The following is a 144,179-nucleotide window of genomic DNA, read 5'->3' as shown; positions in this document are numbered from 1 at the left end:
CTTTTTACCACGTTAAAACAAGCAAGCAAGCAAGCAAATATTGGAGCAAAAGTCTTGTGGCCATTGTCAGGGCGAGAGGGCTTCCTGACAATAAGAGAAAACACTGTAGTTACCAATGTGGAACCACAGTGAAAATGTAAATTTTATTTAACAGCTCCCAAGATTAGTTGATATCAAAGGACCAAATGGAATAAAATGCACATGAGTACATGGAAATCAAACTTATCATTGCCAAAATTAAAAGCTCACTATTGGTCTGAAGAGCTAAGTGAAGACAGCTGAATAGTGAACCAGTGAACTGGCAGAAGGATTTTCAGGATTCAATGCAAAAAGACAAGATGTCGAGGTATAATGGGAAAGATTCAAGACGTGACAGAAATATCCACAAACTATGCTGCTGGTATAATAGAGGCAGAATTGAGAACAAGGAGATGTTATCAAGGGAATTACAGGGGGCATTTTCCTGAGTAGAGACTCGGGTCTTCTAATTAAAAGAAGAACACATTGAGTACCACTCGTGAGGAAAAATACAGTTAGACCCATGTAGGAAAGAGGTCTGAATTCTAAGAAAAAGAGAATCTGAAGGTCTCCAGCAAGAGACTGGGAAAAAAATACTTTTAAAGGAATGCAAATGAAGTTAACACCAGAATTTTCATCTTAGATGGATGGCAGAGGACAATGGAACATTTTGACAATGCTGAGAAAAATAATTTTGAGCCTCTAATTCTATATTTAGAAAGCCATCATTCAAGCCTGTGAGCAAAATTAAACTGTGTTTAGACAATTAGGGCCTTGGAAAGTTTATAGTCTGAACTTTGACTAAAATAATTACCTGTAGGCAAAAAGAAAAAGATTGCAAAAATAATTCATGAATGTTCTAGTTACTTCCAAGTCATTGTTGATAACATACTTGAAAAACCTAATGTAGGTACCTCGTAAGAAAAAGAAGGACTTAGGGGGGTTAGCCCCTGGGCTCCCCTCAGAGTGCAGCCCTCAGCCTCAGGCCATCAGACATTGCCCCAGGGGGAGGTAACTTGGGGATATCACTTTCTTTGGATAGTTTTCGCACAATACCTAGCTACCGGAGGAGACCAAATTGAAGCCCAATCTTGTCTTAGTCACGGTTCTATTGCTATGAAGAGACATCATGACCAAGGCAACTCTTAGAAAGAAAGCATTTAAGTGGGGGCTTGCTCACAGTTTCAAAGGGTGAGTCCATGATCACCATGGCAGGAAGCAGACAGGCTTCCCAAAGGCAGCAAACAGAGAAAGAGAGAGAAAGGAGAAAGAGAGAGGGAGAGAGGACAGAAAGAGAGAAGAGAAGCGGAGGGAGAGGGGGGAGGGAGAGAGAGGAGAGAGGAAGGAGACTGGACCTGGTATGAGTTTTTGAAACCTTAAAGTCCACTCTTAGTGACACACCTCCTCCAATAAGGCCACGCCTCCTAATCCTTTTCAATCAGTTAATCAGCGAGGGACTAAGCATGGAAATACATGAGCCTATGCAGGCCATTCTCATTCAAACCACAACACTTCTCTTCCAGTTTACACAATTCTGAAGATGGAAATAATAGGGAATGACTAGAAAAATTAAGAGACTTTGAGGCAAAGGTCTTTAAATGTGGAAAAAGAGGCTGCTTTCCTTTGCAAGCTTACTACTAATGTGCTAAGCATTTCTAAATCTTTCCTGCAGTTGGATATAAAATTTTTTATAGACTTAAATATGTAGATATTTAAATGATAAACATTTTAGTTTACATGTAAATTGAAAACATCTAAGCAAAATACAAGAAAAAAAATCATAGTAACAATCCAAGGGGTATTTGTGTATGTATTGTATACATACTTATATCTATATGCATGTGGAGTGTGTATACACACCACACACACACACACACACACACACACACACACACACACACACACAACCTCAGCACTAGGGTTACAGAGATGGAGGCAAAGAATCAAAGTTGGAGACTAGCCTGGGCTTTTTTAAAAAAGTCTAAGTCTCTTACATTGCGTTTGGTTATTCTGTTTCTTTTTTCAGTAACCTCTTGCCCTGGCTGTTATTCTTTGTGTTTAAATATATAATTCAGTGGTTTTCACTATATTCATAGTTACGCAACCACCACCATTTTAGAACATTTTCATTACCACCCCCAAAATAAATTCTGTACCACAAAACCATCACTTGGTGGCTTTGATGTTGATTGATGAGCATGCTGCTTGGTGACACAGAGCTACAAATGTGTGACTTTCTGTATCTGTCACTTCCTCTGCATTTATTAACGGCACCATTTCATAAAAGAAAAACTTTAATCACCAATTGTTTGGCTACCCAAAATCCAGTTTGACTAGAAAAGGCAGGCTACATGTCTCCTTCCTTCCTTCCTTCCTTCCTTCCTTCCTTCCTTCCTTCCTTCCTTCCTTCCTTCCTTCCTTCCTTCCTTCCTTCCTTTTTTCTTTTTTCTTTCTTTTTGTTCTTTCTTTCTTTCCTCCCTCCCTCCCTCCTTCCTTCCCCATCTCTCCCTTCCCCCTTTCTTGCTCTATTCTTTTCATTTGAGACAGTATCTCATGTAGACCAAATTAGCCTCCACTTCCCTTTGTAGCTGAGGTTGGCCTTGATCCCAAAGCTCCCGATCCTCTGCTCTCTACCTCCAACACTGTTATTACAGGTGGGCACCACCATGCCTGAAGCTTCTTCATTTATTGAAGATAAATTTGGGACTGGCGATGGTGCAGCAGGTGACGATGCTTGCCACCAAACCTGATGACCTGAGTTCAGTTCTGGGACCCACATGGTAGGAAAGAACAGACTCCTGTAAATTATCCTCTAACTTCCACATGTGAGCCTTAGCACATGCACACCTACCACCACCACCCCTCACACAATAGGGATGGATGTATGTATATTTGCACCTTAGCTATCATCAGTGGTGACTAATGAGGCTGATTATGCTTTACACGTGTGACATGAGTCAATCCATTACAATTAATGGTCCCTTTTCTGCTGTCTGTACTTTCTTCATTAGTGTTTGATGGGTTGCTTGTTTTCAGGTATGATACGATGTTCCAGGTTCATCCCATGCACATCCTACCTGAAAACTGTGATCTATTATTTCCCTAAGGAAGCCAGGTTCCTTTTAGTTGGAAATAGAAACTATGATGTGGACACTAGGGTGCTCACTGCTAGTGAATGAGCAAAGCAGGCATAATGAGAAAGTACACGCTAATTGTTGAATGGGCGGCAGCATTATAGTTCCATCTTGAAGGTTTTGATTTTAAATAATAAAATCACTTTATTCAAATTAAATCACAAATAAAAATATCACACAGCTAGTCGAAGGCAGCCACTCAAACACGTGTCCAGTCCCAAACACTGTGTATCTCAGTGAACACACAATTACGATAGCTATTCTGAAGCCATGGAGCTCAGCTTAGGGTTTTATTCATTCATTATCAACTACATTTTTGTTTTTGTTTTTGTTTTTCAAGAAAGGGTTTCTCTGTGTAAGAGCTTTGGCTGTCCTGGAACTCACTTTGTAGACCAGGCTGTCCTTGAACTCACAGAGATCCACCTGCCTCTGCCTCCGGAGTGCTGGGATTAGAGGCATTGCCACCATTGCCTGGCTCATTATCAACTACATCATTATACACTATTCAATACAAAATAAGGAAAAAACTATAGCAGAGTTAAAATTAGAAAAACAATTAGCTTTATACATTTTCATGACTCTGCCATCCATCTTTCCTCATCACCCACTATTACCCTTTCTAAGTTTCCTTTCTAAATGTTATACAGCCTCACTTCCAGCTGTTTTTGTATAAACACATCTACCTTAAGGTCAGGATCTGCACATAAGGGAGAACATGTGGGGCTTTTTCCTGTCTGAGTTTTAGTGACATTGCTCAATATTACACTTTCCAAGTCCATCTATCTTCCTGCAACTTTCGATGGGTTAATTTTTCTTCATAGCCAAATAATATCCCATTTTCATATGTACCATGTTTTCTTTTTCCATTCATATGTTGGTAGACATATAAGTTGGTTCCTATCATATAGCAGCAATAAATATGGATGTGTAAATAGCTCTAAAGTAGAATATGGAGTTCTCTGGGCATTTGTCTAGGAGTGAAGTAGCTGGGTCATATGTAGTTCTATTTTCAGTTTTTTAAGGACCCTCCAAAGGGATTTTCTATAATAGCCATATTAATTTATACTCCCATCAGCAGTGAATAAGTGTTTCTCTTTCCCCATAACCTCTCCAATATTAATTTTTCTTCATAGCCAAATAATATCCCATTTTCATATGTACCACATTTTCAGGCTTTTGAGCAGCAATTCAGCTGAGACCCATTCTGGATGAGGACTTAGAGGCCTCCAGTCTGAGGAAGCAAGACCAGCTGAGGATCCGGCGAGGTGAGGTAGCTGTGGCTTGTTCTGTCTTTCTGATCTACCAGCACTGACCCCAATAACTGGTTTGATTTTATTAATAAGAACTTTTAAGATTCATGCTACACCAGCCCATGTATCACCTTTTAAATCAAGGTCTTTGATTCACATCTGTGTGATGTGAAAGATATGCATCTGATTTCATTCATCTGCAGGTGGACATCCAGTTTGGCCAGCACCATTTGCTGAACAGGTTACCTCTTTTCCATTGTAGGCTTATGCAGATGGCATTCACCTTGAAGTGACAATTATGGGGTGTTTTTATTACAGAAAACTCTGAGTGTATATGACTTTCTTTACTCCAAAGCTGAAAATCTAGTTTCTAATATTAGTGTAATTATTTCTCTTCTATGACATAATTTTGTTTCAAAAGAATAATGTCAACATTGTCTAAAATAATGACTACTTAATATAATTTAGTATTGCGTTGTGGGCTTTTATTCTGAGGATATTTGCCACTAGGGATGTAAACACAAGATACAGCATCTTGAAGTCACTTCAAAGTGATTTTCTTTGTATATTTTTGACATCAGCTTCGTATACAATTGCATGCAATAATAGCCATTTGTTTTTAATTTTAAAAGATTTTTAAATTTAACTTTAAAATTAATTAAATTGATCTTGTATGTGAAACTCTAAGCCCAAACTATACAACAACATAATTTGACATGAGTCTCCTATCATCCCTGCCTGTTCTCCTCAAATTGCCCCTTGATATAGGCACCCAATTTCATTAGGTCTGATCTATATTTCCACCTCTTTGGAAGTAAAAAGAATACACACCTGTGCACCATGCTGCCACATAAAGATGCAGTCGTGTAAGTCATATTTGTATTTTATGTTTTAGAGACTTGTTTTATTTTTCTGTATTTGTGTAGTGATATTTGTGTATGCTCTAACAAATGAAGCTTGCCTGAAGATCAGAGGGCAAAGCCAGCCACTATGTAGCCATAGAAGCAGGAAGTGGTGGCACACACCTTTAATCTCAGCACTCAGGATCTCCTGCCTTTGCTCCCAGTACTTGAGAGGCACACACTTTAATCCCAGTACTAGTGGGGTCAAGACTGGAAGGGCTGCGGGTGGGAGAGTGGGGAGAAAAGAAATGTAAGCTCGAAGGAGACAGGTATAGCTGGAAGTTTTCCTGTGTCCCGCCCAGTCCGCAGCTGCTCAGACCCAAATTAACACATAGAGGCTTATATCAATTGCAAATTGCATGGCCAAGGCTTCTCAATAGCTAGCTCTTACATCTAAAATTAACCATTTCTATAAATGTATACTTTGCCATGTAGCTTGTGGCTTACCGGTACTTTACCTCTTGCTTCTTATGGCAGTGGCTAGCAGTGTCTCCTCTGTTCTGCCTTTGTCCTTCCTCTCTCTCTAGTTGGAATGTCCTGCCTAACCTTATTCTGCCTCACCATTGGTCAAACAGCTTTATTTATCAACCAATCAGAAAAACACACATTCACAGCATACAGAACGACATTCCACAGCACTTCCCATTTTCTATCTAATCAAAAGGGAAGGTTTTAATTTTTAACAAAGTAAAATTACATATAATAGAACAGTTATCAAGCAAGAATTACAGTTACAATATCTAGTCTATTTGTATTTGGCAGAAATAAAGAAAATATTTTATCTATCCTATATTTGTGAGTCTAAAGTTTTATATCTAACTTTTATCATAACCAAGGAAAATTATAATTATAACTATCTAGTCTTCAACTACATCAAAGACCTCAGAAGGATATAATATTACCTAAGTAAACAGGAAATGCATTGTAAACAACTTCCAAAATTCTGGAAATGACAGAGATAGCTGGCAGCCTGGACAGTCATCCAAAGTTCCTTTGTAACTTTGGGGCATCCATCTTCAGTCTATAGGTCTAGAGTCTCTCAGTCACTTCTCTTTGTGTCCTGTAGAATGTCTGGCAGTTTCTTTTGTGAAGCAGGAACCCAAAGGACCATCTCACCTTGCAAAGTTCAGTGGTCACGTTCCTATAGGTCCTGCATGTCCAGTCAATACAACATTTTGTCAAGCAGTCCAGGCAAGAACAGTTTCTTGCCCAAATGGCTATTTTGCCAATAAGAAGATAAACTCCATATAGAGTGTCTTCAATGCCCATTTTTCTCTTTGAAGTAAATCAGTGTTGCCAGGAGCAGACGTGTCTCACTGTCCAGAAAGTCTAAATTTTCAAAACATTTTAAATGCCATATTCTATAGGTCTTTGAAGTGTTAGATTACCTACCTAACTGAATTATATCTATGTATACCTAGAAAATTTAACATGATTGTAAGTTTGACTATCATAGAAGACTAAAAGTAGGTTTATTAATCTACCCTTTCATCCTGTATCTATACTATCCCCTTTTTTTCTTTAGAAAGATATTACACTTAAAATCAACCTGCTTTAAATAAAAATAAACATTCATAAACAATATTTTGGGAATTTGGACATTGCTTTTCATACTACTTCCTGCTGGTTGAGGGCACTGGCGATCTTACAGGGATCTTGAGAAGATTAAGAATTATGATCAAGTCCTGACTGGAATAGTCTGTGAGGCTGCATTGTCTGAGCCAGTTGCCTTGAAGCTGTTCTGGATGTTGGATCATCTGGGCCATGGTGTCAACAGAGACCTTTCAGGGGATCTTGGTCGATCAAACCATATTAGCCTAGAAGCAATCTACAGGTTCTCATCTCCTGTGGAAACAAAAACAGAACCTCTTTTTCAAAGCAACGTATCCTTAGACATATATTTTGAAATCAAGATATCTTTAAAATATACATATTGATTTAACTCAGCAGCTTTTATGATCAAATGTCTTTCTGTAGTTAAAAATCCTAAAGACAACACAATCCAGATTCTCTGTATAATATCTATCTTTATATGGCTTATTTTTTTATATTACCTTTACTATCTGTTTAAAAACTTTATTAAAAAATCTTTGAAACTTTATTAAAGTCTTTAAGACCATTTCTTTATATAACTATCTATATTCATTTTTGTCTCCCAAGCCTACGTACATTTTTATACACACTGTAAATCATTTAAAGTCTTATTCCATCTGAATCTGCCTTATTGTGAATCTATTGCTTTTAACTGCAGTGGCTAGTACTGAAGCAGAAGCCTTGGCTGCTGGCTCTGCCCAACTCAGCTTACCAATATGGTGGTGGTACATTTACCACCAGCTCTGGGAGCCATGAGCATCACCAGCTCTTGGAAGGAGTGGGTCTATGCCTCCTGTAGCCCGGAAACCCTTTTTTTTTTTTTTTTTTTTTTGGTCTGTACTACCAAAAGCTAAATCTGCCATGCAGTGTGCTGCACAGCTTGGAGAAACCTCTGTGTAACTCAGTAGGAATCCACCACACTGTAGCTCCAGCCTGCACGCTACGAACCCACGAGAGCCAGGGGACACATCATTGTACTTCGGCCCACCATGAGCGACATGAACTAGGAAGGTGCTCTTAGCTACATTTATAATCTCTTCTAAAACTCTCTCAAGTTTAGGTGGAAACTCTTGCCGCCACGTCTGGGCACCATTTGTAGTTGGAAGTTTTCCTGTGTCCCGGCTAGCTGGCAGTCAGGACAAATCTCTCCCACTGGTGTCCCCCCAAGTAAACACACAGAGGTTTATAATAATTATAACTGCTTGGCCATTAGCTCAGGCTTATTACTGACTAGCTCTTACACTTAAATTAACTCATAATTCTTATATATGTTTAACCATGTGGCTTGGTACCTTTTCTCAGTTCTGTCTTGTCATTTTGCTTCCTCTGTGTCTGGCTGGCACAGCTGACTCAGCCCTTCCTCTTTCCAGAATTCTCCTCATCTGCTTATCCTGCCTATACTTCCTGCTTGGCTACTGACCAATCAGCTTTTTATTTATCAACCAATTAGAGCAACACATATTCACAGCGTACAGAACAACATCTCACAGCAAACAGGAGCTCAGTCTTTTCGGTTGAGGAGTTTGGTGAGGTGAGAGGTGGCTATAGCTTATCCCTTTGTCTCTCTGATCTTTCAGCATTTACCCCTATATCTGGCTCTGGGATTTTATTAAGACCAATTAGGATTCGTGTTAATTATTTGTGTGTGTATGCACATGTGCATACAGGTGCCTACAGAGGTCAGAAGAAGAGGAGGCCAGATCTGCTACAGCTGGAGTTATGGGCATGTCTTCTAATGCTGTGAAGAGTCACCATGGTCATGGTGACTCTTATAAAATAAGCATTTAATTGAGGGTGGCTCAAAAAACTTGCAGTTTCAGAGGTTCAGTCCATTATCATCATGAAGGGGAGCATGGTGGAGTACAGGTAGACATGGTGCTGGAGCTGAGAGTACTACAACTTGCAGGCAGGTAACAGGCAGTTGACTGACTGTCACACTGAGGGAAGCTTGAGCAAAAGAGACCTCAAAGCCTGCCTCCACAGTGACACACTTCCTCCAACAAGGCCACACCTCCTAATAGCGCCACTCTCTTTGGGGGCCATTTTCCTTCAAACCATGACAGGAGGTTGTGAGCCATCTCACAAGGACACTAAGCACCAAATGTGTCCTTTGCAAGAGCAGCAAGTGCTCTTCTTAACTGCTGAACTCTCTCTCGAGCCTCTGAATCTTACATTTTCACTGAAAATATATCAACAATAACTCCATATAATGTACAGAAATCTTTCTCGGTACCTGGCACAACTGCATGGTTAAGAGAGATTTTATTAAAGTAAAAATTTAGAGTGTAGAACTTATCAGCTAGAGTCTTTTAAAGGTTCACACTTAACAATCAAAGCTGAACTCCTGGGCTTTGTTCTTAAAGCCTTGTCTAATTTTCACTGTGTGTCACTGGACGTGGTCCTGAGCTCCATAGGCCATTTTCATACAAGTACATGCTGTACATTAAGCACATCCCCAGACTCTACCAACTTCCTCTTCTTTGCTCTAGACAGTTCCATTAGTCCTCTAGATGGTTCCCTTTATGCTTTCATGTCTCCAGGCATATGGGACTTCACATATCTATATAAATCAAGGATCAGCAATAAGAGAAAAATGTGATATTTGTCTTTCTTAGATTGGCTTAGCTCAACCTATGGGTCTCAACTCTCAACCTGGGGGTCAAATACCCTTTCATGCGGGTCACCTAAGACCATCGGAAATGTCAGATATTTACATTCTGATATTACAATTCGTAACAGTAGCAAAATTACAGTTATGAAGTGGCAATGAAAATAATTTTATGGTTGGGGGGTTCACCATGACACAAATTGTATTAAAGGAAGATTAAGATCCAATGCTCTATAGGATAACCAATGCCCTCTTTGCATTGCATCATTCCACATTGTCTTGCACACGTTAGGTACACAGTGATGATCTACTTCAACACAGCAATGAGACTGTGGAACAGGGAAGGGAGTCATAAACTAAAGAGGGGAAGAAGGGCTGGTGGAGATGAGAATTAGAGTCTTACCTTCTCCTTTCGTGGGAAAGCCTCTGTATCCGAACACCTTGTATTTCAAAGTAGTTGAGAAAGCAACACCATTGGAACAGAGCATTACACATTAATATACACACTGGTCAACTTCCAGTGAAGACCATAAAACATCTCCCCGCCTTATAAATTGGCTGAACCAGGGGGGCTATTCCTGATATTTTATAGGATTTTGGTTTGTGTTTTTCTTTCCCCATTGTGCTGGCTAGTTTTGGCTGTTGATTTGAGTTGACAATCTCGAACAGGTTGGCCTGTGGTTTATCATGATTGTTGCTTAATGTGGGAAGACCCAGCTCATTGCGACACTCTTCCCTAGGTATGGCAGCAGCCCTGAAGAGTATGAGCGAGGAGAGAGCTTGCTTAGAGCAAGGACACGTGCATTTGTGCTCTGCTTGCTCTTGACTGCAGATGTGATGTGACTGGCCTCTCGAGTTCCTGTCTCCTCGAGTTCCTGGCTTCTTGAGTTCCTGTCTTGACTTCCGCAAAACAGTGGACTGTGTCTTTTCGTTGTAAGCCAGACAAACCCTTTCCTCTCCAAAGTGGTTCTGAGTCAGGGTGTTTTATCACAGCAACAGAAACGAAACTAGAACACACATCTTCCATACATTTCCTAGATACTTCTTGCTTTCTTTGGTCAGATCCCAATGTTGGCCTTTCTTGTCTTCTGTCCCCCGCCACCTAAAGGCCTAGCCAGAAGCCAGTGGGCTGAGAAGGTCTTAGACTGTGTGTCTAATTCAGTCCTATCCTGTGTGGTGCAGGAATAAAACAGAACTGGGCTTAAATTGGCTTCTGAAGTATGAGCTCCATGGAGTCATGAGGTGGACAGGGACAGTAGTATCAGCTCCCACAGAGGGTTATTGAATGGATTAAAGAGGATTCTGCTGGCAACCTGCCTGGTTCACAGCAAACACTTGGCAAATGAGACTCATTGGGGAACTATGAGAAGCATGGAGAGATTAGTAAGGTCCAGCTTCCCTCTCCAGCTCCTCCCCACCCCCAGTTTGCAATGGGAGGTAGAGAAGAGACATGTGATGCGAGCAAAACAACACTATGATTTCAACCATTTTTTACTTCATTCTGTGGTCCGTGGGATTTAGCCTAGGGCCTCACACACACTGGGCAAGCACTGTGCCACTGAGCTACATATCCCTGCTCTTCAGTTTAAGTCTTAGTCAGGGTTCCCACTGCTGGGAAGAGACACCACGACCACGGCTACTCTTACAAAGGAAAACATTTCACTGGGGCTGGCTTAGATTTTCATTATCATCATGGCAGTGAGCATGGTGGCATGCAAGCAGATGTGCTGCTGGCTATGTCTTGACCTGCAGGCAACAGGAAATGGTCCAAGACACTAGGTGGTATGTTGAGAATATATGAGATTTCAAAGCCCACCTCCACCATGACATACTTCTTCCAATAAGGCCACACTTACTCCACAAGAACACACCTCCTAATAGTGCGGCACCCTTTGGGGGCCATTTTCTTTCAAACCACCACAACTACCAAGTTAAAAATCAAGGGCAATGTGGAGCTTGCTTACTCGGCCACGTAATCCCAGCACTAGAAGCGTGGAGACAGCTCAAGGCTAGCCTGGACTCTATAGCTAGGCCCTGTTTAAAAAAAAAAAAAAAATCCAAGGACTCAGGGCCATGATAGCTTTTCTTGAAGATGCCCAATTTTATAATTTATTACAGAAAAGTTATCTAAGCAATAACACTGAATTTGGGGGAGGGGGAACCTCAAAGAGAAAGTGTTCAGAGAAAATAACTCAACTGAAGCTGACCTGTTCAGATTACTCACCCACTTTCCAAAAGAAGCGGAAAGCTGGTAATGTCATTCATTTCCCCCCTGGCCCTGGTGACAATGTGGTTCCAGGGTCCCAGAAGATCACAAAAGTTCTTGTTTCTCTCACACAGTAAGTAAACAAACTCCCCAGATTCGAGGGACTTCTGTGGAAGAAGGGATAAGAAGAATTTTACCTAATTAATCAGATTTCCAGATGTCTTCTATCTATCTGACATAAACTATAGAAACAAGAAATGCCTGGATACCCCTCCTAGTGCTAAGGGGCTGTAACTCACTGGAAAGTGTCTTCACAGCGAGCACAGCCCCTTTCAGAGGCTCAGCTACATGCATGGGTGCTGTATGTGGCATCATTCTCTGATTTGGGGTGGGTGGGGGGCTCACACGGGTGAACTGTTATTTTACCACAAACATGCTTCACTTTTTTGCTGCTCTTCAGCCCTGATCATATCTAACTCCGATGTTAGTAAATCTCACTTTAAGTCATAAAGAGAACACATTCCAGTTACCGCTAGAGATATTTCATCAGCCTTCCTGTTAGTGTGAGTCATGGCAGAGAATCCAGTGCTTGCAAGAAGAAACCACAATCCACTAATGAGCACCCTAAATCTCTGTGCCCGGCACAATCAGCAGTACATTTCATTACAAACTCTTCTTTTAGTGCCTTCTATGTCCCTGCACTGCCCTGGTTTTATGGGTAGTTTAAAAAAAAAGTAAGTACAGGATGTAATGACTGTTTAACACGTTGTTTTCTTTATAAAGAAATCAGCATTCTTTTGATAAGACCTCTGATGGTGAGACTTTAGGGGGTGAGGGAAAACAATCCAAAATAGCTCAGCTTTCATTTGCCTTTAGAACAAAGATAAATGACATTAGCATTAATAATCAAGTTTCATCAGCTATAAGCCTGCCTCTTAATTTGCTTGACCACAGGCAGTCTAGTCTCTCAGAATCCTCTCCTTCAAAGCTGTTTCCTGGAGCCTTCAAAAGTGCCTATGAATACCCATTAAAGGAGCCACAGATGTGAGATTCTGGACCCACTTGGTCCAGCCTCCAAGTGTGAAGTACTTAGAACAGATAGTCTTTCCATTTGCAGCTTTATTAAGCACTAACAGTACATCCAGGGGTCTCACCATTCTGTTGGTGATGAATATTCATCTGTCCCACAATGACTTTGAAACACAAGAGATATGCTGTTTGGTCCAGATCCAAGCCTCTTGTTCTAGGGGCTCCCTAGCCTCCTTGCAAATCACTACCTGACTGTAAATAGTCACACAGAGGCTTAATACTACTTATAAATGCTTGGCCTATTGCTCAGGCTTATTACTAGCTAGCTCTTGCATTTATATTAACCCATTTCTATTAATCTAAGTATTTCCACGTGGCTGTGGCATTACCAGTCTGCTGGCATGTTGTTCCTTAGGTGGCTGGATTGAGTCTCCCAGACTCTAACTCTGCCCTTCTTCTCCTGTCTCTCTGCTTGGATTTCCCACCTGGCTCTATCCTGCCTTGCCATAGGCCAAAGCAGTTTTATTTATCAACCAATGAGAGCAACACATATTCACAATGCACAGGACATCACACATCACCTGACTGTCTCATCAGACTTGTTAAAAGATGGATAAATATTATGGTGGGGGGAGGGAGCATTCTTAGAATAAACTAGCAATTTATCTTGTCAGTTTCCCAATCAAGGGTGATATATATAAGTAATCTACTTAATGTGACTTCACAAAAAAGTTCATATTGTCTACAAAAATAAATGTATTACATGCAACTTGTGTTTGTTTGTTTTTAGAGACAGGGTTTCTCTGTGTAACAGAGCCCTGGCTATCCTGGAACTTGCTTTGTAGACCAGGCTTGCTGTGATCTTACAGAGATCTGCCTGCCTCTGCTTTGGGAATGAGGTATGCCCCACTACTTTTCATAGGTCAAAAAACTTATAATATTTTATGTCAGATTATTGTGTGCCTAGGGCTAGAAGCAAGCAGCAGTAGAGTGGAAATGATCTCCTTGAGGGATCTTATCATCTCTGTGTAGCAATTTGGTCATAATTCAGCTTCCAAAGTGATGATACCCGAGAAGGTGGAATGTGAGACCTTAATGTTTCTTGAGCAGTTTCACTGTGCCAAGCATTTTGCTGTGGAGTTCACATGCCTTTCTCCCATGATCCCATTGGGCTTTATTCTATGTGGTATCGTGACATCCACCCTGGAGACAGGAAATCTGAGATTAAGGAAGTGTGCCAAGACCTTTAGCCATAAGATGCTACTATATAAGCATCAGGCCCCAGGCTTCCTGCCTCCTTGTGGGCATCAGTCTGGAGCTTGGATTTCACCACATTTGATAACTTCTGTTCCTGGAAGATCATTTATGCATTCCTCCTTCTAAAACAGGGATGTGCAACCTACTTCTCAGGAAATGGGGAGGAGTTTCTGACATAACCGTTGCAAGGCCCCGGAAGCAATCCTACCATTCTGCAGAATCCAGTTCTGGGATGTGGGTAGTGTGAAGAGGACCAGCATTGTCACCAGGTGTGGTGACCATGTGGTTTGGGACATAAAAAGTATGGAACACTGCAACGGTATCACTGACTCCTGAAAAAGGAAGTTTCTACCTAGTGGACTTAGTTAAATTCCTACGCAAGCCATTTTTTTTTTTAAACCTTTGTTTAAAATTACCCAAGTTGAGAAACAAGAATGGTTCATTTTCTATTATTCATTCATTCATTTTGTTGTTGTTGTTTGTTTTTGTTTTTATGAGACAGGGTTTCTCTGTGTAGCTTTGGAGCCTGTCCTGGAACTCGCTTTGTAGACCAGGCTGGCCTTGAACTCACAGAGATCCACCTACTTCTGCCTCTCAAGTGCTGGGGTTAAAGGTGTGCACCATCACTGCCCGGCCTGTTTTTCATTCTTTTGCATTAAATTTGTCTCAGCAAACAAAAATGTTTGTTTTTTTGTTTGTTTGTTTTCACATAGTAGCTCTTATCATACCACAATCTCTCAGAATATGTTTTACTCTGATTCTTGGAGATAGTCATCTGTCTTAATATTTCGCAAAAGCAGTTTTGCTCAGAATGATTCCATGAACAAGAACTCAATCTGAAAAGAAATCTGTCTAAGCTCTAATCTCATGACCATCTCTACATGTCCTAATTCCTCAGTATTTGGGCAAAATCCTCAGAAAACACTTGATTTACATAATCCTCAGGGTTATGTTAGGGTGCTACTGCTCAGCAGTTACACCCTTGTTGGCTCCAATATGAAGTTTTCTTTGAAGAACGTAATGGAATCTAGTTTCTAAAGTAAACTGCCACATCCACCTCTTTGCTTATCCATCTCTTCATGTTGATTGGAGGGAAAATTTTTTTTTTTGAGATGGTACCTGAGATGTCAAAAGTACAGGGGCTGTGAGAGTCAGTGGTTAGGGTATCAATAGCTTTCATTAATAACACTACAGTGAAATGATAAAACATCAGTGCGCTCTACAAGGATCCGTCCCTGAAAGAAAGAAAAGAGAGAGATGAGGTCTTGGGTAGAAAGATAAAATCAAATCTGATTGATTTTCTAAAAGCAGCTATTGGAAATCAAAAACTCATGTCTAAATTCACCAGAATACTTGGGAAGTCTGACATACAGACAGATTCCATAAGTAAATACTTGGTAGATATTTCAGTTCAGTGGGTCTGGGGCAAGGCTTTCACATCCGCACGTCCTTGAACGTTAATTTTAATGATGGGTAGCAAACATACAGAAAAAGTGTAAACGCATAACGAAACAGCATCAAGACTCTCCACAGGTGACACACACAGGAAACTGATCAGACCAAGATACGGCAAAGCATCCAGAAAGCCTTTTCATTTTTAAATCCAAACGCTGCCCTCTTCCCCGGGTGCCAACATCGTGGCTGCCAATGGCCTAACCTGGGGCTTGTGTTTGTGAAATTACATATAAATAAAATTATACAATTTGTACTTTTCTGTTTCTGCTTTCTTTGCTCATTATGTGTGTGTGAAGTCTATTTTGCCATTTCATCGGTGGCTTATTCAGGCCTTTTGCTAAGCAGGTGATAAACACTTAGGTTATATGCAGCTAGGGTGGTTTTTTCTTGACGTTGAATCTGATGCCACTGAACTAAAGTGATTTGAAAGTAGTTGCCATGTTACCTTTCTGCCTACTGCTCCCACACATCCAACAGTGTCTTACACAGGTAGGAGACCGACAGACCGACAGATCTCTGCTGGATTGGGTCCAGATGAAATTTTCTACCTATATTAGCAGATGAAGGACAGTGAAACTGTCACTGTATTTTCCATTACCTTGCAATAATACAAAATGGTACCTCAAAGAAGATGATAAAAAGGGAAACATTGGCTCATCCCAAACAGCCATCTCTTCTCACTTCGCAGAGACCACTCCCCAGATATCCTCAGGTCTGTCCAGGAAAAAAAAATCCCTCAGGTCACAGGCTGGCATCACTACAGACACACTTGGTCAATTTAACAAGCATTTACTGAGGAGCCTGTTGAGTTTGAATACTATTTTAATGGTTACAACAAGTTCCAAAAAAAACCCCAAAACAAAACAAAACAAAACAAACAAACAAACAAACGAACCAAAAACTAGGCGATAAGTTGAGTTTGAATACTATTTTAATGGTTACAATAATTACAACCAGTTCCAAAAGAAAACTAGGCAATAACCTTCAGAGCCATAACCTTCAGAGTACACTGTTTCAGCACATCTGCTCAGTGACTCCAGACAGAACCCCCTCAGTGGAGGAGACAGATTCCTCAGGGATAAATTCCTGTTGGTCCAAATTCACAAGTTCCAATACTCAGAGTTGATGATAACAATGTTTCTGATCCTCCTGCCTCTCCCTCCTGAGCGATTACAGGCATGGGCCACCATGCCCAGTTTCACTCTATGCTGGGGATCTGGGAATAGAACCCAGGGATTCCTTTAAGCTGTGAGCCTCTTCATAGCCCAGAAGTGGAAGATTTTTTTTTTTTTTTTTGTCAAATGAACCTTACATTATGCAGTTTTAACCCCAAGTCCAGTGACAATCAGGTTCCATATAATAATGAACTATTTTTTTCCAAAGGAGGTATATCATGGTCATGAACTAAACTGCCCATAGTGTTGTTTTGTTTTGTTTTTTTAAATCATCATGTACAAATGTGTAAATAGCAAGAAAGTAGATAGCTTGTAATGCCACTGCTTACAGTCTGCCACAGAGCTGAAACCCAGGTGAAGATGCCCAGAGGAGTCCTGGCTCTTCCTCAGGCTCCACCTGAGCAAACTCATGGAGGTGAGGTGTTGTCTGCCTAGCTTCCAGGAGAGTTCCAGCCCATGTGGTGAAGCACGGGATGCTTCACAGGCCCTAATAAGGAAATGACCGCATGTTCCTTGTGCTACAGTTGGAAAGATGAAGAGATATTATCCTCCAAGGTTGATCTTTCTTTTTTTTTTCCTCAATTTTTCCTTGAAAACTGCCCTTGGTGCTGATAAGACTGAACTTCTCTGAGATGAAACACAATTTGAGGTAACAAATAGTGGACATACTCAAAGCTTCATTCTTTTTTTTTTTTTTTTTTTTGGTTTTTCGAGACAGGGTTTCTCTGTGTAGCTTTGCGCCTTTCCTGGAACTCACTTGGTAGTCCAGGCTGGCCTCGAACTCACAGAGATCCACCTGGCTCTGCCTCCCGAGTGCTGGGATTAAAGGCGTGCGCCACCACCGCCCGGCTTCAAAGCTTCATTCTTATGGTCAGTAATTCGAAACTTTTCTTCCCATTGGGGAGCAACTCATGATTTCCGGCTGCTCATGAATCTACTGGGAAGTAGCAGATTTGGGAATTCCTGCTCTACCATTCCAATTTTCTCTGTAGCAAAAAAAAAATTTTTTTTCATTTATAACTAGTTCCAGAAACAGGCAGGTCTCTCTTTCCTTCACATCTTTGGTAGTGATAACATGCCAAAATAAACACTGAGAATTACTGAGGAGCCAAGATTTGTGGAGTGTCCAGTATTACACAACTAAATATAATGTTACACAAACCATTTCCCCAAGGTTTTAACTATACATTGGATTCATATATGTATGTGCATATAAGTTTCTGCATGCATGTGCAACTCCATGCAAGCCTTGAAGGTTAACCACATTTATTACCTGCCGTGAAACATTGGGAGCAAAGGGCACAGCCATCTATCTGCCAGGTGATTGAAAGCTCCTGTCTAGTGTAAATCTTTTCTCTTAATTTTTACTGGGGTGGGTTGCATGTGTCATGGTGTGTATGTGGAAGTCGGAGGACAATTTGAGGGATTTGGTTCTCTCCTCATGGCTCCTGGAGAGGGAACTCAGGTCACTGGGCTCAGGGACAATCACTTTTAACTGCTGAGCCCTCTTCCATATCTGCTTCTGTCTATTTAGATTAAATTCTCTTGGTTTTCAAGTATGGAATATATACACTTTGAAGTCCAGAGAATAAAACCACTTTTATACACACACACACACACACACACACTTATATATAGTATGTGTAGCGTATAACTATATATATATGTTATAACATATATATGTTATAACCATTTATATATAAAACCAATATATAGCAAGACTGGAAAGGCACCTAGATTAGCTGAAGGGGTCCTAGGGGGCAAATGAACAGCAACAGTATAAAGAGACAAAGAGAAGACAGAAGAGTTGGCTTCTCTCCTCTCCCTCCCCTAGTAAGTGGAGAGGAAGCCCTGTAGACAAGCACTGTGTGGTCCTTCACAGTTTACCACATCCTCCATACATTCAGTAACTTATTGGGCTATCTCAGCACCCCTGGAGAAGAAACACCAGGTATGAATTAATTAAGTTTTCAGGCCTTGGGGTCATACTGCAAGAATTCAAACCTTGACTTCCTCAATCACTTCCTGCTTGTATGATCCCCTTTGAGGATAGGATCTTTTTGAGACAGGGTCTCAGTCTGTAGCTCTGGTTGGCATGGGACTCACAGAATTCTCCTGCTTCAGCCTCTCAGCTGCTGGCATTACATGAGCCACCACACCTCACTTACAGTGTAAACTAAAGTCATTAACTTCTCTGTGCTGCATCTTTATTATTCATAAAACAGGCATGATAATAAGACTCTCTACCTCACAGAATTGCTGCCAAGAGAAACATGAGGTAACCCAAGGCCTTGATAACCAGCCTACCACATAATAATTCTTAAGATGTTAGATGCTTGTTGTGCTCGGCATTTGCTGATGTGGTTTCTCTATGTGGTATCATACCATATGTTACGGTTTGAGCCTGGAATGTCCTCCACAGGCTCAGGCTCATGTCTTCAGCACATAAGCTTCCGATGCTATTTTGAAGATCGTGGGGCCTTTAGGGGAGGGGTCTGGCTGGTAGTAGATCACTAGCAGAGTCCTTTGAAGTTTACATCATAAATCTCCACTTCCTGGTTCATCATGGTCCAGACAGCTTCACTGTGTCACCCTCTTGACGCTCCAGATGAAGCTGCAGTGCCTGTCTTCCCTAGAAGAGTGACTGAAATCTGTCTGAAACCATGAGCCAAAAGAAACCTTTTCTCTGGAAAGTTTTTCCTGTTGGGTATTTGCTCACAGCAAAAGTAACTGATGACTTATCATGAGAAGTTCTATGCCCCTAAGGTTATGTGTTCACCCATACCTCCTTTAAGGTCTTGAGTTCTACATTTCAATCTTTTGGGTACCACCTGAAATCTGTTTGGGAATGTGGATAAGAAGGGGATCTAATCCTTTTTTTTTTTCTTTTTTTTTTCTTTTTAACAAATGACATAATACACAACCCGGAACCTCATTGTGTTTATTATGTACAATAGAGCAGGAGGAGATAGCTAGTCTCTGTAGGCAAGCAGTCTGGGCTATAAACAGCAGGGAGGAGGAAACGGGAGTTGCTAGTTTTTGCATACATTGGTCAAATGTTTGCAAACACTCATACTTAGAACAGAGAAAGGTATTGCCATTCTGAACCTTACTGGAAGAGGTCTTTGACACTTCCATTGGCCTGAGGCATTGGTGTCTGACATGGCCATGGCCATGTGTCAACAATGGTCATTCATTCATGGCTTCTTCATCTAACCGTGCACACACACACACACACACACACACACACACACACACACACACACACACTCACTAAGGCTTCCACAGGGTCAGGCTCATCTGCCACCACTGGTTTCCACTCCATCCCACTGGACCGTCCTCAGGAGCAATAAATAGACTTCCTGCAGCTATCAACTTGTCATTTATGACAGCAAGGCCTTCTTCTAGAATTTCTCATCAGGCCTGTCCAAGGCTGTTTCTGAGATGGGTCCTTCTTTCCTCTATTCTTCTGAACTATGTCTGTGGCTGTTAATTTAGCTCTTTTCTTCATCATAAGATCTGCTTGTAAATTGTCTGTCTGATTCACCGTTCTATTGCTGTGCAGAGATACCATGACTATGGCAAATCTTATAATGGAAAGCATTTAACTGGGGCTTGTTTACAGTTTCAGAAGTTTAGTCCATTTTTGGCATGGAAGGGAACATGGTTGCATGCAGGCAGACATGGTGCTGTTTAGCTGAGAGGTCTATATCCAGATCCACAGGCAATGGAAGAGACAGTCACTGAGTCTGGTTTTGGCTTCTGAAACTTCAAGACCCACCCCTAGTGACGCACTTCCTCCAACAAGGCCACACCTCTTAATCCTTCTAATTAGTACCACTCCCTAATGACTAAGCATTCAAACCTATGAGCCTATGGGGGCCATTCTTATCCAAACCACCACACAGACCATGAACATGTCTCTCAATGTATGAAAATGTTTTACTGCTGTTTTTTAATATTTCTAAGGAGTCTGTTGTGGGCTACAAAAGTTCAACCCATCATTGTGAATCTTCACAAGGTTTCTTTTTCTTCTTTAGTACCTTTCCTTCTTGTGCTAACTCTTCAGCTCCCTATTCACCAAGCAATAGGATAATTTCCACTCTATTGCAATCTGATGGGACTGCCAATGTATGTGTGGTCCATCACTGATGGAGATGTCACTATATGGTGTCTGGTTGTACCTACACCTGTGTACCCAAGCCCCTATTGCAATAGGACATCACCACCACTCTAGAACATTCCCTTAGGCCAGGTTCTTCACATCAATAACTTCACTCCATAACTCCCCACTCATCCACTGTTTTTTTTTTTGTGTGTGTGTGTGTGGGGGGGGTGTTTCACTACAGACTGGTTTTGCTTATTCTAAATTTCATTTGAAATGCATGACAATGCTTGCTCTCCTGTGCTGCTGTTCATGCTTGAGTTATTTGCATGTTGGTACATGCCCAGCAGCCCATTCTTTTACATTGCTGAGTAAATGTGCATTCCAGGTGGGGCTATTACTATTCCAGTTTTCTGTTTGTGATACCTCCTGTGGTGGTTTGAATGAAAATAGCCCCCATAGGCTCATAGGGGTGTGGCCCGGGTGGAGTAGGTATGGCCTTGTTGGAGGAAGTGTATCATTGGGGGTGAGCTTTGAGATTTTAGAAGCTCAAGCCAGGTGCAGTTGACTCTCTCTTTCTGCTGCCTGCCTATCCAGATGTAGAATTATCAGCTCCTTCTCCAGCACCATGTCTGCCTTGCATACTGCCATGCTTCCTGCCATGGCGATAATGAAATTATCTGGAACTGAAAGTCAGCCCCAATTAAATGTTTTCCTTTATAAGAGTTTCCATGGTCATGGTGTCTCTTCACAGCCATAAAACACTGACTAAGACATCACCTCCCCAGCACTTCCCTTTTTTTTTTTTTTTTTTTAAAGTAAGATTTCTAGGAAGTTTGTACTTAGGCCACTGTTTTTTATGAAATTTCCATTTTGTTCTAATATAGTACTTCTGTTTTCTGCTAATTGTCTTCTATTCTTTTAGGAAGAGTATTTGCTCCTTTATCTTCATGACTGTGAGAAGATAAAATCTTTATCTTTAAAATCTTTACTAACCCAACATCTGAGTCATTTCTGATGTTGGTTTCCATTTCCCTCAGACTCTTCTCTTGAATATAGAGCCACATTTTTCAATGTGGACATTTTGCCTGAACATTTTGGATTCTATGCTAGTCAGATGTGCTGAGACAAAATACCCAACATCCACACATTAAAGAGAAATGGTTTACTTAGGCTCAGTCCCAGAGGTTCCAACCCATCATGGCCTGGAAGACATGGCAGCTGAGATGCTGAGAGAAGAAGAGGGTGTCCTCTCTCCCTGTCATAACATCTGAGCCCCCAGACTGCAGGCATGGCACTGACCACATTCAGGGAGGTCTTCCCTTCTGGAGATGCCCTCACTGATGCCCAGAGGTGTGCTTTACTGCTCTCCCAGGCACTTCTCAATCCCATCAACCATCAAGATGGTTATCACATATTCTACGTGGGCACTGTGAACAATACATTGTAGTGGCTGCTGTTATGTTCCTCTCCAGAGTGCTAGTTTTCTGTTTATTTATTTCATTGTGTAACAATACTTCAGCTGAGCTCAGAGTCTAAACTGTCTCTCTTGCCTTGGTTACTGATGAAGATTTTGTTAAGTGCTTCTAGACTTATCTGGGCAGTTTGCAGTCTGCCTCAGATAAAGACGTTAACCAGTTAGTGTGCTGGATACACGGGTTCAAAGCTCAGGAGAGATATTTGAACTAGATATGCAAGATTATGAAGAAGCAACATAAAGGTGGTAGATATGTCTGTCCATCAGCATGAGTAAAACCACTTAAGGACAAAGTGAGAAGAAAGGAGAAAGTGTTTGTTTTCTGTGGCTATCCTAATAAAGTATGATAGACTGGGTGATTCAAAGGACAGAAACTAACTTCCTCAGGATTCTGGAGGCTAGAAATCTAAGACCAAGATATCAGGAGGGTTGGTCTCTTTTGAGGACTCTCTGTTTGGCTTGTTGAAGGTGGCCTTCTGCATCCTTACATGGTCTTCCCTCTGCATGCAGCTGTGTCTGGAGTTTCTCATCTCGTAAGGACACAGTCATTTTAGACCAAGACACCCCCCACCCACATCAGTCATCTCATTTCAACCTAATTCACATTTTAAAGATCCTACCCTCAAATACAGTCACATTTGAGATTCTAGGGTTTAAGATATCAATGTGTTATGGGAGCAGAGGCTGGGTGGGTGTTGGGGAGAGGTAACATGATACAGTGCAGCCACAACAAGCAAGTGGGAGTGTTCAGTGAGTAAAAGCACGCGGCATAAGCCTGACAACCTGAGTTCCATCACCAGAACCCACGTTGGAGGGAGAGAGAGAAACAACTTCCAGCCAGGCAGTGGTGGCGCACGCCTTTAATCCCAGCACTCTGGAGGCCGAGGCAGGCAGATCTCTGTGAATTCAAGGCCAGCCTGGTCTACAGAATGAGTTCCCGGAGAGCCAGGACTACAGAGTAACCTGGTTGGAGGGGGGCAGGCATGCGGGGGGTGGTGGTGGGGGGATGACAACTTCCAAAAGTTGTCATCTGACTTCTACATGCAAGTTGTGGCCTCTGCGCACTCACACACACACACACACACACACACACACACACACACACACACACACACAGATTCAATAAATACAATAAATAAATCAATAGATACCCAAAGAACTCTAGCAGCTGGGCGTCAGGAAGTGAAAGAAAAGCCACTGAAGGAGACTTGAAAATGTGTCATAGAAATCTGAAGACAATCAGGAAACTGCTCCAGGAAGAGTTTTCAAGGCATCATAGTCAACAGCGCCAAGCGCTACTGTGAGAGCAAACACACACGGAGGCTGGAAGCTCTCCAGGAGACCTGGTGCAAGGAAGAACATCATGATCGTGATGAGAATAGTTCTGGGGCCATGGTGGAAGTAAAACTCTGGCTGAGACAGACCGAGCAGCAAGAGAGAAAGAAATTCAGACACTGAACCCTGGGGTTGGAAACTGAGAAAACAGACTAGGAACTATGTCAAGCATTGTGGTGGAGTTCGTCCTAGTTCATCATCTCATTACACCCTCACTTTAAAAACGCCTTGTAGCTTCCCTTACTGAGTTGTACTCATGAACTGTATTTAGTATTTGTTGGGAGCCTAATGTCAGATACTGTCTCAAGAGCTAGCGACACATCTGTGAACAAAACAAATAACTGTGCTCTCGGGAACTTAGACCACCGTGAGAACAAACAGACCACAAGCGTCAAGCCTAACATAAAATATATTGTGACTCCAAAAAATAAGCTGTGAAATTATCCAGTGTGTTTGGAGGTGTAAGTACTGTGGAAAAAGAAAAGAAAGCAAGCAGGAATCTAAGAAATGGGCAAAGAAGGGAATTGAAGTACTTGGTAGCAAATATTTGAGCTTAAATGATAAAAAATACAGTATTCTACATTAGAATAACAATAATAAATATAAAACTTTAAAAGTTCAAATGCATGGGAAAACGCACCATGTTCATGGAAGACTCAATATTTTTAATATGTCAATCCTCTTCAAATTTAACAATAGATTCATTCTAGTCAAATGAAAACTATGGCAATCTAGTTTTTGCAAATTTTAAAATGTATATGCAAGTGAAAAAATTCCGGAAAAGCCAATGCAATTACGAAGAGGAAATATACAACACACAAGTAGGTCCCCTTGTCAGTTCCCTAGTGGGAAAGCAAGATGTACATCCCTGCTCCCCTTTTACCAAGATAGCTTTCCAACCGTGAAAGAATCAAGAGAACAGCCGGGTTAAGTCAAATACTTTACAGAAGATGCAAACTGACTAAACATACATTACTGTTTGGTCACATTCTCCATAGCAGAGGACAAAGCCAAACATTAAGGACATTCTTGATCTCAGAAGAAAACAGTTAGCCTGCTGGGAATTTATGTTCCTTTCTGCTTGCCTCAGTATTTCCCAAAATATATTACTCGGGAGAAGGGTCTCATGAAAAGGAAAGAAGTGGGAATAAAGTGGAGACTGTTAAGTAAAAGCAGAGATTCTAAGTACCCAAATACGGTAGTTCTATGTGTAGGACCCTTTGTAAAAATAACTAATGGGAATCATGAAACATGAAACTAATATAATAATGAATAATGAAACAACAGACTTTCCAAACTATCTCAGGACAATGGGAAAATGTGTGTGTGTGTGTGTGTGTGTGTGTGTGTGTGTGTGTGTGTGTGTGTGTGTCTATATATTCTGATTCAAGAGGGGAAAAAGTTAGTCCTTATGCCTAGGGGGGAAAACCTTGTTTTTTCAGTGACACAAAGCATCTTTTTAATCAAAAGAACACAGGGCAAGAAGCGAGGGATAGTCTCCCTCTTAGCTGTCTGTTGTGGTCATGGGTAAGGACCACTTTAATCTTTTAAATTTGATTTCTTTCTTCTAGCTGCAATAGCAGAAACCCCCTGGTCAGAGTTCCCTGTGGTGGGAGCCAAATATAAATGTGTCTTAATAACAACGGAATTTCAAATACCAAATGGAAATTCCCACACTGTCCGCTTAGAAATTCCCTCCAATTTTCCAGTTTCTTGCTTTTTAAGTATTGACCACAGTTTGGTTAAGGTGTCCCTAAAGGCAGAGTGTGAAAGGCACACACTTTTCAGGGCAGGAGTCCAGGAGAGGAAGTGAGGCAAAGCCATCAGGGATGGAGCCAGTCTGTTCTGCAGGCTGGCCTGGGGCTGCGCTCACTCAAATGCTCCCTATTAATCAGGCCTACAGGAACAGCTGTAAGGAAAAAGTAATAAAAACCTGACATAATCTAGGTGATACATTCTGGGGGGGAAGAACAAGCAACAGAGGGAGGGTTGCTAAAAACTTGATGGGGTATTCCTGCTTTGAATACCTTTCATCACATTTTGCCGTTTCTCCTTCTACCCTGTCACAGGGAATTCTAATTAGAAATTGTCTTAACCCAGTGGTTCTCAACCTTCCCAATGCTGAGACCCCAGGACAATTCTTCATGCTGTGGTAACCCCCAACCATAAAGTCATTTGTTCCTACTTCATAATTGTAATTTTGCTACTGTTATGAATCATAATGTAAATATCTGTGTTTTCCGGTGGTTTTGGGTGACCCCTGTGAAAGGGTCATTCAACCCCCAAAGAAGTCGCAACCCACAGATTGAAAACTGCTGTCTTCAACTAATCTGACTTGAAAAAAAGTGTAGATGACTCTAGGTAGGTTAATGAAGCTATTAAATATCCTTCGGCAGCCAGAGCTCACTCAACTGGGTCATTTCGTTCTGGGATTGAAACTATTTGTAGCTAGTATTGAAACTGTGATTGGCAGAATAAGGAAAATAAGGAGTCTGGAGTCAGGGTTGTACCTGTGGAAATCGGTGCCACAGATAGCGACACTCAATCCATGAAACAAGACTTGGCGTCTACAACATGAATTTTCAGCCGTGGAGGCTAGGGGCCCAGTGAGCATCTGATAAGCTCTAAGGTCTCTAGAGCAGTGGTTTTCAACCTGTGAGGGGTCACATATCAGATATCCTGCATATCAAATATTACAGTGTAATTCATAACAATAGCAAAATTATAGTTACGAAGTAGCAACGAAATAATTTTATGGTTGGAGTCACCACAACAAGAGGAACTGTATTGAAGAGTCACAGCATTAGGAAGGCTGAGAAGTGATGGTCTAGAGCGTCTTCGCTGCTGAATTTTTATGAGAGGCAATTGCAAGTAAAAGTGCTATACAGTCATTAAACCATGTTGACAAGGAAATAGAATGTTTTGTTCCCAGGGAGAACAAAGACCAGGAAGTATGAATAGACAAATATATGGGGACCTAACAAGGCTACACATCTTAAGAAATAATATGTTACTGAACCCTCGAGGTACAAATGTCTGTTGTATAGATCATTTCTTTCTGCCCTTAATGTGCCGACAGTCAGAATGCTCTTAGATGTAGCATGTGTTTCTTTTTCAGACAGGCTGTTAGCAACATTTTCCCATTTCTGTCTCTGTAACAAAGTTAACGTGACTGATTTGGGAAGCAGTCCTTCCTGAGTAGCTAGCCATCTCCATCCCTCTTGACAGACTGCACACAAGGAAAATGTACAGACAAGAGAGTCTTTAAATGAAGCAAGTTAAATGCATGAGTTTTAAAAGATTTAGGGGGATTGATGAATACCACTCCTTCAGCTAATCCACAGTTGTTCATTTTCCAACATAGGGGCTTAGCTGCTGCCATAGCCAAGCCCTGGGAGTGTAACTTCAGTACATCCAATGATGCATCATGAAAGCGATCTAATCCTAACAGATGATTTCTAATCCCAGCTATTCGTGTTCTGACTCATTACATGGAACTTGGGGAACACACTATTGGATTATATTAAAATAGCCTCTCAGGTGTTGTGACCGACCCAAAGCCTGTACTTGTTCTCCCAACCAAATAATAGAATCCCTCAGTAGCTGGATCTCACTGAGAATCTCTTGAGTCATGTGAAGTTTCCAAGGTGTCAGTAAAGTTCTTTTAAAATTCTTAGATAAAGGAAGCTGTTTTTCACTTCCTGGTACAAGGCCATAGTGGCCCTGGGCACTGCAGCAAAGCTGAAGTTCAAGACAAAGAGAGACCTTAACACAGCCTTTGTGGCAATGATAGAGGTCCTTGAAGAGGACTTTTCCATTAGGATCACTGTTGCTGTGATGAAACACCATGACCAAAAGCAGTCGGTGAGGACAGGTATTTCACTATGCTTCCATATAACAGGTCATCAAAAGTCGTGAGGGCAGGAGCTGATGCAGAGGCCATGGCGTGTGCGGCTTACTGGCTTGTTCCCCATGGCTTGCTCGGTCAGCGTTCTTATAGAACCCAGGACCAGCGCAACAACGGGTGGAGCCCGCCTACATTGGTCACGAATTAGGAAAACGCCTTACCGCTGGATCTTATGGAGGTATTTTCTCAGTGGAGGCTCCCTTCTCTCTGATGACTCTAACTTGTGTCAAGTTGACATAAAATTAGCCAGTAGCCAGCACAGAGCCAGTAGCCAGCACAGAGCCAGTAGCCAGCACAGAGGAAATGAGTAAGTCCCTTAAAGAAATCTATGAAAGCACAAACAAACAGGAAATAAATAAAAGAATTCAAGGCCTGACAGTAGAAAGCTAAAGAAAACCCAAACTGCAGGAAGTCTGGAAATGAAAAATTTAGGAGCTAGAACAGGAACCACAGAGGCAAGCTTTGCCAGCAGAGTTCAAGAGAAGGAAGAGAGAATCTCAGGTGTTAAATTATGATACAAGAAATGGGTATCTCAGCCAAGAAAACGATAACAATTTTAAAACCCTGACTCAAAATATCCGGGAAATTTGGGACGCCATGAAAAGGGCAATTCTAAGAATAATAGGAATAGAGGAAGGAGAAGAAATCCTGGTCAAAAGCACAGAAAATACTTTCTACTAAATCATTGAAGAAATTTTTCCTAACCTAAAGAAGGAGGTGCCCATAAAGGTACAAGAAGTATACTGAACAACATATAGACTGTACCAGAAAAGAAAGTCCCATTGGCACATAATAATCAAAACACTAAACATACAGAAACAAAAGAAACAAAAGAAAGACTATTAAAAGCTGTAAGGGAAAAAATAAAGTAACATATAAAGGCAGACTTTTTAGAATAACACCTGACCCCCCAATGGAGATTCTAAAAGCCAGAAGGGCCGGGACAGACATTCCACAGACTCTAAGAGACCACAGATGCCACCCCAGATTACTATACCCACCAAAACCTTCAAACACAATAGAAGGAGAAAAATGATCGTCCATGATAAAACCAAATTTAAGCAATATCTTTCTACAAATCCAGCCCTACAGAAAGTACTGGAGGGAAAGCTCCAAACTAAAGAGGTTAGTCACACCAAAGATAATACAAGGAACAACTAATTCCAGAATTGAATCCCAAATCAAAAGAGGGGAAACACACACACACACACACACACACACACACACACACACACACGCACACATGCACGCACGCACGCACACCAACACTGCAACAACAAAATGATAGGAATAAACAAACACTGCTAACTGATATCTTCCAACATTAGTGGTCTCAATTACTCAAGAAAAAGACACAGACTAACAGAAAGCATGAGAATACAGTATCAAAGAAACACACCTAAACATCAAGGATAGACATCACCTCATTGTAAAAAGATGGAAAAAGACATTCCAAGCAAATGGACTCCAGAAGCAAGCTGGTGTAGCCATTTTAATACCTGACAAAATAGACTTCAAACCAAAACTAATCAGCCATCCGTCTCTATCATTTCTTGCAATTTTTTGGGAGTTGCTTGCTTATACATCCTGTTTACTCAGGCAATATTATTTCCTTTCTCAGGTCTTTGATGGAACTGAAGACTAGATAGTTATGATTATAGTTTTCCTTGATCATGATAAAAGGTAAATTAGATATGAAACTTCAGACTCACAAAAATAGGATAGATGATAGAGTATTTTCTTTAATTTTGCTAAATACAAATAGACTAGATATTGTAACTATAATTCTTGCTTGATAACGGTTTTGTTACATGTAATTTCACTACATTAAAATGAAAACCTTCTGTTTTGATTAGACAGAAAAGGGGAAGAGCTGTGGGATGATCTTTCTGTATGATGTGAATATGTGTTGCTGCTATTGAAGCTGTGTTGGCCTATGGTAAGCCAGGATAAGAGCCAGGCAGGAAATCTAAGAGAGATACAAGGAGGAAGAGCAGAATCAAGGAAGATGCCAGCCCACTGCCCAAGGAGCAACAAGATGCCAGGAGACCAGTAACACCACAGGCACATGGCAACACATAGATTAATATAAATGGGTTAATTTAAGATGAAAGAGCTAGCTAGCAAGAAGCCTGACCCATAGACCAAGCATTTTGTAATTAATATTCAGCCTCTGAGTGATTATTTTATGAGCTGCTGCGGGACAGGTGGGACACAGGAATACTTCTGGCTACACTAAACCATCTTTATTTCTTCCTGTCTTAGGGGCACTGGTACCTTAATACTATTACAAGAGATAATAACTTCCACTTGAAACAAGAAATCTCATCCCCATGTATTTACAGACATCAGCCACATGTGGCCATGCTGGTCCTGTATACCCTTCATGATCTCTTTATCTTAATATTGCATAACTTTTTCTTACCTCAACTGGGGGGCTCCAAGACAAATCAAAGCAGAGCAGGGTGACCACATAGGCTATTTTCATGGCTAAAGCTAAAAGCAATGATAGCAATATCAGTGCCAGTATCAATAAAACTAGAAAACTCTTTTATCATTTAAGTAAAGAGTTAAACAGGGTTGTTCCCTTGAAATGTGCTTTGACCACATGATGTGATACTTTCCTGTACTTCCAACCCCCTGGGTTCCTGTTTCTAAACTTCTTTGGTTCATGGGGTCATACGGTAGTAACAGCAATTGAGCGAGAGAACATCCCTTGTCAACACACTTCTCTTAAAGACATCGGTGCTTTAATTTTTCTAGAATAATCTTTATCAACTATACCAAGAACAATGGTAATGCCCTTTAAATTCAGACAACTTTTTCCAAAATTAATCCAACTGTGCCTGGGGGAGTGGGCCCCCAGATTCCCACAGGTGTGGCTTGTATACCCACAGATTCTGTAGGCATGGTTTGTATGCTCCCAGATTCCTGTAGGCTTGGCTTGTGTGCTCCCATATTCCCATAGGCATGGCTTGTATGTCCTCAGATTCTGTAGGCATGGCTTGTATGCTTGTTCCAGTTCTAAGAACCATATTCCTAGCTGCTGGCAGGTCTGTCTAATCCTGTGCTCCCTCAGGTTGCTGCTGAGAGATGAAACACTCTGTTGTTTCTGGGTATGCCCCCAGAATTGCTGTCGGTTCCCCAGAGAGGGCTCCTGTGGTTGTTTCATGATACCATGGGCAGAGAGGCAAGGGATTGTCCTTATCAAATTGTGATATACATTGATTATCCTCATGAGTCCCATTATAACACCTGGGCCACATGCCTGGTGGAGGATGTGTAGAAGCTGGCATGTTAAAATTATCATTAGCCTGTCAAAGAGCCGTAGAGGCATCTACAGTCCCTGGCTTCCCACACTGAAAGCAAACTGGCTTAACTGGTCTAAGTGTTTGCCGTAAATAAATGCTGCAGCGAAGACATTATTTTTATGTTTCTGCATTTCAATGTCTTGGGCTACTCTGATGTAATCAAAAATAGTGTGCATTTGTTGGTTAGGAGCCAAAATCCTTTGTGCTTCTGCATTAACACTTTAAAAGCCAATCATTTGGTTAAGATGTGTGTTGTCTTGAGCAACCAACACCTGTCTTCTTACTGTTTTTGTAAGGTGACCGAGAAAGTCATCAAAAGATTCTGAAAGGCCCTGTAATGTCCTTATAAAATCTGGGTTGGCTACCCGGACTCAGACAGATGTTGTCACAGTCACCAAACAGCAAGTGACACATTTGTTCATAAGCTTGTGACAGATAGCCAAGTCAGCGTTGTGATGGCCACAATTTACTTTCATTTTCTGTATCTTGTTTCAAAGGCTTGCTCCAGTCAAGGAATCTGAGGAGGAAATGTGGGCGCTGTAGGCATGGACGTCTGGTACTGACATTTGTTCTCCCGTGTCCTTGGAACCAGTACAGCTTGTGTTAAATGCTCCCAAAATGTTTCCAAGGTTGTCTTTTCCCGTGCCTGTGTTGGAAAGCAGTGATAGGAATTTAAATACCTCAACTCTGTTCTTTCTTAAGGACCTCAGGAATCTGGCCCCGTATTCCCATGGCCAGTACATTTGCTTTTGGAAACCACGGGCATGCGAGCATTACTCACTGACAGTTCCTGTAAAGCCCCACACGCAGCCCCTGCCTGTTTAAGCAGACAGCACAAAAGAGCCAAATAATGATGTGAAGATGATTCTATATCCTGTTGTTACCCAACATTGAAAAATCCCCATCAAGCCACGATCTGGTGAACTGAGTTACTCACCAATCAAGGTCTCTGCTCGGATGCCACTTGCCAGAGATAGCAGAACTCAGTCCCTGAGAAAAGACTCAGGAGTCCAAAATGTGAATTTTCAGTAGGGGAAACTGGGGACCCAAAGAGCGTGGGAGAAGCTCTAAGGCTCCTGGGTGTCTCCAGTGCCGAGTTTTTAATCAGACAGGACTGCACAGAAAGATACTGTAACTTAATGTGCAGAAGGTCAGAATGCTCTCAGGTGCGGCACGTGTTCCTTTCTCAGACACTCATACAAAGTGGGACATGTGGGGGGCTCTCAGATGAAACAGAGAAGTCCAACTGTGGAAAGGTTATAGAAGGACGCCGATCACACACTATCCAATCCCAATGCCTCTTGTAGCTTAGCTGGCTTCCTTTTACTCTTCCTTGCTTATCTCTTTTTCTGTCAGAAGATCCCAGAAGGCAGAGACTGGGGCCAGGCTCTATTATGAGTGAACTTAATTTTTATAAGTTAGACCAACAAGTTAAAGCCTGTCTATCATTATGATGGCCCAAAGCAGTACAAAGCTCCAAAGTCCTCCTTACATGAGAAATTTGGGGGCTATCACCTGCTCATGAGCTGGGAGTCCCCTCAATATGCAGTTGGCAAATACTGAGTGCTTACTAGGGGCCCAAGAGCCATTTCTACCCTCACAAAGCTTAACAGCCATATTTGCCTCTTAAATGTCACTCAGAGCCGGGCGGTGGTGGCACACGCCTTTAATCCCAGCACTCGGGAGGCAGAGCCAGGTGGATCTCTGTGAGTTCGAGGCCAGCCTGGGCTACCAAGTGAGTCCCGGGAAAGGCGCAAAGCTACACAGAGAAACCCTGTATCGAAAAACCAAAAAAAAAAAAAAACCAAAAAAAAAAAAATGTCACTCAGAAGCCAATCCGTGGGCTAGAAAGAAATGAAGGAGCTAGAACTCAGCTGCCAGAAGCTACAGAAATACAAGAAGGGACTCAGTCCTCACTTGCTGGACAATTCTGAGTAGAAGGTTATCAGCAAAACTATAGTCTGCTCTAGTCATCAGCGGAACAATGCCGATTAGAGGGATAATGCACACTCTTTGCTCTAGGTTTACAATATAATAAAACTAGTGGTTTTAATATTCTATACCAATGTCTGCCAGTCTTCGGCTAAGGATAACTCTTTCAAGGAGGATGGCTAGTGCACGTCCCCAAGAAGAACACTTGGGTACCAGGAATAGGTGGACACCTTGCACTGCACTGATGTAATACAGCAAGAGGATTTGGCTAGGATACAGATCTTGTCTATGATCTCCACTGACTTCTGTATCCCCTAGAAAACAGGAAGATGGCACAACTAAGGGCATGTTACTGCTCCAGCCCGTCCATCAGACCTCTCTGTAAGCCATTTCTAACCATCTACCTAAATATTCCACATGGCTCTGGTGATCTATGTTCTGAAAAACACAGCTCTACAGAGTGCACTGAATAGTGTCTAGCAAACAACAAACACTGGCTAGAAGAGTGGACACAGTTTGTAGGATAAGCTTGTGGTAATGCTGTGGGATAATCCTTCTGCACACTGTGTAAATTACACTGTGAATGGTTTCATAAAGAAGCTGACTGGTCAATAGCTGGACAGGATAAGGTTACGGGGAGAGCAAAACAGAGAATGCTAGAAAGAAGGGTGGAGTCAGAGGAGTAGTAAGCAGACACAGAGAAGCAACAAGGATACGCTGTACTGAGAAAAGGTACCAAGCCACACGGCAAAGCATAGATAAAAAGATGGGTTAACTGAAAACATAAGAGTTAGTTAATAATAAGCCTGAGCTATTGGCTGAGCATTTATAATTAGTATTAAGCCTATGTGTGGTTACTTGGAAGTGGCTTGTGGGACAGAAACTTCTGCCTATGTGGTAACGTTTTTCTGGTGTGTCTTTTTTTTACATTTTTTCCCTATTAGTACACTTCCAGTTGAGGGGCTCTGTTTTCCTTTAGTATGCTATCTTCTTAGGCTCTACTCTTCACTCCTCAGTGTGTTGGTGATAATTGGTCAATTTGGCAAATATTTCCAGAGCCCCATTGTATGTAGAAACCCCTGAGTGTTGTGGGGTCCACACAGATAATTAACTTGGACCCTTCCTTCAAAAAAGCATTTGTGGAACCTTTCTGATGTTGCTGGAATTTTCTTCAATCTTCTTATTAATTTCTTCTCTTTGCCACCTGTTGGAGCCCACCAAGGTTTCCTAGTGGCTGTACCCAGCAGGACTGCATAAGGGGATGATTGGACCACAGGGCTGGGTACTAGGTGTTTGTAAGGGTCTACACTCAGCTGTAACCAGCAAAGTGGAGGTCTTTTGCTCTATCCCTTGGCATTGTTATGAATAGACCTTTGGAGTAAAGTTCTGGGCCGGTGGATAAGGATCCAGGCCCACCCGAGGCTATCCTTTGTTTCTCTCCCCTCTTTATTTCTAACTAAGTCCCTTATCCCTCATTCCTCAAGAGTCCCTGGGGTAAATAAATGTGGGGGCTGGTCCGCACTTAGAACCTACTGCTTCTGAGACACAGACTTCTTAGATATGTAGATTGTTTCATCAGTGGAGGCTCCAAATGAAAGTCCCAGTGGACCCTAGGGCTGTACTCTTCTATCCTGGACCCAAACATGGTCATAAACTTGCTTTGCCAGTGGACACTGCGAGCCTGATACAAGCCATCGAGGATGGATACCCATCACATGCTGATACCGTGGGAGGCTGGTCTACAATCTGCAAAGGTAAAAAATCATGGAAACAGATATCTCACTGTCTGTCTGGGATGAGCCCTACATTAGGTGGACATGCCTGCTGGATGTCGCTGTGATAGGGAGCCAGACTAAAACAATTCATCCTGGACTACAGAATCAAACAATGTAATTGTTGCCTAGGTCACTGTTTGATTGTTTTTTTGACTTCTAATTTTTAAACCTATTTTTCTACTAAAATTTATTCTTTCTCAAGCTCTAATGCTTACAGATGTATTTAATCTCTTCACTCTATAGTGTTTTTTAAAGGATCTGCAACACTGGTGTAGGGGTCATGTATTGCTTTAGTTTATGCTTATTGTGGAAGTTCTTTTTCCTTCAAATTTATTTTATTGTTGTTGCTTAAGGAAGAGTTTTCATTATGTAGCCCTGGCTGACCTGGAACTCACCATATAGACTGACCTCAAACTCTGAGAAATCCATTCACTTCTACCTCCTGAGTGCTGGGATTAAAGGCCAGTGTTACTACATCCAGCCCCCTTTACATTAAAGGACAACTTTGATGGACGTAGTAGTCTCAATTAGCAGTTATTCTGTTCCCACAGCACTAGCTCTGTCACTGTCACTAAGGGGACCTTTAACTAAATCTCTATCATACTATTTACAATTAAGATTCAAAGGCTGGGGTGAAAACCTGCTAGCTCCGAGAGGCTGGGTCGCAACTAGCTGACCTCCTCTCCTTGCTGGTGTCTCCCAAAGACCAGTGCTTCTGCCTCGCCAAACCAGAAAAGGCTGCGCCACTTTAAATCCCTCCCTACTACTTCCTGTGCCTCTCTATCTCTCCCAGATGCCCTCTGATTACTTCCTGTCAACCTAGGTGCTAACTCAGCCTCCTGACACAATGTTTATTTTATCAATGCAAATGCAAACTTGGGGTTCACCGTGTGCTTGAATATCCCCCAACACTTGAGTGTTTCTACTGAAAAGTCTGCTGTTACTCTGATAGGTTTGCTTTTGTTGTCGATTGGAATTTCTTGCTTCCTGCTTCCTGCTTTCCATATCCACTTGGGCATTTTTAACTACAATAAAACATGGAGAGGTTCTGTTCTTCCCGCCCCCCCCCCCCCCTGCCCAGAGACCGGGTTTCTCTGTGTAGTTTTGGCTTCTGTCCTGGATCTTGCTCTGTAGATCAGGCTGGCCTCCAACTCAGAGATCCGGAGGGCTGGGATTAAAAGTGTGTACCACCACTGCCTGGTTTGAGAGGTTCTTTTCTAGTCATGCCCATTTGAGGTTCCAAATGTCTCCAAGTACTTGAATGTACATTCTTTCCTTTTATTTGGGAAATTTTCTACCTTAATTTAACCAAAACATCTCTATACCTTTTGTTCATATCTTGCTTTCCTCTCCAGCACCACAAATGTATAAGGTTGGCTCCTAGGTTTTGTTCCAGAGGTCTTAGATGTTGTAGCCATGATTGTTTAATTTTGCTCTTTTTTGTTTGGTTGGGTTTTGTTTTGTTTTGAAACAGGTTTCTCTGTGTAGCCCCGGCTGTCCTGGAACTCGCTTTGTAGACCAGGCTGGCCTCAAACTCACAGAAGTCCACTTGCCTCTGCCTCCCGAGTGCTGGGATAAAAGGTGTGCACCATCACACCCAGTGCTTAATTTTATTGGTAATTGCTATCTGAATATAGTAATTCCTCAATTTTGTTTTATATTCTTTCTTTAACCTGGTCTATCGCTAGTTCTTTGCATTGAATTTTTATTTTATTTCTTGGTCTTTTAATTTATAAGATTTATTTTCATTTTTTTTCAATAACTTTTGGCTGAATTTCTCATTGAAACTGTTAAATTTCTCACCTAACTGGCTGAAATTACTCTGAAGGGAGAAAGGCATCCATCTCTTCCCTTCCTGTTCACCTTGAGATGAACACTTCCTGTTTGCCTCCTCCATCACATACTCCTGGCACTGCTGTGTCCTGTACAAGGTACCATGGCCTGAGCTCCAAAATCATGAGCCTGAATCAGTCCTTCCTCCTTTCAGGGACTTCTGTTGCAGCTATGCGAAGAAAACCAAATTCTATAATAACTTCCATCTCAGAAGACCTTGAAGACCACTTTTCTTCTGAAGAAAAAGCTCTTTTTCTCCTTCCTCTCTAATGATTCATTTCTTTAGATCTTTCCAAGGAAACGTAACACCAAGGACTTACCATGGTAAATTCACCATGGTAAATACAGGGATAACACATAGTCTTTAACACTGCAGGTGTGGTACCCCCAGCTCCTGTAACACAAATTTTCATACTTAATAACTCAATGGACTGAAAATACAAAACAACACAATGCCTATCCTAGTTTCAGGGACCAAGAGGGTTTCCACGAGCAATTCACAGCTGAGAAAAATGTTAAAAAAGGGATAGGGATTGAGCAAGCCATGACTTGGATTCTAGGCAGAGGCAACATCAGAAGTAAGGACTGTGAAGGAAGATTCTAGGTTTTGAGTTTTTCAATTGAGTGTGTGTGTTTCATACATGCATATGTGTATATCATTATATGCTTCTTTTTACTTTTCTCTATAGATTAGACCCAGTAATTTTGTTGTTGTTGCTGTTATTGTTTTGAGACAGGGTTTCTCTGTGTCATCCTGGCTGTCCTGAAACTCACTCTGTAGACCAGCCTGGACTCAAACTCAGAGATTCTGTCTCCCAGGTGCTGGGGTGAAAAGCTTGTGCCATCACTGCCTGGCTAGACCCAATACCGAATCCTAATTATTGGGGTGTAGGATCTGGAATGAATACCCCGAGGCTTGACATCTGGTTCTACTTGAATCCTTACCTGGTCTCTGTGTACAGAGGAGTTTTTTGTTTGTTTGCTTTGAATATTCTACTTGAGATTACAATTACATCATTTCCCCTTCCCTTTCTTCCTTGCAAACCCTTCCATGTACTCCCCTTTGCTCTCCTTCAATGTCATGGTCTCTTTTTCCATTAATTGTTGTTACACACACACACACACACACACACACACACACATCTACCACACACACACATTCCTAAATACATACATACAACCTGCTCAGACTGTGTAATGTTACCTGTATGTATGCATTTTCAGGGCTGACCATTTGATAACCAATTGCTGTGCTCTTCCCAGGAGTAGACTACTTCTGCTCAGCATTTCTTGCTGCCTCTAGTTCTTCACGTAGGGTTGAGGCCTCATGAAAGCTTTCTCCCCAATTCATGTTAACGTGTCTATTGTTTTCCTTGTTCACCTCATGTTTAGGCAGTCATGTTGGGGAGACTTTATGGCTGTAGCTTCTGACATTCAAGTAACCTGAAGTCCATCTCCCTGAAGACTAGCTTTCATGGTACCAGAAGGCACCACGAAGGCTTCCAAAGGAGGGAGTGCTTTTTAGGAAACCAAGACATCCCCACACCGTGAAGGCCTGTTTGGCACAGTGGGTATTAGACTTGAATCCCATCAGGGTTGTAATTTTATTTGGGTCAGAACAGCTGTCTTTAGACCACTTTCCCGTCCACTCCTACCCTCTCACAACTTGTTTTCATTTTGCTCTGAGGAAACTGGAGGCCTGGATGGAAACTCTGACGGAGTAACTCCCCCTCAACACCTGCGGAACTGAGTTCAGAGCCCAGTTTCCAGGGGACTCAGACATCTGAAGAAGATGGCATTCGTGACTAGCTGTGAGGAAAGAGAAAGGATACAATGACAACCAGATGCTTTGGCAGAGCCAAACATTTCTACCTTGTGTCTGGCAGTGTGACAGCCATGCTGAGAATGTGGGATTGTTTTTCTATCAATAGCACCTGGGAGGGCCGGTCCAGAGCAAGGGAAGGGAGAAGAGTGGAGGACACTCAGGAAGTGTAGCAAACAAACATGCAAGGTCTTTTGTTGTTGTTGTTTGTTTGTTTGTTTTGTTTTGTCCCCTAGAAAGCTGCATACAAGAAAGCCCCCAGCATGTCTGGCCTTGTCAACAAGCTAATAGAAGACAGAGACGATTTGGCACACTACCCACGCGGGATAAAAGGCATCCATGCTGAGACCAATGCTGTTCAGCTGGAAATAGTCTCAGTGAGCTGCGGGAGAGATCTGGAAGATGAGCTGCTAATTACCCAAGCAGTCCTCCAGAGTTTCCCTTTGGTAAGACTGTACTTGAACTCATTCACCAATCCCTCCAGCCTCCTCTGGAGAGGCTCTACCAACCAGGCCAGGCCAGGCCTCGAACTAGGTGAGAGCAGCTGCCGATTGCATTTGCAAGCTCATCAACCAGTAAGTGTGCAGAGGGGAGAGAGCGAGCCACCTTCCTCCAGAGAAGTAGCCTGAGGCACAGTAAGCAACAAAACAAGCCCCTTCTTGCAGATACTGGACAATCCCAGCCTCCCAGTGGGGTTGGAATTACTGTTCAAGAGAGGTCAGCACCAAGGAGAGCATCAAAAGGTGGTGCTCACCTTTCGGAGAGTCGGGTTTTGATGATTCAGACTACACGGACAGACACTGATGAGTGGATCGGGTCAGGCTTCTCCAGCCTCTGCCAGCCTCACTTAGGTAACCAGGGACCAGCGGCCACCACTCTCCTGCTGCCTCAGTCTACCCACCCAACCCTCATATACCAGGGTCCACTCCTCTTCACTCATCCCACAGCCTGAGCCATTGACTTTCAAGAACTGGGTGTGAGAAAAATGAGAACACTATTGCACTTCAGAACATTCGGCAGCTCCAAGGCCACCAGAGATTCCTCCCTGTGGAGGGGAAGAAGTGAAATTCTGAGTCTGGGATATTTGGCATGGGGGAAACATTGCCTTTAGTGTTGGACATACCACTGGGGGACATGTAAAACCCTGTAGTGGGTACGGTGGCAGCCATACCTGTGCCCATCCACACCACACTTGTCACACTGGACGAGGGTCAGCAGTAGCTCCCAGAAAGAAGGTACTCACTCCTCTTGAACATGGACACTATGAGAACAAGCTGAAGAAAAACTGCCCAGGCTGAGGAGGTGCAACCACAGGCTGGATAGAGTGTACGTGGCAATGGCCAGAGCAGAGCAGGCTGTAGAGATGGGGGAGACGCGGCGCTGAGATTCACCACAGGAACTCTGGAGGAACTTGACTGAGACATCACCCCAACGGCTGCCTGGGTAAGCTACGCCCAATGTGGGAAGTGCACTGCTGAGCCTGGCGCTCCTGGTGACAAGGTGACAAAGGGGCCTTCCACAGCCCCTCAGAGAGTCCCATGTATGGAGATGACAGTCCCCAGGACACCAGAGACAACGCTGTCTAGTCTCAGACTAGAGGATCAGCAGAAAGATGGACTTCTCACATAAAGATCTGTCATCACGGCCAAAGAGACGGCTCGGTGGGAAAGGTGAGATTCCCAGCACACATGCATAAAGTAGGTGTGTGTCTGCCACCTCAGCACTGGAGGGAAGACACAGAGGATCCTATGGGCTCCTAGCCAGTCTAGCCCAGATCACGAGGACCGGATTCAGTGAGAGTCCCTGTGTGGTGGCTTGGGTGAGAACGGCCTCCTTCCTGTCTTAGTTAGGGTTTCTATTGCTGTGATGAGTCACCATGACCAGGGCAACTCTTATAAGGAAAGCATTTAATTGGGGCTGGCTTAGAGTTCAGGGGTTTAGTCGATTCTTGTCATGGTGGGAAGCATGGTGGCACACAGGCAGACAGGGTTCTGGAGAGGAGCTGAGAGTTCTACATCTGGACTGGCAGATAGCAGAAAGAGAGAGAGCCACTGGGCTTAGCTTAGACATTTTAACCCCAAAGCCTACCCTAAATGACACACTTCCTCCAACAAGGCCACACTTCCTAATGCCACTCCTAAGCATTCAAATGAGTGTACAGGGGCCGTTCTTATTCAAACCACCACACTCCCATAGGCTCCTATATTGAATACTAGGTCCCCAGTCAGTGAACTGTTTGCGCAGGATTAGGAGGTGCAGCCTTGGAGGAAGTGTAACCAGGGGCAGACTTTGAGGCTCAAAAGGCCATGCCATTCCCAGGTCATTCTCTCTGCCGTGTGCTCGTGGATCAAAATATAGCTCCCAGGAACTGCTTCGATGGCACGCCTGCTTGCCTTTGCCACGCTCCCCATGGTGGTCATGGACTCTAATCCTTTCAAACTGTAAGCCCCCAACAAATTCTTCTTTACGTTGCCTTGGCCACAGCAACAGGAAAGTAACTAAGACACCCTGTCTCAGAAAGTAAGGTGGAGTGCAGTACAGGAAGACGTCTGACGTTGCCCTCCGGCCTCCATATACACAAGCCCAGGTGTGCATACCCCACCCACACATGCAAAGCAGAGCAGAGAGAAACCCTTGTCATCAGGGATGGCACACACTGGCTTAACTTGTTTGAATTACTGAGATAAGCAGCCCGTCCCTCACCTGCTGAGACTAATACAGAAGACAATGCAGGGAAGAGCAACCCCTCCATCCCAGCGAGAAAGGGATATGACAAAGTCTAGATGACTTCTACTTTATCTTATTTTAATAACTGTAATTATTCTGCTGCTGCGTTTGTTTGTCCCTGGTACCTTCTGTGCAATAATTTCTCCTCTATTTCTGAAACCCAACCCATACCTTTTCCTTCTCACTCACACGTTATTTGCCCTTCTCACCTTTCCCCATTTCCTCCTCACTGCACTAGATAATTACTGACACCCTTAGTCCTCAAGAGCCACAGACTCCACACCCCATGAGCACCCTGGAGCCACTGGCTCTGAAGCATGTCTGGGACACAAGTCCAGTTCACAGATGTCTTCTACTACATGGTAACACCCAGACTGGTGCCAAATCATTCAGTCTGCTATTTCAGTCAACTTCCCTCTAAATAGAACTAAAGAGAACCACCATACGACCCAGTTATACACTTTTGAGCATATACTCAAAGAACTCGCCACCCCACCACAAAGATTTAATTTAGGAAATCCACGGAGTCTGCTTAAAGGACAAATGGATTTATTAAGAAAGGAAAACTCACAAGACAGAACATAGAAATTGTCAAATTGTCGCAGTGTCCTGGAAAAGGTGAGGCACGGTCCCACGCTGTTCTTACAGGACTGAGGCTGTCCCAGCATCCAAGTCTCACAAGGGAGCGAAGAGAAAAAAAAAAGAAAAGAAGCGAAAGTGTATCTCAGGTCTTAAGAGGAGCCCTGAGGCCATGCCCCAGGGGCAGGTACTTCAAGGTCATAGGTAGAGCAATTACCTGCTAAGTCTCTAGGGCTGTGCTTCGGGGTCATAGAGCAGATAGCCACTACAAAGACCCATGGACATTCATGTTTACATCATGTTATACACAGCATCTAGAAAAGGGAACCAGCCCAAATGGCCATCAGTGAAAGAGTAAAGAAAAAGCGGTACATAAACCCAATGGAATTTTATTCGGCCTTAAATTAAAAAAGAAAGCGCTTTACAGGAAAATGGATGGAGCTGGAAATTATATTAAGTGAAAATAACCCAGACTTAGAAAGACACATACCTCTTGTTTTCTGTAGACGTAGACCCGAGCTTCCATTTCTCTGTGTGTGTAGGGAAGGAGGAAAGGTCATGAAACTAGGAAGGAGACCAAGCGAGGGGACGAGTAGATCTGGGGAAACACACCAGACAATAGTAGGGAATGGAATATACGTTACAAAAGAAGAAAATAAAAAGAAGCAGAAATGAAGGGTGAGGAGTGTTTGAGAAAGCGGGCCAGGAGAAGAGGTGGAGAGTGAGAGGGGACAGATAAAGGGCATAGAAAATGTCACAGTGAAACTCACTGTTCTATACACTAATTTAAAAAATAACCAAAAGTAAAATGAAATGAAATGAAAACAGTCTTGAAGCTAGAACGCCCTCGGGTACCTGCCACTGCTCTAGACTCTGGGAATGAAAGAGAAAAGCACAGCATCGTCCCCTTCTGGGTTGCCTAACTCCACATGAACGCTCCAAGAAGAATAAACCCTGCTCTGAGAGGCCTGGCTGCCGAGTACTAGGACACATCAGCTGGTCCAAGCCGGTCTCCCACCAAGTCTCACAACGTTCCTGCATCATATTTAGAAGGACTAAACAGCATGCTGACAGACGCAGCCCATTGTTGTTTGAGCCTGTCTGAATTGTTATCAGTCACTTAGACAGAGAGAGAGAGAGAGAGAGAGAGAGAGAGAGAGAGAGAGAGAGAGAGAGAGAGAGAAAGCGAGAGAGAGAAAGCGAGAGAGAGAAAGAAAGAAAGAAAGAAAGAAAGAAAGAAAGAAAGAAAGAAAGAAAGAAAGAAAAAGAAAGAGAGAAAGAAAAAGACACCACAACCACACTGATTAATTTTAAACCTGAGTTAGTTTTCATGGGCTTGGGTAACAAAAGATAACTGATATACCCTTGCTGTGAAAAATGCCATGACTAGAAGCAAGTTGGGGAGGAAAGGGTTTATTTTGCTTACATTTCCACATCACATTCATCAAGGAAAGTCAAGTCAGGAACTCAAGCTGGAGCAGAGGTAGGAACCCTGGAGGAATGCTGCTTACTGGCTTGCTTTCCATGGTTTGCTCAGCCTGCCTTTTTTTTTGGGGGGGGGGGCAGCGAGGGAGACAAGGTCTCTCTATGCAGTCCTGAAACTTATTCTGTAGATTAGGCTTACCTCAAACTCACAGAGATCTGCCTGTTTCTGCCTCCACAAGCCTGGTGACTTGCTTTCCTATATAATGCAGGTCCACCTGCCCAGAGGTGGCACCCTTCATAGCAGGCTGGGCCCACCCACATCCATCACTAATCAAGAGAATACCCCCACAGACATGGCCACAGGATGATCTGATGGAGGAAGTTCCTCCCCGGAGGTTTCCAGTCTTCCCAGCTGACTCTAGATTGTTACAACTGGACAAAAACCAGAGAGTGCAGTGAACTACAGGGCTTTGGTTTTCTTCTAAAAATAGGAAAAATTAGGGTGCTTACTGCCTTCCCACCCTTCCCTCACAGCGTTTATCTTCTCATCTCGAAACAGACAGGCACTGAAAGAATATTCGTTAGAAAACGCACAAGGTACGACCCGCTAGAGACACCCATGTCCTGGTCAGCACTCCTGGGTCTCACTCAGGGGTTCATGCTCCGGGTTCTCCATGGCCTGTGCAACCTGGAGCCTCCTAGCTTTTCCAAACCACAGCTTAGGAGCACATGTCTGTGAGGATGACATCGGCCAGGCAGCGACACGCGCAAGTCAGAGCAGACAGGAGACCCAGTGGCAGGCAGCCGCCCTGAGGAGAAGAGGACTCCAAGGAGGAGGATGCAGCTTCACTAAAGCAGAACTGGAGAGACAACCACCTCACAGCACTCCTGCTAACCTTTTCAAGGATACCTCAGCACCTCTTTTCAACTCCCCCAAACTGCAGACTTGTTTTGACCTGACAGAATCCACTGTCCAAGAAAACACCTGATGGAAGAAGAATAGTTCCACAATATTTTATTTGTAGGTTGTTTTTTTGTTTTTTTCATTTTTGAGACAGTCTTGCTAAGTATCCCAGTGTCTTAGTTAGGGTTTTATTGCTGTGAAGAGACACCATGACCATGGCAACTCTTACAAAGGAATACATTTAATTGAGGTGTCTTGCTTACAGTTTCAGAGGTTCAGTCCATTATCATCATGGCAGGAGGTATGGCTGCATCAGGCAGACATGGTGCTGGAGGAGTGGCTGAATGCTACATCCTGCAGGCAACAGGAAGTCAACTGAGACACTGGGTGGTATCCTGAGCATAGGAAACTTCAAAGCCCACCCCCACAGTGACACACTTCCTCCAACAAGGCCATACCCACTCCAACAAAGCCTCACCTCCTAAGAGTGTCACTCCCTAAGATTATGGGGGCCAATTACATTCAAACTACCACACCCAGGCTAGCCTTGAGTTTGCAATCCCCCTGCCTCAGTCACCTGGTGCTGGGATTTCAGGCATAAACTACCATGGTCGGCTGGGTAATATTTTAACATGGATGTGTAAACTAATCACAATAGCAGTGGTTCTTGGCATTTGGATAGAAAATTCTACAAAATATACATGGCCTATCCTGCACCCTGACCCACAGAATCCTGGTCAACAGAACAGACAAGTGGGGACTGTCTGCAGGGGACTAAATGGCTGACCCTCTGCTGTTTGCCTGTGTCCTCCTCCTTTTGCCAAAGCTATTTTAATAATACTGTAATGAAGGTTCCTGCTCCATCATTCCTTCCACCCGAGGGCATTTGGCATGTGGTCAAATTCTCTTCTCGGGTAATGGGCAGGGCACTCAGTGATTCAGTTACTCTAGCCTGGGTTGGACAGGGGCTGGTTGAATCCTATGTGCTCAACAGACAAAATTCAGCACTGAAAATAGCACCCACTTAGGCAGGAAAGAGCTCCAAACGTGTATACACAGAACAGGAGCAACTGCTTCGAGAGGCACCACGTGAACTCTCCACTGTAGAGAGGTCAGAGTAACCACCCAGGCTCTTTTCTGGAGAGCCCATCCAGAGAACCAGCCAGCAGCATTTGTGACAAGAGCTTGTTTTACGTACAACAGCATCTTTCCAGAAACCCACTCACAAGGCCCAAGCCCTCTTTCCCATTCCCAGAAACCAGGTTCTTTGCTCTGAAAAGCCATCTCTTTGCCAGGCTTGGTCGTGCAGATCTGTCATCCCAGCTACCTGGGATGTTGAGGCAAGTTCAGAGCCTTCCTGGGTTCAACTCAGAGACAGCCTGGGCTTAAGGAGCCTCTCTCTCTCTCTCTCTCTCTCTCTCTCTCTCTCTCTCTCTCTCTCTCTCTCTCTCTCACACACACACACACACACACACACCTAGAGATGTAGTTCAGTGGTAGAGCACTTGCCCAGCATGCCCAGATTCCTAGGTTTCAATCCCCAGTACCACTTAAAAAACGGGCACACCTTTGTATCTCAGTGACATGCTAAGGTGGAACACCCAAGTCACACTTCTCTAAGACACAGGCATTTGAAGGCTTAGATGTGACCTAGGTTAACCATTGACATACAGGGGGCCCTCCATTTCTCCAGGGTTCCCTTCCTCAGGTATTTTTCCCTAAGTTCTTCTTACCTCATCTTGCAAAGGACTCAAAGAGGGCTCCAGGGGTACACTGAACTATTGGAAGAACAGTCCATGTGACTCTCAGAAAACTGGGCTCTTTGTAACAACCACATAATTGAAAAAAGAAAAGTCCCATCCTACCCATACATCTGAATTTTCTAATTCCTGAAAGCCCAGACACGAGGATATGGCTTGGGGCCTGATGGGGTGGGCAGCCATTGATTTGAAACTCAGATGTGGGGATTGTCGAGGTTATGGGTAGGGTGGGGATAAAGCCTGGATTTTCACCTCAAGTCCCTCACATTACTTAGCTTCTCAAAAATATTTCAGTCAAGAACATGAGTTTAAGCTCACTGTGGTGATGCAAACCTGTAACCTAGCACTAGGGAATTTGAAACGTGAAGATCGAGTTCAAGGCCAGCCTGGGCTGCATGGTAAGATGTCTCAAAAGCAAAAGAAAACAATAAAATGTAAGATTATATATTTTCCTAAAAAAAAAAAAATACTTCGCCATCTTCAGACTAAAGCACTATGTGACATTTGTCTAGTTACAGTTTTTAATGCTGTGATGAAACACCATGACCAACAATAAGTTGGCGCACCATGACCAACAATCAGAGGCGCACACCTTTAATCCCAGCACTTGGGAAGCAGAACCAGGTGGATCTCTGTGAGTTCAAAACCTGCCAGTCTACAGAGCGAGATCCAGGACAGGCACCAAAACTACATGGAGAAACCCTGTCTCAAAAAAAACAAAAACAAACAAACAAAAGAAGATGGAGAAGAAAGGGTTTACTTGGCTTACACGTCCACACTGTAGTCCATCATTGGAGGAAGTCAGGACAGGACCTCAAATAGGGTTTGAATCTGGAGGCGGGAGCTGATGCAGAGGTTGTGAAGGGGTGCTGCTTACTGGCTTGCTCAGCTTACTTTCTTATAGAACCCGGGACCCCCAGCCCAGGGACGGCCCCACTGCCCATCAATCACCAACTAGGAAAATACCCTACTGCCTGCTGCCCTATCTTATGGAGGCTTTTTCCCAATTGCGGCCCCCTCCTCTCAGATGACACTAGTTTGACATAAAACTAGCCAGCACAGACCTTAATACTATTTTCTTTTCAGAATGGGGACAGGTTCCTGGGTCAGGTAGTTTAAAGTGGCAGGTTACACACAGCGTTTCAACTGCATGACTACAAACTTTCACAATGTTAATGCACAGTGAGACTCATCTCCAGGGTGGGGCTGCAAAGTGTCCCAGGCCTCTGTCTATAATCCCTTTCTGGGAAAGCCCAGCATGTCTCCATGTAACACCCTCTTGTCAGGCCCAGCCTTCTAGTCTAGAACACTACCACCAGCAAGAGAGAAGAAGCAGATCAGCAGGGCAAGCCCCTTGGCCACCATCATGGCAGCAGCCTCCATGGAGCATCTTTCCCAGGCTGCAGCTACTTCCCAAGTGAGGTGCTTGTGCAGATTTTTTTGTTTTGTCTTTGAGGGTGGGGCAAAGTAGACTTTTAATTCTTAATTGCTGCCTGATTTTTAATATCAACTTGACACAAGCTAGAGTCAACTGAACGGAGGGAACCTCAATTGAGAAAATGCTTCCATAAGATTCTGCTGTAGGCAAGCCTGTAGAGCATTTTCTTAATTAGTGATTGATGAGAGAGGGCCCAGCCCATTGTGGGTGGTGCCATCCCTGGGCTGGAGATCCTGGGAGCTACAAGCAAGCAGCTGAACAAGCCATGAGGAGCAAGCCACTAAGCAGCACTCCTTCATGGCCTCTGTGTCAGCTCCTGCCTCCAGGTTCCTGCCCTGCTTCAGTTTCTATGCACGTCCTTGGTAAAGAACTGTTGTTTTTGGTCATGGTGTTTCAGCACAACAACAGCAACCCTGTGGAGATAAGTAAGACATTATCTTTGTCTTTTTTTTTTTCCAAAAATTACAAGACTTGTGCCTTAGAGTCTCAATATAAATTAGCATGTACAACATAACTAACTGTAAAGCAAAACGGAGCCAATTATTTGGAAATAAGAGCAACACTTCCCATACTCCTATCCCAGTGCCTGCTGTTACTTGATGTCATCATTGCTTTTCTGTGGGTCGTTCACTGTCATCATTAAAATAGTTACATTCCATAAACTCTTCCTCTGCTAAACCCTCTCACTTTTAAACTACTTTCCTGAAGCTGAGAAAGGCCACCATGGAGAGTGGCAGCTGACATCTGTCTGAAGATGCTCTCTTTCCTCCAGCCACGTCCTACTTCCTTCTGGCCCACATCCCACATGATGCTCTCACATCTTGAATTGGTCATGGCCACTTCTCCGTGTAGTTCACCATCCACACTGCTGTTCCTCTTTCTAGACCAACAATACTACTGGCTAAAATGGTCACAAAATTTATTCAGTATCTATCTGGATATTAGCCATCTGGATACAATCTTTTTGTTGGTTATTGGTTATAAAACTGATTTTATTTTATCCAACCAATTCCTTACTACAGTTCTGGAAGATTCTGGATGAGGAAAACAGTGGTCAGCAGGCAGTATTGTGGGGTATCTTTCTGAGAATGCTGAGGGGGTTTGGTGATACAGGTTAGAGCAGACAACTTGCTTCTGCCTCCCCAGGATCAATGTCTTTTTGTAAAAGCACTCCAGTCTTCCCTTGGGAATCATCTCTTCCTTTTCATTGATCCACACAAACTGGGAGAGAATAACATTACCATCCAGAGAGGAAAACAGGACTCAGAAATAGTCCCAAGAATGCACTAGTCAACAATTGGAGATGCAATTCTAAGGGATTTAAACTCAAACAAACTTTAGCTAGAGAACAGAATACAAAGACAATGTCTCCAGAGAAGGGAGATGTAGTCAGACTTTCTTTTCAGCCACCAGCCCCAAATAATGACACGAAGATTTATTATTAAGTATGAAAGCATGGCCTTAGATTAGGCTTTTTCCCAACTAGCTCTTATAACTTAAATTAACCTGTTTTTAGTAATCTACATTCTGTCACATGGCCCAGTTACCACTCCTCTGTACTGTATGTCTGACCTCTTCAGTGTCTCGCTGGCGTCTCTCTCATGCCTAGATTCATCCCAAGCTCCTCTCTCTGCCCAGAAGTCTTGGTGATTTTCTCCTGCTTAGTTAGCTATTATCCATTCAGCTCTTTATCAAACCATCACAGTGACACATCATCATACAGTATAAACAAATATTCCACAATATTTCCCCCTTTTTGTCTAAATAAAAAGAAAAGGCTTTAACTTTAACACAGTGAAACTATATATATATGTTTATATATAGAGAGAAACTATATATATATACATATATATATATATATAGTGTGTGTGTGTGTATGTGTGTGTATACACACACACACACACACACAAAATAAGAACAATTATCAGGTAAGAATTACATTCACAATGTTTAGTCCATTTCATTTGGCAAATGCAGAGAAAATACTCCATTATCTATCCTATCTTGTTGAGGCCAAAGTTTTGTACTTAATTTACTCTTAATCATAATTTGTATTACCAACCTAAAAATATATTTTTAGATCGTAAGACATTTTCTTAGATAAACAACCTAAGTTTTTAATGTTTCTCAACTTTATACAATTTACATCTCTTTTGTAAGTTTTTTTAATTCGATAACAAGGTAAACTGTAAAACTATAACTATTCTTCAACCCAATTAGAGACCCAAGAAGTTATATTACATGAGTAAACAGGAAATGTAGAGCAAACAATTTCCAAAACTAGTAATAGAGACATTTGCCTGCCTGGGTAGTCACCCAAGGTTCCTCTGTAACGTTGAGGCATCCATCTTTGGCCACAGGCCTAGAATATCTGACAGACTTTTCTGTGAAGCAGGAATTTTGAAGGACTGTCCTACCTTGTCTTATCAAAGTTTGGCAGTTGCTTTGTTTCCTTCTTGTCCAATTTGGACAGCATACTGTCAGCAGTCAAGGCAAGGGTAGTTTCTTGCCCAGTGGTTAACTTTGCCATATTGAAAGCAAACTCCATATGGAGGTTCTTTAATGCCCATCATCCTTTTTTAAAGTAAATTGGTACTGCCAGGAGCAGATGTGTCTCATTGTCATGAAAAGCCTTATGTTATTAAAATATCTAAAGTAGGTTCAGTAGTTCTACCCTTTTATCCTATCATTCCTATATTCCCCCCCCCATTTTCTTCTCAGAAAGAGATCTCTGAATCTAAGCTCCTTTGCTTAGTTTCCCCAACCATGACCAGTAATAACTTGCAATCAACCCTCCTCTAAACAATGATAAACATTTTTATCCACCAAATGACCAAAACCTACCCACCCCACCTCTTGGGAATGCAGGCGTTGTGTTCTTTAGACTGCTTCCTGTTGTCTGGGGGCAACGGCATCTTTAAGGGACCCTGAGAAAATTGAGATAATGGTTAGGTCCTGAGGGAGCTAAGGTGTTGTCCAGTCTCGGTATGATGGGAAAGTGTAGGGCTTATCTGAAGTCTTGGCTGGAGTAGTCTGTGAGGCTGAACCACCTCAGCTAGCCAACTCTGAAGTTGTTCTAGATGCAGATTTTTGAGGAAACTGTAACAGAGGCATTCTGAGAGGCTGGATCATCTGGGCTACTTGTCTTCTTTAATGGTGTCTGCTCCTGTTTGTTTGGTTTTTGAAAACACACAAACTTTTAAAGGTAACATACATATCTGAATTAACACAAGTATGAATGTACAGTGTGCACAAGTCAGCTAAAGATGATTCTCTGCTCTGTGTTTGAGCAGTTAAAAGGCATCTATCAACTTTATAAGTCTGTTTGGACTGCATAACCAAACTGTAATATAAATCTCCATCCATGTCATAAGAAAGGATGCTATATAGTAGTAAGTCATGAGGACTCTGTAGCTAACAAGATTTATCATGTCTGACTCAGTCTCAGAGCAGTTCCCCTGCTGAGGAATCAATTTATACATCACCTGTCTTGTAGTTTTTCTTGTTTTTTTTTTTTTTTTCTTTGATGTCTGTAGCCAAGATTTTCAGGAAGGTCCCCCCCCCCCCCCATCAATTCTGGTCTTTATTAATTTTGAAGGAATCCTGTGGAAACAAAGCATACCCTCTCCCCCAACACAACTGCCTTCCATTCTCAAGTTAAGACATTCTTAAAATACATAGGCTGGTTTAATTCAGTAGGGTTTTTTTCACCCTATAATCCAATATCTCTCAGCAGCTGTCATTTTTTTTTGTTAATTAGCATTTAAAAAATTTAAAGTCAACAAAGCACCATACAGGATCCAGATGCCCTGTGTATTTCCCATGTTTATGTGGTTTATTCTTTTTATATTACTTTACTTTCTCACTAAAGACTTACTTTTAAACTATCCCCCCCCCCTGCCGGGCAGAGGCGCACCCCTTTAATCCCAGCACTAGGGAGGCAGGGGCAGGTGGATCTCTGTGAGTTCGAGGTCAGCCTGGGCTACCAAATGAGTTCCATGAAAAGCGCAAAGCTACACAGAGAAACCCTGTCTCGAAAAATAAAAAAAAAAAACAACACTATTTTTTTTTCTATGACTACCTATACTCATTTTCTTTTCTTTCTTTAGCACCTAAGCATATTTTTAAACATTTTTGAACCTGTTAGAGGGTTTTATTTTTTTCCGGTCTGAACCTGACTTTCTGCATGCCTGCAGCCACACATCTGCAGCATTCTCTGACCGCTGGAGACAAATCTGAAACCGTGGAATGGTGCTGGTGCCGGCTCCTTCCCTGCCTTGGTTCCATGAGAGCCTAACCTCGTGCCAGTGGGTTCTGGCCCCAGAGCCACGTTTACTTCATCACCTTTTGCAGGCGGTTTTGATCATATCCTAACGAGCAAACTCAGGCTCAAAAGGGCTTTGTGACTTGCTCAAATGTAGGCCTCAACTATTAGACCCAACTTGGCTCTTGGGCTTGTCTGACTTTTTCCTAACTACATGATGTTCCATGCGGCACCAGACTAGCTACCGAAAAAATACGCTGACATATGCAATCTCAGAACTGCAAATAGACATTGTTTCCTTTCTTGGAGGGAATGGCTGTTCCTTATGGCTCTATCTGGTAAAATGAACAGGGAGCTTTAGACCTGGCAGTTCTGACTCAGCTAGGGCTTTCATTCTGCGCTCCCTGGCTGGAACAGAGAGAACTTCACTGGGATGCCTGTAGGCCTCCTTTATAACTCTGTCACCATGTTGTAGGGCAGTTTGACCTCAAGCTGCATGCAGGTGCCATAGCTTGTATCCGGTCTGTTAGCTGAGCACATCCAAGGACTAGATGTAAAGATAAGCCCTGTGACTCACGTTGACATTAACCTGTTAGATGAAAAACTACTTTGAATCTACACCAAGGACTGAACAGCTAAAAAAATCCCAATCTCAGGATATCGTTTAATAAATGCTCTTAATACTGGTGTGGGGTGAGGTAGATGCGCCATAGTTTCAGAAGAAACCAAGGCTCTGAAGGATGGATAGCCAACCCAATCTAGGAACCAAAGGCTTCCCTCAAAATGACCTTTAAAAAAAAAAAAAAAAAGAGGCCTAAAAACCATTAGGTTATTAGTCATACCCAGTACTTAATAGTGTGAGTTAAACAAAGTAAGACAATTACCAGCATGATGAATGCTAAGTAAGGGGTCTGTGAAAACAGGAAGAAGAAGGTGTACAGGAGTCAGGGCTTCCCCAGGAACTAAAACTGAGGAGGCTCAAAGAGAAAAGGGGAGGAGGACTTGGCCTAAATTTCTAGGCCCCTGAGCGTCATCAAACACCACATTGGAAGGCAGCCTTACTCCAAATCTCTAAGACTTCATAGTTTTCCCTTTTAAATTGATTGGTGGCCAGACATTTAATTCCCTGACACCCAGTGTCCTTACAAATCCTGTGAACACTCTCACTCACATGCTTTCCAAGGGTTTTAACAAGCTGGGAAGCCTCTATTTTGCTTTCTGGGTATTTAAATATTTCTGCTCTTTGCCGTTTACCACCATCTCTCCCCTGGTTTCCTGAAACATCCTCATAGCTTACAAATCTTAGACACAATGCCTCCATTGCCTAGCGGGTAAAACAGCAGTGACCCACAGAATTCAAGACGGAGAGGGAAGCATGTGTCTGGGGAGGGAGTTCCAGGAACGAAACAGCCCGAAGTCGCTTGTCATAACTGAAGGTAGATCCCTTCACACCGCAAGACAGGCAGCCACTGCAAGACACACGGCCTCTAACATTCTTCCCTGAAGACTAAGCAAGAGCTTCCGGATGGCCAGGCACACCCAGACACAGCAGCAGCAAACAGCACCGCCCTTACTCCAAGACCAGCAGCCACCCTGCCACTCTGTCCTAGCCTCGGTGACCTGGTACTCAAGAGAACAGACACGTAAGCTCACCACGGGCCATCACTTGGCTGGGTACCTCCATATTTAACATGGCATCTACTTTCATCAGTGTGAGTATACCATTTCCCCAAAACTGTAGCAGAGAGAAACTAACAACCCAATTAATCATAATAGTTTTTGAATGCAAGGTTCTTGAAAGGGTTGGAGATTGTGGGGAGAGGAATAAAGTATATCCTGAGTCCTCGGAGAAATGCAATGATGTCAGAATCAGCCAGGATGTTTTCAAACGAGTACAATCAGGACCTGCCCTCCAGGTTGGGTCAGACCGTCTTGACAAGTATAAGCCAAACATGACAAGGCCCTAGAGCAGTCCTACACCCAGCACCCTGACAAAATAACAACTTCTGTTTGAGTAAAGGATGATCTGGCTTGATCTGTTAGATGTCAAATACTGATCATTCATTCCTCTCAAATGACTTCTTAGTTGTGGCCAACAAAAGGACATAAAGGCCTGGTCTGCTTACTGACGTTCCCACTAACTGTTAGTCACTTCTAAAGAACAGGCTAGGGCCACCTGAATGTGGAGTTCTAAGTCTGGTTACTCGTCATTACTTGGATGGGTGAGTAACAATGGAGACATGGGTTGGGCATAGACCACAGAGCTGAATCCCTATTCCTCAGACCCGCTAAAACTACATGCTAAATCCCTAAGTCTCCAACATAGAGGCACCTCCACATCTTCTCACATCCTTGATTAAAGCCCAGTAAATCCATTTATCCAGCCTACCCCGCTCCCTTCTCAGCCAGGTAAATCCACTCCTGCCACATGCACCACCAAAACTTCAGAGTCCATTTCCTGAGTGCGTTAGTTTTTCCACCTACCTTCTGCACTTAAGAGTGGTCTGTAATCTGAAGAGTGGCATGCTGGGTAGTTTTGTGTCAACTTGACAAAGGCCAGGGTCCTGTAAGAAAAGGAAACTCTAAGTGAGAAAAATCTCTTAGATTGACCTGTAGGCCAGTCTGTGAGACATTTTCTAGACTAATGATTGATGTAGAAAGGACCAGTTCACTGTGAGTGGGGCCACCCATGGGCAGGTGGTTTGGAGTCCTATAAGAAAGCAGGCTGAGCCAGGTGGTAGTGGCGCACGCCTCTAATCCCAGCACTCGGGAGGCAGAGCCAGGCGGATCTCTGTGAGTTTGAGGCCAGCCTGGGCTACAGAGTGAGTTTCAGGACAGGCTCCAGAGCTACACAGAGAAACCCTGTCTCAGAAAACCAAAAAAAGAAAAAAGAAAGCAAGCATGCTGAGCAAGTCAGTTAGCAACACTCCCACGCCATGGTCTGTCCTTCAGTTTCTGCTTCCAGGTTCCTGCTTGAATTTCTGCCCTGAGTTCATGATGGATGCACGTCCTGGGACAAGTAAGTCAAAACAAACAAACAACATCAAAACCCCTTCTCCCCAAGCTGCTTTTGGTCACGGTGTTTTATCACAGTAATAGAAACCAAAACAGGATAGGCCAAGACAGAAAGCCAAATTCCCACACTAGATCTGCCCGAACAGAACTCTACCACAGAACTAAGCACTTCCTAAACAACCCGTGGCAAACAGCTAGACCAAGGAGCAAAGCCAAGAACAGAGCGGACTGCACGAGCCGAATGGTCTCCAAACAGCAGCTGGCAGATGACTCAAGCCTACAGAAGGGCTTTGTTTCCTTTGAGAAACCGAAAAAGGATCAAGAACAGTTGTTTAAATATTGCATTTGTGGGGATGCAGCCTTGTGATCACAGCATTCAGAAAGCTGAGGCATTGCAAGTCTGGACTGTTTACTAAGACCTCGTCCAAATGGGGGGAGGAAACTAATTCATCCTTCCTTCTTCACCACTGCTCCCAGATGTTCCAGCTCCAGAACCAGCTGTAGCAGAGGGCTGGAGCTCAGACACTCCTGTGTTTACAGAGACACATGTGCTCTATGCTGCTTGCGACCATATGCTCGGGCTTCTATCTGCCCCGATACTGAAAAGCAGTACCATTTCCAAAGCACATGAAAGAACAGGAGGCCCCTGTGGGGCGTTTGCCCACCACCCCCACAGCTTCCCAGAGTTTTCTTGAGTGCGAGCAGCAGGAAATATTAGATAGAAGGATTTATAGTGGAGAATCTTGTGGAGATAAACAGATAGAAAATAAAGGATAGCTTCGAGAGGGCCTGGAACCTATTCCAACGGGCCCGGACTGTCTCTGGTCCAGGGTTTTTATAGAGACGCCAAGGGGTGGAGCAAAAGACCTCCTCCCCCAGCACAGCCAAGTGCAGGCCATCTCAGACACCTGCACTCAGGCCCGTGGTCCTGATCATCCTCTATTCGGACCTGCTGGGTAAAGCCACGAGGAACCCCAGAACGGGCTCCCACAGGCCCCTATTAGAGAAAACCTGGCAGGTCCAAAGCACCATGGCCACTTAGTTCTGTTTGGGCAGGTCTGATTTAAAACAATGGTGGCCTCAAATATGTGGTAGACCAAATTCTAAGATGACCAAACACACACTAATTCAGACAGCGCCATAACTGTCTGACCTTAAGACAGGAGGGCTGCCCAGGTGGGACCACTACACCACAGACTGTTCCAAGGTAACGTTTTTCTCTAGCTGGTGTCCCAAGAGGAAGTCAGATTCCGCTTAAATGTCAAGGATTTGACACAGCCTTGCTAGCTTGAAGATGGAGGGGCCAAGTGAAAGGGACTGCTGGCAGAGTTCACAGGCTTCCGTTGTTGGCAGCAGCCTGCAAAGGAATGGACTTCAATCCCACACCCTGAAACCTGCACCTTTCTTTTTTCCCCAGAGCCTTCAAATGAGAGCCTGAGGGGCTGATACCTTGACAGCGACCTTGTGAGATGTCATGTAGAGACGTTATCCACACCTGCCACACTTGTGACCTACCAACTCTGGGATGCTGAATGAGTACTGTTTTAAACTGTTATGCACCAACAGGACCCGGCTAAACCATGGAAAGCTCTGGGCTCGGGGCCTCATCCAGAATGTCCCCGTGTCCCTCAAGGTCAGATCTCCAGCTCTGAATCTTCAGCCACTGCAAAAACACAGTGCAAAAACGACACTGCTCGTTTAATGAAAAGGGAAGGGTTCTGAGGAAGAAGAATGAGGCAAAGGCCACCCTGACTTCCAAAGCCTGCTCCAATAGGGAGAACACCACTGGTGAATCCTGTATACTTCACACACAGAATTGGCAGGGGAATCTGCCAGGATCCTGGGATCCCTGCACCTTCTCATTGGTCTCTGCCTAAGTCCCGTCTCAAAACTGTTTGCAGTAAACAGCCTCGAGGGGTCAAAGAGTCTTTCCAGTGGAATAAAGAACAGATTTGCTACGAAGAAGGAAGATTCCTCGGCATCCATGCTCCTCGCCTGTGATGCGAATTTGACTGCACGCACCCCGACCTGAGCCCCTCCCTTCCACAGCAGGACTTGGCAGTAGGAGACCTCAGGTTAAATGTTCATGCCGCCTGCTGTGCTACGAAGTCCCATGTCTCTGACCCAGGACTTGGATAGCTAGGACTCTTGCTAGCATCCACAGAACAGGAACATTAGCTTACAAGTAGTAACATCGCAGGCTCTGGCTGCTACACCTTTAAACTAGAAGAGCTAATGTTTTTGCATTATAAACATCAAACAAACAAAATATCCTTTTGAATTTTCTTATGGAAATAATAATTTACACTATAGTGCTATTAGAAGAATAAAAAGAAAATTTATGCCATACCTGGAATACAGAAAACACCTAAAGACACCCCAGAATTGCCCTCCCCAGCCCAACCACCAGTCCCTCACAAACACAATTTACAGGATTAAGTACAGCATGTGCCCGTGCAACAACTCATTCACAAAACAAGAGAAAAACCAACTGCCCCAGCCTCTGGCATTCTCATAGTCTGTCATGGTGAACAGAGGCTGCCACACACACTGCCACATTAATCCCCACACAAAACCACAGTCCAAAGACTGGTCTAGCAGCGTGACCACTTCCTGAGGGCCCCTCCTCCAGATGAGTTGGGAAGCTCACATGAGCTTGGCCTCCAAGAAATGTCACTGTCACTGGAGAAACAGCTGGAAGTAACATGGTAGAAACGTCTTTTATTTGCACATCAGTATTTTCAGTGGAAAACTAAAGTCCTTAATGTTAAGAGGCTGTCCTGTCCTGGATGGACACATCTGGACGTGGTCCCTTCGCTCCTCCGCAGCTTCTGCTTCATCCATCCACAACGGAGGCTGCTGGTGTACGAGTATCACTTGAGGGTCTTGCTGAGATTTGAGAAGCCAATACCAACGCAGGTCATCAGCACTTTGTCCCCACCCTTGAGTTCCTCACCACATGGCTTCGTTTCAATTTTAAACATAACCTGGAAAAAGCTCTTCAAATGCCGCAAAAATTCTATCCTAAAAGAAAATAATGAAAACATTTATTTTAAAAGAAACTCTGCCTTCTTAAGACCCAAGATTTTAATTTTTGAGACTAAAAAGACTGAAGTTAAAAATGTCTATTCAAAACTGCTTAAGTAATATTTATAGCCTGTCAGTTTCCCAAGAGTACTGGAGCAGCCTACAGACACACACAACCCAGCAAGGTAAGTCTGGCTGGAAACAGAGCCGAGAGTTTTGTGCAAGACACCCAGCCATTTAGTCCCACACACTTGTTAGAGAGAAGACATAAATATGGAGGTAACTTTGAGTGGTCCATACAACATTTACTTCCATGAGTCACAGCATCACAGGGTAAAAAGATAAACAAAGACTATTTCTGAGACCGAACTCCAGCAACTGCCTTCCATGGACTGAACCGTGTTTCCTGGATGTCTGTGAGGTACAGGCGCTGTTGCTGTGCTGGGGACAGACAGTCAAATGAAAGGTTGAAAAAGGGAATGCCGCCCCATGACCATTTCCATCGATTGGTGTAACTAGTTCTTAAGAACAGTTATGAAAATTTAAATAGAGCAACAGAGAAGGAGAAGAACTGCATTTTCACATATTTAATAGGAGACAAATGGTAAATAAGGCACCAGGGAGGAGCTCACAGTGAGCACTGTGAAGGATTCATGAAGCTGCTTTTTACCATTTCCTGTAAGAGCAAGAACAGCATTCCTGCCGAGGGGACCTGAAGTATCAATTCTGCAGGTGGGCTGCAAAAAGCAGCTGCAGGGCCCTCCAACGGCAGCCCTACTAAGCTGAGTATGACCCCAGTCTGACCAGACAGCTTACCTGGAGCAGTCACTAAACACATCGATTCCTAAGGCTTAGAGGAAGCATCCTCCCGGAAAAGCCTAGACTCACAGCACATGCAAACACATGCTCGCCTCTTTGCTACACTCTGTGCTGTCAGAGCGAAGGGACTCGGAATCTACGGCTAGCAAGCATCCCTAGCAGTAGACTGAAGAAACGCCGGTAAGTGAAGAACCCTGTCTGTCCGTCGGCCATGAAGCATCACGCAGACACCTGCGCTGTGCCGCTTCCTGACCCCGCCCACCTCCCTACCAGCCATGCAGTTCTAAGCCTAAAGTGCACGTGGATCGCCCGAGGAACTTTAAAAATACTAGATGTGCACATCAGCGGAACAGAACTGAGGGTCAAGAAATAAAACCACATAAGCTTGATCAAGAAAGAATTACACAAACGATATGGGAATAACTGATAATTCACAAGCAAAGAATGAAGGAACCGGACTTCTTCCTCCATCACACAAGAAAACGAACTCAAGCACTTCAAAGACCTCGGTAAAGGCTGAAAGTATACGGTGAACTTCATTATTTTTAGATAATGAACAGTTTCTTAACAGCAGTAAGAGAAAATGTAAAAAATTCTTACAATAACTTAGGAAAACAATTGAAAAGACAGGCAAGAGATCCAAGTAGAGTCCCCGAAAGCAGAGCAAGCACATGGAAGGGAATGAAAAGGGCAAAGTGCTGGAAGATCACACTTCACGCTCAACTGGATGGCGGCACTAAGAAAGCCACCCAGTAACGGTGTGGTGGAAGGCAAAGAGGACTTCACATACCCTGACAGCGACGGAGAGCGCCACTGTTTGGAAAAGAGTCTGCCCCTCAGACCCAGGCAAGGAGTTAAGGTATGACATCTTACTCTCAGGTACATGCCTGAGAGAAGCGAAAGACCTACCAAAACATCTGCACAAACATACATCTGTAACAGCACTGTTCATAAGAGTCAAAGTGAAGGAACAACCCAAATGTCCAGCCACTGATGAGAGAGTAAATGTGTCAAATTCAGTGGGATATCACCCAGCTTTTTAAAGTGCAACATGCTACATCATGGACAGGCTTTGTAAACTGTGCTAAGTGAAAGAAGCTGGTCAATAAGTACCATATATTTTATGACTCATATTCTATGAAATGGTCACAATAAGAACTCTATTGCTTCAAGGCTTGCTGGCATGCCTTTAATCCCAGCACTTGGAAGGCAGAAGCAGGCAGATCTAAGTTCAAGGCCAGCCTGGTCTACAAATCAGGTTATAAGACAGCTAGGGCTAAACAGAGAAACTGTCTTGAAAAACTAAAACAACCTCTATTACTGAGACAAAGAGCTGGCAGAGTGGGAAGAATGGGCCGAGACCACAAATGGGCACAGGGTTTCTTTCCGGGTGATAAAATGTTCTAAAATTAGACTGTGGTTATTCAACTCTATGAGTATACTAAAAATTGTTAAACTGTACACTGTAAATGGGTAAACTGTATGGCCATGTAAATTATATTTAGATATGGCTGCTTAAATAAGTACATATATATGAGTTTTTAAAATGTACTGATCCTGGGTCCCACCCGTAGTCAATTACGCATGAAACTAAGGATACAGTCTGCTGCGGTGAATGTGCCTCCCCTGTGCTTCTGATCCAGTCACAGGAGGGGAAAGATACCGAGAGACTAAAGGTAGCCGATGAACTCACCCTCTGTCTGAGCTGCCTGGCACGTCACAAGAAAGGAACCAACCACTAAGCTACCTGGCAGAACCAGAGCCCAGGGGAGATCTACTTTGCTGTCCCTCCATCTAAGAACACACGACTTCACCTTTACAACACAAGCCCATTTCTAAGTTCTTCCATGAAGTCTTTCTCAGCAGTAACACCCATCATGTGATTCTTCCCTCCCTTGTGGGCTTCAGCGTTCTCTGCTTAGGGGCTCCTTAAGTTATTGCCACACTGGGCTGGTCCCCTGCCTGAGTCACCTCTGCACTTCACCAGTGACGGCCTTCTGCACACGTGAAACTCCCTCCCTGCCACTGAAGGCATTTGATAAGGAGGCACCAGAGAGAAGGGAGGAGCTGGGGCTTCTTGATAATCAAGGAAGTAAGTTCTCCCCCTGCTGGCTTTCCGGTTTGACTGCCCGTGGGAAACTTTTCCCTTGTGTTCTTTTCCCTTTCTCCATCCATCCCTTCTGTCTTAGGGAGAAAAGAAAACAAAGACATGAACCCCTCAGATAAACAAGCCCCATCTGTGGCCAAGCTTCCAGCTGGCAACAGCAGAGAAAACACCAGGCCCTCACCCCTCATCCGCACGCCCGGGGGAAGACGACTTGTTCCTCGCTGCTGCTGTGGTGTACTAACACGGGCCTGAGGCAAGCGTCCCTCTGGGCCTCACCCAGCTACCTCACTCTGAATCATTCAACTGTGCTCAAAAAACCAGGCGCCCTCTCCAGCTGGCAGAACTCCTGGGGACTTCAGCTTGCCTGGTGTCGTGGAGGGTGGGAGAGACGAAGAACTGAGTGTGTGGCCCATGTGTGTGCAGCCCTGAGGGATTTGTAGCTAGCTTTTGGAACAGTTAGGAAAAGCAAAGGCTGTTTGGACTTTCTGCAGGGTGGTTCTGCCAACCTCTCAGACTGCCTGGGGAAGGTTGCAACCGATGGGACTGAGGTATATGTCAGAATGGCCTTCGCCCATCTTCAGCCTCCTCCCTACATCTTCTGTAGCTGGGATAGCAAAAAGCAAAAATGGAAGTTGAAAAGTGACCGGGGATGGTGTTAAATCCAAACAAACTGCTTCCTTAAGAAGGGGGTGGGCAGTGGTGGTGCACGCCTTTAATCCCAGCACTCGGGAGGCAGAGGCAAGCGGATCTCTGTGAGTGTAAGGCCAGCCTGGTCTCCAAAGCAAGTTCCAGGAAAGGTGCAAAGCTACACAGAGAAACCCTGTCTCAAAAAAACAAAAAAACAAAAAACAAAAAACAAAGAAAGGGGAAACTGATCCAAGAGCAAGGGCAGCTTTTCTTATAGGGGGCAACTGGAGTTCTATGCAACTTTTGAGTGAAGGATCTTAATTCCTCACTTAACAAAGGGATCTGCAATGATTTTTTTTTTCCAGAACAAAGTGATTCACTTTCAAAACAAACAAGACTTTTCTATGAAAACCTCCAGTCTATCTGACAAGCAGGTTTCAGAGAATTCTGGAAGCAGAAATAATCGTCTCTGTAGATTTCCAAAGGTCAGTCATTCCCACTGCCACTGTCCACAAGGAAGGATCATCTGCCCCAGAGTCCCGACAACCAGGACAAGCTCAGACACAGTCCCTGCAAGTGCCCTTGGGAAGCCCAAGAGGAAGGGGCAGTGACCCATGCAGAAAACCCTGCCTCCTCTCCCACCATCCAGCAGGCTGTCACCTGGATGTGGGTAAGGCGAAGGCTAGCAACGCGGTAGGTGTAGGAGTTGTCCCTGGAGGCTGAGGCATGAGATCTGCGAGTGGGAAAACCTGCTTCCCGTGCTCCCCTGCAGCCTGTGCACGGCAGCTTTTGAGATCAGTGGTGTGTTTGATGCCAGCAACATTTAAACTCTACCCCAAGCATGACGTTATTAAACTTGGTGAGAGGCAACAGGAAAGAGAAGCAGGCTGGCTGCAGTGCTGGCACACAGGGATCCAGGCTGAGTTTAGCCAACACTCTCCACAAGCAGGGATCATTTTATTTTACTATAATGCAAACAATCCCTAAGGTTGAAATATAAAGTGTCACAGGACGTTCCAACTTCCACTGCACTTGACAAATGTATGGCAGGGGACACTGAAAGTGCTCCCAGCAAGTGCTCCCTGTAAGCAGCAAAGCCAATAATCAGGCAGGGGATGCTGTAAATGCTCCCTGCAAGTGCTCCCAGCAAGCAGCAAAGTTAATAATCAGGCAGGGGATGCTGCAAGTGCTCCCTGCAAATGCTCCCAGCAAGTGCTCCCAGCAAGCAGCAAAGTCAATGATCAGGCAGGGGATGCTGCAAGTGCTCCCTGCAAGTGCTCCCAGCAAGCAGCAAAGTCAATAATCAGGCAGGGAATGCTGCAAGTGCTCCCTGCAAGTGCTCCCAGCAAGCAGCAAAGTCAATAATCAGGCAGGGGATGCTGCAAGTACTCCCTGCAAGTGCTCCCTGCAAGTGCTCCCAGAAAGCAGCAAAGCCAATAATCAGGAGACTGTCACATGGGTGTGCTTGGCCGTGTGAGCAAGCAGCCCTGAGCAGCTGAGGTGCAGCTGAGGTTGAAGGACAGGCTTTTGTACTTCGGCACTCCCCTAGCTAAAGGAAAGAAGTCATCACTCAAGTTTAAAGGGTCATGGTCTAAGATGTGGCAGAAGCTGAAATGAGGACCTCTAAAAGCTGAAGCATGATATTCTCTGTCAGCAAAGCACTGAGAAGCCGGTGACAGTGGACAGGACCCCAGCTCTTACGTGAGCTAACAGTGGTAAGAGAAGCAGTATCCCAGTCAGAACCCCACTTGCTTTCCGTATGACCTTGGCAAGTGTCATGTCTTATCACCTCTGATGCACACAATAGCACCTACTTCTTCACTCACACAGGTTATGTTGAAAACTGTATGAGTTAAAAGATGTAACAAGACAGCTTTCTGTTTAACAAGAGAGAAACCACACCTGGTCCTGGATCTTGGAGAACCTACAAGCACCACTTCTAAGCCAACATAAGCCCTAACTACATTCTGAATATTCGTCCTTATACCCACAGCTAAGTGTGGTCCTCACACATCAAGGAAATTTTTCTGTTTGCAACAGAGGGAGACCACTACTGAAAACCACAACCAATCAAAATGCAGAGTTGTGGAGCCCAGTCCCAACTGATAAATATGCCTACAATTCCCATACCTAAGGCTCAGGGAACATTCTGGAAGGGGGTGGAAAGATTTTAAGAGCCAAAGGATCATGTAGTTTACTGTGAGATTGTGGCTTCTAGAAAAGTCAGAGTCTGACCAGCATGACTGCCTAAACATGAGCTGAACAAGGACAACAATAGACATGCTGAAGTGGACGGGGTGGGAAAGCCCAGGAGGCCTCCGCCCTATACAAAGAACGAGAGGCGACTAGGAAATGCTGAGAACAGGAGAGACAGCCTTCCCCAGGGAAGGGCACATCTATTGGCTATCTAGTATCAATGGTCAACCCTGAAAACATACATACAAGGAATATTATACAGACTGAGCAGACTGTATTTATGCATTTAGGCGTATGTATGCATGCATGCATGCATGTAACAATTAATGAAAGAGAGAACATGAATTTGAAAGAGAGCAAGGAAGGGTTATGGGAGAGTTTGGAGAAAGGAAAGGGGAAAATGATGTAATTCTATTACAATCTCAAAAAAAAAAAAAAGCCATTTTCCAAATATTATCTGGGGGTTGAGGCTCGCTCGTCTAGCTGAGTGGCAGAGCACTCACCTGGCTAAACAGCATACGGCACTCACTGGTTTGATCTGTAGTACTAGAAACAGAAACAAACAAAACCAAAAACCAACCAAACAAGTGTTCTGCTCACAGTAAACACTGTGTCTATTAAACAAACACCACTTCCACAATTCTGGGGAAGAATAAATAAGAATGTACGGTTGGTGAAGAAGTGTGACTAGAAGTCAATCAATTCAGATTGATAGACAGCTCGGTAGCTAATATACAGCCGACTCTACCTCCTGGCATTCAAAGTGACATGATGAGGAGAACAGACTGGGATGTGGGGTGTCTAGGCAGGATGAGTTCCTCAGATATGGTGCCAGGAATGCTGCCAAGCACCGGACCAGCCACGCTTCAGTCTGTCTGCACAGCTGCTGACTTCAGGGCCGTCCATGTTATTGACAGCGGGCAGGAGATGCTCACCGTCAGCCTCCTGGTGGCTCTGCGGCACAGACAGCGCTCAGGTCCACATAGGTTGGACTCCAAGGCCTTATGCACAGGCAGAAAGCCGACGCCTGCTAGCTCTGACCCCGTCACGATTTCTGAGCATTCTAAGACACCTGATGATATACTGATATCTATATCTATATCTATCTATAGATATATAGATAGATATAGATATATAGATGTTATTTCAACTTTTAAATAAAGTATAATCTCTCCTAAACTAAAAATTAAGCTTCTGAGGCACAGGGTAGAAATACTGTCACCAACTGGAAGTCAACAATATTCAAATATACACGCTTTTTTCAAACCAAGACTCTTCCTTCTGCTTTCCCTGAGGAAAGTGAGGTTTAAAAACTGGGTTTTATGACTTTAATGGCACAAGAAAATGCACGTGATACTCTCCCCACCCCCATGGTGAGTCATGGAACCTGTCCCATTAATAGATAGATGCAATTATGCTTGTAAGGTCCCAGGTTCATCCATTATCTTTCTGAGATGTTGGAGCCTTCCACAAGATTAAGGACAAAAGGGTCCCAATCACAGCCATGTCTTGGCTGAACATAACTTCCTTTCCTTGGACTGTGCTTGCTTACATCGGAAAGTGCTTGGGGCAGGTGGGGTATGTCAGGAGGGGTTCCGGTGCACTTTCCCACCCGAGGAAAAGCCCTCTGCATAAAACCGCAGAGGAAGGAGCACGTGTCTAAGCTTCAGGCCCAAATCTCCAAGCACAGAATGCTCCTATCTGGTCTATTCTTTTAACGCTCCACTCAGAGCAGACTACTGTTTTCCCAGGAGCTGCAGGAAGAAGAAAGGAAACCTAAAAGGATTATGTGGTGAAGGACATGCTGAGGAGGGAACAGTCACATCCTAGTCATCTCCAGAGAGGCTGTAGACATTAAAAGATTATACAAGGCCCCAAAGCCAAACTGAAACACTCTCCAAAAACCACTTTTTAAAAGAGCATCAAGAAAAAAAACCAGTATTCCCAGTTCACATGATGTCCTGCCAAGGCCCAAGCCCTGGACCACATACATCTGGAGACAGTGGCTCTTGCTGTCTCCAGGAGAGCCACGAGGTCTCCGCTGCCCTGGAGCAGAAGCTGGACACAGCCCTGACCAGCTAAGAGGCCAACAGCCCCAGGATGCTCACACCGCCACCAGCTGCTTCAGGCAGCTCTGAAGGGAGGCGACTCCTGCACCTGGGCCATGTGCTCGCCTCCACCTCCTCTCTGGATGCCCCAGTGCCATTCTCTTTGAGCAATGTTGACTACTGAAGTGGTCGGATTACTCAACTCTAGGTTTCCTGTCCTGTGAAACGCTTTACACAGCTTTACACACATTATCGGGAGATAATGTGTGGCTCTTCAGGTCCTGCTTATCAGTTTCCCCTGCTGCTAACACTGAGTTCTCTTTCATCTTCTATTCTAAAAAACTCCCACTGCCAGCTCAAAAGGTAAAAGATTCTCTTCCAAGTTCCCGGTTGCCAAAGTGCTGCCCCCACCCCAACGTGATGGCACCACCATTCTTCAGTTATCACAGTACTGTACCTTTCAGATACACAGCATCGGTACCATGATAACCGAAAAAGGACAGTTCAGTCTCAGGTTACCTGCACCTCCCCAATCTACCACCCCTAGCTGGTCACACAGCTACCTCTAAGTCTGTAAGCACGTAAGTACATGCGCATGTACACATACATGCATGTACACACACACACACACACACACACACACACACACACACACACACACACACACACGTATGCACGCATACACGCACACAAAGCCTATTTTCAAACCTGCTCACTTATTCCTGACTAGAAATCCTTCTTTCACTTTGCGCTCTGTAAGCTGACTCTTCTGGCTAGCTACTGTTTTTGGAGTATGCAAGTTTTTATACCTTAGCAGTTAATTTCTGCTAATATCCAAACTGCTCGAACTCACCTCTATAACTTCCCAACTGGTTTGCTAACATTCCTATCAATTCATCTCTCCCAGGCAGCTAATATTTCATACCAATGGAAAAATAACCCATTTGCCACAGTAAGAATGCTAGCGAAAGATGGGATTGGAAAAACTTCAAGCTATATAAAAGTTTATCTCCAGAAAATTAACAAAATATGAAGTACAGACACAAGACCTGCCCAATCTATACCGGACACAGCTCAGATAACATGAGGACAAGAGCTGTCATAGAAGAAGGGAAGTCCCAACCCCATGTGTGACCAAACACCAGGCCGACAGTCACAACTGCTGGCTGCTAAAGACCAGCACAAACAGGCACACTGCTGTGGTCACAGGCTACACACAGCACATCTTGTCATTCTGTACGATCGGAAAATCAAATGGAACAGAACAGTGAGGTCCACTGAAAAGAGCTTACGTGTAGGGCGAGAGAGGTCCCAGCAGGACTTTGGAAACGTCCTGCTGTCCAAGGGTCATGAGCAGCAGAACTAGACTTTGGTTGGTCGAGTCCACACATCCGCCCTGTAAACACAAACACTCTAGTGATTAATTCTAGTACAAACAGAAAGAGGAACCAGCAAGCAGGGAGAGGAAGGCAGAAACCATCAGGATACCAGAGGCTCTGGAGCAGAGCGCTGCAGTTCACACAGCAACAACAGAACATGGGCTCCTGAGGAGGACAACTGGTCTAGCAACCAGCTCGGGCTAACCCAAGCAACAGCTGACAACAGGACAACACAGGAAATCAGCATTCCCGGGCATACCTCGAGTGGGAAAACAATGAAACTCCTCCCTTCATGACTGGGGCAATGGAGGGCATCATCTTACCGAGTAAAAGCAGGCATGCACAGTTCGAGGACCAGTGAGGTTGCCCAAGGGTGGAGCAGACGACCTATGCTCACTGAGTGTGTCTCAGAGCAGTCAATCACACACAGAGCGACTATCTTGGACGCGTCCCTGCCCTCATCCCATCTGCTCTGAACTGCTCGTTGCCTCTTCCCATGACTTGGCACTGCCAAGGGCCATGGTCAGACCACCTGTTCTCATTACTAAGACGTTATCTCTCCCCAAGACTCCTTTCCTGTTTTTTCTTCCAAGCATAGGCAAAACACAATTTTCTTCAAAATGTTCATCCTGAAGGACAACTGTTTGGGTTGCTTCCTTTCTTCATCCTGTATTTCCAACCATGTCAGCTGAGTTGCTGTTTAAATATGTGTCTTTAAAAAAGCCTTTATTCCTGATTATTCGTTCTAGGGTAACTATAACAATATCAACTTACACACACCCTTACAGAGTATAAGCAGGATGTTATGAAACATCTACCCATCTTACTTATCTAAGAAAAAATCCAGTTTGTGACCATGGCTCACTGCTGTCCAAGGCTAGACCCTGAGTACAACAGGTAGCCAGTCAGGGATGCTTACAGGGTGTAACTCCTTCCTTTCTGAATGCAAGCAGGGCAGGCAGTAACCCAACTCCCAGGAGCAAACAGTCCTCGGCTGTCTCTCAGTTTAGTAGGTCTTTTGAGAACCCATTCCTCTCCTTAAGTTAATAAAGAACAAAAATCATTTTTCATTTATCCAGCAAACTTTAGGACAAAAGCTGCTTGTCCATACACAACAGGAAGTCTGACGAACAAAACTAATTGTTTCACGGCTCTTGATCATTTTCCTGAGACCGCCTAAAATTAAACTATCCTCTTCTGTCTGTTTCCTGCGCGGAGCTCTATTGCACCATCCTCAGCTGACTTGTATTAGGTACTGGAGTGAGATGTTAATGCAATAAAGATGTCAGGGTCCGTGTACAGGACACCACTGAGGCTGGGGGGGGGGGGGCTGTTACAAGATGTGAGGGCACAGATGAGGGTGTGACTTGTCCAACAACAGAAGCAGGCTTTGGGGAGCAGGCGTTTGAAATGGCCTGGAGGGATAGGCAGGCCTTGGAAAGAGGAGAAGAGCAGCATGGTGGAATGGCTGCCAGCCAATGGGAGAGAGGCCAGGCTCTTGACAGACACGTGTGATCTCAGGGTAAGGGGGAGGGGCGACACCTGAGGTGGGGCCTGGGTCACAAATACCAACTGCATTCCGGGAAGGCAAGGAGCCAGCACAGGGCTCTGGCACAGTCGTGAAGAGATCAAGTCAAGGTTGGAGGGCAAGACAGACTGAGAGGGAGGCTGAAGGGGATGTGGAAAGGACCTCCCCTCTGAAGACAAGGAGAGCAGCTCCCACGGGAGTGTGAAGTGAGGTGAGGCGGAAAGAGAGCAGGGCAGTGGCTGGAACAGCAGGGAAAAACCAGTAGGGCATGGTAACCCATGAGCAGGAGGAACCGGGTCAGAGACTCACAATTTTGTTTAAAAAAAAAAAGGAGCACCTTCAGATGGGGGCGGGGTTATCATTTACATGTCACATCACAGACAGACCGACAGAGAAGTAGTCAAAAGAGCATTCAGTATTTCATCCTTTTACTAATTAAACACTAGGACATTCACACGAAGTTTTCTTAATGACTAAAACAAAGCAAATTTCGTTGAGGAACAATAATGGTTTTTAAAAGATCTCATTTAAAGATAAGAATTCAATACCTAATCCAGGCTGTGTTTTCCTCCTGGAACTAGTAGGCTATGCTTTTACCCCAGGGCTGGAGTCTGCTACTAATGATATGAAACCCCAACTCCAGCTGTGCCCATGGGTGTCTGCTGAACTTCTCTGGAACACAGTGTTTTTCATTTTCCCACAGTCTACTAGAAAGGGACAGAAGTGTCCCCACAGTCGGAGAGAGGACGAACCAGCCCACAAGGTCAGGAAGAGAAGACCTACACAAGCCAACAAGGATCTCAGAGACAGACAAGCTAGCTCCCACCACATCCTTTCCCCAACACAACATGGAGATGGAAAATTTAATAAAACTTCATGAATTAAGTAATGGGTGAATCGATGGCTTCATCATTTACCTACACACACATCTAATCACTTATCTTTCAAAACCAACGCCAAATCTGTCATCAAAAATGAACTGAATTGGGCACCAAAAAACCTGCACCAGCCCTGGGCTACCCAAGATTCCTGACAGGCCACGTCTTGCGGAGGACCTGATCTCCTGTCTCCACTGCTCCCAGCATCCACTGCTCCCAGCATCATCACGCACAGTGGCTACGCCATGCATGCTCTTCAGGTATATCAGGAGGCTCTCCTAACCTAATGAGGCTAAACACAGACACTTAGGACCAGGGCTTACTTAATTCTGAAACAGTTCAGTCCCCCTGTCCCCACAGTGAGAATGCTGACTTTTGTCACATGACCACTGGGCAGGTTTCCACGCTAGGCTTGGCTCGGCAGAGCAGGCTGCCATGTTCAGCAATCCTCCACTGTGTGGTCATTCTGGGAATTGGATCCTTAACGCGCTCTCTTAGAAACGTATTTTCCTCTTGCTAGATCTTCTCTTCCCACAATCTCCTCCTCACTTTCAGTCACCTCAGCTGTGGCACAGTGCAATGTGTGCTTTTGATGAGTCTACTGCACCTGTGATCAACAGTTTGTGGCCATGAAGGACGCAGTCAACCTGACTGAATCCTACCCATAGAACTGCAGAAGCAAAATGGTGAAGTCTCTCTTTACCACTGCTCAGTTCTCACACTTTCCAGAGCCTCCACCATGCTGTGACAGCCTGGCCTTCCCTAGGCAGTCTTCAATACTCTAGAATATACTGTGAAATCTATCCACATACAAGCCCAGATTTCTACCTTGACAAATCTGAAGGTGAGTCCCTATCTCCACATAAGAACAACTGGGGGTAGGGGGGAAATAAGAGAGAGTAATCCCAGGGGAGAGAGATGGCTTGGTGGTTAAGAACACTGGCTACTCTTGCAGAGAACCCAGATTCATCGCAGCACCCAAACAGTGGCTCACAGCCACGTGTTCCAGGGGACCTGACAACCTTTTGGCCTCTGCAGGCACCAGGTATGCATGTGGTACACAAATATACATGCATGCACATAAAATAAAAACAGATGGGGAAAGAGCGAGAGACCGAGAACAAGGACGCTTGTTCTTTTTGGTCAGGTCCGTGTGCCAGCCTCCACGTTACTTTCCCTGCTTCTGTGTTTCGTTCTGAAGCTCACTCCCTTTTCTGACTGCTCCATTTCTCTCCTCTGTCTCCATTAAAATTTATTTGTTCTATGTCCCAACAGAGCCAGCTCTCTGCTCATGAACTAATTCAGTGAACGCATTAAACTAGTTCACTCTAAACGCCTGGTGCACAAGCGGAGGGTAGCTCTCTAGCTTGAGTGCTTAGAAAGGAATAAAGACAGACACCAGTTGTCTTCTTCAGATTGTTTCCCTTCCCCTGCGTCTGCAGAGGAGGCGACATACCCTGTAGATTTCTTCCAGCAGCAGCTTTGCACAGTTCCTGCCGAGGTCCTCGGGAAGCACTGCTGCTCCCTGGCCCTGGGGATTCGAGGCCAGTTCAGCACTCAGGAAGGTCCCATTGGTAGTCTCTGCCACCAGCGACAGTCCAAAGCCTGGAGACCTAGTGATTCAAAGGCAGACGCTGAGTAAGTAAAGGTACACACAGTAGCATACAAAGACAAGCATGTGTTCTTCATTGAAGAAATACAGAACACCGAGGCATGTAAAACAAATCTTAAAAGTGACAAAGGTAAGTCTCAAATGCAGGCCTTACAGATTCCAGAGACCAGGAAGTTCTCCAGTTCCCATTCGACCCTAAACTGCTGCCAATTCAGAACGTACTACAGTCCTGGACACCATCTGACTTCAAGTCTGAGAAAGACCAGATGTTTCCCATAATGAGAAGTATGAAACCAGGAAGGGCAAAAGGAGTTACATCTTTGCACTTTTGTTTGGAGACAGCACTAAAGTGAGAACTCACTTAACTATATATAGTCAATGAGCTGGCACTGTGGTCTCTGCCATGTTTCTACCACCCAACAGCTAGAACCTAAGTGTCCAGGACCACAACTGACTTACTCATGCATCCAACAAGCAAGCACCTGGGGGAAGCTTCCACAGCCAGGAACTGGAGCATGCTGGGTAAACATCTGAGATTCTGTCCTCACAAAACTCAGTGGCAATCAATTTAGCCAGAAGGAAGATAAATAAATAAATTACCAGTCCGTAAACAAGAAAACAAAGCATGTCTCCACAAATTTGCCAGATTTGATGCCTCAAATGTACTTTGTCCAATGCAAAGTAAATGCATCCATCAGAAAGCTTTACCAATGGCACACTCCATACACAATTGCAACACCATGCTGTCTCCTTTAATACCATTCAACACTGTTCTCAAATTGTCTTCTATATCCAGAACACTGGCCAAAAGAATTCCAGAAAAACTATAGGTATAATTATGATGTTTATTTCATTTTTATTTTTAGAGTCAGCATTTCACTATGTAGCACCCAGCTGGCCTCAAACTCGCAATCCTGTTGTCTTAGCCTGCAAGCAGGACTGGGATTATAGACATGCACCCCCAACGCTGGCTAGTGATGTTTTGCATGCACTATATTGACTCCCTACATGGAAGAATTCTATTGCCCAGTTTTTAACTTCTTTAAAACTATTATCTATTTAGTCAAAGGCTAATAACAACTGCCAAAGCAAAGGTTCCAGAGAATCTGACCCATGTTTAACAAATATCATTCATCATTAGAGAGCCATAGAAAATTCTAGTGCAACATACAAGATGCCTTTGAGTCGCTCGTGTACACACACACACACACACACACACACACACACACACACACACACACTGCACATCCAGCATGGTGGCAGCATGCACAAGACATCACTGAGGATCTGCACTGGGAGTCTGCAAAGCAGTCTCCATAGCTTTCCAACACATAAAGAACTGCCTTATTCTTTGTAATGACTGTGTAAGTCAAAATGCACCACCCTGGACCAATGTGCATGCTGTCTAAGTGCCAACACAGGACACCAAGAAACGCTAGCTCCCAGGGTTTTAGGCTGTAAACACTACACTGCAACAACCCTTACTCGTGTGGATTCATCACTGGATCAGATTGGAGAATAATCCAGACATGACTTCACAATGATTTATTACCCATAACTTGGGACTTAAAAACTAAACACAAGTGTAAATCACATACTGGTTTTATATGTTAATTTTTAAAATCGAGTCTGAAGCTAATGACCATTATGTCCGTATCTTGATCTATATGTACGGCCACTCCTCACAGAATCTGACCCTATACCAGTTGGCTGGGTCCACGGCACTATAAAAAGCTACACTGTAGCTGGTGGCAGGCATCATGGCCTCCAGGCCTGCACTGTTTCTTTCCTGCACATTCTGGTGAAGCAAGAGATCAGAGAACAGACTATCCTGGAACATTCAGACAGCTTGTGCTCCTACATGCCCTCCCCCAGGCCTCAGCAATCCCCATCAGAAAAGAACTGACCCATGAATTCCAGATCTAAGCTAAGGTAGAAGACAGAAAGAAAAGGCCAACATTAGTGGTTGCCATTTCCATAATATGTACTGAGTGCTAGATACATTTATAGTATACACACATGCTTTTTAAATTTAATGTTTACAATTACCCTGGGATACATCGTTACACTCAATGTGTCAATGAAGAATGTTCTGGTGGTTGAGTAATAAAAGGTATGGAAATGTCAATGACCTTCCCCCCGCCGAGGGAAGGGCCAACTCTGTGTACACATCTTTCCAGTCCTAACCTCTGACACCATCACTTTCCACTGGGCAGTGTAAAGGCCAGACTTCTCACTTACACTCAACCGCCCCTTCTTCACCTGGACCCTTAGCTCAGGTCAGAGGCTCTCAAACAGCTGTGAGGACCAACTGTGCTGCCCCTTAGAGAAAAAGTGACTTCTTAACCCAAGTAGATAACTGTAGAATCCAGTGTTTTCATTTTCGGGAGAGAAACCTGAAAACTTCAGATCCAAACCAATGTGATGAGAACTGGAAAAATAAAGACCAGAAAGGAGTGCTGCATTATTCCCACTGGGGAGTCTGTTCTAAAATGCACTCACTTCCCAGAGTTGACGCCTTTCATGTGGTCTGTGTAGATATAGATGTCGGGTATGAACTTGTTGAGGATGCTCCTGGCAGAATCCACAATCCGGTTTGCCATCTGAGGGGATACGCGCACCGAGTACCTGCAGCCCAGGGTTAAGGAAGTTACGATACTTGGACGACAGAGCAGAGAAAAGCATGTTAGGAAGCTAGCAAGTTTGTGTCATGCTGAGACCTACAATCCCATCGTCTCCCAACTATTACTATTTTGCTTAATAGTTCCATTACTCAATTTTTTTCATTATTATAAAAAAAATGGTTAAAACAGTCATGATGAAAAAGAATCTAGATTCATTCCTATAACGGAAAGTATATAGTCAAGCCAGACGTTGGTGGTGCACAACTTTGATCCCAGCATTCAGGAGGCAGAGGCAGGTGGATCTCTGAGTTGGAAGCCAGTCTGGTCTACAGAGTGAGTTCCAGGATAGCCAGGACTACAAAGAGAAATCCTGTTTTGAAAAACCAATAGATAGATAGATAGATAGATAGATAGATAGATAGATAGATAGATAGATAGATAGATAGATAGATAGATAGATAGATAGAGAGATAGAGAGATAGAGAGATAGAGATAGAAATGAAGAAATGAGTCAGGACTCACAGCCCGGCCCTGACTTCCCAAGCACCTTTTCTCTGTAACTGTTCTAGAGTGTGAAGATGCCTGCTTCTTCAGAGCCACACTCAGGCTCCCTGTGAAGACCAGGGAACACTCTGCTTGCTCCTTGTGCAGTCTGACTGCTATAAGAGGTCTCTCTAAGAATGTAAGACCAGGCCAGATACCACACTGGGGTGGCCCTGGGTCATCCCAGCCCACTTTCCAGGATGCCAACAGGACAGGGAAGCAGAAAATGTTTCCTGAAAGAAAGATCAAGGGGACTGACTGCTGTTTTAAAGATCGCACATTTTCCAAACACACAGAGCTATGTTCCACTATTTAAGAATCGGTTACTGCATTTGTGATGACAGAGGGGCCTCTACCTACTACTCGCTGGTGAAAACTACTAGCCAGCTCTCTACAAAAGGGAACTCCAGAAATGGAGGAAGAAATTAGCAAAAAGGGTTGGTGCCTGAGGATGTGGAATCAATAACCCCAAGTTAAAACTTTGTAACCCAGACAGACTCTCCCTGATCCCACTTCCAAGTGCAGTATACCCTCAAGAGCTGGAGATGCACAGACAAAGAGGCAGAACTGAGCAATGGGAAGAAGAACATGTGGTCTTCCCACCACCACGATATCAATCCATACGGACTCCACATAGGGTGATCTGCCCATTCCTACAAAGCTGTCCAATAATTACTATCAATAACACACTTGATTCTCATGAGAACTAAGAAACAAACGCAGTGCATGGACCCTGACCTGTCAGCTAGTTCTCTCCTTGTCTGAGCTTGAACCCTGCTAAAGAACAACCTTCCTGGATCCTGCTGCCCACTCCAGCCTGCCCAGTGAGTCCAGCCCCAGACTGGAACCGCTGCCTACCTCCATCCGGGCCATCTTCCACCTGAATTGCCTTCCATCACTCTTCAGTCCACAGATGCCTCCTGTGGAAGTCCTCCAGCCAGGACCTTGAACTTCCCACATTTCCCTCTAGACACATCTTGTCCTCCCTCCACACGGGCAGGGACGTTACTGCTGATCCCTCCCAACTCTCCAAACTCCACTTCTGTACTCAGAAATGCTCAATCAATATTTGACTGGACTCAAAGGACAAATCCGAAATGGGGAAAGAGCAAAAAAAAAAAAAAAAAAAAAAAAGGACTTTTTCAACACACAAAGAGTCCAGTTTCATCACCACCAGCTCTTCTGTCCAGAATGTACTTTGAACAGTTGAGGCAAACAGCCCCAGGTCTCACAGCCTTTGGACTGAGTGGGTGCCATCTTTTTGGAACCTGAGCCTACCCACACTCTAGGACAGCTCAGGAGATACCACCACCCTGAGACAACCCCACAGCACTCATGGATCCCAAAGTTCTTTCACACACCTATCTCCTTATTTCATGCTCACATCAACCCCGCGCCGGGGCCTTAAGTCCTGGCTCTCGAGCTTACTACAGGGTAAGCCCCTAGGATGCAGAAATGAGACACTTGCTCAAAGCGAAACAGACCTGACTACAAAAAACAAATCAACCAAAAAACCAGCTTCCTCCCCTGCTCCCCCTCCGAGACAGGGAAAGCAGAGGACAAGGCTGGGTTTTGGTGTGCACTGCATGTATATACATGTGTGGTACATGGTGTGTGAATGCAAAAACAGACCAAGACTCAAACTGGCTTCTGTGCTGATAGGGAAAAGCAGCCAGACCCCACAGATCCCAACCCACCCGGGTCACCTGCCTGTACCCCAGCTTCTGCACTTAACTCCTCCACGCTGAACCATGAGCTCTGGATCAGCAGCATGAAACTGAGAGTGTGCACCCTGTCAGAGTGGGTGGATGGCGGTCAGTAAAAGGGTCTCGAATCACGGCTGCTGGACACCAGCATGGTGGCATGGGCCACCAGCAGCTTCTCCCAGGACCTGTCTACTTGGTCACTGGTCTCCAAGTGGAAAAAGCAGTGCTGGGGTTGGGGGTGGACATCAGTTAAAACCACAGTTCTCCCAATACAAGAACAGGCTCAGTCCAGCCGGAACCAGCCCTACAAGTGAGACCCACGCTAACCACAGCTTTCCCAAAGTCAGCGTGTCCCTCGGGTTCTGAAACAGGCCAGGTGGAGAGGCAAGCCTGCACCGATTTGAGCGGCTTGTTAAACGACGCTCGGCTGGAAGGTTTGCTCCTCAGAGAGGAGTGTGAGCAAGGGTGCTGTGAGTGCTTCCGTGGGCAGATTTCTGCCAGGGATCTGTGCCAGTTTAGGTGTTCTGTCCCTGCTTCACTCAAGAGGAAGGGATGTGGAACCTGCCAAGTATCTTCTGCCTCAGACTCCACATGGGGAGGGTTCAAAGAGCATTAGCAGGGAAAGCCAGCTGCTTCACTCAAGAGGGAGGGATGTGGAACCTGCCAAGTGTCTTCTGCCTCAGACTCCACATGGGGAGGGTTCAAAGAGCATTAGCAGGGAAAGCCAGGAAGGACAATGCTACCTTTACCAGTTTCCTATACAAAACTCCAACAGTATTCCCGACATCTGATTCCACAGTTCTTCACGGTACTCACATCTATGTCCACTGGACCTGATCTTCAATCTCAGGCTTCCAATCCCTTGCCCTTCTGCCTTCTCCAGAACGGTGAGCCCTGCCACCTTACTAAGTGACGCCCATCCTGACAACTGCTCCATCCTGCCTCTCCAGCTTGCCACATCTCTCCACCATCACCCTGCACTGCCCATCCACTCTGCCAGGTGTTCCCATCCTTCTCAGGGCTCCAGTCTCCTCTCTGCATTCTTCGTGGCTGCTGACTTCAACTCACTTCTAGTTCTCATCTTGCCCCAGAGCTACAGATCCTCAATTCCAATGTCCTTTCTAGACTTATATCACTGGAGCCATCAAAATCGGCATGTGCAACACTGAACTCACCCTCACCTATTCCACCCTACCCCAACCTTTTGTAGCAAACATCCCTACCAGCAAGCCTTGGGAAGAAGCCTCCAAACCATCCCCAATGACTCCCCGTCCTCTTCCGTGTGGGCCAGGTGCTCTCCCTCTGCAGCCTTGGGAAGAAGCCTCCAAACCATCCCCAATGACTCCCCGTCCTCTTCCGTGTGGGCCAGGTGCTCTCCCTCTGCAGCCTTGGGAAGAAGCCTCCAAACCATCTCCAATGACTCCCCTTCCTCTTCCGTGTGTGCCAGGTGCTCTCCCTCTGCAGCCTTGGGAAGAAGCCTCCAAACCATCCCCGATGACTGCCTGTCCTCTTCCGTGTGGGCCAGGTGCTCTCCCTCTGCAGCCTTGGGAAGAAGCCTCCAAACCACCCCCAATGACTCCCCGTCCTCTTCCGTGTGGGCCAGGTGCTCTCCCTCTGCAGCCTTGGGAAGAAGCCTCCAAACCATCCCCAATGACTCCCCGTCCTCTTCCGTGTGGGCCAGGTGCTCTCCCTCTGCAGCCTTGGGAAGAAGCCTCCAAACCACCCCCAATGACTCCCCGTCCTCTTCCGTGTGGGCCAGGTGCTCTCCCTCTGCAGCCTTGGGAAGAAGCCTCCAAACCACCCCCAATGACTCCCCGTCCTCTTCCGTGTGGGCCAGGTGCTCTCCCTCTGCAGCCTTGGGAAGAAGCCTCCAAACCACCCCCAATGACTCCCCGTCCTCTTCCGTGTGGGCCAGGTGCTCTCCCTCTGCAGCCTTGGGAAGAAGCCTCCAAACCACCCCCAATGACTCCCCGTCCTCTTCCGTGTGGGCCAGGTGCTCTCCCTCTGCAGCCTTGGGAAGAAGCCTCCAAACCACCCCCAATGACTCCCCGTCCTCTTCCGTGTGGGCCAGGTGCTCTCCCTCTGCAGCCTTGGGAAGAAGCCTCCAAACCACCCCCAATGACTCCCCGTCCTCTTCCGTGTGGGCCAGGTGCTCTCCCTCTGCAGCCTTGGGAAGAAGCCTCCAAACCATCCCAATGACTCCCCGTCCTCTTCCGTGTGGGCCAGGTGCTCTCCCTCGGCAGCCTCTCTCACTAGCAGCTCTCACCCATCCTGACTACCACCCTCCCTGCCTCTCTGTGGGGCACAATAATTCTGTGACCACTGCCTCTAAGTGGCTGCCATTAGGTGATTTTTTTCCCATGACCATACTTTCCAAATGTTCCATGAAAGTTTTTACATGACCACGGAAGTTGTCTTCCTAATACACAAATTTGTTCTCCAGATGAAAATCATTGACTTAAATAAATGCCAACTGCTCAAAATGGCCTTCGGTTCTTCACCGGCTCCCGCTCAATCCACACCCCACTGTGTTCATCAACATCACTGACCACCGGAGTCCTGCTGGCCTGCATTGCTAGCCACTCCCCAGAATGGTGGGGCGCCACCTGCTCTGCAAAGGCCCTTTTCTCACAGAAACATCCCCCTTTCTTGGCCTACTTCACAAGTCTCCATCCTTCAAGGCTCATTCAAAGGTCCCTGCTCTCCTCCAGCAGAGGTTAAAAGTCTGGGGTTACTGACAAGGTTTAAATCCTAGTTGTGCCAATTAGCTATGTGACATTATTAGCAAACAGAGCTTTTATACCTCAGTTTCCCTTATCTGCCGAGTAGAATTTGAGTTAACTCAAAACTTTCTGAACCTTAACACTGAGGTACATAAAGTGATCTTCCTCCTCCAAAGGACACAGATGAAGCACTTCACAACAGAACATACTGTTAGATTCCAGCCTCCCCCAAAATCCTCCAGATAACTGGCCACTCCCTCGTCCCAGATCCCCCAGCCACTGCTCCTACCCCTACATCATTTTATGTGTTATATCAGAACTTTACTTCACGGAATCATTTCCATCCTCAGCTAGTGCAGCACTAAGTGAAGAAAAAGGAATGATCAACCTTGTCACCATGAGGCACATAATAAAACAGATCTCAATTACTACAATTCCACCACTAACACTTTGATGAGGTTGTTGCCTAAAACGCAAATAGTGGAAAGAAGTGGAGCTATTCTCTTCATGAGGCAATTAAGAATTAGTATCTAATGCAAAGGATACGCCATTCCTCTGATCCGCTTGATTTTTCCTGGGTCTGTGAGCTGGACAGGCTTCAGGACCTTCCTTACAGGACATGAGAAAAGCACTTCGCCTCCTCCTCCTGGAGGCATTCCCCGTCGTAAGATCTACAGAAATGATGAGGGGACGTAGGTGATAAAGCAGACACAGGAAACATGGCTTCCCTGACACCCAACCCAGGAAGGTCAAATCATTCCCACTAGCCTTTGAAGACACCACAGATTCTCAGGAGCTCCGGGACACAAATTATACGAGGACGACTCAGACAAGAGAGGCAAAGGTCAGACTCCATGCAGTTCTATTCCTCGGCTAACCAGCAGTTGTGGTATGGTGTGAAGGACTCAGGAATGTACGTGTTCATAACAGTACCTCCCACAGCGTAAGTGCCACCTGACTGCTGGCTACTACTGCCATGATTAGAGGGTCTCTTTCAGTTCACAGTTTGATGCATCAGTTAATAAGCCCTGTAAATCATCGTGATATATGATGATGTGGAATGTGGCACACATTTCTTCCAATAAGTTAAATAAAAAAAATGTCTTAGGTATATACAGCCAGCTCACACATTCTTACCTTTAGCTCAAATGACTCTCCATCAATCCCAAACTGTTTCAACAGAGGGAGTGCTGTTGCCTTAAGAACATCAACCTAGAAGTTATTTCAAAGAAGAATTTTAAATTAAATTTTGAACACGTAGATAGAGTTCAAGAAACAAACAAAACTCAAGAGACTGCTGGACTCACACAGAAAACAAACTGGGACCTCTGTCCATTTTCATAGGTACCCATGGCATTATTTTATTAGTTTATTAATAAATACTATAACATTAATTTATTAATCTCTTCCAAATATAGATAACACGTATGTTCCTTTTAACACTTAGAGCTGCTCTCTCTTCAGGTCAGAGTAAATCAAATGAACTCCCCAATGTCTACCTAAGAATCCAGGTGCTCATTCCACGTGGTAGGGGCATCGGGGGAATGATGTCCTCAAAACACGAAGCACTGAAACCCCAACAGTAACTACAAAGGCACTGAGGGTTTGTGGCAGGATTTTGACAACTACTGTTATCTCTTCCGTATCCTGGAAGGCCTGGGGAGGCTGCACTGTGAGAGGAAGCCAGGGTGGTAGCTACATAAGCAGGAGAGACCAGAAAGAAGCCTTAGTCCTGGTCCCACACTCGGCCTCTGATGAGCTACATGGCTTTGGTCAAAAATATCACATTAATCTCAATTTCCTTCCCAAAGACAGGCGCCAAGCCTTGCTATCTCCATGATGCCACAGCCTAACAGGCTGATTCAATCCAATGATCCAGCCGGGCGGTGGTGGTGGTGGTGGCGGCGGCGGCGGCGGCGGCGGCGGCGGCGGCGGCGGCGGCGGCGGCGGCGGCGGCGGCGGCGGCGGCGGCGGCGGCGGCGGCGGCGGCGCACGCCTTTAATCCCAGCACTTGGGAGGCAGAGCCAGGCAGATCTCTGTGAGTTTGAGGCCAGCCTGGGCTACCAAGTGAGTCCCAGGAAAGGCGCAAAGCTACAGAGAAATCCTGTCTCGAAAAAACAAAAAAAAAGTATGAACAATCTCAATACAATGATCCTCCAATGAGGTTCAAGAGCAGAAGACGGGTGGTCAGAAGTAGAATAGATATAGAAGGCCTAGGAACACATTCAGAATGGACTGGGTGTGGCAGGGGCAGGATCCAGCAAACTATTAAAGATAAGCTAATTTTATTAGATATTAAAGCTAAACATATCCAAAAACCTAAGAGTCATGCATCACTTAACAATGGGAGATGTTCTGAGAAATGTGTTGTTGGGATATTTTGTCCTTGTGGGAAACTATACAGTGTCCTTATACAAACCTAAAGGGTAGTCTACGCGAGGATTTCCCCTAAAACCCACAGTGACTGGTTTCCCTTCCTGTAGTAGCTCTCCCTTGTGGTGGTATTCTAATTGTACTGAAATGTGATTTTGATTGTATGCTAATAAATAAAGTTGCCCAGGGGTCAAAGCTATTAGAGCCATAGCAAGAGTGTGGCGGTGGTGGCACATGCCTTTAATCCCAGCACTTGGTAGAAGAGCTAGGTAGATCTCTGTGTGTTCAGGGATACAGCCAGCATTGGAGACATACGCCTTTAAGACCTGGGGGGCTGTACATACAGGCAGTGATGAGGCAGTCACGTGTTTGGGTTTACAACCAATGAGAAGGCAGAACAAAAAGACTATGAAAAGACATACACACAGGAAGTAGCTCTCTTTCGGAGAGCTAGGACCACCGCAGGAGGAAGGGTGAGATTTTAGCTCTGAGCTCTGACCTCTTGGCTTTCTCTTTTACATTGGTTCTGTGTTTCTTATTTAATAAGATAGTTGGTTACATCTACACTCCCTAATTGCTCTATCTTGACAGTCTTTTCCAAAACTTAGGTTGAAATTTGTCCTTGCAACACTGGTCAAAAACTTTTAGAGGTGATGTAGCGAATTGGATGCAGACTTCATTTAACAGACTATGGCCAGTACCAGGAAAGTGGCTTAGTTATCTTTCACATACGCTTCTCATACAAGGTTCGGTTTGGCTCAGTATCTCACATGTCCCTCAACCACGTTACAATATGTCCCATCTCTTGAACTTCCCAGGTTCCAGAAGAGAATAAAGTTTTAATTTATCAACTACTCAGTCTCAGGTACTTTGTTATAGCAATGCTCATCAGAATAAGACAGACTCTCTCCAGCTGTGCATCTCTCTATCGGCCAGCTTTTGCCTTCCAGTTTCCAGCTACACACCCCAAGAGAATGAGTTCTTGGAGCGAAGAATTAATTACTCACGAAGTCCATGCTTTATGCGGAGAGCAGCATGACAGAGGGACAGTGAAAAGAAGATGCCTGAAGATGCTATAGGCTGAGGAAGTTACTCTTTACCCGACTTAGGCCCTGGTTTTAATCGTCTGGTCAGGTTAAACAGGGTCACTTTAGTCAGAGCTGGCAAGTAAAGCATCCTCTAGCTATGAGAACAGATTTGCTTTAAGCAAGCTACACAAAGGTTAAAGCATTGTTTCCGAGGAATTCATCAACTGATCATTGTTACTAAAATATAAAGTGTTTTTTGAAAACGTGTTTAATCAGTGCTTGTGAGCATTAGCAATTATAGGATGAGTATGAAACAGACAGAGGGCACAGTGCTGAAATCCCAAGCCTGCGTTTACCATTACTTGAGACACGTTGCCTACCTACAACCAAAGTGCAGGGTCCTCCCCTCCTATTTGAACCAAAGAAACCATTTCCTAGAATCTCCAGACAACGTGGGGGAGATGGGGCAAGCAGCTCTAATTTAAAATTCTTACAGGTTACAGAGCAGCATTCTTTCACCCCTGGCTGAAAACTGCAAATCCTGCACTGTACTTAGCATCCTGTTGAGAGTCCATGTCGTTCAGTTTCCGAGAACTGAGGAGTAAGTCCTCAGTTGCCCAGAAACACGTTATATAATGGGACCACAGTGGAAACCTTGGTAAGTGTGAGTAGTCGCCATGAACTGCTCCTTCCCACTCAGGAAATTTGCGACACCCTGCAGCTACCCTCAGAAGCTGCCATGGCCTGCATCTACAGAAAAGATAAGATGCCTCTTCAGTGACCAGTGCGTGGCCATCAGCTGTACGAAGCCTCTTCCAGACGGTAAAGTGTCCTAACCTCCTTCCCTCCCCACAAGATGTTAACACAGACACTGACAACCATGGTGAGTCTAATGAAAATTGTTGATGGGTATTAAACCATTTTCCTCCTATCTATAGGAAAATTAACATGCTTAGTGAGAAGCCTGTCATTTCCCACAGCTACAAACACTCATCCATTCCTTCTCCGCCCTCAAGCCCACTTTGTCTGAAGCTTCTTAAGTGAAGAGTCCTTGAGGTAATGGCCGAGGCCTGAATAGGACTGAGGCAATGCCCAGAGATAGCATTTCCTGCCTAAAACTTTGATCTGCTGCCCTCTAGCCTCAGTGCTCACACGACCTTACAGAGACTCCACCCACACGGCAGCCAGCAGAGGCATAGCTCATGTCAAGCATGAGACAGCATGACATGATGAGACAGCAAGCATCTGTTCTGAAGGTTTGTAGACACAGCAGAGAAGACACTTTGATGAATGTTAACCATCATCTCCAACTTGACATCACCGGTCTGAATTCTCCTGGGTCTTGGAGTGAATTACCTAACTCTACCTCTCAAGGTAAGTGGCAAACAAAATGCATGTGAAAACAAACTGTGCTTGTAAGAAACTTTTTTCATAGAAACTGGCCTGTGACAACAGACAGAAGAAAAATCCCACCCTGGTCTGACCTCAGTACTCACCGAAGGGTCAACCTGGTCATTGGTCACTCCTCGCAGAACGATTTTTAACGGGTGTTTCATAAACGGAGCCAGGCAAAGCAGAGCCTCCAGGTAATAGCCAATGCTGCGGAGAACGCTACAGTCATGCTCCACAGACCCACCATACAGGAGACCAGGCTGGTAATACAAGGTTGTTCCTTAAACCAAGAGAAAAAACAAACAAACGATGCAGCAGGAATAAAACTAAGTATGAAGACAATGAATGTAGTGAATTCCCAGAGGAATTGGAATAAGGCACCCAGGGAGCTCAAAATGTCATTCCTCAGAATCCACACCTCATGTCAAAAGCTGACTCACCACCACCAAGCCTCTGAACAAGAATAAACTGGGTACGATTTAATAGCAGTAATATATAAACTCCTCCGAAGCTGTGTAAGCTGCCGGAGTCACAGTGGAACACAGTGGAACACAGAAGGCTCCTGACGGACACCGAGCTTCCAGAACACCCAGACTGCTGGCTGTAGGGCTGTGGACCAATGTCTCAGACACCAGTGGCCCAGTCCGTACACTCCCCTCAAATGAGGACTCTCACGCACCCCACTTACCAAACACGATACCCACATAACTCAGGTTCTTGTGATATCGAATTCCATCAGCGTTAGCTATTTTAATTGGTATTAGTTAGTGAAGTATCTCAACTTATTTTGTCAGCGGACCCACATCATTATCCTAGTTCAGATTCATGCAATCCAAAAAAATTGTCACTGTATTTACCAGGGGAAGCACAGCTACAAAGAGACAGATGAACATCTCATTCCTGGGTCTGTTCTCCATTAGGTGTGGTAGAATACAGACAGAGACCAGCACATCTGCGTGGTACAGTGCCACCTGTGAATCCAAATTTGCCTTCTTTCCTAAGAGAGTCAACATGCGGGAAAGGCTAAAAAATCCTTTGTGGAATGAAGATGGACAGTTCATGGTGTCAGCAAATGTCTGCCCTACTTCCTAGTCAATGCAGATAATAGTTCCAGTAACAAAAAGAAAACCTATGAAGGAACTCCAAAGATTATCAACAGGGGTAGTTAAGTAGTGACTACCCATCCATACAGTAAAGGACTAAACTGGAACGCAGAGACACACTGCGAGCCCGCACAGGCCAGCAGGAAGCAATGGCGACCACCGAAGAGGAAAAGCACAGCCCACGGAGCTGTGACGTGACTACCTGAGGAGAGACTAGACGATGCAGGGGCTCAAGGGCTGACGGGACTGCCAAATGTCTTGAAATGTATTTACAGAAACTTGCATAAAAATAGATTTCAGTACCTACAACAATACAGTATACCTGGGATTGCACATGTTAAATTCGGAAAGTTTACGTATATGCTAAGTATATGAAACACTGAATGCTCGCTTTTGTCCGAAATGGCCACTTGTCTATTTCTCTAAATCAAGTGTATTTCCCTTACTTCCTTTCTTCCAGTGTTGAGGATTAAACCTAGGACCTTGAGCAAGCTAGGCATGCACTGTACCGCTAACTTATAGCCGTAGTTCTGTTATGCTCTTAAAGATTAGGAGATTTCATATATTTATGCTTGTATTTATGGTATGATTGTGTGTGTACATATATACATAATTATACCATAAACACATGGGTCTTTACAGTTGAAACTAATATATTAATGATCCAGCATAACGAACTTTTCTTACAATCTCCCACTTAGCACTTTCTTGGGTTAGTTTCAAAAGGTCCTCTCCACACATTCATGAAGATGGCTTGGATAACACAAAATGGTTAGTCAAGTGTTTTTAACATAATACAGTATTTATACCCCTCAAATGAGAGGCAGAGGAATGCCTACACAGTACATGCAGGTGCTTTTAGAAACAGAGAAGAATACCTGTTTGGTTGATTTCAATTCGAGAACCATTAGTTATTTTGTCCAACAGCCTTATAAAGCTTGCTTCAAAATCTGTGAGGGAAAAAAAGATAAAATCTTCCATCAGACACCATTTCTAGAAAACATGTTCCCTCTGGAACTGGCTGACAGATCAGTTACCACCTGAGGGACCTGAGGCAGTGAAAGAGAACTGACTAGAACAATTCAGTTCTCACATCCAACTCTGTGTGTGTGTGTGTGTGTGTGTGTGTGTGTACACTCAGCACTCTATCAATCTAATAGGACGCTAATTTTACCCATATAGAGCCTATTAAAAAGCCTGGTGTGACAGCACACAACTTTAACCCCTGTGCTTGAGAGGCTAAGACATGAGCCAGCCTGATGGACACAATGAGCTCCAAGGTAACATAGTTAGACTGTCTCAAAACAAACAAGCAAACTACCCAACCTATAAAAAAACCTCAAAGGGGGCATACCAAATGTGGTAGTTTGAATGAGAAATGTCCGTCATACTCCATACTCTCAGGCATTTGAACACTTATAGCCCTGCTTGGTGAGGTTTAAGAGGCGTGGCCTCGTTGGAGGAAATGTCACTGGAGAAGAGTTTTAAGGGTTTAAAGCCTTGCGCCATTTCTAGTTCATGCTCTCTGCTTCCAGCTTAATCCCAAGTGTGAGCTCTCAGCTCCCTGGCCCAGCCTCCACGTCTGCTGCATGCTGCCATGCTTCCCCGTGATGACAGACTCTCACCGCTCTGGAACTGTTAAGTCCAAATACAAGTTGCTTTGGTCTCAGTGTTTTATCACAGTGGCAGAAAAGTAATCAGTACGCCAAACAAAGAAACAGCAGAAAGTACAGAAGATTTTGAAAATAGAAGTTGTCCTTTCTCCAGAATGCCTAGGAGGAATTTAAGTAGATGCCACCTTCAGTTTCACAAATGAGGAATTCCCTTTCTGATCTATAACTATCTGACTAGTTCAGTTGTTGTTGGTGGTGGGGGTTGTGGTTGTTGTTTTGCTTTTTATTAAAAGAGTATTTGAGGGTCTGGGGAGGTAGCTCAGTAGGTAGAGCACTTGCCGCAGCAAACCAGAGTTCAGGTCTGTGTTGTGTAACTGGTGATGGCCTACCTGCAATCCCAGAGTGTACAAGGTGGAAACGGTCACCAGAGCAAGCCAGCTAAAAGCGAAAGCAGAGAGCTCTGGAGTCAACCAAGAGCTCTGCCTCTAACTACACATAAGGTGAAGAGTGAGCCAGGAAGACTCCTGAGGTCAACCTTCGGCCTTCACATGCACACAAATGTACATTCTCACATAGGCAAACACACATTGCAAAACTAATTCTTTAAAATCGTACTTGAATATAAAATATTACTACCATCTATTTTTAAATGCATGAAAAGAATGTTAATGAATGGATTGCCATTGATAGGAGTAGGTAGAATTTAATTTTATATAAAATATTTACATTTTATGCTCAAATTTTCTTTAATTCCTTTCTAAATATTTCTTTTTATTTTATATGTATGTGTGGCTTTATCTGCATGTATGTGTATGCATCAAGTACATGCTGGGTGTCCTTGGAGCCAGAAGAGGATGTCAGATCCCCTGGAACTAGAGTTAAAGACAGTTGTGAGCCACCATGAGGGTGCTTAGAACCAAACTCCAGTTCTCTAAGAGCAGCAAGTCCCCTGAACTGCTGATCTATCTGTCGGTCTAGCCTCTCAAATTTGCTTTAATAGATATTATCTAAAATCTAATAACTTGTCAAAAGCCAGGCATGGTGGGTTCATACCTGGAATCCCAGCACTTGGAAGGCTGAGGCAGGACTGTTGTGAGGTTGGAGCTAGCCAACTCCTCAGTGAGAGCAAACAAAACCCACTAGCAACTCTTTAAAGGAGAAAGGGATGAAGGGAAGAGAGTGAAGACAGGAGGAGCTTGAGTGCAAAATGGGAGGAGCTTGAGTGCGAAATGGGAGGAGCTTGAGTGGGAAAGGGGAGGAGCTTGAGTGGGAAAGGGGAGGAGCTTGAGTGGGAAAGGGGAGGAGCTTGAGTGGGAAAGGGGAGGAGCTTGAGTGGGAAAGGGGAGTGCGTCCTCTAGCCTGTCTCCCTGTCTCTCCTCGAACTTTAACTCCTACTCTTGAACGATAGTAAGACCAGCTCTCCCGCCCAGACAGATCCCACTCCTATAATACACTAGCACCCCTAGAAGTCACATAAACCGATCCCAAAGGGAGAGCAAATCATCTCAGTGGCTCACACCTACCTGCTCTGTTACTTAATGTGGCCCCACAGCTCCTCTCGGAGCAGAACCTGTAATCTATACAAAGAGCATCGGCCCAAAAGTCAGAAAGACACCATTAAATCTTAAAACAGACAAAAAACGGTGACTATAACTTACTGTTGTTACTGGAGGTTTACTTTCAACCGTACATCGTCATTTAAGTCTTCAGAATCACAAGGCAATGGCATCATTACCACGTCAAAGAAAAAAGGCTGAAACCCAAGACTGCCGACACACCTAACCTGTTCCAATGACAGCAACTGCAGAGCCAGGATTTGAGTCTGCCTGTCCTCCAAAGTCCATGCCCTTAGCAACATGACGAGTTTGCCTCTCCACTCTCAAAACCAAGCCCTTCCCTCGGAAACCCGAACTTCTCTACTACAGAATGAAGGATTCTGCAAGCAATGGAATGGCCCTCATCAACACTCCATTTTAATAACAACATCATGGACTACAGCAGACCCCAACCAATCAGGGATTGAATTTTCCAGTTGTTTATTTCTTTGTTTTGTTTTGGTTCTCAAGACAGGGTTTCTTTCTATAGCCCTAGAAACTGTCCTCAGAGCAGTTCAGGGGACTTGCTGCTCTTACAGAGAACTGGAGTTTGGTTCTAAGCACCCTCATGGTGGCTCACAACTGTCTTTAATTCTAGTTCCACAAGCACACATACTAGATAGATGGATGGATGGATGGATGGATGGATGGATGGATGGATGGATGGATGGATGGATAGACAGACAGACAGACACAGATAGATAAAAATTTTTGAAGAATTACTACTAGTCAATGCTAGTCTGAAAATATTAAATAGAAAGTTCTAGAAATAAACAATTCCCTTCTGTTCTTCCAGGATATGAATCCTACCTTTATCCAGCATATTGAAGTCATATGTTCTACCTCCCTATTGAATCCTCAGTCATCCCAGCTGTCATTAGATCCATAAGCTGTGGTACCACAGCACTCTGTTCCAGGCTTGTGTATCTTACCCAGTGATGACCCTAAGGCACAAGGGTAGCGATCTAGCTATGCGGCCATGCTTAGGAGAAGCATATGTATACCATATACATTATGCATTTATGTATAGGGGAAAATGTTTAGCAAGGAATGGTGGGGGGTGCTGGCAATCCTAGAACTAGAGAGATTGGAGCAGGAAGATCAAGAGTTCAAGTTCAGCATGGAATACAAACACCAGGCCACCCTGAGCTACACAGTGAGACCCTGCCTAAAAGAAAAAGGAAACTATGCAAAACTAGAGTTCAATACTATGTGTAGGTCAGCCATCAATTGGGGTGGGGGACTTGGCTGGGGATGGGACATATCTTAGAACAAATGCCTCAAGGAGAAAGGGTATAGCAAGGGTACTCAAGATTCTTTAGCTTCAGTTTTACATGTATCTGTAATAAGTTCTTCTATGGGTGGCATCACAAAAATCTGAAAGTAACTGAAGGATGGAATTAGTTACTTCTACAGAACATTTTATTTCTAAAAACAGGTACCATTTGTATTACAATGCCACTTTCTAGTTAGGTTTATAGTAAATGTGAAGTACTCTGAAAAGAAATAAGCTTTTGGTTTGCTCAAGCTTTCTAGTTACTTAAAGAAGAGGCACTTACGAATAAAGCCTAAAATTAAAGCTCCATAGATCTTATAGATGAAGAAAAAGAAGGAATGGAAGGAAAAAGTAGAGCGGGAGGGAGAGAAGAGGGAGGGACTTTAAAATCATGTTGTTTTGCAATCCACGGTGCTCTTAGTCATGACCTCAGTCAGAAGTGATCACTTGGCAGGAACATGAGTAGGAAGAGAATGGCACCTCAAAAGGCCTCCAGGCAGATCATCCCAGGTCACTGCAAACACGCTTCAGAAAGCCAGAGTCCTCCCAGCAGTGAAGGTACAGCTCCATCATCTGGTGCAAAAGATCATCTCAAATTCGCCTAACAACAGAGCCAATTCCCCAGCCTCGTAAGCCAAGATGCACAGGAGTGTTACCCACTCACCTCCCTACCTGGAATCTTCCCTTCTGAATTACTCCTTAGTGCCTGAAATTAAGAAGGCTGAAAAACTTAGGGGTAACGTTTCAAAACCAAGCACAATGCTACTATACTGTGTGAGAATACAGAGTGTAACTCAGGGCAAGACATGGGCGCCATCAGAGACACGGCAGCAGCTGTGAATGGGGAGAAGTATGCTGACGAGGCTCCACCTCTTGACCTGGGTGGGGGACATACAGGCTCATGGTACAATCTCTTAAGCACTGTTTTATGTCTTAAAGTATCTCTAGGGTTCTTTTAAATGTTTCAATTTAAATTTATCGTGTGTGTGTGTGTGTGTGTGTGTGTGTGTGTGTGTGAGAGAGAGAGAGAGAGAGAGAGAGAGAGAGAGAGAGAGAGAGAGAGAGAGAGAGAGAGAGGCATGCCATAGTGTGGACATGAAGATCAGAGGACAACTCTGTTGAGTCAGAGATCTCTGTATGCCTTTATGAGTATTCCAGGGATAGGACTTGGGTTGCCAGGCTTGCACTGCAAACACTTTTATCCACTGAGTCTTCTTGAAGGCCCAGATTTACACTTTTAAAAAAAAGGGTCAGATGCATTCCTGTCTGAGGCAGAAGGCCCAGGACTTTGAAGCCAACCTGGGATACACAGACAACCCTTGTCTCAAAAAGTAAAATAAATAAAGGATAAAAAGAAGGAGCTAATTCCTTAGTCCTTTGTTTTCCTCGAGACAGTGTCTCAATATCTATACCCTAGCTGCTATGGAATTTGCTATGTAGACCAGGCTGGCCCAAACTCAGAGATCCACCTGAAAAGAGCAAATTTCAATGAACTACACATAACAGTTTCAATTTAAAGGCCTTCTAACTCAAGTGTCTACAAATAGCAGGCTACTAGCTTACAGCATATCCACGGCAGAACACTTTGAATCAATGACACTTTTGATATACTCAACTAGTGTGAGCCACCTCCAAGGTGCATTAAGAAAAACTGTAAAACTATGCAGGTAACTGTGTGTGTGTGAGAGAGAGAGTGAGAGAGTGAGTGAGTGAGTGAGTGAGTGTGCGTGTGTGTGTGTGTGTGTGTGTGTGTGAGAGAGAGAGAGAGAGAGAGAGAGAGAGAGACGGACGCACAGTTATGGGGAAAAAACCCAAACAAACAACAACAAAAAAAATCCAGAGCCTGAAAAGACACAACTTAGTAACCATGGCTGTTTCACAGAATGGAGACTAGGAGACAGACTCTAAATTCCTTTCTTCTCTCTAAACTTTGAACCATGTTCATGGATTTTTAAATGCATAAAATTTTACATAAAATTCAAACACTTTTTCACACAATTTAAAAGTTAAAGAATGATTTCACCAAAATTTTTAATACAATGCAGTTGTTAAGAATGTTTAAAAGCCTGACCTGCAAGATGTGATTGTAATCTCAGAACTCAAGAGGCTGAGGCAGGAAGAAATGAGTTCCAAATCAGCATGGGCTACATAGTAAAACCACATCTCAAAAAAGGAAGAGAAAACATCAGGTTTAAAGAAATTATTCAGTTGCACAAAGAAATATTCATACTATAACAAAAAAAAAGTTAAAAGGAACATATTCAATGTGACTTCAAGTTCTTTTAGAAAATAGTGGGAAAACAAGACAATAAGTAAAGTTATTGTCATATTTTCCCGATTAAGTCCCAAAGGCACAAATTACAAACACACACCCAATTCTCAGTTAAGAGATGTCCAATCGCCTAGAAAAAAAATATTTCCTTTATATATGAGATTCTATAATATTTTATCATTTCTTAACCTGCATAATTCTTAAAGTAAAGAAACATGACATTTTCCTAGATTGTGAACAGACAAAGGAAAAGGCACAAAACAGAGTATCTTCAACAGAAACACAGATCATGAAAGCATAGGAGGATTTACTAAAGCAAAGGTTACCACTCTAAAATTTTATAAATTAGAAGAGGAAAAGCAAGAAACAAGATGAACTGAGAGCTAAGAAATGGTAAAGAAAATATAGCACTATGGAAAAGTCTGGAAGACTGCTTCCTGGAAAATGGGGGATGTTCTGTGGTCTAGGAATTAAGGTGCACAATCTGATCAATTATTTAAAATTTTGAACAATAAGAAGTTTCCCCAAAGAAGTATTACTTTTATAACATAAAGATGAAATCACAATTTTTGTCTCATGCATGCACATTTTCTGTGTTTTGGTTTTCTTCTATGAAACTGCGAAAACAATAAACTCAACATCACTGATGCTGGGGAGTCAAGTTCATGTCTCGTGTTTGTAAGTACTTCACCAACTAATCTAGATCCAAGCTCGCCTAGGATCAAGAGCTTTTATAATAAACTAGTCTATTACTACATTTATAATGAACACTCAAAACAAAACAGGAGACACACACACACAAAAAGACACAAAACAAAGAGAGTGAGAAATTGTATCAACATCGAAGAACAGTGGAGAAGGCCTTGGAAACTTTCAACATTCAAAGAAAAATAAAAATTATTGGCAAATTGCATCATTCAAAGAGTAAAAAAGAACATATAAAGGGGGCTCCTGCAAGACAATCACAAACATTTTCAAAACTAAGCTAAGGAACAAGCTAATCTCATTTAATGAAAGCAGGTCAAAACTCCAAATAATTACCATATATTTCTTAATTACCCACTCTGACTAAGGAGGAGGCATTTTAGCCAGTTTGGATGGAAATGTCTCTTTCCTAATAAAAAGAAAACACTGTAATGAAACATAAGAATGCCTATGTCACTACTAACTACAGCACTAAACACATAAATAAGGGGTAAATCAAGTAGCCTATTAGTGAAAGAGACCTGGTAATATTCAGGTCTGCATTTTGTTTTGAAAGGTATGGTGAGTTTACTAATTTTAACAGAGTTTATTTCTAAAATAGAAACCTTAGCTCCAGAAGGTTTCCAGAGATTTCCAGAGAAATCTTCCTTAGTCATGGGGGAATTAGTGTGAAAACACCCAGGCAATGCTGAGTTCTGAATACAATAGATTTTCCTCTCTATATAATGTATCTATATTTAACTTGCAAATTAAGTAAGAAACCAATAATACCTACTCATAAAACAATTATTTCAGGAAAATGCTGAAAGTTACGCGAATGTGCTCTGTCTCTCAAAACGTCTTACCGTACCACCTTCACCTTTCTGACAGTGCCAGGCTTCCATGGTGTGATGAATAAGGTAGTAATGAAGTGCTGTGAAGTGGCACAGCTCTGTGCTGTAAGTTACCTGAAGGCAAGTACTATGATAACTTTGTTAGTGGACACAACCTGTGACTGAAGTCAAGTCCAGCCACCCATCCTCAGTAAGCCACTTGAAAGAGCCAAATGAGCCTGGTGATTGTGGTGCATGCCTTCAATTTCAGCACTTGGAGGCAGAGGCAGGCAATCTCTGTGAGTTTGAGGCCAGCCTGGTCTACAGAGTAAGTTCCAGCACAGCCAGGGCTACACAGAGAAACCCTGCCTCCAAAAAAACAAAACAAACAACAAGAGCCAAATTTTAATTAAAAAAAAAAAAAAAAAGAGCCGGGCAGCAGTGGCGCACACCTTTAATCCCAGCACCTGAAGCAGAGCCAGGCGGATCTCTGAGTTCCAGGCCAGACTGGGCTACAGAGCAAGATCCAGGACAGGCACCAAAACTACAGAGAAAAACATTGTCTGGGGGGGGGGGGGGGAGGCAAAAGATTTATTCATGTGGCCACATTGAGAAAAGGGGTAAAGGGAATCAAAGTTTTAAAAAAGGGCCAAGGATATGTGCATCTAAGCATTCCTGGTCCAGGTGTGTCCCAACTAGCACTGACCTACCATCATCTAGGTTCTTACCAACAGAAAGTCTACCTAACACAACAGAATATACATTCCTTCTAAGTGACCACAACACTTAGAGCAAAATAGACTTAACAGAGTTGAAATCATAGCAATATCCTCATACCATAATAAAGTTAAAATCACGCGGTGGTGGCGCACACCTTTAATCCCAGCACTTGGGAGGCAGAGCCAGGCAGATCTCTGTGAGTTTGAGGCCAGACTGGTCTACAGAGCAAGATCCAGGAAAGGCGCAAAGCTACACAGAGAAACCCTGTCTCAAAAAAATAAAAAAAAAAATAAAAATAAAAAAATAAAAATAAAAAGAAAAGAAAAGAAAAGAAAAGAAAAAGAAAAAAGAGGGCTGGAGAGATGGCTCAGAGGTTAAGAGCACTGGCTGCCCTTCCAGAGGTCCTGAGTTCAATTCCCAGCAACCACATGGTGGCTCACAATCATCTATAATGAGATCTGGTGTCCTCTTCGGGGCTGGAGAGATGGCTCAGAGGTTAAGAGCACTGACTGCTCTTCCAGAGGTCCTGAGTTCAATTCCCAGCACCCACATGGTGGCTCACAACCATCTGTAATGAGATCTGGCCCCCTCTCCTGTCTACATAATAAATAAATAAATCTAAAAAAAAAGAAAAAAAAGAAAAAAATCAGTATCACAAAGAAAGCAAAAAATAATCCAAACACTAGGAAATTAAACATGCTAATGAATAATCCATGGGTCAAAAAAGTCTCAAAGGAAAAATTTTGAATCCCAATGAACTGAAAGAAAACAAAAATGCAAAGCACTATTGAGTGGGACATTTTTGTACACTACATGCTTTTATTAGAAAAAGAGACATCTTCATCAAAACTCCACCTCAAGAAGCTAGAAAAAGAAAAGCAAAACAAACCTCAAAACTAGAGAATGAAATAATAAAGATACAAGCAGAAATTAGAACAAGAGAGACTCACTGAAACAAAGACCCCCACACCCCACACGCTTCTGTGACCATGGATGGGGTGGGGTGGGGTGTGAAGACCAGAGCCTCAAATATTCTGGACAAATGCTCTACCACTGAGCTATATGCAAAAATCTCAAGAATAAACACAAACAACTATATTTTAAATTGGGCAATGGCATGAAAAGATAGTTCACAGCAAATATTAGCTATATGGTGAGATATGCAAATTAATACAATGAAAAGTGACTTATAATAAGTATGGCCTAGAATGACTAAAATACAAAGCATTTCAAATGCTGGTGAAGATGGAGGGAAACCGAAGCACTTGTACGTTGCTGATGAGACTATAAAATGGGTACGAGTACTAAGAGAACCTGGCACCACCTAAAAGAATGACAGAGACAACTACCATGCAACCAGAAAAAGGAAGACTGTGGTCCTCATAAAATCCAGCCTACGTGGAGCTGGAGAGATGGCTCAGTGGTTAAGGGCACTGGCTGCTCTTCCAGAGGACCTGGGTTCAATTCCCAGCAGCCACATAAAGATTCACAACCATCTCTAACTCCAGTTCCAGATTTGATGCCCTCCTGTAACCTCCAAGGGCACCAGGCATGCATGAATACACAAACATACATGCAAACAAAAACCCACCAGTCTATCAACTGTGTAAAGTAGTTCAAAATTAGAAATGAGCAGATGTTCTTCAAAAGTAATTTTAAAAAGAGAACACGAGAGGGGTATTTTCATTTCATTTTCACTCAGGAATTTTTTTAAAAAGACCAAACTTGATTAAAAAATAAAAACTTAAGATAATGTTCACTCTACAATCCACAAGCTCTATGCTGCCAAGGGTAATTAGGAATACAACCCAATGCCTAAACTTACTTTAAATATCATGGTTTTATTTTTAGTAACTCAACTCTAGTAAGATGCTAAGGTATGAACTTTGTACATAACATTGTTGTATCAAAAAGTTAGATGCCCCCTAAGAGATTGTTGCTGAATGAAGTATGTACTCCATATACTCTATAGTTTCACTTATAGAAATTTTCTTCTTCTCTCCCTCCCCCTCCTCTTTTTTTCTTTTTCGAGACAGGGTTTCTCCATATATCTCTGGCTGTTCTGGAACTCGCTTTGTAGACCAGGCTGGCCTCGAACTCACAGAGATCCACCTGCCTCTGCCTCCTGAGTATAGGGATTAAAGGAGTGCATCACTACTGCCCAGCTTATATAACACTTCTTAATGACAAAACTGGAAATAGAGAACAGATTAGAAAGAATGAGTCAAGGAAGACAATGGATGTGAGTACAAAGGGACAATATCAGCAACTTTTCCCCCTTTTCCCTCTGACTTGTTAGTTTCCTGGGGGAGGCAGCATCAAGGCAGGTCAGGTAGGTAAGGAGAGGAATATGTTCTTTGGTGTATGGTGTAGGAGATGGGAGCCAGGAAGAGAAATCTCACAAGGAAGGATGGGAACATCATTTAAGGCAGTAAAATATTCTTTGTGAAAAGCTGAGGGAGCCTCCCAGACTTCAGAGGAAGGCAGGATTGTCTTCTCGATGGTTTCTCTCCACTCAAGTGTTGAAAAGGGAGAACGGTAGCCATCCACTGACTCTGAGATGCCTTCCTTCTATAGATTACGTCAGCACTGCATGCTGGGAAGGCAGAGTTTGATCGGGTGGTTAGAGTCTCTATTTCCAGGTATTGCCACAGCAGCAAGGCCTCAGACCCTTCCACCTCTACCTACGACCACACTGGCAAGGGCCCCAAAGGGGAAAAGCTCCTGGGGCAGAGAAACATCTCAAGGCCGGTCATCTTCTAGGGACAGTGTGATCAAAGACTCTGTCCAGCAGGTCGGCTTCAGTTTGTACAGGAGGTGCTGTCTGCAATAGGGCGGCCCCCGGTGCCGCACATGCAGACTGCAGAATTTCAGCTAGCCGCCATCATGAACCTCAGATGGGATGGCCACTGGGCAGCTTCTGGCCAAACCAAAGTCAGCCAGTTTGACTGGCCCGCCACTTGTCATAATGGTCTTTGGTTTCAAGTCTCAGTGAACCATGTAATCAGCATGAAGGAATCTAAGCCTTTTAAAAAATGGGCACATTAGATCTTTGATGGTCTCGACTGGCAAGCCTGATTGGGATCCTAGTCCAGTCAAATGTCCTTAGATACCCCACCTCATGAACTGTGCGGAAGGGAAAGCCCCCTCTAGCTCTCACCCATGAAGGATTCTCACACTCTTTTTAAAATTTATTTTAATTGGTGGTGGTAGGGAGTCTCACACCTTGAGGTCCACAAGGTAGCTACTGTGTGAATGACCGGACTGTCCCATAAGCTCTGGTACCAAATGCAGACACTGGCTCCTATGAAGAGGTGCCCATTCTCATATCAGGAGAAAGTCTCATACCAGGCCAAGAGCTCTAGGGTGGTCTGTATAGACACATAGAAACCTGGTAATAGGGGAAGTTCTATAGTTGTGAAAATGTTCTGTAGCTCCACGTGTCAGGGTGGATATCCTGACTGTGATATTCTTGGTACTATGGTTTGACTAAATGGTCCCATTAGGAATATGGGTAGGGCACTGACAAGAATCTTCTATTAATCTTCTGTTAATCAACCTACAGTGATCTCAAAAAAAGATTTAGTTTAAAAGAAAAATGGCACATATTCCCAACAAAAAAGCATTATTTTTTTTTTATAGCATCTAAACAAGAGCAGAAAACAGGCTGTTCAGATTCTTGACATGTTTGGTATATCTGTTTTGGGGCCAAAGATCACCTGGGAGCACATATTAACATCAACAGAAGCACAGGGGACTCCTACTGCACAGGATGTCGTTACCTGTCATCTGGCTCCCTCCAATCCAGCTGTCTATTAACAATTCCAGTCACCAAATCATAACGGGAAAAAATTAGAGGTTCACCTCCCTTTCAGAAGAACTAATTTACAAGCAGCCAGACGTATCTCCTAAATGCATCGGCTAACTCAAGGCTACTTTTCTTCTCGAAGAACCTCCTGTAGCATGTCCCGTGGCAAAGCTTAAAGGATTCTTTCGATTAAATCTGGTTAACCTTCCCACTTCAGATCAACATCTACTCAAGCCACGAACAGCATTCCCACAGGCCCAAGCACCTCTTTTAATTTTGCAGAAGATGGCTCTGAAGCTGAGCGCAGCAACCAGGTGAAAGCAATCTTATCATCAGGCTCCTAAACTTACTGCTTTTACCCAAACCAAGTGCCTCATTTGGGTGATTCCAACAATTATCTTTCGTGTGGACTTCTCCACTCAGCCCTCACATTACATAGAAATCATTAGACCAACAGAACTCCTTGAGGCTTTGTGAAATCCAGAGGTAAAGACACCCTGGACAAGCCAGGCATGGTAGTACACGCATTTAATCCCAGCACTCAGAGGCAGAGGCAGGTGGATCTCTGGATCTCTGATAATCCTTGCCTGGTAATGCCAATGAAGGACACCTAAGTCTGTAAGAGGGAAACAAGCCCCTCAGGCTGGAGCTGGCTAAACCCTCCAGCCCGCATGAAATAAAGCACTTACATCCATCAACTCACTTAACTACCCCAGCTATTTTACTTTCAATAAAATGGCAGAAACAACAACAGAAATATCACTTCCTCCTCTGACATGAAGAATACAATGATTGGTTGTGTGCAAGAGCAAAATATAAATTGCATATCATTATATTTTTGTTGCTTTTGTTTTACTGTTTTGAGACTTTGCCTAGCTCAAAACCTTCCTAATGCTGTGACCCTTTAACACAGTTCCTCATGTTGTGGTGACTCCAACCATGAAATTCTTTCCGTTGCTATTTCATGACTGTAATTTTGCTACTGTTGTAAATCATAATGTAAATATCTGTGCTTTCTGATGGTCTTAGGCAACCCCTGTGAAGGGGTCATTTGACCCCCTCCTCCCCCATGAGGTTTCAACCCAGAGGTTGAGAACCGATGGCCTAGCTGACCGAATTCACCAAGTAACCCAGGCTGGCCTTTGACCCTGCTAACCACCTGCTTCATTTCTGAGTTACAGCAGGAGTATAGTTAACACTATATCAGGTGTGTCTGTAGAGTTAACTGGAACCATTCCAGAGCCATCTTTCTTTGGAGTCCAATTTCTTCTTATTTAAAGTTCTATGCTCAGAAAAAGGGCAATTTCATTTAACATATCAATTCTTTGCCTGAAGTCCCAGGATTTGGGCATGGCTGAGTCTCACCCACTTCTGAAACCAAGGGTCTTCCTTTGCAGCCCAGACTGGCTTCAAACTCAGCCTTCTCTATGGTAGGTTACATATATAAATATTACCATGCCTAGTTCCTGCTATTCTGAAAAATTTGGGATATAAAGAAAAGCTTTAATTATTAAAGTCTAGGAGTTTTTAAACACCAGTACTGACATTTCCATAGAATCATTACTAATATACAGAATAATCCTGGTGAGGCCTGTATATTGTAGGGTATTAGTAGTTTCTTGGGCTCTCCTACTTGACAATTCCCCCGGCGATATCCAAAAATGTCTCTAAATACTGCCAGCATCCCAGAGGGCAAAACTACCAATAATATGCAAATATGTATAACTGATCTCCTAAAGGGAGGCTTCAAAGGGACAACATAATTCTCTTTAAATATTTGGAAAGTTTCCAATGGCAGCAGAGAAAGGCTTGAGATGCCAGACAGCACAACTTTACCCAGTGCTTAGTAGAATCATAATAAACCAACTGGCATCTGTTCCTCCTGCTCAGTGGGCCCTGCTCTTTACATCTAAGTACTAGTTAGTCTCCATAATAATCCCATAAACTAGGACTACTTGACCCCACACTTTACTGACAGAAAAACTTGAGGCTCAGAAATAGGTTTTGCTTTGACATTTATTTTTATGTGCGGAATGGGGGAGGGTATGTATATATGACCACATGCATGTAGAGATCAGAGGACAACCTGAGAGAGCACTGTGGCACATTCTTAGACACAGACATACAAAATGTTAAAAAAAAAAAAAAAAAAAAAAAGAACTATTTCTTTCACCTATAATGATCCTCAGGGCCACCGTCTCCACTCTCACAACAGAAGGACACCCCGAACGCCGTCCTTTCAACTGCCAGGCTATTCTCTGCTCGGGGCTCCACTGAGTCCCTCTACCACACTTGACTTCTGTTACCTCATCACACTATTCCACTCAAGTTCTTCCTGCTGGAGAACAAGTTCCCTTAGTGCAAGGGCAACCGACTTCTATTTGGACTCTCCTTCCCCAAAGCCTTGCACATAATGAAGCCCAATCAACTCCTGAATGGTCCTGAGGCAGGCCTCCTCCAAAGTGCACCCCCTTGGGATGTTTAAGCAAGCACCTTTGGGGGATGTGACTGCTTTTTGCATTTCAGCTGGAGACTGTACTGGGTATTCTCAAGTTTGGGTTTTTTTTTTTTTTTTTTTTCCAAATTCCATAATCTGAGTCAAGAAGAAGCAGAGAAGGATGAAGCTCCCATAGATTTGACTATGGCCCCAGATCATGTGTCCAAGGCTATATACATGTGTTTATATGTATGTGTATATTATGCACACTTAACCTGTACTCATACTCACATGCATGTTAAGTCTACAAATGAAAGCGGAGATGTGTATCTGGGTCCCTCTGTAAGTAACCAGACAAGCTTCCTAAGCCCTTCAGTCAGCACAAGGTCTGAAGTGGCAGTCTCCGTTATACTAGGACATTGAGTTGGTGTGCTGGTTAGGTTTTTCTATCAGCATGACACAAACCAGTCACCTGAGAAGAGGGAATCTCAATTCAGAAAGTGCACTCAACCCGTCAGATTGGCCTATCAACAAGCCTGTAGGACATTTACTTGAATGATGATAAACGTGGAAGGACCCAGCCCACCGTGGGTGATGCCACCCCTGGGCAGGTAGTCCTGTGGTGTATAAGAAAGCAAACTGGGCAAGCCAGGAGGGGCAAGCCAGTAGGCAGCATTCTTCCTTGGTCTCTGGTTCGAGCTCCTAGGCTGGCTTCCCTGCCTGATGGACTACAACTTAGGTTGAGATAAACCCTTTCCTCCCAGAGTTGCTTCCATAGTCTTTTACCACAACAATGGAACCCTAAGACGTGAACAAATAATGTTCTACAGCGGTGCATCCTGCTGCAGGAATCTTAAAAGTTCTTATAAATAAAATCAAACCCGGAGCCAGGTATTGGGGTGAACGCTGAAAGATCAGAGAAGCAGAACAAGCCACAGCTACCTCACCTCGCCAGTTCCTCAGCCTGGATGCTTCTGAGTCCTCATTCAAATTGATCTCAGCTGAACTGTGCTGCTCAAAAGTCTAAAAGCTTAACCAGCCAAAAGCTTCTAGTTCCTGGTCTTCACGCCTTATATACCTTTCTGCTATCTGCCATCACTCCCTGGGATTTAAGGCTCACTTTCTGGGATTAAAGGCATGAGTCACCATGCTTGGCTGTATCCTTGAACACATGGATTTCTGCCTCTGGAATGCTAGGATTAAAGGCGTGTGCTACCACTGCCTATCCTCTATGTTTAATATTGTGGCTGTTCTGTCTCTGACCCCAGATAAGTTTATTAGCGTGCGCAATATTTTGGGGAACATAATACCACCACAGCATCCCATAAAAGAACTACCTCCCCGGGTACCAGAATCCCCTACCCTTTCAGAAAAAGGCCAAGGGTCAAGTCCATTCAAGTTCTTGGGAATATGAAATACTATATTGGAAGACACCTATCAAGAGTCAACTCTGAATTGTATCTTTGAGTATTATATTTGTGAAAGAAAGCCCAGGTCTCCAGGCTAAAGCACTTCTGGACAAATAAATTAAAAACAACAACAACAACAACCTGTACCCAGTGGCCGTAGCAGAAGCAAGGTCTCCAGGCTAATCTGGGGTTGAAAACCACAACAAAGCAGACTATGCAATAACTTTTCCCAAGGACCAGATTTAAAACTGGGGGGTGGGGGTGGGCATGGGGGCTGGGTGGAGGGAAGAGAGTTGAGGGAAAGAGAACCAACTATTCAGTGGCCTCTCCTCAACGTTTGAGTTTTTTGACTGTTTTCTTTCAAATTTTGTTAATTTGGTTTTGTTTTGTTTTAAATAGGGTCCAATTATGTAGTCTTGGCTAGCCTGGAACTCACTGTGTAGCCCAAGCTGGCCTTGGATTTATGATCCTCCTGCCTCGGCCTCCTGAGTGCTGAGACTGTGTTACAGGTGTTTGTCCCCAAGCCACCACTCTCTCCACCACTACTGGGAAGACAGGAACTTAACCTACTAAGCCCTCTAGTTTCTTCCTTTCTAACCTTGTTCCCATCACCATGCACAAAACGTCAAGAGTGGCAGAAACGAAACTATCAAAAAACCATATTCAAACAGATGATGAAAGGGTCTAGCATCTATTACAAGAGCCTCTGCAAAGTTAAACACATCAGCCTGGCCCAGGAAGTCTCCTGAACCAACCAGAGCCCCTCTCTATTTCAGGCTACAGGGCGGTTTTGATTCAACTGTCTTAATTTGGAGAGATCCGAGAGACGATTTTGAACGTGTACCTAAATTCTAGGGGAACACCTGAAAACCAAAGCCATTTAATGAGATGTGCGTTCGAATGATGAGTTTAACCCACCTCTGCCTTTGTACGGCAAATAAGTAAGTACAAGAGCTTGAAGCCTGTGGCTTACTGTTTGGTGTTCCTTTTCCTGAAGTCAAGACAATTAGGTCTATGACTTAAAAATTATCTCAGCGGAGCGTGAGGTAGCAGGCCTGTAATCCTAACACTTGGGAGGTAGAGACAGAAGGAGCCGGAGTTGAAGGTCATCATCCGCAGCTACAAACCAAGTTTGAGGCCAGCCTGGGCAACCTGAGACCCCGTTTCAAAAACAAAACAAAAACCCATCTCAAAGCTTCTCTACTGCGCACATCAGTGAATAATAGAAACAAGCACAATATTTAAGAATAAAATTTTGCAATCCACTCCCGAAGAGATGTGGGGGGCCGAGAAACAATGGCGACAAGAGCTGGTGTCCAAGTGGGGCTTTGGATGAGAACCGGGAACCAACCGGTGGGACTTTCCTCAGTGTCTGTCCGTCCACTCGCCTCACTACTACATGTTGGTCCAATAAACTGTTTTTCTCCTTTGAAAGGTTTATGGCGAAACCAAGAGTCTCAAGAGAGGGAAGTGAGTGGGCGACGCCTACGATTCGTAGCAAAACACGCCAGCCAGGAAAACGTGTAGCTGTTTACTACCCGCGCCCAGGAGACGCAGGGAATCGTTCCACGCGTGGCGCAGCTCCGGAACAGATGCGCCTCCCGCGCCGCCCGACCACCAGCCCTCCCACGCGCCCCGCGGCGGCTCGGGACGGCGACCCGGGATCCCTGCCCCCCACCACCACCCACGCCCCCTCCCAAGTCACCTCGGAGGCCCGGGTTGTCGTCCCTGGCCCGAATCCTGCGGATCTTGACCGGGCGCCCGCTCAGGGTGGACAGGACCAGCCGCTGGCGCAAGAAGTTGCACCCCGCGTAGCTGAGGGAGTGCGCCTGGGTCGCCATGTGCGCGCGGTCCGCGGAGGGCCGGGAGCCGGGAACGCGACAGGGACCACCACGGCGGCCCCCGACGCGTCCACGTGGTTTGGAACAGGAAGACAGAGCGACTAGACACCGGGTCAGAGGGGAGGGGGGCGGAGCCAGCGGCCGCCTGCCCGCCTCCTCGCCTGGCTGGGGCGGTCCGGGCGCCGGGGCGCACTGCAATTGGCCCATGGGGGAGCAGGGCGTTGCCCTTTCTACGCCGCCATTGGTCCGCTCTGTAGCTGGGCGGTGCTCTGGCCGCGCCGCCATTGGCCGGTAGTGAAGGAGGGCGGTGCCGTGGCCCCAGCAACAGCGCGCGGCAGTAGGACGCGTAGCGCTGCGGGGGAAACCCTGGCGCCCAGACGGTGGTAGGGTCTGTGTGTGAGCGCCTTCTCGGGCCTGAGAGCTAGAGGAAGCCATGGCTTGGCCTGGGTGCCCGCAGCTGCCTGGTCCTTGGCATCGCATCTGCGGCAGCGTCTCGGTGAGGATGCTAGCCACTCCCCCGTTTTCCGGATAGAGGAGAGAACAAGATTGGCGCGCTTACTCTGTTGTTGTCGGCTGTCTGGGTCTGAGCAGTACTCCTGGGAGGTGCTGCCTACAGTCGTTCACGCCCTGGAAACTGCAAAGCTGTCAGAGGCTGCCTGAACTAGTACCCAAGCTTTTAGACAAGAGGCCACTGCTTGTTCTGTAATGACGTGCCTTGCTTTGTCTCTTTCTTATCTGCCCCTTCGTTTATAGTCTGCGTTTGGTGTCAAGACAGATCCTTCACCTCGAACGTCTCAAAATGGACAATTGCAATAACTTCAAGACATACACACGCATCCATACACGGTGGGGAGGTGCATTGCTTTTCCATCTTTTCTGTCATCCAAGCCTGCGCCCCAAAACCTTCCTAAATAACTGGATTATTTCACGCCTCTATTCAAAAACTATCAAATAACTATCAACTTAGGAACCCAGTATCTTAACGTTAAATTTGCAGCCGTTTATGGGCGGTAGCACCAGACCTTGAGTCTCAGCACGGTGGAGGATGGGAATGGGAGGGAGCTGAGAGTGACCAACCTAAGCGGGTGACAGTGAAGAGGAAACCCCGGAGGAGCACCTGAAGGGAGGCAGTAAGTGCAGAAGCACAGAGTTTATGGATCAGCCCTGAAGTCCACAGTTAAGGCTAACCCACTTCTGGTAACGCCATTCTGGCAGACCGCCTTTACACAGCTCAGAGTGGTCTGATGGGCAGCGTTGGAAAAGCTCCAGGACCCTCGGGGCTCCTCTAAATGCTGTTATGAAGACCACTGAAATACCAGGGAGTACTTTCACAACAGAAATGGAGTTTTTACTTTCTTTTTTAACACTACCTCGTTTAATTACTTAATAATCTTAAGAAAAGTATTATTCAATAAAGAATGTTCACATCCATTCAGATCTCACTGTTTTCCTTGTAAACCTGCTCAGTTTTGGTCCATCAGCAACTCCTCTCTGCTTCCAGATTTTTCAAGCCCACCTCGAATTTGCTTTCTTCAAGCCTTGACTGACTGGAGCCGACATGGAAATAATATCCAGGCTCCCTTCACCCTTAGGTGAGGTAACTCTGTGCTGCTCTTTAAGCTCCAGTTACTGACTGTGGTATTTTCTTGGTTGCACCATTTCCTGGCTTCTTTCCCTGTATCTCCTTCCAGCTTCCTTCTGATATGTGCTGGAATTAACTCTCAACTAAATTACGTCCACTCTAAGTCCTGCCTCAGCATCTTCTTCTGGGCAATTGAGACGAAGTCCTGACTTATAAAATTTGAGAACAGAGATTCAGGAGGGGGAGAGGAGGGGCTTGTTGTGAGCAACATAGTAAATGGCAGAGTCCAAGTGAAAACTCCATTTGTTTATCTGGTCTTTTAGACTGCTGAACCTTCTATTTAAAAAAGGGGGCGGGGCTGGCTTCAACACAGCTGGAGAATGCAGCAAAATCCACACAAAGAGAAGAGCGCTAGCTGCCCCAGCCACTAGAATCAAGAGCCGGGTAGGGTCTCCGGTAAGCTCCCAGATGACTGGTCTTCAGAGCCACCCTCACTAATGCCATCTGGGACACAGATGAACTGTTCCACTGAGCTTTGCATATCCACAAAGTATTGCCACTGTTTTAAGCCACGGGCTTGGGGTGGTTTGTTACACAATAATAAATAACTGAAAATGATTTACTGTGGTACAAATGTGTTGTTTCAATTTAGATAAGCTCGCTACACATCCCCGAACATTAAGGGGTTAGCAAGCCACAGCAAATGTTCCTATGATATTACTGAGTGCATGCCCACAGTCAATTTCCACAATAAGAGCCTTGTATATGGGATCTGATTTTGTCTTCACACCAAGCTAGTTCACAAGTTGGACTATACGTAGATAGAAGCTTATGACACAGCTCTGTTGAATTTTGCCTGTATTTACATTGTCATGCACAATTTATTAATCTGTTCATAGAGTCTTCTGCCTAACTAGATGATAAATGGCACACATCTCACTCTGTGATCACTTCTATACCTCTTCTATGCTAATAAGGACAAAATCTGCTGGACTCAGCCACAGGGCATTGGGTTTAAGAGCCAGGATAGAAGTAAATTCTTCCTACTACACAGAAAAAGTTGCTCAAAACCACACTTCCACACACACCCTGCTATTTCATCATCTCCTTTCCTCAAATCATCATGGATCCCAGGACTTTTTTTCTGCATCAGTCTAGAACTGATGCTTCTTCTGCTCCAGTTTTGGGGTGAGTTTCTGTGTCCAGTCCTCCTCGAGTCCTTACAATGACTATTCAAAACTCTGTTTGGGCATATACTATATAGCCCTTTATCACTTGTTTATGGGTTAGCCTCCCTAACCTACCTTGCATCCAATGAAGGCAGGTCTGGATAGTTTCTTTTCTTTTTTGGAGGGGGGTTGGTTTTTCAAGACAGGGTTTCTCTGTGTAGCTTTGTGTCTTTCCTGGAACTCGCTTTGGAGACCAGGCTGGCCTCGAACTCACAGAGATCTGCCTGCCTCTGCCTCCCGAGTGCTGGGATTAAAGATGTGCGCTGCTGCCGCCACCACCACCCAGCTGGATAGTTTCTTATAAGACAGCTTACCATGACAATAAGAAGGGAAATGTTTTCATTGTATTCTCAAAGCTTAGCACCTAGTCGGAGTTTAATGAAAGTCTGACTTGACTGGAATTATTACTTAATCAGCTGATTGAAAGGTACATAGGAACGGTAAATCGGTACAATCAAAAGCATCAGAATCATTGATTTTTAAACTTTGGCATACATCAAATTGTCCAGAAGGGAGAGCTGGTAAGACAGCTCAGCAGGCAGAGGTGCTCAGCAGGGAAGTCTGGTGGCCTGAGTGTAATTAATCCCCGGAACCCATGTAAAGACAGAAGGAGAGATGCGGCTTCCCAAGATAACTTCCTCATGCATGCTGCAGCGTTTGTGCCTGTGATGTATACATCATGCACACACATTAATAAATAAAATATATGCTTAAAATCTGCCTGAGGGGTTTTGTTTAAAAAAAAAAACAAAACAAAATAAACAACGGGTTGTCTCATAGCCAAAGATTCTTCATTAAGTTTGGATGGGGCCTGAGAGTGTATATGTCTAACTATTTCCCAGGAGATAATGACGTTTCTGGACTATGGACCATGATTTGAGATGTGTTAAAAGAAGGACCTATCGGGTGCCTTAAAATTCTCAATGTTCCAACCTACAAATAATTGGAGCTGTGAGAGGGAAGTCAGGGAAAAGGGAATAACAAATGTTCAAAGAAAGAGTAGGCAATGGCTTCCAGTTTTGATTAAGTACATGAACCGAAGAAGCTCAACCAGTTTCAACTAGAATATACTCAGAGATATGAGTCAAGATGCAACATCATCAAATTATGGGAAGACGAAGAACCTTGCAAGTGGCAAGAGAGAGGATGCTTCTCACAGGTGATCCTCCATGGAATGAACAGCTGATTTCTCATGGTAACCATCAAGACCAAACACAAAGGGGAAAACTTTCAAGGTGCTCAGAGGGGAAAACCATCAGTAAAATTTGTATTCAGGGCTCAAGAGACGGCTCAACATTGTTGAGAGGACTATAAAATAGTGTGGCCACTGTAGAAATTAGTCTGGTATTTCTTTAAGAAGTTAAACATAGCCAGATGAGATAGTGCATGCCTTTTATCTCAGGACATCAGGGCCAGAGGCAGGTGGATCTCTGAATTCCCGGCCAGCCTGATCTGCATAGCAAGCTCCAGGACATAGATCTACATAATAGAGACTTTGCCAAGACAAATAAAGAAAACACCAAAAACAAAACAAAATCACATACAGCAGGATACAGTAGCATATGTTTATCATCCATCACTTAGTAAATTGAGGCAGGAGGATCATCAGTTGTAGGCCAGCCTGTCTCAAAAACTAAGAGCTGGGTCTTAGCTCAGTGGAAGAGCAACTGTATAGAATGTGCCGGGCCCTGGTTTCAATCTCCAACACCACACACACTCATTTGGGTTCAATCTCCAACACCACAAACACTCATTTGGGTTCAATTTCCAACACCACATACACTTATTGGAGAAATTATTTTGGCCACTCCACGTAGTTAAAAGGATATTTATTTAATGGCGTAACTCACAAATTAAGTAATAGGTAGGTCACAGGGTCTGGGGAAGGTGTATCGCAGTCCAGTGGTGTTCTCCGGAGCTCTGCACAGTCCACCTTCACCGTTCAGTGTCCCGGCACAGAGAGAGTGCACAGAGAGAGCGCTGGTCCATCCAGCTCTCGGGTCTCCAGGCGCCTCCCCTGGCCCCGCCTCGTAGGTGTGACAGTTGCCAAAGTCTCAATGGGGGTTGGAACTTCCATATCCAAGCTGGAATGGCTACCCACTACACACACACTCATTTGGGTTCAATCTCCAACACCACACACACTCTTTTGGGTTCAATCTCCAACACCACACACACTCATTTGGGTTCAGTCTCCAACACCACACACACTCAATTGGTGTCTTCTGTTTGTTTGCTTTTTGTTTTGTTTTGTTTCTTCTTTTTTTTTTGAATTTATTCTTCTCTCATATAATACATCCAGTGGAAACTTCCCCTCCCTCCACTCCTCTCAGTCCTCCCCCACCTACCCTCTTCATCTCATAACCACTTCATCTTATGACCCTTCAGAAAAGAGCAGGCCTCCCTGGGATTTCAGCTGAACACAGCATAATAAGATGCATAATAAAACTAGACACAAATCCCCATATCAGGGCTGGAGGAGACAAGCCAGTAGAAGGAAAAGGGTCCCAAGAGCAGGCAAAAGAGTCAGATACCCCCCCCCCCACTTCCAATGTAAAGAGTCCCACAAAAACACCAAGCTACAGAACCATAACCTATATGCAGAGGATCTAGCACAGACCCATGCAGGCTCCATGATTGCTAGTTCAGTCTCTGTGAGCCTCTATGAGCCCTATTTAGTTGATGTCTCTAGACCATGTTTTCCTGGTGTCCTCTGGCTCCAACAATTCTTCCTCCCCTTTTCCATGGGGTTCTTAGAGCTTGAGGGGGAAGAACCTGAAGGAGATCTCCAATTTGGGCCTTTTCTCTGCCTGATGTTTGGTTGTGGGCCTCTGCATCTGTTCCCATCTGCTGGCTAGGCTAGTACCAATCTATGAGTGTATAAGAATATCACTAAAAATCAACGTATTGATTTTTTTTCTATCCTAGGTCTCTGGGCTGCTCAGCCTCCCATTCCTGGCCATCCAGGCAGTGTACTCCCTCTCATGGCATGGACCTTGAACTTGACCAGTCATTGGTTGGTCACTCCCAAGTTCTGCACCTCCACTGCTCCAGCACATCTTGCAGGCAAGATAGATTGTAGGTTGAAGGTTTTGTGGTTGGGTTGGTGTCCAGTCCTACGACTGGAAATTGCCTGGTTACAGAAGATGGCCAGTTCAGGCTCCAGTACCATCCATTACTAGGAGTCCTCACTAGGGTCACCCTCAGAATCCTGGGAGTTCTACTGCTAGGTTCCCACACCACCCCCCAAATGCCAATTCCCGTTGTCCCTCCCCATGCTCTCTCCCCCACAACATACACCTGACGTGCAAGGCCCTGGGTTCAATCTTGAATACCACACTCTCATTTGTAAAAACCAAAATGTAGAAGCAATTCAAATGCCCGTCAACTAGTGAACAAACAGTGTGGTGTTTCTGCATAACGATAAAGGAACATCCACAGTATTGACCAATCTAGAAAATATTAGCTTAAATGAAAGAAGCAAGACACAAGTGCCACAAGATTTATGATTCCATTTATATGTAATGTACAGAACGGAAAAAAATATGGAAAGAAAATAAAATAGTGGTAGTAGTTCCAAAGTTGAGAAAGATGGGAGGTGTGAAGTTTTGTTCTAGGGTGACAGAATGTTCTGGAGTTAAGAAAGTCATAAATGTTATGCAACATTGGGAATATACCAGGAATGTACATTTTGAAACCACTGAATTGTGTACTTTGAAATTTTAAAAATTGGCAGTTTTATATCATGTGACTTGTCTCAATAAAGTGTGTAACTTGTGTGTTAGAAATAAACAAAACAGTGAAAACAAAAGTCTAATAGTAGAAACATGACAATTGCTATGACAACTTTGCTGACTAAGTCAGTAAACCCCAAAGCACATTGTCATTGCCACGGGGAGTGTTTCATCTCCAGAAGTTGCCACATGTGGTATTGACACAGACATCCTGGACTCTGCTAGTATTTATGTAGTATTAAGTCACATTTATTAGGTTGTGCTTATTTTTACAAAAATGAAAAGAAAAAGAACAGCTCTTCCTGTAAGTGGCCTGAGCTAACCTGTGAAGACTGTTCTTGCTACTCTTTTGACCCAGGAAAACCTATAAAATGCAAGTAAAGAAGTTCAATTCTTTGTGTTCACTTTAAGAAATCCATGAAACTGCTCAAGCCATCACGCATATGAACATCCAAAAAGCCACCGAGTATCCAAAAGACGTCATTTTGGTTTTTCAAGACAAGGTTTTTCTGTGTAGTATTTACTCTGTAGACCAGGCTGGCTTCAAACTCAGAGATCCACCTGCCTCTGCCTCCAAGTGTTGTGATTAAAGGTGTGTGACACCCACCGTCCAACTAAAAGATTTGTTTTTATCTCCTGTGTACGAGTGTTTGCCTGTACAGGTATGTGCACCATATGTGTTCCTGGTGCCTTCAGAGGCCAGAAGCAGGCTGCCATGTGGGTGCTGGGAACAGAACTCTGGAAGAGCAGTCAGTGCTCTTAACCACTGTGCCATCTTGCTAGCCCTGAAAGATGTCATTTTGAAGAAGCAATGTGTGCTGGCAGTTATAGTGGTGGAGTCAGTGCGTGTGCCTATGCTGAACTGTGGGGCAGGGCACAGGGTTGGTGGCCCAAAAAGAGTGCTGAATTTTTGCTGTGCATGCTTTAAAATGTAGAAAGTAATTCTGAACTCAGGGGGTTAGATGGAGATTCTCTAGTCATCAAATATATCCAGGTGAACCAAGCACCCAAAATGTGTCATTGAACTCACAGCACTCATGGCTGGATTAACACATATGTGAGCCACACTGAGATGATCCTCACTGAAAAAAAGAACAAATGGTTCCAAAGCTAGAAGAGGAGGTTGTGAAAAGATATCCCCAAAGACACAAAAAACGGGAATGAATGCATCATAAAATAAACACAAATGAAAGTTTAAAAAAAAGAAAGGAAGGAAGGAAGGAAGGAAGGAAGGAAAAGAAGGAAGAAAGGAAGGAAGAGAGAGAGAAAGAGAGAGAGAGAGAAAAAGAAAGAAAGAAAGAAAGAGAGAGAGAGAGAGAGAGAGAGAGAGAGAGAAAGAAAGAAAGAAAGAAAGAAAGAAAGAAAGAAAGAAAGAAAGAAAGAAAGAAAGAAAGAAAGAAAGAAAGAGAAAAGCACAGATGCTACATGTCCTCTGGATCAGAAGCAGCTAATCTATTCCCAGCAACTGCTACTGAAATTGTCCATGGACATGGCTGGAGAGGTGGCTCAGTGATTTAAGGGGTTTGCTGCTCTTGCTGAGGACCTGTGTTCGGTTCCCAGCACCCAAGCTGGATGTTAACTCCAGCTCTAGGAGATCCAGTGCTCTCTTCTGGTCTCTATGGGCACTCGTACACATGTGGCATACACTCCCACATACACATACATTTGAAAGAGAAGAAATTGTCTATGGCTTCTTCTGTACACAGCCTCCCCCCCCCCTTTTTTATAAAACATCTTTTTATTAGGTCACAAATCAGAAGAACACAATTTAAATATTTGTGAATTAGCTTGATAAGGGATGCAATATATTTAGATTATGACTGTTATGAATTCATTCAGTCATTCCTCAGATCTTACCCTAATACATAACATTGTTTCTTAATTAAACGTAGCTGAAATCTGCTGAATATGGTGGCTCACACATGTAATCCCAGAATCTGAAAGGCTGCGACAGGAGGCTTGCTGTAAATTCAAAGTCAGGCCAGTCTATGGGGAGAGGTATAAGTCAGCCTGGGCTAGAGCACTCAAGAGGCACAGGAAGTGAACTGTGACACTGGAGTAGCTTGAGCATAGGAAAACTCAAAGCCCACCCTGACAGTGACACACTTTCTCCAACAAGGCCACACCTAATGCAACAAGGCCACACCTCCGAACAGTGCTACTCCCTATGGGAGCCATTTTTCCTTCAAACCACCACAACTATCACAGTCACATTTACAAACATGAAACTGCTTTTTTATAACAGGGTCCCAGCCCTTAGTGTGCCTGTAGACCTTAGCACAACTGTCTCCATGATGGAAGTGCCATTCAGGCTGTAAAACTCAGCATGTAAACAGCACCACCTGCCAAAACTAAAATAAAGGATTTATTCTAAAGACCATATAGTTCTGGGAAAGTCTCAAAATGTACTAACCTTGCTTTTTAGCTTCTGTAGTTCTGCTTCTGGCTAACTGTTCTTGTATGTCAACCCAGAACATAAATTTTGTGTTTAAACACTCATCCTGAGAAAGGCTCAGGGCTACACTGGGATACCAGCTGGCAAATAAAGACTTTTTATTGGCTTAAATCCATGTCCAGCAGTCTTCTCCGGTGGATACCCCACAACGCTTTTGTTTCCATGGGAGAGGAAAGTGGGAAGGAGAGGTACAGAGACCCACAGAGGACAGAACACCAGGCTCTTTGACAGTTTTGGTCACTCTCTCCACACAATTATTTTCTAAACAGGGCTATAGAGTAAAAGATTTTGCTAAATCTTGGGGCTGGAGAGATGGCTCCATTTGCTCTTGTAGAGGACCTAGGTTCAGGTCGCAGCAACCTCATGGTGATTCGAACTGTCTCTAACTCCAACTCCAGGGGATCTGATACCCTCTTCCACCTCCTTGAGCACTGCTCATACGTGGTGCACAGACATACACCCAGGCAAAACACTTAGATACATAAAATAAATAAATATTGTAAAAGTGTTTGAATTTTTAAAAGATGATGATAAATGTATATACCAAAGCAAGTCTGACTAAACATTTGCTTTTGAGTTCATAAATACTTCTAGTTCTAAAGTCTCCACATTTCCATAGGTTGGAGATGAACGTAACACAGACACATATAAGTTTCTTGTCCTGTATTGAATTTTGCTCAAGTCTAACATCATCTCCATTAATCCTTAATGAAACCATAGAGGTACTGTAATTTTAAAAATCTATCCACGTTTTAAAGAGAAAAAAACATAAAAAAAAGTAACTCCTCCAAAATACAGGGGGGAAACTCAGTCTTTTCTTGCCTTTTACTTTATTTGAAAAAGAATATTGCTCAAGAACTTAGCTTTAATAAATTGTGGGATTCCCTCCCTCCAGTTCCACTGACTATTTAACATCAGCTGTGTTCTGTCAACATTCAGAATGCAGAGTAACAAACTCTGGGGTTTGGAATATAAAATCACCCGTGTTTTTCCACGGAGATGCTGGGAGCAAGGTACAAGGAGAGGACACTTGGACCAATGCAACCACAGCCTTAAACATAAACCTCCTGCTGTTGTCTTACATGTTCATGGTGATTTGAAATGTATGCCCTTTTCTTTTTCTTTTTTGTATCAAAGTTCAAGTTACAATTTGGTCTTGAAGTATATTTCCCAATTTAAAGGAGACCGTATGGACAAAATCAGTGTGTTCAAAAAAAAAAAAAAAACCAGAGTGTAGTAATGTTCATCATTGTGTTGATACGATGCACTAAACCTCTAAACATGTAAAATTAAATTTTCCCTTGAGTATAGTTTGTTGTGTGCCACCTAGGAGGATGGGGTGAACAGAATCCTTCTGTGAACTGCTTTGCCAGTGAAAGACAAAAGACAAAAGAATGTCTTAGATCCTGTGTATGTGCGCGCTATATGAATGTATGCACACCTATGCATGCATATGTGAAGGCAAAAGTAACCTTATACATATATCCACATGCACAAGCACACACACACACGTACCCAGAACCTAAGATACGTCATGTGTCTTTAATTGCTTCCCACAGTTTTTGAACCATTTCCTTCACATCAGCTCCTGCCTCCATGTTCCTGCCCTGTTTGGATTCCTGCCATGATTTCCTTCAATGATGTATTATGATGTAAAAGTGTAAGCCAGATTACCCCCCCCCACCCGTCTTAGTTAGGGTTTTTATTTCTGTGATAAAACACCATGACCAAAAGACAAGTTGGGGATGAAAGTATTTATTTAGCTTACAGGTGCATATTGCTGTTCAACATCAAAGGAAATCAGAACAGGGACTTTAACAGGGCAGGAATCTGGAGGCAGAAGCTGATGCAGAGGCCATGGAAGAGTGCTGTGTTGTCAGATATTTATTTGGGCCGCCAGCTCACAAATAACAGCATGGAGACTTATTATTTATTATAAAAGCTCTGCCTTAGCTTAGGCTTGTTCCTAATTAGTTCTTATAACTTAAATTAACCCATATTTTAAAATCTATACTCTTTTTACAAGTCTTGTTACCTCATTTCCGTACTGCTCATCCTGTTTCCTTGCCTTTTTCTTCCCAGAGTCCTCTCTGTCCCCAGAAGTCCCACCTAACCTCTTCTTGCCTAGCTATTGGTCATTCAGCTCTTTATTAAACCAATCAGAAGACTCCTTGATAAAGACACATCTTCACAGTGTAAACAAATATTCCACATTTCCCCCTTTTTGTCTAAATAAAAAGGAAAGGGTTTAACTCTAACACAGTAAAACTATATACAATAAGAACATTTATCCGTTAAGAATTACATTTACAGGCTGGAGAGATGGCTCAGTGGTTAAGAATTACATTTAAAATGTCCAGTCCATTTGTATTTGGCAATTTTGGAGGAAATACTCTATTATCTATCCTATCTTAATGAATCCAAAGTTTTATACCTAAACTTTCTATCATAACTTGTATTATCATGCTAAAAATAACTTATTAGACCTTGAAACATCTTTGATAAACAACTTAAGCTTTTATGTTTCTTAATCTTATAAACTTTACATATCTTATATAAGTTTCTGTTTTGAATTCGGTAATAAAGAAAACTGCAAAACTATAATTATCTAGTCTTCAACCCAATTAAAGACCCAAGAAGGATATAATATTACCTGAGTAAAGGGAAAGTGTAGAGCAAACAACTTCCAAAACCATAGAAAGAACAAAGCTGGCTGCTTGGACAGTCACCCCAAGGTTCCTCTGTAATGTTGGGGCATCCATTTTTCAACCTATATAGCATATCTGACAGAAATTTTTGTGAAGCAGGGGGTGCCTCTCTAGCCTGCATTTGGAAATAAAGATACATTTGTCTGAACACAGCTGGGCGGTACAGGGCAAATCCACAAAGAGTTCATGAATATGGATAAGCTTCTACTCATAAACTAAATCTAAAAGTAAGTAAAATTAAAACAAAACTTGCCTCATCTATGACACATGGATTCTTGCTAGTTTCCACCTCTGAAGTTTGCCTTTTCCTACCCATAAATATTAAGAATCCACCATCCCCAGGGATTATAACCTCCTGTTGACCAAGTGAAATAATGTTGAAATTACTTGAGAGAACAAAGAACAAATTGTTCCAAAGCCCAGTGAAGTGCTTCAAAAGTTCTATTCAGGGACTGGAGAGACGGCTCAGAGGTTAAGAGCACTGGCTGTTCTTGCAGAGGTCCTGAGTTCAATTCCCAGCAACCACATGGTGGCTCACAGCCATCTGTAATGAGATCTGACACCCTCTCCTGGCCTGCAGGCAGAACACCATATACTTAATAAATAAATCTTTAAAAAAGCTCTATTTGTGGGGTTTTTAATTTTTTTAATTTTATGTGCACGTATGGTGATATTTTATTTGTACTGAAATGTGATTTTATTTGTATGTTAATAAATTTGCCTGGAGGTCAGAGCTAATAGCAAGCCATAGCAGAAGCTGGGCAGTGGTGGTGCAAATATCCTGATCATATGACAGGCAGATCTCTGTGTGTTCAAGGACACCACCAGCATGGACACACACGCCTTTAATCTCAATACCAACCATAGAAGACCTGGAGGTCTGTATAGACAGGCAGTGACGAGGAGGTCATGTGGTTGGGTTTACAACCAATGAGAAGGCAGAACAGAAAGTCAATAAAAAGACAGATACACAGGAAGTAGGTGTCTTTCTGAGGGGAAGGATGGTAGCGGCAGTGAAGGGTAAGAAAGGGTTTTTAGTATCAGCTCTTAGCTATTGCTCTGACCTCTTGGGCTTTTAACTGCATTTGGCTCTGTGTTTCTTATTTAATAAGACTGGTGCATCTACATGCACAACTGCTGCTTTTATAACTCTGCATGTGCATCATATGCACACCTGGTGTTCAAGGAGATCAGAAAAGGGTGTTGGATCACCTGGAACTGGAGTTAAAGGGAGTTGTGAGCTATCTTGTGAATACTGGGAATCGAACCTGGGTCCTCTGGAAGAATAGCAAATGCCATGACTGCTGTGCCATCTCCTCAGACTCATAATTTTTTCAAGATTGTAAATGCACAATATTGGTATGCTCTTTTTTTTTTTTTAACCAATCAAATTGGAAAGGTGTTTTTTTTCTTTTTGCTGCCCACTTGTGTGACTGTGATGACCAATCTTGGTTGTCAGCTTGCTACACCTAGAATCAACTACAACCCAAGCAGCTGGGCATGCCTGTGAGCGATTCTTGATTGGATCATTGGGAAGACCTGTACCAGGCTTTCTTTTAGGGCCACTAACCAGCTCCCAAATCATGACACAGAGACTTATTAGTTATGAATGCTCAGCTTAGCTTAGGCTCATTTCTGGCTAGCTCATTTAACTTAAATTAACCTGTTTCTCTTTATCTACCTTTTGTCTCGGGGCTTTTAACTTTTCTTTCCTTCTGTATGTCTTACTTTCACTGTTTCTTATGTCTGGCTTGCTGGTAGCTTCCTGGCTTCTTGCCCCAGGTCTCTCTTACTCTCCCGTTCTCTCGTTCCTCTTCTGTTTATTCTCTCTGCCCGCCAGCCCCACCTATCCCTCTCTTGCCTACTTATTGGCCGTTCAGCTTTGTATTAGACCAATCAGGTGTCTTAGGCAGGCAAGGTGAAACAGCAACACATCTTTTCATAATAAACACAGTATAAATAAATGTAACATCCTTACATTGTTAAACAAATGCAGCAGAAACAAATGGAACACATTTTTATACAGTTAGTAATATTCTACAGCATAAATAAATATAAGACATCTTTACGTAGTTAAATTATTTCACAACAAAGACCCATCCTAAATCTGGGGTGGCAAGATTCATTCTAAATCTGTGCCATACCTTCTGATGGCAACTCACATGCAAGGATGGGGAGGAAGGAAGGTTTGGCTTTATGCCTGCTTGCCCTCACCTGGCTGGCAAGTTCATCTATCCTGCTCCTGAGACATTCCTTTGCTGCTCTTAGAACCTACATCTTTGGGACTCCAACATATACTAAAGCCCCAGCTGAGAATCCAGCCTTGTGGACTGAACAAATATCACATTCCTGGCCTCTCTGTCGGATAGCGGCCATCATTGGACTGGCTGGACCACAACCTATAGGTCACTCTGACAAATCGCCTTTTACTACATGTAGATTTACTCCATCAGTTCTGTTCCTCTAGAGATCCTTGACTAACATAGTGACCATGCATTGTTTTGACCTATGAAATGTGAGCAGAAGTCATCTGTGTCAGTGGCAGGCTGAAAAACTTTCCTTTTGCCAAGGTGATCAGTATTTTTCTGGTTAGAAGCTGCTGCATTAGCTTAGATCCTGGAGTAAAATCCACCACAGTGCAGCAACCAATTCACCATGGACATAGAGCCGGAGTGAGAAATGACTCTTGGCTGTCTCAGGCTACTGACATGTCGGGGTTGCAACACAGCACACCCCAGCCCAAGAGAGCCTTTATGTAACTCTTTATTATGGAGACCCAAGTAGTTGAAGACGCTGAAGACTGCTAACTGGGAAGTGGCCTGGAGGCACTGGCCAGGCCATCACTCTGCCCTCCAAAGAACGACACACAAACTGGAATCTCTGCACCGAAGAGGTTGAAGGATGAGAATCAAGAAGACAAGGCCCACTTGACTACATAATAAGACCTGTTTAAAAAATAAATAAAAGAAGGAAGCTGAGGAGAGAGCGTTGCATCCCCTGTGGCTTGGGGCCTGAAACCCTGGCTGGAGTGCCAAAGGAACAAAGAAAGGACAGACACACATATAGTGAAGCTGGGATCATGTGGGGTTCTTTAAGGCTATCGCTGCAGCTGAACCTGGAACATTCTGTGTCTTTCTTAGGTACAGCACAGTGGAGGAGCTAGCTGGTCTCTGTGGGAGGTCTCTGCAGGTGAGCAGTCTTAGGCTGTAAACACCCAGGAGCAGGAAGCTGCGGTTGCCAGTCTTTGCACAGACTGAATGATCATTCATAAACTCATACTCAACCCCCTAAGGAAAGCTTTGCCTTTCCTCCAGCCGTGCCCATATGGGTAACGGCTTTGCCAATTTCTCACGGGGCAATTGGCCTTGATGTTCTCAATAGGACTTGCACATCTCAAAATACTCATTCACTCAAGACTTCACCCACTGGGACTTCTTCCACTCCCCTACAAACATTAATATCAGCCTACAGTTTTATTATTAATTATAAATGGAATCGTACTTATTCAGACTTGCAGATTTTAGGACAGACTGATTTCTATATTCTATCCAACTTTAAGCATCTCTGTATATATCCCCAGACTATGGTCTTCCACGTTCCTCACATAGCCTCAATGGATAGGGAGCTTGCATTAGACGAACCAGTGTGTTCCATCCTGCTTTATTATATATCAAGTCTACATCTTCCCTTCCCTTATTGCTATATTGGTTATTTGAGTAAATTTAATCTCTCATTTTGTAAAATCCCGACATGTAATATTTTCTATAATAATATTTTATAGTAATATTTTCTATACTCCCTCAGAGAAATTATTTCTAGACCACTCTCTTTCATAGTCATTTTCTCTGGTACTCCAAGAACCAAAAAGCTTGCACTAGGGATTTATTATTTTCCACCACCTACTCCCAACTCTGCTGCCTTCCAAGCTAGGAGCTGGTCAAATGGAATCCCTAATACAGCAAAGCAGAGACAATAAAAGGCATTTTGATGTGACAGTCCTCTGTGTGATCAAAACCACATCCGTAACAAAGGATGATAGTTAGGCCTGGATCGGAAACAATAACAAAAGGAAAAATCACCAAAGTTTGCCTACAGGGAGCCTTGGAAAAATGGGCTGCTTATGGTATAATTTTCAGCTGGGTGATTTGGGGACCAAGACAGTCTGAAGGGCAAACAACTGTAATGAAGTCCAAGAAATGTTAAAACGTGTTTGTTGAGGGGTATGTAAGATTTCTAGAAACAGTGGTAATTTCTGTGCTTACGTATGTTTAGCGTTTCTAAGGCGAGAAACTTGTCCCAAAGATATTCACTCACAACTACACAACCAAGTGGGTTTAGTTTTTGAAGTTTTATGATGGCACTGACACATGCCATCATAGAAAATGACTTGGAATTGGTATGGTGTGGCACACCTATAATTCTGACACTTGGGAGGCTGAGGCTGGGGGATTGCCACAAATTAAAGTGAGTACCAAGCTAACCAGAGCTACACAGCAAGAGCCTGTCTTAAAAACCTAAAGAGAGAAAAAGTAAAAAGAGAAAATTTGGGAAACACAAGCCAGGGGTGGTAGCATTTGCCTTTAATCTCAGTACTCAGGAGGCAGAGGCAGGCGGGTCTCTGTGAGTCCAAGTGCCCCCGTCTACATAACGAGTGCAGGCTAGCATTAACTACAGAGTGAGACCCTATTTCAAGGGGAAAAGCAACAACAACCAAAAACTTCTTTAAAAAATTAGAAAGGGGGTATATGTGGAAATTTTAAAATGACAAGACTTCTTACATAGCATACCAATTAATGGTTATATTTAATTTTAAAATTTGTGGTTCAGAACTCCTTTGGCTCTGTCCTTAAATTTTGTTTAGCAGGCTTTAGAATTTCTAGAGCTTTACGCGTCTCTCTGGTTGTCTGTGGGACTCATTTCAGCTTGTTGAGTTTTGGACAAGGACATTAGGAATAAGATGCATGACCATCTAGGGTCTTACCAACTGCCGAGAGTGTTCCCACTTCCCTTCTTTCAGTGGTCCACAGGAAATAACTGAGTCACTTCAAATTCCAAGTGTCTAAAAATGGAGTTCATCTTCAAATGTGAGGTTCCCCCTCCCCATGCCATCTTTATCAAGACAAGATATAACACCTTTTCTGGTCTACCAAACTTAATCATGTCGTCATTGCTAGTCTCTCCTCTCAACAAGGTCAAGAAGATGGAAGTCTGGGGCTGAAGACATGGCTCCGGGGCTGAAGGCGTGTCTCCAGGGCTGAGCGCACCCCAGGATATACGAGGCCCTGAATTCAACCTCCAGCAACACACAGAAAATATAAAGTGAGTTCCAGGAAAGGCGCCAAAGCTACACAGAGAAACCCTGTCTGGAAACAAAACAAAACAAAACAAAGATAGTTAGATAGTTAGACAGATAGACAGACAGACAGACAGACAGGCAGGCAGGCAGGCAGAAATTCTGTGGATTCTTCTTTGAAATGGCCGCCATAGGGTCCCAGCCTGACTTCTGGGATTTTATGTCAACTGGAGAACGGTCAATGAAGGGAGACCAAAATTAATGTTCCTTCAGCCTCCTTGTCTTTTGCTTTGATATGGGACAGTTTCTCATTGCTTGTTGACTCAAATGCAATTTCCTTAGCTTAATTAAAAAAAAAACAAAAACAAAAACAAAACTATTTACTGCTGGTCGTGGTGGCACACAAACTTAATCCCAGCACTTGAGAGGCAGAGGCAGGAGGGAGATCAAGGCCAGCCTGGTCTAAATAGACAGCTCCAGGAAAGCCAGGACTACATAAAGAGATCCTGTCTCAAAAACAAACAAAAAACCAAACCAGCCGGGCGGTGGTGGCGCACGCCTTTAATCCCAGCACTCGGGAGGCAGAGACAGGCGGATCTCTGTGAGTTCGAGGCCAGCCTGGTCTACAAAGCGAGTTCCAGGAAAGGCGCAAAGCTACACAAGAGAAACCCTGTCTCGAAAAACCAGAAAAACAAAAAACAAAAAACAAAAAACAAAACCAAACCAAACCAAACAAACAAAAACAAAAACCCAAACTTATTTACTTACCTATTCTGGTAGGCCAGAAAGATTGAAGGGTGAACAACCAAGAATCCATGTCCCACTGGGCCAGAGAACAAGGTGAATAATCACAATAAAATAAACGTGTAAATGCCCCAAAGGTTACGAGCTGAGAGCTGTGGTAGGGATCATAGGGAAAGTCTCCTTTGGCTCCTGGGTGAGGAGTAGATTGGAAAAGGCAGACAGACAGGTTGGGGAGCAGCAGAAAAAGGCTGCTCCTGTCTAGGCAGCAGCCCGTGGTAGCGAGGACTATATGGAATGGGGAAGAAGGGAAGGGTCCTAGAAGGTAGAGTTGTGAAGCAGACATGGCTGGATTGGCTCGTGGACTCCAGGAGACTAAATGAGAAATGGAAAGGTCTGAACAGAAGACCACGCCCAGTTTCCTAGTGTCAACAAATTGGGCAAACGGCAGTGCCAGTTACCGAGATAAGGAAGAGTCTCTCAGGAACTGAAATCAAGGCTCCATTGTTCTTTGTAAGGAAGGGACAACCCCTGGATCTCACCGCTGCAGAGAGTGGTGAGGAAGTAGCTTCCCTCTGACTCTTTCCCTGAGCCCAGGGTCTCCCAGAGAGGCCTCACATAGCATCTGAGGCTAACAGCTACTGCTACTCAGCTTTGCTGTAACTGCCTACCTAGCAGGTCCACCAATACATTTGAAAAGGGCCTGGATTTATGTATGACTTTGTTCTTGGTTACTATATACATTTATATATATATATATATATATATATATATATATATATATATATATATATATATATTCATGAAGCTGCTTCCATGTTGGAAGAAGGAATTTGGGGGGACCTGGTCATTCATAGTTGGCACCACAACAAACTCTATCTCCTTTGAGGCAAGAGCTGTGTTTTTGTGTCCACACTCCTAAAATCAGAAGACAACAGTCGCACACCGATGTGGTGCAATTTTGTTCTGTTCTGGTTCCATCCTCTGTTTCTATCCTATCTTCAGTATGAGTGCCAGTTCAGGATCACATACTACATGTATTTGTCATGCATTTTTTAGTCTCCTTCAATCTGGAAAAGTCCTTGATATTTTTTTCTGGTCTTTCATTACTTTTGATCATTTTGAAACCACGGTTTGATGTTTCCTCATGATTAAATTCAGGTGCTGTGTCTTTCTGTGGCTGAAGTACTAGTGAAGCCATGTTGTGTTCTTCTTTTGGCATCCATGTTTTCAAATGTTTGTAGCTGAAAGTTTTCCTGTGCCCCACCTGGTCCACAGCCGCTCAGATCCAAGTAAACACACAGAAGCTTATATTAATTAAAACTGCTCGGCCATTAGCTCAGGCTAACTACTGACTAGCTCTTACACTTAAACTCAGCCCATTTTTGTTAATCTGTATGTCGCCACGTGTTCTGTGGCTTTACCTGTGTGCCATTACATGCTGCTCCCTGGATGGCGGGCTGGCATCTCCTGACTCAGCCTTCCTCTTCCCAGAATTCTCCTTGTCTGCTTATCCCACCTATACTTCCTGCCTGGCTACTGGCCAGTCAGCATTTTATTAAACCAGTGTATAAAAGCATTATTCCACAGCACATGTCAGACCGCTGAGCTTTGTACTTCAGTTACACCATTAAGGAGATATCTACTGTGCTTCTTGATTATAAACCACTTTTTCTTTCTGTAATAAACAGGCATTTGGTAACGAAGAACTTAGATACTGTAAATTTTTCACTCTTCAAAACTTCTTTGTATTTCTTTATATCACTTCTTATAAATGTGGAGTTATGAGCTATGAAATCATTATTTTGATGTTCAGATTGTCCCAGCTTTGGCCAGCAGGAATATTTGAGGCTAGTTTAAGTGTCCTTCTCTCAGAACTTGCTTACTTTCTGGCACAAATTTTTTTTTGGCTCCATCTTTACTTTATTTGTTGTCCTGGTGCTTTATTTATTTTTGTTTGTTTTTTACCATGCTGGGTCTTGAACCAGGGGCTTCATGCATGCTTGGCAAGCTCTCTACCACTGAATCATACCCCTGGCCCTTGCTTTACTTTTTTTTATTTTGAAACAAGGTCTCCTGCTGCAGACCTGAAAGCCCTTGAACTTGCAATCCTCCTGCCTCAGCCCCCTGAGTACCCAGGTGCAGCTACTTTTCTCAGCTTTACAGCCAATCAGTCAGTCAGTCCTCTAGTCTAAGGGATCTTGATCTTTTAATGATTCTGTTTAGAAACCAGGACACAGCATTACTGGTCCCGCGTCGTGTCCCCCCCCCTCCCCCAGTGCACACAACCAGGGACATGTGAACATGTAGCCAGGCAAGCACATCCCCACAGGGACCTGTTGGTGTTACCTGCATGCACATTGTCTTGATGTTTCTCATTTTGTCCCCATGCAGTTTTCACTCTAGTTACGTTCCACTTTGCTCCCATTAGCCCCAACACATCTGTTTGCACAGCCTTGGAGCGACCTTTCTCTCCTACATCAGACTGTTTCTCTGTGGGGCCACCATTGTCCCACTTGGGCTCCGATGCTAATACCAGACTCCCTCAAATGTAGGCCTCCCTATGAATCAGTTTGGACAGTCACACTGGCTCCTGGCTGCCTGTCTTGCTTAGCCCCTTTCTAACTGTATACCAGATTATTCAAGAAAGGGAAAGAATAACCGAATCCACTCTCTTGTTATTTAAAGTTGTTTATTTTTTTAAATTAGCATACATGGTAGTAGTCATTACTTTTTTTTTTTTTTTTTTTTTTTTTTTTCGAGACAGGGTTTCTCATGTAGCCCGGGCTGTCCTGAAACTCACTCTGTGAACCAGGCTGGCCTCAAATTTACAGAGATCCACATGCTGCGGCTTCCCAGAGCGCTGGGATTAAAGGTGCATGCCACCACTGCCTTGCCATTACAGCATTTTTTAAACAAAGTGTGTAGCTTCTCCCTGCCTCCTCTCCCCCTCCCTCCCTCCTCTCTCCCCTCCCGTGTTCTCCTCTCCCCTCCTCTCCTCTCCCCCAGCAAAATGCTACTCCTGGTCCTCCCTTGTAAGTCCGTCCACTACCCTCTTCTAAACTCCTCTGTGCGTTTATTCCTAACCATTCAGAACTTGGTAGTTAGTTCCGCCATGTGTGACCCCTAAACTGTGTGACCCCCTTGAACTGCGCCCTCTCGTACACTGGGTCTGTGCTGTCGACTCTGCTTCCACCCCAAGCCGTCACTCTCTCTGCCTTTGGCTTGGAGCCTGGGAAGACCGCCAGCCCTCGGGATGGTTCCTCCTTCAGGGCCCCTGGCTGAGAAGTCTGCTTGCAGAAGAAAACGTTCAGCTGGGGCCATGGCCTTGCCTGATAGTCGGCTGTTGGCCCAGAGCACCCCTATCAGTCATTCGCACGCAGATGCCCTTTGGGGGAAGGGAGGGAGGCGTTGCCTTGAGGCGCCAGCCTTTCACTGTGGGGTGACTTTTCAGCATCTGAAAAGACAGCGCTCGACCAAGACAGGCCTTCAGTAGGCTTTGTGACAAACAGGATTGTAAAAGGTTAGTCACATTTAACGCCCATTAAAGGAAACGGTAGATGACTAGAAGAAATTACAGGCTAGCTGCACTGTCTTGCTGAAATGGCAGATTCGTGTGTGTCTTGGAGTAATTTCACAACAGGCAGCGGCTCAATCACAGAGGATGGGAGCTGGGACAATTAGGAACGTCTGTCCAGTCCCTTCCTTACCTGCCCAGGCTTCTCTAGTTCAAAGCATGCCTTCGGAAACCAATTTATTCATACGAATGAGAGCTGTAGACAAAATAAGTACGAAAAAAATAACATTCAGTCGTGCTGCGTTTGAGGCTTCAATTCCAGTAAAACATTTCCTGGGAAAGCATTTACGTCGACTCAGTGCCACCTGCTGGCAGGTGGAATCCTAGCAACTGAGTGTTCATTGGCCTGGCACCTCCACGTGGGTGGGGTGGGGTGGGAGCGGGGCAGCTCATTTCGCCCATTCATTCTGAACGCGTTGGAGAAGTGCCAGGCTCTGTCCTCGGTATGAGAAATACCACCGCCCCGCCTACTGTGGCACTTCTTAAATTCAGCACAAGTTGGGGTCATCTCGGAATGAAAATCAGACTCAGGCTCCGCTCTACAAGGACTGTAGTTAATGCACTAGAGTAGGTCCTGAGATCTAGGTGATTCTGGGAAACAGGAAATCCCACGAGGGGCATTTTTAAGTGGGGAGGGGGAGTAAATATGGAGCAAAGCAGGAAAATCTCCAAAGGCGACGGGGCCTGTGACCCCACTATATCCGCCAGTAGCATGGGGATGCAGTGGAGAGTGTAAGCAGACCCATACTTGCATTTTCTTTTTTCTTTTCTTTCCTTTCCTTTCCTTTCCTTTCCTTTCCTTTCCTTTCCTTTCCTTTCCTTTCCTTTCCTTTCCTTTCCTTTCCTTTCCTTTCCTTTCCTTTCCTTTCCTTTCCTTTCCTTTCCTTTCCTCTTCTCTTCTCTTCTCTTCTCTTTCTTTCTTTTTTTTAAATCAGAAAACAAAGGGCCTGTATGTCAGACCAACTTTGTCTCCAGAGCACCGGCGATCATAGAAACTTTTGACACAAGAGAGTGAGTGACTCAACCAAGATTTCACCAGCAGCAAGGCTGACGGCAGATCCTGGGGAAAGAAGAGTCCGAGTCCTGAGTGGAGTGAAGGCGACCAGGGAGGAGAAGCTGGCAGAGCTGAATGAAGGAGCCGCTGACAGGAGAGGTCAGGGATGGATGAATGGGCCTGGGTGAGGGACCTCAGCGTGGCTAGAGGACAGTGGGAGGGGACTAGCTGGGTGGAGGAGGACAGGAGGAGGCAAAGGGAAAGTGTACAGTTTGCCCTCATAATTGCCGCTGTTGTCCTCTGTCGTTTACTGTGTGATCTGGGTTTTCCCGTGTCCCTGCTGTGTCTTGGTTATCATCTGTGAAATACAGATTGGAATGCTATCCCCCCTCACAGTATTGCTGTGAGTGGTAAATGAGTTCATTTATTCCAAGTATGTTTTCAAAGTGCTCACACCGAAGACTCAATAAATGTTAGTTACCGTTTTATCACTGTGTTGTATCATTTATAATAAATTAGAAATATACTTGTAAATGATGAATAATTGGGCAAAATGTAATCATTATTACCATACATTATATCTTTTTTTTTTTTTTTTTTTTTTTTTTTTTGGTTTTTCGAGACAGGGTTTTTCTGTGTAGCTTTGCACCTTTCCTGGAACTCACTTGGTAGCCCAGGCTGGCCTCGAACTCACAGAGATCCGCCTGGCTCTGCCTCCCAAGTGCTGGGATTAAAGGCGTGCGCCACCACCGCCCGGCCATACATTATATCTTTTATGGTATATAATTTAGGATCTATTATAATAATAATCTATAATGCTACTAGTTGTCATTTCACTAGCGGTGTACGTCACGATCCAAATCTTTTGCTCCCTGCATTCAGACTGTTGTTTCCATGGCTCTCTCCCAAGCCTTGCACTAGTACAGCCAGAATACCTTCCTTAACAGAGGAACAGCCCATGGCTGCTGTTGACCAATATCATGTTAGCGGAGGTGACGTGAGATGGAGCTTTGCACATGCCAAGAAAGCTTGTCCAAATGGCTTTTGCTATGCCATCCATCAGCGATGCCCTTGTTTAGGCCTAGACTGAAAAAGACTGCAAAGTAAACCTAGAGTGGACTTGCAGCCCCAGTCCAGAGAGGGGCCCCACCAATGCATCGACTCACCAGCTAGGAAACAAGTGTGCTTTGTTGTGTGCCACTGAGAGAAGAGTGCTGTTACACAGTACTATTGCCACTTGCTGGAGCTGGGTGTCCAGACCCAAGAACACAGACAGAAGCCTAGACCCAGGGGCCAAACAAGGCTTTTTTATTAGGACATCTAGATAGGAGATGCAGCTCTCCCCAAGTCAGGGAGTGACTCCCTGAAGAAAGGCAGCTAACATGTGAAGAGACCTCCAAAAGGCTCCTCTAGAACCCAAGGCAGTGGCTCTCTACCTTCCTTCTGTGCTTTGTTTATTTGGGATAGGGCCTTACTATGTAGCCCTGGCTGATCCAGAACTCTTTATGTAGACCAGGCTGGCCTGAAACTGGTAGTGACTTTCCTGCCCCTGCCTCTCTCCCATCTCATTCCGTTCTGAACTCCCTATTTATTCCCCGAAGTGTTCGGATTTTGCTATCTGTTGGGGCTAATTAGACTAACTCTACCAGGTTATCTCGAGGTGTTAATCTCTGAAAGTGCTGACATAGTTGTCTAAATGATCATCTTTAACCCTTGGTTCAAAGGTTGAGAAGGGAAGAGAGGGTGGAGAATTCTCCGTGGATCACACAATTTGCCTAGGGTGACTATTCGTACAAGTGGTCTTCCATTCACAGGATGACGGGAGTGTCTGTGTGATGAGGCTGGACAGCCATGGTCTCTGACTTACAGTTGAGAGAAGTGAGGTTCAGATGCGGTCAGCGCTTGCCCCGCCCTGCAAGCAAGTTACCCACGGAACCAGGACTTGCCAGACTCAGCCTTGCCATTGAGCATTGTGTGTCCGCACCTCGTGTAGCTTGGAGGCAGTCTTGGTTGTGGTAGAGGTAGGAATGAGGGACTTAAAAGAGTTGCTAATGTTTAAAATACTCGTCCACAGACTTTATTTCCTTCTCAGCTCCTGTTTCCTTTTTCACAGCACTTCTTATTTCATTGAAGAAAAAGACGGTAAGCGAAAGGGAGGGAAGAGAAGGACTCTGGGAGACAGGATCAAAGGGATGCTTGCTATGTTTAGCATTTTACACACAAAATCTACGCAAGCCTCCTAATGGCCCCATAAGGTGTTGCCCCCCTCTGTTCCATAAACCAGAAGAATGAAGCTAAAAGAGCTTTGTTATCTTGCTTTGGGCCTCCCAGCTTGTCCTATATGATCGAGGAACTTGAATTTCAAGAAACATTGCCCCCAGAGGAATATGTGAGATCTCCTCTAGGGAGCAGGACCTTGAGCTTATGTTTGGAACATTTTAAGAAATAAAATCTTGTGCAATTAACGAAACTAACTTAAAGACCAAAACGCAGGGCTGAAAAGATGGTTCAGTCAACAAGCATAAGGACCCAAGTTCCATTCCCAGAATCCATGTAAAAACAAACAAACAAACAAACCCAAAAAAACAAAACAAACAAAAAACAAACAACAACAAAAAAACACCCATGGTGGTACATGCTTGTGAACCAGTGCCAGTTCTGGGAAAGTGGAGACCAGCGGATCCCTGGGGTATGCTGGCTAGCCAACTTGGGAAGTTTCAGGCTGACAAGGGACCCTGTCTCTCCCTCCAAAACCTGGATGGTACCTGAAGAACATTTGAGGTTGTCCTCTGGCCTTCACACAAACATACCCATTCTCAGAAACACACACACACACACACACACACACACACACACACACACACACACACACACACACACACCAAACCAAGCAAAAATAATATAGCTGGTGATGTAATTCAATGGTAGAATGCTTGCATTTTATGCACAAGAGTTTGGATTCCACTACCAGTGCTGGTACACACACACACACACACACACACACACACACACACACAGAGGAATTTAGGCTCAAACCTGTGCCTCATCTCCATTCTCTCCTTTCCCAGGCAGCAATGTTTAATTTTGTCCTATTTTTATTTTATTTTTATCTTATGTGTATAAGTGCCTTGCACATGTGTGTGTATATGTATATATATGTGTGTGTGTGTTCTGATTGTGTGTCCAGTGGCCAAGGACCCCTGGAACTGGAGCTACATTTGTCTTTGAGCCATCATTTGGGTGCTGGGAATTGAACCCAAAGGAGCAGTCAGTCCTATCTATCCATCCAGTCCTCTGTCTATCCAGTCCTCTGTCTATCCAGTCCTCTGTCTATCCAGTCCTCTATCTATCCAGTCCTCTGTCTATCCAGTCCTCTGTCTATCCAGTCCTCTGTCTATCCAGTCCTCTATCTATCCAGCCCCCATCTATCCAGTCCTCTATCTATCCAGTCCTCTATCTATACAGTGTTGCATGAATCCTAAATGGTCTTATAATAAAATTTCGGAGCCAGATATTGGGGCAAATGCTGAAAGATCAAAGAAAACAAGCCACAGTCATTTCTCACCTCGCCAGCTCCTCGGCCGAAAAGAGAAGAGCCTGTCTCCACGAATCCTCAGACTGAATGCCTCTGCGTCCTCAGCTGAAAGGCCTGAGTTTCTGTCTTCTCCTGCCTTAAATGCCTTTCTCTGCCCAGCCATATCACATCTGGGACTTGTTTGTCTCAATTCTGATTGGTCTCCCACAGGGTATAGTTTGTGGCTTTTCCTGGTTATTGTAAGGGTGAGGCCTAGTTTCAGTATTGTCAGTCTGCAGCCTGTCATGGCTGCACTCATGTTACCTTAGGCCTCTTCAGAATCCCTTTTACTTCTGCGTGACATTCTCCACAGGTGTCTGTCCTCAGCTGCTGTATGGGGTAGTGAACAGACTTCTTCTGAATGTCCACTGTTAGTCCCTAAGCAGCATGGAGAAACTGCTCACTCCACCCCCCTGTTGTTACAAAACCCAGTTCTTGCTGCATGTGGAATAGATAGTTTATTTTGGAGCCAAATATGAGTAACCACAGCCCAGGAACATGGATCCAGGTTTCCCAGAGAGATACATTCCACTGCAAAGGATTACATGAGATTTATTAGTTATGAAACAATGTCATAAGTCAAGGCAATTGGCAATCACACTGGTGGGGACAACAGGTGGGCGGGCTACAGCAAAGCAAGGAAGCCTCTACGACAGGTCTCAGACTTCAGCTTTGGGGCTGGTGGAAACTAGTGGTCCATTAAGAATACACACTGGGTCAGACACAGGAGTGGGCAATAAATGGCTTCCAAAAGGACTGAAAATAGCCCAAGATATTTTGCTCTGGTCTGTAACATTCTTTGTGTGTGTGTGAGCATGTGTACACGAGTGTGCATGTGTATATATGTGTGTGGGGTAGGCATTCATGTATGTGTGCACAGAGGCCAGCTGGGGATGTCAGGTGTCTTTCTCTGTTGCTCTCTGCCTATTGAGACAAAAGCAGCCTGAACTGGAAGCTAACTGGTTTTCACTAGGCTGGCTGAGCAGCAGGCTCTGTCCGTCTCCGTACTCGACTCCCACCTCCTCTGTGCTGGGTTACAGGTGCCTGTGACCACACCTGGCTTTTCACACGGTGCTGGGGATCTGAACTCGGGCTCTCACGTCTCTACATCAAGCGCTCTTACTCACTGAGACATCACTCCACTGCCTGGTCTTCAACGGTCTCACTCTCCAAAATCATGAAGTTCGGTTGTTAACCTTCCGGAATCTTTTTTTTTCTTGTTCTTTTTCTATTTTGTTTGTTTGTTTGTTTTGTTCTTGTTTTGCTTTTGAGACAGGGTTTCTCTGTGTAGTTCTGGCTGTCCTGACCCTTGCTCTGTAGACCAGGCTGTCCTGAAACTCGGACTCTGCCTCTCAAGTGATGGGATTAAAGGTGTGCACCACCGCCTCCCAGCTGCCTTCTAGCATCTTTAACATAGGTATAGCTTTCAGTTTTTCTGGGAACTTCAGTTTTACAACTTTAAACATATATGATACACATATCAGTATACAGAGATGTTTCTCACTTGTTTTCACAAGTACATGCTATTCCCGTATAAGAATGGATCAGAGCCATCTATGATGAATCGATTTGTGGATTCCAAGTCTCCTATTATTTCAACCAATTAAGGATGCATTTTTTGTGTGTTTTTGCCAAGATTCTTCTTTTCTTTTGGAGACGGGGTTTCTCTAAGTAGCCCAGGCTAGCCTTGAACTGTCGGTCTTCTTGCTTTAGTCACCCAAGTGCTAGGATTGCAAGCCTGTACCAGCATGCCCAGTCTGCTAGGGAGTCTTAGAAGTGGGGTTTTTGGATTAACTGGTACGTATCTATGAAATTTTGCTAAGTATTATCAAATTTCTTCTCCATGTATTGCATCATTTTTTATTTCCTTTAACAAAACATGAGTACCTGTTCTCCACTGCCTTCTCTACGCATGGTGTTCTGCACTTTCAGACCTGTGTTAGCTAACCTGACAGTTGAGACAGTAATTCACTGTCAGCAGTGGCGTCGGATCTTAAAGTGAGACACAGTGCCACACGGCTGCTTGTATTGGCCTGAGCTGTCACCTTTCTCCTCCCAGGTAAAGGTCAGCCTCGACTTCCCTGCAGAAAACAGTGCCAGCATTAGCCGATTCAAAAACAGAGCTGCGGTTTATTTATTAAAAGAGACTTCCCCGCCCCGCCCCACCCCGCCCCACCCCGCCGCCCAATCATCCTGGAGAGTAAACCTAAGACCTCACAAATGCCAGGCATTCGTTCCCCACTGAACTACATTCCCAGCTCTAAAAGAGATTTTTTAATATAGATTAAAACGTGTAGAGGGGTAACAGAGAAGAGTTCAGAGAACAAGTCAGGCTACCCAAGAGTGTGGGTGTGTCCTCCTAAAAGGAGTCATTGTCTTTATAACAATATATATGTGTGGGAGTTGGGCGATTAAAAAATAAGTTGCATTATATTTATTGTGTGGGGATGGGAATGAGGGCGCACATTGCCACGCATGTGTGGAAGCCAGTCAGTTCCCTTCTTCTACCATGTAGATCTTGGGGCTCAAACTGAGCCCCTTCACCTGCTGAGCCATCTCACTGGCCAGATTTTAGTGACTTTTGATGTTATTGGCTTTAAAGTTCTGCAAGAAATTTGAATGTGATCACAGGGTGGGTCCCCAGATCCTCCAGACATGATTGCAGCTGCTGAGGTAAAGGCCTGGATTGAAAGAGTTGCTTGGAAAGTTCACTGTAATGCCATAAATTGTCTTGTTTGTGAGATTTCTAGAAAACACTGGGGAAAGGAACAGGTCGTTTTTTGCAGTTCACAAATGCTCACGTCCTACACAGGAGTTCATTACTACATTAACCATATTATTTTAAAAATATCTCTGCATACAAGGAATAGACATTTACATTTGCAGCCTTCACAGCAAATGTTAACGATGCTGGTATTATTGATTCTTAGCTGATGAGACTTCAAGGCTCTATAATGGGGAGTAAATTTTTTCCCACACCCCATTAATTTCCTCTGTTTTTCTATCCTTACTCAACTAGTTTTTATTTGCATTTATTTTATTATGAACATAACTGAGGGTCTTTTAAAAATATTTACTACTATTTTTACTTATGCATGTATATGTGTGTGTGTGTGCACATGAGTACAGATACCCTTAGAGTCCAGAAGAGGGCATCATATCCTTTAAAACTGGAGTTACAAGCATTAATGTGGGTGTAGGATATGAACTCAGGTCCTCTGGAAGAGTAGCCAGTGCTCTTAACCACAGAACCATCTTTCTAGCTGCAACCCTTGAACTTTTGACCCCTTTACTCCTGTGTGCCACCGTGCCCAGTTTTAATGTGGTATATGGGGCATTGAACCCAGGGCTTCATGCACACTGGGCAAGCACTCTGACAATTGAACTATACCCCCAGCCCCATAAACTCATTATTTTCACTTTTACTTCTTTCTTTCTTTCTTCATTTCTTTCTTTCTTTCTTTCTTCCTTTCTTCCTTCCTTCCTTCCTTCCTTCCTTCCTTCCTTCCTTCCTTCCTTCCTTCCTTCCTTCCTTTCTTTCTTTCTTTCTTTCTTTCTTTCTTTCTTTCTTTCTTTCTTCCTCTCTCTTTATCTCCTTCCTCCCCTCCCTCTCTCTTTCTTTCTTTCCTTCTTCCTCTCCTCCTCCCCCCCTTCTCTTCTTCCTCCACACTTAACCTCCTCCTCCTTTTCTTCTTCTGGACTGTGAATGGCTTGTATCTCTGCCCTGTTCTCCACCTGTATCCTGCTTTCCCGGTTCTTTTGGTCTTTTAAAGGCCCTCTTTTAGAGACATTAGCAACAGTGTGTTGGACCTGGCCCTGCCAGTGCATAAGAACTGCTTGTTACATTTTCAGAAATGTTATTCCAGCTCATGTAGCACTAGTATAGTTGATGTCAAGTTACTGTGGTAGGACTATTTACTCTCTGGAAGTTGAGAAACTATAAACCGCCCCTACCAGGAACACGCCACTGGATAGTTAATACTCCCCCACCTTTTTTGTTTTTGTTTTTTTGAGACACAGTTTTTCTGTGCAGCCCTGGCTGTCCTGGAACTCCCTTTGTAGACCAGACTGGCCTCGAACTCACAGAGATCCGCCTGCCTCTGCCTTTCAAGTGCTAAGATTAAAGGCATGTGTCACAATCACCCAGCAAACTCCTTTTCTATAACGTAAACTGGAAATTTTCCCTCTAGTTTTTCAAGTATTTTTCTTTTGCTTATGATATGTTTTGCTCTACAAAAATTATATTTTTATGCTTCAAGTTTTGACCTTTTCCCCATTTCCTCACATGCCTCACAAATTCCTTAGGAATTTTATCACATTTTCTTCTATTATTTATGTAATTTCATTTCTTTAAAAAATTTAAGGGGGCCTCAGGATATGGCTCAGTTAGCAAACACACTTACTGTGCAAGCATGAGGACCTGAATTGGAATTTCTGGCACACACAAAAAACTGGCGTAGCTCAAGCCAGCAGTAACTCCGGGGCTGGAGTGGGTGGAAATACGAGTATCGCATCAGAGCTTGCTGGGGGCCATTCTAGCTCCAAGTCCAGGAATATGGAAAGGTATAGAGGATGACACCCGATGTCTTCTTCCTTACATGTTCCTGTGCATAGCACAGCCGCGCGTGCGCGCGCGCGCACACACACACACACACACACACACACACACACACACACAGCTAAGGAACTGAGGGTATAACTCAGTAGCCGAACACTTACCTAATGTGCCAACCCCTGGGCTCAGTCACCAATCACACAGACACACATCCCACCAACCCCTCAACACACCAACCGAGAGATTCCAGTGTAGAATGTTTGCCACGAGTGTGAACAACACTGGATTCAGTTTCCAGCACAGCAAATAGACAAATGGAAGAGAAAAGAACAAATATATGGTCTTTGATTCACTGAGTCCCAGTACTCTGAGTTTGAGGCCAGCCTGGTCTATAGAGCTAGTTCCAAGACAGCCAGGACTACACAGTGAAACCCTGTCTTGAAAACGCCGCCCTCCCTCCCCTCATCAAATTAGATTGCTTCTTTCTCTGTTAGCTACCCTTCACCTCAAGGCTCTTCATTAAGGCCTTTCCCCCTCCATTGATATGATTATAATGTATTAAATTTCTAGATTAAATTAAGTTTACTTTTAATATTTCCTATGCTTTTATTAATGCTCTTTGAAATGTTTTCCTAGAAAAAAATATCAACTCTCTCTCTCTCTCTCTCTCTCTCTCTCTCTCTCTCTCTCTCTCTCTCATTTTATTTTATTTAGAAAGGGACCCTCTACATAGTCCTGGCTGTCCTGAAACTCACTCTGTAGACCAGGCTGGTCTTGAACTCACAGAGATCCATCTGCATCTGCCTTTGTCTCCTAAGTATTGGGATTAAAGGTGTGTACCACTGTGTCAACTTTTAATTACCTTTATTTAATTTTATTTTGAGACAGGGTCTGGCCATGTAGCACAGGCTGACCTGAGGATTGGCCTGCATCAGCTTCTCTGTGCTAGGATTAGGCTTTGGGAAAGGCCACATTTGGAAAGGTGCCCAGCCATGGAAGCTCTGCCCTCCTGGATGGACGTACAACCTTTATAAGGGTTTTGGGGCCTGTGTTCTCTACTCCCCCTTTGCGTAACACAGCCTCCACCTTGCCCCTCCACTCTCTGACATGTCTACTTTGATCTTGGATTTCACTGCCTTTTGAATGCTGGGATTAAAGGTTTATACCACCACCACCTTACTGGATTTATCTTTTAAAAAGAGACAGGCTGAAAAGACGTGAAAAACACCAGCCTAGTCAAATGAAGAATGGAAAAGTAAGCTTAAAAACAAAATGAGGCTGAAGGTTGTGTGGTGTATCCACCAGAGAAGACTGCTCAGACGTGGGTTTAAGCCCACAGAAAGTCTCTGTTAGTCAGCTGACAACCGTACTGGGTGCTCAGGATGCCAGTGTAGTCCTGATCCTCTTTCAGGATGAGCTTTTAAGCACAAAACCCATGTTCTGTGAACAAGAACAGTTAGCCAGAAACAGAACTATAGAAGCAAAAAAGCAAGGTTGACACATTTAGAGACTTCCCCAGAGCTATAAGGACTCCGACGGATCAGGCTTTTGTTTTGGTGCTGTCTGCGTGCTGAGTTTTACAGCCTAAATGACACTGCCATCATGGAGTCAGTTGTGCTAGGATCTGAGGGCCTTCTAAAGCCTGGGGCCCTGTTATAGGGGTGACCAAAAGCTCTACTAAGGCTAGAAGGAAGCCAGGTACAATGCCCCACCCCCACCCCCACCACAGACAGTATCTCAGAGATGATCAATGCCCTGCCTATTACAGGTTCACGATGCCCAAGCTCTTGTGGGCAGAATGGCTGGTTCCCTGTCCAAGGCAGTGCCAGGATTCTTTTCTGGTCTCCTGGATCAACTGGGGCTCATGTAGCCCTAACCACAATTGAGGAAGGTTGCTGGTGCCATGTCAGAATTTTGTTTCTGAGCATTGTCATTTCAAAAGCCACAAGATCATATACATGTGTGTGTGTGTGTGTGTGTGTGTGTGTGTGTGTGTGTATGACACTTAGATGTTTCTCTCTAAATGCCCATATTTAAACTCTTAAACTTAAAGTGTATACTATCATTGCTTAATAAATCCAACTCAGCAGGTGGCAATTGAAGTTCAAAGTGTCAGTCCACTAGGAGGAAACTCTCTGATGGGTCATCTCGGTTAGGCAAGGCTCTGAGACCACAGGCCCAGGAATGTCTTTTGCTTCTGCTGTGCCTTTACCTGTTTGCTGCTGCTATCTTTCTCTGGTATCTGGCATGGTGTGAATGGGTGTGGGGAGCACCCTACTGCCTGTAATGTAGTGTGTTTATCTCATGATACATCCTGTCCTACTGGGCATTTTTATCTGTGAATTGTCATGTAGATGATTTCTCCCTAAGCTGTACTGTCTAACTGATAATAATAATGATAGCTTATACAGAGTTTCGATGAACAAAAATAAATACAAGGAAATGTTGCACAGCTAGAGCCTATGAGATCCCACTAAGGAGCTGCACTAGATCATAGCTCAAGTTAATGATTAAGAAAGACAGTTAAGTCCCAGGAGCCAGGCTGGCTCAAATTCCTTTAATCTTGATGCTGAAAGAACAAGTCACAGGTTTCAGTGTGTACCATTAGCTGAAACAAAGCTTTTAAATAACTCCAGGTTACATCAGATGCTGTGATAATAATTTTAAGGTGAAAAACCCCAAGAGACAATCTAAAGTTCACAAGGACACATAACTGAGTTATAGATTCATTAGGTTGGGGTCAAAAATACAAAGCAGCCTGATTGTTGCTAACTGACATACTTTCCTTGCTAGCTTTGGTTTATGATCAAAGGTGATGATTAACTCCTTGTACTCATTCCTGCCTTCAATCTCCTGATATAAGAAACTATTGATGAATGGGAGTATACTCTAAAGATTAAAAGTACAGCTGACTGTTTTTTATGCATAAAAGTTTAGGTTTGTGATCCCTTTAAGATTCCTTATAAGATTATCCTTCAAGATATAATAAAATGATTGATTCATTCTTTGTAACTGGAATACACAGCCTGCCAATGAAAGAGTTGGCTGAGAAAAAATACTTTCTGCTTGCTCATGTTCTGTTAATCTGTAACAAGTTACTTAGATGTAAATGTATGTGGATTATCAAGGTGACTTTGATTTTAATTGTGTAAGGGAGATGAAAAACATGTTTTTACCTGTATTCATTATAATTGTTCACTTGGAAAATGGAATGCAAGTACATTGTACTTCTTGTGTTGCCTGAAAGATTTTGTTGGGGTATATAAGCTGTAGAAAAAAGCATATAGTAAAGAAGAACAGAGATGAAAAAAGAAGGAAACCATCAAGAGAATGTGTGAGTGTGTTTTCCCTAACCCCCTCAGATAGAAAGTCTTAGTATGCACCAGTGCTGTGGATTCCTTTCAAGCCCTGTGCTGCTGGAGGCTGGCCACCTAGGCAGCAATAGAAGGTGCACAGGGCAAACCTTTCTGGCCACTTGGTGCCAATCCTGCAAACTCACAGGTTGCAAAAGCTGTGAAGGCTTTCTCACCTACATTTCAAAGGTTGGAGGTTAAATAATGGGACTTGTTTCTCTCCTCCCGCCATGTGGGTCTCAGGGATTGAACTCAGCTTGTCAAACTTAGCAGTAAGAATCTTTATTTGCTGAGCTCACCTGGCTGGTCCTCAAAAATGAATCAGCATGAATCAGAGTTGTTTTTTTGTTTGTTTGTTTGTTTGTTTGTTTGTTTGTTTGTTTTTCGAGACAGGGTTTCTCTGTGTAGCTTTGCGCCATTCCTGGGACTCACTTGGTAGCCCAGGTTGGCCTCGAACTCACAGAGATCCGCCTGGCTCTGCCTCCCAAGTGCTGGGATTAAAGGCGTGCGCCGCCGCCGCCGCCGCCGCCGCCGCCGCCGCCGCCGCCGCCACCACCACCACCACTACCCGGCTAAGAGTTGTATTTTTAAAGCAATGATAGTATACACTTTAAGTTTGAGCATGGGCATTTAGAGAGAAACATCTAAGTGTCTTAACTAAGAATGTGTATGTATATGTGTATGTATGTATATATGCACATGTATATGTTCTTGTGGCTTTTGAAGTGACAATGCTTAAAGAATGTAATTTACAACAAGATTCAAAGATTTAGCAGTATGAAAATTTAGTACAGTTTTAAAATTAAGGTAGAAAATGAGCTGGCTTATGTGTTTCTTTTATTTAAAAAATTTCCTCATTTAAATGCAATCCTAAGGAAGTTTGTGGGGTGTACTTTCAGGCTTAAGGATCAGATAGGGGTGCTGATAAGGTTAAACCTACAGGTCACGGACAGCTTTGGCTTTAAGTAATGATGGGCATTTGTTTTTCTGAACATTCTTGGAGATCTTGCTGAGAAAAAGCATGACTGTCTCTGTAGGCAATCTTCCCTGATTTTGTCAATTGGGTTGTTATTCTTGACTCTTAGCCAGTGAGAAATGTAGACCAGCTTCTAGAAAGAGCTTTGGGCCCATCTCATGTTCCCAAAATTCCTTCTGTCTTTCTAACTTGCCTCAGCATTTCTGACTGGTACCTCCACTAGGAGAACTCTTAGAGGAATCATAGAGATAGACCACCTCTGAGACCCCAGAACTACAGAACTGCCAACAGGAAAGGACTGCCTAGAAAAGCCAAGTCATGACTCCAGGTGGAGGGAGACGAGATGCACCCAAAACAGCTGTCAGGAGCCTTGTCATATTGTCCTTGTCCCATAGGACAGTGGGACCTAGAGTCAAAGATTATTCTTAGGCCTTGAGATCTTATGTGGCGTCCCCTTTGCATTTTTGAGTTTGCTTGGGACCTGTTACCCCCTTTCTTGTTTTCTGTTTTTCCTTTCTGAAATGAGAATGTCTAACTCATCCCTATCTCAAGAATGCACTTTGAAAGCATTTAACTTGTCTGATTTCACAGGTTTGAAGCTGAAGGGAACGTCGGAGTTGAAATGAATTAAGGCTTTGAAGCTACTTAAGCAGAAGGAATGTATTTTGCATTTAAAAAGGACATGAGTTTTCAGAAGGGTGCAGGGGTGGAGTTCTATGGTTTGAATGGTTCTCCCTTCAGAATTCATGTTGACATTTCCACTGTGATAGTGCTGGGAACTGATTTGGCTGTGGGACTCCACTCTCTAAGTAGGTAAATTTATAGCCTAAGTAAAGAGCAGTGGGTATGTGGGCTGTCAGTCCCTCCATCAGAGCAAGACACAAAAGGAAGGCCCTTGCCAGATGCTAGCATCTTGCTTCTGAAGCTACCAACCTCCAGAACTGTGAGACAACAAGTATCTTTTCGTTATAAATTACCTAGTTTCAAGCAGTATGTTATAGTAGCACAAAAATGGTGTCAGATGTGCCAATTCTACCTTATTTTACAGAATTTCTAATGTTTTCATTTTTTTATAGTTTAGGATTGCCTATATATTTTTCCTTATTTAGCCTTTCAAATAAACATCATGATAGAATTGTCTTATTTCTTAGGCTCCCCTCTGTTGCTTTTTCAAATGTAAAACATTAGACCTTGCACTTTCTGGGTTTTGCCTCATCTGTTCTGTTCCCCTACTTTGGGCTGTACATTCTTTCTCTCTCCCCTCCCCCAGTAATCTGCTTCTAGACTGTCTCAACTCTATCCCCTCAGAAGCTTGTCCTCAAAGAGAACAATTTCTGTATTTGTGCCCGTGTGTGTCCGTGTCCGTGGGTGCGTGCATGCATGTGTGTGTGTGTGTGTGTGTGTGTGTGTGTGTGTGTGTGTGTGTTTATGAACACGTGTGCAGGTACATGATGGAGACAGAGGACAACTTCAGGTGCCATTCATCAGGTACTGTCCACCTCATTTTTTGACACAGGAAGCTCAGCAAGTAGCCAGGCTGACTGACCAGTAAGCTCCAGGGATATGCCTGGCACCACCTTCCCAGCGGTGAGATTATGAGCATGCACCACCAGACCTGTTTGTTTGTTTGTTTGTTTGATTGTTTTGCTTTTTAAAAGAATTTTAGATTTACATTTTGATGATGTCGTAGTGTACACAATGAATCTTGAACACATCCAAGCACCATTCTCCTTTCCCATGCCTTCAGGTTCCCACCACCACCACCACATCCCCTTCCTACTTCAATGTCCTCTTCTTTAAAAACAAAATAACCAGCCAGGTGGTGGTGGTGCACGCCTGTAATCCCAGCACTCGGGAGGCAGAGGCAGGCAGATCTCTGTGAGTTTGAGGCCAGCCTGGTCTACAGAGCAAGTTCCAGGACAGCTAGGACTGTTAAACAGAGAAACCCTATCTCGAAAAACAAACAAACAAAATAAATAAATAAAAATAAAAACAAAATAACCCACTGAAGTATTTCCATGTCTCTTTTTGCTTGTTTCCTAGTTCAGCACAGTCATTGTGGTGAATGTCCATAGCATTATAACTGCTTAGCCATTCATAACATTTGTTAGTGGACATTGGGAAATTTATTTGTGAAATTCTGCAGAATTCATTTTTCTATTTCCAATATTTGCTGAAGTTAAATAAAAATTTTCAAGTCATTGATGTAATAAAATATGAAACAAAACAATAAAAAAAAACTCCACTGAGTCCAATCAGTGCTGCCAAAATGTGCCTGGGTAAGCCGGGCAGTGGTGGCGCATGTCTTTAATCCCAGCACTCGGGAGGCAGAGCCAGGCAGATCTCTGTGAGTTCAAGGCCAGCCTGGGCTACAGAGTGAGTTCCAGGCAAGGCGCAAAGCTACACAGAGAAACCCTGTCTCGAAAAACAAAAATAAGAAAACAAAAACAAAAAGTGTGCCTGGGTGTTGGGCCATCCGCCGAGTATGGACAACCTACTAGAACACTCCACCCCTGGCCACCGTATTCCTTCTCCAGATGCCATGAACTGTCAATAGCTCCTTAGCTGGGGTGCAGGCTTATGACTTCTCCTCCCAGTTCATGCTGGAATTTTGCCTGGCTTAATCTTGTGCAGGTCTTATACAGATAACCCCAGCTGCCACGAGTTCATGAGTTCAATGGTCATGTCATGTCCGGAGGACGACATTTCCTAGTGCTCTGCCCCATCCCCCAGTTCCACATTCTTTCTCCCCCCTCTTCCACGGTGTTTCTTGAGACTTGGGGAGGTTGATAGAGATGTCCCATTTAGAGCTGAACACTCAACTCACCTTTCCCCAGCACTTTTAAGTGGTTAGGAGTCTCGACATGGATTGCTGCCCACTGCACAAAGCTTCTTCTACCAAGGTCGAGAGCACCATTCATCTCTGAGTACAATCATATTCAGAAGGCGGTTTGATGACATGTCCATTTATCAAAACAACAGCAGTAGCGCCCCACTCCCTGCCCCACAGGGCCTATAGCCTCCTCAGCCATAGGCTTTTGACCGGGTTTATTGTACCAGGCCTGAATCACCTCTTATGGAGTTGGTCTCAAACCCAAACAGGAAGTAGTTGGATACTCTCATAACAATCATTCCATTATTGCTCCATGAGCACATCTTGTCTGGCAGGGTCTCATTATATAGTCCCTGCTGGGCTAGAACACACAGAGATCTGCCTGCCTGTGCCTCCCAAAATAGGGATTAAAGGCACACATCACCACACCCAGCTTAAGTTGAGATTATTTTCAGAAACTGAACCCAGGTACCCAGTTCTCATCACCTGTACCATTGTTCAAGCCATCATCACTCTTGCTCACATTAAGACTAAAATCGTTACAATCATTTTCTTTCATCACAGGGCTTGTGGGCCAGGCATTTGGGAAGAGTTCAGCTGGAGGGTTTAAACTAGATGTGATTTGTGCCGGTGCTGCCAGATGGCCAAAGCTGTACCAGAGAGGACGAAACATTGCTTTCTTCGGGCAGTCTCGGGGTCCCTCTGGGTGGCTTCTCCACGTGGGCTAGGCTTTCTTACATTGCAGTGTCCTCACATGCGGCGGCTGCAGGTTTCCAAACCGAGCGTTGCAGCCAAGAGTCAGAAACTGCATCATCGTTCATGCCCTAGCCTTAGAAGTCACAGAGTATCCCTTACACCACACTCAGTTCATCAGAAGAAGAGCTCATCCAGTTCAGAGGTTGAGGGGACAAAGACTGAAGTCTTCAGTGGAGAAGTGTCAAAATCACGAGTGAGAAGAACCTAAGGACTGTAAGATACGGGCACACCGTGGCCTCAGGACTGTAAGATGGGGGCACACTGTGGCCTAAGGACTGTAAGATGGGGGCACACCGTGGCCATCTTTGGACAGTCCCACTTACCCCCGTAAGGGATCTGGGTTCTCACTATCCCCTGTGTTCCTCTGTTTTTCTCCTCGCTTCTTTCCTGCAGACACACTGGTTTCTAGTTTTTCTTTTTGAAAGCCCAAGCTTCCTTCTCTCTCAGTGCCTTTTCTTTGGCTTTCCTCGTTCTCTCTCCAGAGCATTCTCCCTTCGATTATCTGGATGCTTGCTCTCAGGTCTCCAATCGTTGACCTTTATGACAACACTTCCTATTCTCTTTGTATAACAGCAGCGGCCTCATCCTAACTCTACTCTCCTTTTTCGTCTGTATTTTTCTCCAAACACCTGCCATTTCCTATACTTTTGTGTTTGTGTTCATCATCTCTCCCCAACAGAACATTAGCTCAAGAGAACAGGTAATGTATTTCCTTTGCTCAGGCGGGTGTGTTTGTTTGTTGTGTTCCAGAGTCACAGGCAGATCCTCATCTCATCAGAGAATTACTCTCCCACTGAGCTATATTCTCACTCCTCTTCATAGTATTGAAACTGCTCTCTTTGACCAATAGTCACTGAGGACCTGAGATTTACCAACAGCAACATGGCGGGTGGGGGTGGGGTGGGGTGGGGTGGTGGGGGTGGAGGGTGGGGGTGGGGTGGGCGCTTGGAGGTGAATCCTCTCTAGGCTGTGATTGGAGAAGATAGTAGCCTCAGTCAATATCTTTGCTCAAGAATTTTGTGAAACTCTGAACCAGAGGCACCTGAGCAGTGCCTGGGTCTGCATTCCTGATGTATGGTAACTAAGAGACAGTAGCTATCATTGTTTTTGTTGTTGGTTGGTTTTTTTTTTTGGGGGGGGGGGCTTTTCCGAGGCAGGGTTTCTCCTTGTAGTTTCAGCTGTCCTGAAACTCACTCTGTAGCCTAGGCTGGCCTCAAACTCAGAGATTTCCCCCTCCCAGTCTCTGCCTCCCAACTGCTGGGATTATAGGCGTGCACCACCACTGCCCGGCTAGCTATTATTGTTTTAAGTTTCTAAGTTTTGGGATAATTGGTTAAGTTGTAATAGATAATTAAAAAGAGTCTCTGAGCCAGATTATTTTATTAATGGTTTCTTATGACTCATCTCTGTATCTATGTTCACGAGTACACACACATACCCTGGCGTGGCCATGGGACTTGCTTTGGCCAATGAGGTATCACAAAAATGAGGCAGGAAGAGATGTAAGAAGGATTTCATCAACACACTACCCTGCCAGGAAGCCAGACTCCATAGACTCTGAAGATCAGGAGACTGATGAGCAGATGGACAAATACCCATCTATCTCTCCAGGCTGTTGTAGCCATCCAGCCCAGCAGGTAAGCCACGAGGAAGCAGTGTGAGAAACTAAACCATGCTGTGCTAAGCCAGCAAAGGCTGGGGCGGCTTCTACTGCAATAGGTACCAGACACACCCTCCTCTTCTGGCTTCTTTTCTGTCTCTCTACCCAACCCCATGCCAATTGCAGCTTCCCAGATGCTAAACCTGTCTATCCCTCATTCTCGCTCACCTGACTCATGCTGGGACAATGCGCTCCCATTTCTGGAACAAGTAGATTCACTTCCTAGACCTGCTGTAACAAATGGCCAGGGAATGTGGAGCTTAAAGGAAAGAGATGTTTTCTCTCATAGTTGGGGAGATTCTGAGCGCAAAGCAAGGCATTGGCGGGTTGGGAGTTCTCGCAAGGCCTCTAAGAAAACAGTTCCATGCCTTTCTCTAGGCACGGTGTTGCCAATGCTGTTTGGTGTTCCTTGACTCGCAGCCCTTAGCTCCAGTCTCTTGCCTGTCACCACACACTATTCTCCCCATGCTGTCATAGTGCATCTGGTAAAGAAAATGACCAAGACCCCCAATGTGATCTCCCTAACTAGTCTGTTACAGCGCTTCCTCCAGAGGTACTGGGACACAGCATCAACCGCACCTCTACACTTTGCGAAGACAGAGTTCAACCTACGACACATACCTATAGTCCCTGCTCCACTCTGTACATTCTGGGGCTTTAAAATATTCCAGCCTTTGATGCGACAGAACAGTAATCCCGAGTATTCATCAACAGGCATTTACTGAATGCCTACTACTCATCGAAGCTTTCTTCGATACAAGTGAATCCGTGTAAACATTTGGCCATATGTTGTTTGGTCACCCTTGCTAGATTAAAATTTAAATGAGGCTCTGCCCTTCCCAATGGTACGAGTTAGACAGGAAAACAAAGAGTCACATAAATACATGCCTATGTGTGGCGAAATCACTGCCCTGTGCCCGGTTGCCAGGAGACTTGCCAGTTTGGCAGCCTCATACTCCTCTGTAATCAAGAGCCTTCAGTGAAGCCAAAATTGGCCGGCTTCTGTGGGCCTGTTAACGTGCCCACACACTCTGCTTTACGTTTCTGAACACCTGACGTTTTATATATTCCTGCGTCTGCTTCTGTCTTTTTACCCCCAACGGAACGTTAGCTCCGAGGGAAGAAGTCAAGTACGACCGTCGCTCAGGCTTGTGTATGTTTGCTGTGCTGGGCGACCCCTAGCTGCTCCATCCCCTGTTTGTTTGAATGTTTCCCCCCTCATAACCCAAATTTCCAAAGTTGTGTTTTCAAGTGTCTCTGAGGGCTGAAACCACAAATGTTCCCAACTTGGGAGATTAGAGACGCTCTTCTCCACCATCAGGTTTTCTGGGTCTGGTGTTGCATAACCCGGTCTTGCCCAGACCTTTCCATTCCTGCCAGTTATTTACTCCTTCCCTTCCTTTGCTTTTCTTGGGCCTCTCTCATGCTCCTTTCCTAACCCCGCTGGCTCTTTGATTTGCTTATCTTTAGTCTTTCTCGTGCAGTAATAACTATGTCAGAGCCTCTGGTTTTCTTTCTAAGCGCAGGGCTGTCGGCCTCAGCTTGCCACCCAGATCAGGTCCTCTCTCTCAGCAAGTAAATCTCACTTTTTTTCTGGACGTACTTTCTACTTGGAAACTGCAAGGAGTTTTGAACCTGTCATTTGGTAGCCTCTGGGGGGACACCTGGTGTTTCCTTTTAGAGGCTCCTTTCTGTCTTCCCTGGGCCCAGCACAAAGACACC

At 44.1% G+C, this 144,179-nt stretch overlaps 1 protein-coding gene and 1 long non-coding RNA gene across 10 annotated transcripts; both read right to left on the bottom strand.

Moving 5' to 3' along the window:
- Positions 1–4,862: 4,862 nt before the first annotated feature.
- LOC143270818 (uncharacterized) lies at positions 4,863–10,875 on the bottom strand. Its single transcript, XR_013048040.1, has 2 exons — positions 9,909–10,875; positions 4,863–7,149 (listed from the first exon to the last, which is right to left on the bottom strand). It is a non-coding gene; the product is annotated as an uncharacterized LOC143270818 (long non-coding RNA).
- A 30,508-nt stretch (positions 10,876–41,383) lies between these two features.
- On the bottom strand, positions 41,384–102,555 carry Rcl1 (RNA terminal phosphate cyclase like 1). Of its 9 annotated transcripts, XR_013048038.1 has the most exons (12): positions 102,302–102,555; positions 84,828–84,899; positions 82,951–83,126; positions 79,191–79,265; positions 78,600–78,724; positions 72,960–73,085; positions 70,302–70,458; positions 66,353–66,456; positions 53,706–53,785; positions 41,921–41,960; positions 41,648–41,744; positions 41,384–41,525 (listed from the first exon to the last, which is right to left on the bottom strand). XR_013048038.1 is itself a non-coding variant. In XM_076561930.1 (11 exons), exons 1-11 carry the CDS (start codon positions 102,435–102,437, stop codon positions 41,732–41,734), a joined length of 1,104 nt encoding a protein of 367 aa, XP_076418045.1. In that variant the 5' UTR covers positions 102,438–102,555; the 3' UTR covers positions 41,384–41,731. The 9 variants fall into 9 exon arrangements, 6 of the variants coding, with proteins under 6 accessions (XP_076418045.1, XP_076418050.1, XP_076418035.1 ...); XR_013048037.1 differs by having other exon boundaries at positions 41,648–44,113; XR_013048036.1 differs by having other exon boundaries at positions 41,384–41,744; positions 41,921–44,113.
- Between the last annotated feature and the right edge of the window lie 41,624 nt (positions 102,556–144,179).

The sequence above is a fragment of the Peromyscus maniculatus genome, chromosome 1 (assembly GCF_049852395.1).
Source record: "Peromyscus maniculatus bairdii isolate BWxNUB_F1_BW_parent chromosome 1, HU_Pman_BW_mat_3.1, whole genome shotgun sequence".
In the NCBI taxonomy this organism is placed as follows: Eukaryota; Metazoa; Chordata; class Mammalia; order Rodentia; family Cricetidae; genus Peromyscus; species Peromyscus maniculatus.
The sequence above is the reverse complement of the archived record's forward strand: the minus strand, read 5'-3'. Positions and strand labels throughout refer to the sequence as shown.

What these genes read in the sequence shown, in the direction of transcription:
- Rcl1 (XM_006991076.3), bottom strand. Translation starts at nt 102,437, where the DNA reads ATGGCGACCCAGGCGCACTCCCTCAGCTACGCGGGGTGCAACTTCTTG. An exon ending in GAGAGTCATTTGAGCTAAAG is followed by an intron (nt 78,725 to 79,190) that starts GTAAGAATGTGT and finishes TCATTTCTGTAG; the next exon opens with ATCTTACGACGGGGAATGCC. An exon ending in GGACCTCTCTCGCCCTACAC is followed by an intron (nt 57,261 to 66,352) that starts GTAAGCTCTTTT and finishes ATTTTCTTTTAG; the next exon opens with GATAGAATTTTTGCGGCATT.